Source organism: Leptosomus discolor, chromosome 11 (genome assembly GCF_034619465.1).
Source record: "Leptosomus discolor isolate bLepDis1 chromosome 11, bLepDis1.hap2, whole genome shotgun sequence".
In the NCBI taxonomy this organism is placed as follows: domain Eukaryota; kingdom Metazoa; phylum Chordata; class Aves; order Leptosomiformes; family Leptosomidae; genus Leptosomus; species Leptosomus discolor.
In genome coordinates, this window is record NC_141401.1 from 1,012,332 (window position 1) to 1,151,207 (window position 138,876).

Below are 138,876 nucleotides of genomic sequence, written 5' to 3' on the forward strand. Positions count from 1 at the left end.
AGCGCAGGGGTTGATAGGTTTTCTTTTGAGACTGAAGATACCTGCTGGTTGTGAAACACTGCGACCGTGAGATCTGCAGCTCCTCGTCTCAGGCGAGTTCCCTGGCGATTTGCTGGGGGCCCGATGCCTGTACCTGCACCACCGAGGTGGCGCCCCCGCCTCAGACAAGAGCTTTGCCCTTGGTGGACAGGGAACAGGACGCTCTGATGCCCATCGGGGGACTTTCCTTGTTTCTGCAGTGCCTTGGGATCATTGGCACTGACGGCTTTGTGCTGAGCACGGAGGCGAACCTCCCTGTGCAGAGCAGCCAGCCAGTAAAACGGACCTGACCGCAAAAGCAGGTCTCTGAAACCAGGAACAGTCCCAGTTCCTCAGGGAACGGGTCACTGCCAAGGGGGCCTGGGAGGTGGCTTCGCAGGGCTGGGCTCCAGCAGCTCAGGAGGCAGCTCCAGAGCCGCTGCACTTCTCAGCTTTGCCATTTCAGTCGGGGTTAGGCTCTTTGTCCGTCCCCGTTGCTGCTGCCCTGCAGACCGGGGTGGGCAGAGGCTTTCCTGCGCTCCCACCACAGCCGCGGGGTTTGCTGAAGCTGTACCGTGCAGTGGCAGAGAAACAGGCGGCGAGCAGGGCACGCCGTCTGCACGCGGGTGGAGGAGCAGGTCAGGGAGGGTCATATCGGGCAGGATTTTCGGTGCCTGAGGACCGTAAGGCGCCTCTCCAAACCCGGGACGTGTCGCCCGTCCCCACTTGCTATCATCGAGTCATAAAACTGTCCCTTCATATTATTATTAATATTTTTTCATTTCCAATAAGGAGAAACAACTGCAGAGGGCACCAGCAAGCCGCGGAGCGATATTACAACCAGTAGCGCTGCTGGGTGAGGAGCATCCCTGCCCTGGGCTCCCCCGGCCGGGGTCCGCACGTGGGCGCTTGCACGGCCGCTCGCCTCGGTCTGCACGCTCTCCCGAGCCCCGGCCAGGCTGCCCTGCTCCCGGGCAGCTCCCTGGCACTGGGCTAGCATCTCCCGGGGGTGCAGAGCCGTCCGGGCGTCTGGTGGAGAAGCTGCGGACGCGCTGGGAACCGGAGGAGCCAACGGTGGCAGCAGCTGATCTGAGCGGCGACGGTTTCTGTACGGTTTCGGCTCCCTCCGCTCGTGCCCATCGCCGGGAGCCACGTTTCGCAGCGGGAGCGTGGGCGCCCGGGGTTACACCTCTGCCGAGGGCGCGGGGAACCCGGGGATCGAGTCTGCAGGGATGCGAAAGGAAGCGGAGAGCGCAGCGGCACCCACCACCACGCCTGGAGCCGTGGGGCCCTCAGCCAGGGCGGACGCTGCTGTGGCACCTTCATCCCAGCCAGGGCACCCGCCCGGCAGGAGGGGAGCGTCCCGAGCCCGGGTTCAGCTCCTGCCCCGCGGCTCTGCCTTGCCTGGCGCAGCCCCAAACCGCAGCGCGAGCACGGCGGCAGGCCATCCCCCACCTCCGGCTCCTCCAGAAGGAGCCGGCATCGCCCTTTCGCCCCTTTGCTGGGCTCCCGTGGCGCGCAAAGGGATTTATAGCACCTCCCGTTTTCCCTGGCAGGACACAACAGATTCGCAATCGTGTTTCCAGTGCCAGATCACAGGCTGCAAGCCCTTGCGAGCGAGGTGTGAGCCGTGAGTGAGGTAAAGGGGCTGTTTGATGGCAGCAGGGCTCTGTAAACGGATCATGGGGCTTCTCTGCGAAACCCGTACATGGGGCTGTGACTATTGGTCACTACAGATGGCAACGGAGCCGTTGCATATAGAGACAGAGCTATTTTTAGCATATAGATAGTTCTAAACGGTTACCTCTGTTCATGCCGAGCTTTCCTTAAAGCACAAACACAGGTCGGCAACGGAGGGTCCCGGGGGGGTTGTGTGGTGGCTGTATCAGCTCTGCCTGGGCTGTGTGGGTCCTCCCTCTCTTTCTCTCCTCCTTCAATACGTGGGCAACAGCTTTATTTAATTGACAAAAGTGGTCGCTCCGGGCGAGCAAAGCACGCCGTGCCTTGGTGCCAGCTATGCGGCCAAGGGACGAGGCAGCTTTTTTCTCTCCCCTTGCTTTCCTCCCGGTTTCTGCTGCTGTATTGCCCACTGGGCACGTCCCTCTGCCCGCCGGCTGCCTGCAACGGGCAGCCCCGGGACGGCCACGACCTGCTGGGGCACTCGCTGGGGTTCGGTACCCTGAGGCGGTCGGAGGACGGCTGTTCCCCCGCCGAGCCCCCCGCCCTGAGCAGCTGCAGCCATCGGCTGCCGTGGAAAAGCCAATCAAAGACAAAACAGCCCCATTCTTCAGGTCCTTCCCTTGCTGTCCTGCCTTTGCTGTTCTGACCCTCGAGGCTGTGCTTTTGAAACCTCTCTGCGTAGCACAAGGTCTAGAGGTTTCAAGAACAAGAGACAATAAAGCCATCTCTCATGCTTAGCTGAAGAGGCAGGGATGGATGCTGTGAGCTATTCCTGGCCCGCCTGGACTTTGCTGTCTCGTCACAGGCTCAGGTCACCAGCAGGACCGCGTCCCTCACCGGCCGTTGCAGCTGCTGAAGGACTGATGACCCCGCTGGCTCTTTGGGGATTAAAATACTCCAGCTGAGATCATCTGGTCCGGACAGGAGCACTTGGGTAAGATTTGAGAGCCGGCAAAACACAGGTGCTGTGACAGGGTGACCCAACTGCTCCTTGAGATGCGGCAGCGTTTCAAGTGTTATTGTTAATGAGAGACACAAACAACCTCCTCCATAAAACGCCTGCTGCTTCCCCGTTAACGGGCTCTCAGTTCCTTCCTGTCTCCAGCTCTGGAAACGTCTGGAGGTGACCAGGGGAGGCACAAGGTCTGGTGTCTCATCTGAAGCCAAAAGCCTCCGGCTCCTCTCGGAGAGGCTTTCAGGAGACCCCGATGGGGAAACAGAAGCAAGAGCAAAACACGAGCTACAGGTTACTGCCCTAACGCCTTCCTGGCGCAGGTTCTCCCGCGACACTGCCATCAGGAGGAGTCTCAAAGTGTTGGCGGGCACCGCCCCGGTGCGCAGCGCCAGGACGCTGCTGCCGGTCCCCGTCGCCTGGTCGCCCATCTCCCTGTCACCCAGCCGAGGGGGCTGTTTAAAATACATAATAAATTCTTCCTTTCCCCTGGAAAAAGAAACCCTGCGGGACAATCCCAGGCCCACCGCCTCTGCCCATCACCAGCCATGCCGCTGCCGAGCGCCTCCGTGCCCCCACAGCCTCTCCCTGCCACCCGGGCTGAAGCCACCAGGCTTCGGTTTCTGCAAGTCCCCGTCTCATTTGGTTTCCCAGGTCTTCCCACTCTTCCCCGGTGGAGCTGGCTGAGCTTGGCACAAGTTTCCACCGACGAACCTCTGCGAGCTGCTTCCTCTGACAAAGCTGCATGACGGACCAGACCTTGGGCTCAGCTCCTTTTGGAAGGCCTCATTATTTCGGTCACATCCAACAGTTCTGCTGGGCACTTACCGCTCCAGATCTCCCCTGTCCCACCACCGCCACATGGGGACAAGCCTTGCCCACGCAGCCCAAAGCACTGGGGCGAGTAACGACGCAGACTCTGCAGCTGCAGGGCAGGGTGTTCGCTCTGAGCCTCTGGCCCCTTCCCCAGCCCGTGCGGGGTTTAACAGCTCCGTCCTCCGTCTCCTTTTACAGTCACGAGGCTTCTCCACAAATTTCCCGCTGGAGCCCAGCCCAGTCCTTTCCCACGTCGCTCGTTGCCCACTAAAAGGCAGCTCTCACACCTTGCAAAATTTTTTCTTAAAATTTCCTTTTTTCTGTCTCCAGAAACTGGGCTGGATCCAGCTCCCCCTGTGGATGCAGTGTGGAGACAGTTGACTTAATCCTACCTCTGATAAGGATGGGGGTGAGAAGAGTCTACCAAAAAGACACTGGACGGAGGTGGGAGAAGAGGTGGGAGAAGAGGTGGCGACCCCGAGCACGGCCAGCCTCGCCAGTGTCTTGATGTCAATGGTTTGCATGGCTGACCTGTAGCAAAATCGGATGTTTATAAATAAATGCACAAACTGAAAGCCTACAGAGAAACAGAAAATATTTCAGGGAGATCTTATATTTACAATTGGTCCTGGAAAAAAACAGTCAAAGTCTTTTGGAAGTTCAGTTTCATGGATGTCAGGTTGGCTGGAACGGGAGCTGCAGCTGCAGGCTGGATGGGAAAAGAGCAAAATCTGGGAGGAAAGGTTTTTAAGTCAATATTTCAGTAATTAAAATAGTCAACCAACCAGGTTTAAATATTGCTGGCCAAAGGGATTCGTTCACCCTGCGTTTGCGCTGAACTTCAGTGGTCTTCAGGTTTGGTCCGAGCTGCTCAAACAGCCTCCAGCGACCAAACCACCTCTGAGCAGATTTAAAACCTGCACTGTAGGGTTGCTTGGCTCCAGGATCAAACTATTTTTAAAATAAACTTCATCAGCAATTTCTTGAGAACGCAGCCTGCACGAATGTGAGGGTTTTCCCTTGTTCCAAATCCACCTTCTATGGGTTTATCATGTGTTGGTCCAAAAACAGCAAGTGAAACCTGTGAGCAATTCTTTCCCTGTTCGGTAATTAGCAGCTGGAGATTACAATAGATTTCAGGAAACTTAGCTGAAATCCTCTTTTAAAGATGTATTGTTTGTTCTATTTCCTCTGAGGAAAATGTAGGAAAAAACTACTCAGGAGTGTCTGTCAGAGCTTGGTGCCGGGCGTGCGGGGGGCCTGGGGGCACAGGGAGAGGAGCAGGCGAAGGCGGCCGGGAGGGACCGCGCCTGCATTTATTTATCAAAGGAACTCAGCCCTTCCAAGGCGGCCGGGGCATCGGATTGGGGTGGAGTGGGTAAATCCGAAACCTGGAAGCTGAGCGCAACCTCTTAGGAAAGGCAGCTCCTTGGCGTTGTGAAGCTTTAGTTGCAAAAATACAAATTTTCTGGTTTGAACTTTCTGTATTCGGGCTGTGTTGGGTTTTAGTTTTTTTCCATTACTCCAAATTTTGTCTTCCACTTCCCCTCAGCTCTCCCCTCCTTCACGAGCTGCTGAAACACTTGGCTTTTGGTTTCTAACGCAGCACAGAGAGCGGCTGCTCCGGGATCAGCAGCCAGCCCGGCGGTCCCTGCCAAGGGATGCTCTCGGATCTTCCTCGAGCAGCGACCGGGCCCTTGAGCTCAGGACCCCCCGCAGTATCTGCACCCGAGGTGTGCCAAAGCCACGGGAACCATTTTAAGATAGAGCTTCACAGCTTTTTTGCCAAAACCCCCACGTCTGCTGGGGGCAGCAGGGTCCACCCGGCTCCCTCCAACCTCCCCTCCGAAGTCCCTGGGGATGAAGACATTGGAACGGGAAGGGATGGTCCTTTTCAAACTCCAGCGCCGGCGGATATTTACCAAAGATCCGGCTCACAGGGAGCTGGTTCAGCCACTTATTTCTTGAACATGGTCTTAAACATAAAAATATGTCTGTCTTTTATCAAACAAATGGAAATCTTCTCACTGACAAATCATCTCTCCCACGCAGCCCGGGGGTAGCAAACCCCTGAGCGCGGGGCGAACGGCAGCTCTGTGCGCGATCGTGCGCAAAGCAGTTCGTCCCTTCCTCCACCCTCAACATCCCGGCGATTTCTGCTCTTTTTCAGCTGCAGCCCCTGGTCTCCCCCTCCGGCACTGCGGCAAGTGGAGCCCATGGACCCTCCAGCTGCTCCAGCGGAGCCACGAGCTCACCTTGTAGGACATCACGCGTGAGCTTTCCCAGTTCCCTGTCCTAGCAGCGGTGACAGCGAGGGGTCTTGCTGCATATAGACCCGTGTATGTGTATATACGTGTATCCATCTACGGGGACGTGCAGGGACAGGGGCCAGCAGGGCTCTGTCAGCCTGAGCTGCCTGCCGAGGAAGGCACAGTCTGTCCCACGCACCCCAAAAAAGTCTTCAGTGGCACGAAGTTCTAAGAACAACTCATTGGAAAGAGGAGACCTAGCTCCCTTACCGGTTGCTGTCGTAATTAAGCTTGCCTAGATTTGTCTCAATGTACGTTCCTGCCTTAAAAAACAGCCCTCAGCTCCAGTTAACCCAGTACAGACGTCCAGTCGGTGCTGGGAGGCAACGAGGCTGCAAGAACAAGCTTCCCGGTAGCCCTCGACAGCTCAGCAGAGAAACCCGAGTGTTTTTCAAATGGGCCAAGTAAAACCGAGCGGCCAAAGGTCGGAGAGACTTCGCCCCCCCCGTGGCTACGGCTCACAATGGGTGGGAATCCCCCCCTTTACTGTGTGCCAAATGAAGCATGGGAGTTCTGCAGCGCTGGTCTTCAATGGGGGCTTTCTGAAGTAATGAACCAAAAGTACCTTAGAATGACAAAGCGAATGCATCCTGGTCGCCACGCATCCTGTGCCTCTGATGAAAAGCGTGATTTGGGGCTTTTCTTCTGCCTGCGCCGGTCACAGCCAGGGCTCTTCGGGAGCCTCGGAGGGGACGGCTCTGCCGGGGTCTCCGGTCAGACGCATGTGTGTTCTCGGCACGTCACCGGCCGTGCCGGGCTTCCTTCTGCTCTGCCGGGGCCTGAAGGACACCGGCCATGGCGCTCGGGGACCTCTGTGGTGGGGGGCTGACACATTCTTGCTTTTCTCTTTCACGCTCTGCACTAATTAACCTGGCAAAAAGGATAAACTCGCTGTCCTGGCAATCCATCCTTAGACAGCCCAGGGAAAAGCACCTTTCTATTTCAGACATCTTTTCCTTCGTAATTAATTACTTTCCTGCTCTCCTTCGCACACTAACGCAGCGGTTGTTTCTGAATAACGTCCTTCTTGTGTCAACACTTAATAAAAGCGTCTCTGAAAGAAGAAGAAAGGCATTTCTAGTGAGTTCCTTGGTTACAAGGAGCGAGCGAACACACGGACACTAATAAAGCCGAGCGAGTAACTGCCCAGATCTGCCCCTGGGAAACGTCTGGCATTGCTGCGTGAGGAGGCGAGGAGCTCCGTGCTCCTGCGTCCCCGGGGCTTAGAGCAGGTTCAGGCATTTCAGAGCTAGTGACAGCAGGACTGGGGAGTCAGAACTGCACCGGTGCTGGAGAGTTTTTCATTTCCAGTTGCAGCCCATTTTCCGAGCTGTAGGTGTCTCATGGAAAGAAAACATTGCGGGTATTTAAGTGAAACGTGTGTAATTATTACTGATAATGCAAATTATGTGCTTGTAGGAGGTCGGGCTTATTATGTGGCTAAAAACCAGACGGAATGCCCTTCCAGCAGAGATTCCCACACTGCGGCGCAAACTTCTCCAGCCTCAGCACCCACCAAGAACCCGCCGCGGTCTGGGAGCCGCTGGGCTCGGGGGCTGGCCGCGCTTTTGGTTTACATTAATCCCTGCTGCACTTGGGAACCGGCTCTGCTCAGCCCTTCCCAGAAGGACACCCCGGCCCCGCCGCTGTGCTGCGACACCTACAAGTCACCGCAGAGCCGGGGCGCCCGCCTCTGCTCTGCACACCCCGAGGCTTCTGGAAACAGAAAGGTTTTCCCCGGCTGCTGCGGCTCTCTGTGCCGCGGAGACCCGACCTGGTTGGGGACACCAAGGTGCTGGTGGGTGTCGTGCTGTGGCCGTGAGCTGGCAGCTGTGGCTGTGCCGGCTGGGGATGCCCTGGGACCGGCTCCACCGGCTGGGGATGCCCAGGGACCGGCTCCACTCGAGGGTACGCTGGACACCGACGGGCTGACAAGGAAACCTGCTCGCCGCACAGCACGCGGTGCACGGCGCTCTCGCAGAAGCTCAGTGCTTTTGATGTAGGGCCTGTTTCACCAGCGTATTCCCCGGTGGTGACGTCTGGCCAGGCTGAAGCCCTTACGAAACAGCAGCTGCCGTTACGGTCTTCCCCTCGGCTGCCATCGCTCCTCCCGACGCCGTTGCCCAGCCGGTGCAATGGGTTTGGCTGGGTCTCCCACAGGAGGGACTACCCCGTGCCCTCCTCCCGGCCGTCGTGGTGACCCTGCACACGGACAGGTACCGCACCAGAGGCTCGCCGGGCCGCGTCACCACCGGAGGCAGCCGCACAACGCAGAGGCTGGAGCCTTTCGCGCGGCCAGTCAGCAGCGGGCTGCCGGCGTTTGGCCCACCCACCCAGCCCACCTCTGAATCATGCAAATTCCCGTAGCAAAGGGCAGCCTTGAGTGATTTCTAGATGCAATCCGATTGCCCCCTTCTGCTGCAGCTAAGAGAGTAATCACACCCCAAACGGTCTCTACTTCACTGCATTTTCAGCAAAAAAATCCCTCAAACTCCCCAAGGGGAAGAGAACATGTGAAACCCTACCATTTCCTCCAGTGACCGTTTAATTTAACACGCTGGTGAGCTCTGGCCATCAGACCCCAACGCATTTGGTGCCGATCCCTTAGCAAAACCTGGGCACACGACGGAAGCACGGGACGGATGGTGCCGGTGAGAAGGAAAACAGGACTGAACACAGGCTTTTGAAACGTAAAAATTTACACCACATCGGAAAGGAATAAAACACAAATGGTGAAGTCATGGCTTGTGTCTTACATACAAATGACACACAGGAATTTCCCCTGTTACGGGACTGAACGTTGCTCCCGACAGCAGAGGCGAAGGAGAAACGCGCCCTGGGCTTTGCGGCCGCGCTGCGTGCACGGCGCGGCCGATGCTGGGCTCCGTTCAACGCAAGTGGGATTGCCTTCATGGTCTCCCAGTTTTTTGGGCGTCCTCCATAGCCTGAAGAGTAATGTGGAAAGGAATTCCTACCTAAATGCTCCTGACCCTGCTCTGGGGACCAACCTAACAGCAAATCCTCCCTAAGACAGGAGGGATTAACACCCGACACTCCCGGACCGGGCGGTAAGGGCTGTGCCGGCCGAGCGCCGCTCCTCGTACAATATTGGATATTCTAGTTAAAAGAATCAGCTAACCTTAACAGAGGTGAATCTATATAAGCAGGAAAAAAAGGGGTTTAGCTTGTAAGAGCAGAGAAAAACACCTTAACCAACCATTAAACTGCTACGCCGTAACTGCACACAGCAAGGCAGGTGTGTCAGCACTTCGCTGCTCAGGAGGAAGGACGCAGCGAAGGGGACACGCTGCTCACCACCGGGGCCGGAGCAGCTTTCCCTCCCCTTCATAACTACATGCAAGGACAATGGACACCAAAGCCAACGTGTCGTTTCACTCGTGCCTTGGTGTCCCTGACCATCCCCTCTGCCCCAGAGTGACACGGGCAACGGCTTCGGCAGAGAAAGCCAGCAGCGGGGAGACGGGGGCACGGAGCCTTCGTGCACACACCGCGAGCCCTGGACTCCTGGGGATAACTGAAGCTGATATTTTATTCCTCTGCCCTGTCTCTATTTCTTAAATTACGGCTATGTAGCTTCAGCGTGTAAACATTTGAATGAAAATTACAGAAATGGGTTGCCAGCTTCAAGTCCCTTAAGGAAAAAAAAAACCCACCTAACCCGAACAGTCGGCTGTGCTGGTGGAATGCTGGATGCTCACTTCATATATATATAAAAATAATAATAAAAGTCAAGAGTTTCGTGCTGGCCTGCCAACACCACCAAGAGGCTGAGAATGTCAAATGATAGCACCATAAGCATTTCTGAGAGGTCTCCCCTGAATTATCGCTGCTTTTGGTTTCCCTTCCCCAAAACGTTTCCCCGCCGGTCGCCCAGTGGCAGCGTGACCCCGACAGAGGGTCCCGGCCGCCCCGGCATCTCCCGTGGGACCAGTGGGACCTGCACACCCAGCCCACGCCAGACCTTCTTTTTCAGAGCGATGGTTTGAGCACCGTTATAGTGTAGCACAAACAAAAGAAATCAAGCCTTCCCCGTGGTTCGGAGCAGCACCGCGTGGCTCGCGGGCGGCACCGGCTGGCGCTGCCGCGGGACGAGGCAGAGCCACAAGTCCTGGCCGTGACCCAGCTCCCTCCTCCGCCGCGCTGCTCCGGCAGCCACCGCGGGTCCTGGCACTTCTGGCCCTTGGGGACGGTCCTGTCACCTCCTGGAGGCCCGCTCGTCCCCGCGGTCCCGGTCGGGCGCCGCGCGGTGCCCGTGCTGGCGGCAGCTTCGGCAGCACTGTTGGTGGACCGTCGGGAGGTGGCACCTTCCCAGGACCCGCAGGGTCTGGCAGAAGCCGAACGTCAAGCGGTCGCGCTCGCAGACGAAGCCTGGAGGGGAGGCGAGAGGGCAAGGACAGCGTTAGTACCGGTGCCGCCGGCGCGGGTATCGGGCGTTTGATGCAAAAGTCGGCGTGGGGTTGGCAGAGCCAAAGACAGACCTCAGGAAACGCAGAGCCCGCCCGCCCCTAGGTACCGAGCATCCTCGTTATTTCTAATTGCCAGCAGAAATAATAACACCCCTGCTGCCATCGGCAGCTCTGCAGCATCTTCCCAGGGTAGAGAAACCCCAGCGGGGAGCGGGGCTTGCTCCCCAGGGAGGAGGGTTTGTGCTGGAGGCCTGGGAGAGGTGACAAACCTCCCCACGATGACATCCCCTCCCAGTCCCCAGACCTTGCCCGCAACGCCGGCAGAAAGGCGATAATTCCGTTATTTTTGTGTTGAGGTTATTTCGAGAACCCGCATCATCTGCTTCGCTTCCTGCAGGTGTCTCGCAAACCTCAGCGCAACATCGGTGCCGCTTCCAGGACGGGCTTTGTTTTGGGAACCGCCGCTCCAGTGCCAGCACCCGGCCCCGCTGCGGGGGCAGTGCCCGGGCCAGCTGCAGCAGTGGCCGCGGTGGCCGCGGGTCGCAGCCCGGCCGCCCCAGCTGAGTCACTCAGGGCTGAGCAAACTGTTTGCAGAAACCGTTTCCTCTCTGCAAACAGTCTGGGAATCACAAATCCCTCTCCGGGGCCGGGAGCGCCGCGCTGGGGCATTTGGGCCAGCGCTCGGGTTCACGCTCGGGGGGAGACGTGAGCGCTGCCCCAAAGAGATCGTGCCTTTGGGGTGCGATAGGGCGGGACACCCCACCACCCCAAAACACCCCCACACCTGGCACCGCGTGCAGACCACGGTGCCGTGCATCCCGCGGGATGGCGCGGGACGTGGCGAGGAGGGGACAGCCCCCCCCGGCGCCGGCAGCTCCCAGCTCCGTCTCCAGCCGGACCGGGCTCAAACAGGCTGCAGCTCAGCTTGGTTACAGCAGCAGAGACCCACCACCAGATACGCGTTATTTATAAGAAGATATAGTTGGTTGGCTTTAATTTTTCATCTCCTCCTTTTCTACTTTACATCAAAAGACGCGCGTGCCTCACTGAGCCTCCAGAATCTCACCCAGTGTGAGACTCATTTAAATCACATCAGCTCTAACTAATTTTACCTTCTGTGCAAATGATTAAAATAAACGACAGTTCTTCTCTGAGAAAGGGCAGAGTCGATGCCCCCTGGGGTGGACACGAGGGGCCGACCCTCTCCCTGGGTACCCTCTGCCCGGGACCACACTGTGTGGATGCAGGAATGGGGCAAGAAAATGAGCTTTTTCTCCTTCTCAGGACACTTTTCTGCTGGGGAAACACCAGGACCAACCCAGGGGAGCTCTCGCTGACCACTGCCCCTTGCCACGTCCCCTCTGCGAACAAAAGACTTTGCTCCGGGAAAGGCTGCTGCCCCGATTCCCACGGGGCCGAGCCGACCCATGGCGGTTACTGCAAAGGACGTGGCAGATGCAGAGCAGAGACTTCTCCCCCCGGTTTGGGATTTCAGCCCTCACCCGGCAGTAAGGAGGTCACTATACTGGTCTAAAATTAATTTGCTATTTCAGCAGAGGTATGTCCTCTTTCCTCTCACGCAACAGCTCTTTCTGCCCAGCAATAGCGTCTCTGTGCCCTGCAGAAACCAGCGAACGCAGAAGCTGCTCCCTGCCAGCGCTGTCAGACCCAACAGCTCCCCAGAGACCGGGACCGAGCGCCGGATCCCAGCCCCGCACCACGCTCCCAGGCCGGGGGTTTGGTCTGACCCCCCGGGTGCTGGGGGGATAACGTGGATTTTTCCTGCTGGTTGAGCAGAGCAGTCGAGGAATCGCTGCGAAGCCCAGAGAGGGCCAGGCCGGCGGTGGCACACGTCCCCAGAGCTGCCGGGAGAGCCGCCACGCTGTGTGAGAGCGCCCGAGCCGGTCGGGGAAAGGGAAGCGTTTGCTGGCGCGATGCTCCGTCGAGGTCGCAGGGATGGTAATCCCCGGGAGCATCCCTGCAGCTCGTCCCCTGACCCCCCCAGAGCCCTTTCGCATCGGGACATTCGAGCACCTGCACGCATGTGCTGCAGGACAGGGATGCCTCAAGCAGGGATCCTAAAACACCTCCAAGGTCTCTGGCGAGAGAGAAAAGCTGAAAAAAATGGCACTTCAGCCTGGAGAAGCCCCGCTCCTGCCCTCTTTGGCTGGTGACAGCAATACCGGGGCGCACCAACAACCAGCCGAACCGTGCCTTACACCGCTCCGGGGCTCAGCACACCCATCTCGGCCATCCCTCCCCGCGTGCAGGATTCGGTAATCATCTACTCTTCATCGGGGTACGACCGCTGGGTAACCGCCTCCCTGCCCAACCTGTGCTTCCCGCGGGATTTATAAACTCGTGGTGCTTCGAGTTGCTGGGTCTGGAAGCGATACCGAGCAGGAGAGATGGAGAACACAGCGGTGGCTCCCGGCAGGCACGGACAGGGGCTGGCGGGCTCCGGGGGGTTCGTCATCCACAGTGCAAGCGTAACAGCAGTAAAAACTCCACGGTGTTTAGGACTCAGTTTAAAAACCAGCACGGGTGGATGGGAACGTCACCGGCGTTTGGGAGGGCGGGCGCTGCAGCCCCGGGGCGATGCTCCCAGGGGGGACGCCGCGCTGAGGCAGACCCCCGCCGAGCCCCTCGGTATTTTTAGCCCGCTGCCGCTGCGCCTTGCTGGGCTCGGGGCTGTTCACAAGCCCTCTGCTATCGCAACGGTCTTCCTAGAAAGCTATTTATGGAGAGCAACCAAGCTGCCTCCTGCCTTCCCCTGACAGAGCGGCGCAGGCTGAGCCTCTGGAGCCTCTCACCGGAAAGTCACTTTCCAGGACCAGAGGGGATGGTTTAGCTCTTTCCCGAGCCCTTTCCAACGGGTCAACACCCTGGGAGGAAATTCCCATACCTGCACTACACAGAGCCCTACACGGGCATGAGTAAGCCCATTGCTCTCCTGCTGGGAGTTATTTCTCTCTGCACACCATGTTCTCTGCAAAGGTATGAGCCTGCTGCGGAATTACAGCTGGGATGGGCTTAGCGGAGGGTGGGGAAGAGCCACCACCCTTGGCTGGAGGCGTTGCTGCAGCTCCTCTGCTGACCTTACACGAGACCCCGCAGCAGGACTCGGGGTTTCCAAAGCGTTTCAAGAAAGCGAAGCCAACGGGAGTCGCCGAGCGCTCGTCCTTTGCCCAGGTCGGGCCGTGCTTCGGTCTGATGTAGCGTCTCAGCGCGGACGTGAGCCGGGTCAAGCCCAAGTCTGAAAATCTTGGCTGAGCTCGTGATTCCTCCCTGGAATTTGGTCTTAGGCAAGGGAAGCTGTAATAGGCACTTCATTTGTCAGCTCTTCAGAGAGGGTCCCTGCAGAATTGACCCAAATTTTCATTTAATCCTTTTACTGTTATTTTTTTCTATTAACAATTTTTTTTTTATATAATCCTAGCACTTCATTTGAACATATGCTCCAGCCTACGCCAAATTTTAGTCTAAAGAAACAGCTTAAAGCAGGGCTTTTAAAATCCAGGCTAAGTCAGCACATCAGAAACTGAAAACCCCCACTTTTTTTCGGTTGTTTTTTTAAGTTGGCGTGGAAGTCACTTTAAATTTCATTTAAGCTTCTGCCATACAGACCTAAGCCTTTACTTTTATGCTCGGGAAAAATAAACTTCCTGGAACAGGTTTTGTAAAAACAAGGAAAGGTTGAGCTTGGAGCTGAGCTAGCAAAACCAGAGCATTAAGCTGCTGACCTCTGGCCTTCGGGCTGCTCTCGGAGCCAGTGCCGAATTGAACAAGTATTATCCCAGGCTCCTGCTCGGGGCCCGCCGTGCCCTGCCGGGGAACGCGCGGGGCGAAGGCAGCACGGTTCACCGCAGGCAGCGCGAGCGCGGCGGTCGCCGGTCGGCACGCCCACGATGCACGCTCAGCTGCCGCGTTTGCCGGCAAGGGCAGGCACCGACACGGCCGCAGCTTGGAAAACTGGGAGAAAAAGCACAAAACCCCACCGGTTTTCAGGTGTGGTCCCTGCTGCTCCCGGCACGGCTCGCTCCGTGCCATCACGGAGCTCCCATCGACACCCCCGAGCGCCCGGCCTGGGGATTACCAGGGGAGGAAGGTGCTGGTGCTCTCCAAGAGGTTCAGAGGGATTCCCCATTTTTTAGAGTCCCTGAATCCCACAGAGAGAAATTCTCATTTTTGAAGAGCTGCGGCAGAGCCAGGACTCTCCCTACGCCCTGTGCTGTTTTCCCCTTCCTTCTCAGGAGCTCAGGGAGGGGCAGAAGAAGCCAACTCTGCCAAAACGAGCCGCTGAACGTGACCCTGCCGCCTTCTCCAGAATCCCAAACCCCCTTAAACACGTTGTGTCCAGAGCCCCCCACGGCCAGCCCTGCCAGGAGCAGAGAGCCGCACCACACCGACGCAGCCTTTGCTGCTTTTGCCTTTTTTTTTTCTTAACACGAAGACCAGGCAGGGTAAGGGTGCTGGGCAGCAGCACTCAGCCCTCCTCTGTTTCAAGACTGAGGGAAACCACTCCAGACAGGACCCCCCATGCGGGAGCGCCGTGGCTGAGCGCAGTTGTTCCTCCAGCCATGGGTAAAGCACCGTGTCTTCATTTTTTTGCCCTTGTTTTCTCTGTTTTTAGCACTCCAAGGTCAAGGCCAACATCCTCTCTGCTGAAGGTCTTTCTTCTGAACAGAAAAAGATGCCTTTGATGTATTCTGGAGAGTCTTCCAAAAAGCTACGTAAGGGTTAATTGGTCGTTGTTGCGATTAGGCTTTGCCTCCTCCGGGCCAGGCTGTTATCAGGGGCTTGGCAAGAGGCTCCTGGCAGAGGAGCCCGGGCTGCGGCCGCTGGGTCCCTCGGTGTCCGCACAGGGTGCCCTGTGCCGCTGAGGCCCATCGTGATTTATGCTTTCTAAAACTTAAATGCACTCGGCAGCTGCAAAGAAGGAGGAAGGAGAAGCATCTCCCGCCGCCAGAGGAGAAGCATCTCCCACCGCCGGAGGAGAAGCATCTCCCGCCGCCGGAGGAGAAGCATCTCCCGCCGCCACCGGTCAAACCAAGGTCATTTCTGTAAAAAGCGCGCAGCGCTGCCCTAAGGAAACCCTATCGCTCTCATCCCGGGGAGGAGATGTGCCTTTCCCGCTCCCTCTGCCTGATGGTTATTGTGGTTTTTTCTCCCACTGCCCAGGTTTTCACGGGAGCCGCGCTGTGCCGACCCGCTGTGCGGACACGGCGCGGGTGGGCCGGGGCGGATCAGGGCCTGGGGGCGTTACAGGGACCCGCACGGCACCGCTACTGCTCGGACCTGGCGTCTGCATCACCCCCTCGGTAGGAAGGGCTGACATGGGGACGCCTGACCAGACTCTGCCAGCCCGTGTCACGGAAAGCCTGTTTCTCCGTAAGGCTAAAATGTGCGACTTTCTCCTACAGTTAATAAAAACAGGGAAGCCTTTCCCAAGCACCCCGTTTTCCATTGACACCTGTTGTTAATTATCAGTAAATAAAGGGCACTTAATGACTCGCTCAGCAGCACCTCCCTGCCTCGCCACTTGGGCACAGACTCAACAGGCTCAAATGACAGAGAAAATTGGAATTTTCTGTGATTATTTCTAGCACGTATCCCTTGCGGCCAAACTTGGCTACGTGCAGAACCATCAATAATTTCATTTCCCTACTCAAAGTAAGCAGGAATACAACGTTTAATTGCCAATTAATCTTGAGGCAACTAGAAAACCAACCAGACCCTGGATAACGGGCCAGGAGCCCCGCACACGGCAGCGGCTGAAGAGGGCGCCGGGCGTCTGGGATTCGCCCCAGCACATCCCTGCTGTGAGCAGGGGGCTTCGCCCCTCGGTCCCCCCTGAGGCATCGTCCCTCTCGCATTCCCACCAGGCACAGTCCCTGTGGTGGCTGCTCCCGGGACGCAAGGCTGAACTCCATCCTGCTCCATCCCTTCCTGCTGGCTGGAAACCTTCATCCCATTCCCAGAGAAATGGCCAGTTTACATTGATTTGTTCTGGGGCCAGCTGAACGCTTCACCTTGATTCCTTTGGTACTTAGAGCCTGAGACACTTGGGGGGACCAGCCGTGTTGGCTAAGGTGCCCGGGCTGGAGCAAAGAACTGGACCATCCCCTGCTTGACACCCGCCTGGAGAGAATTTGGGGAACTCGCAGACCCACCCCGTATCAGATCCAGAGGAACAGGCCCGAGGAAAACTCTCAATGTTATGACATTTACCACGATGAGCACCCCATGCGTTCGGTCCCAGACAGGGTTGCTTCACCCATCACCGACGGGGTCTGGCCAAAAGCCACGGTGCAGGCACAGCCTCCCCCTGCGCCTGGCTTCACCCAGCAGCATCCTGCTCCGCCAGGAGGCAATTTCTGCTTTTGCCTTTTAAAGCTGTTTGACCTGCTGGATGGACGGTTTCTCCGAGCTCTCACGTGGGACTTGCTGCTCAGCTCCTTTCCAAGGTGGCCACGAAACCAAGTGTAGCACTTAAACACAGAAACCAACACGCTGTGAGGGTTCTTTTCCAGCTTTCTGAGTTACAGGAAAGGATCCGGTAACAGGAGTGGCTGGTGTGGGTGTGAGAGCACTGCTTGGGCTCGGAGCTGGGCAAGGGTGGAAACCAGACAGCAACAGGCTTTCCTGAGCCAGAGGCTGCTCTTATCTCCCTGGCAGCCCTGCCCCAGGTCCAGCAAATCTGTTCCCGCTCCTGTTGGGACAGCAATAGCCTCCTCGGCCCCCCGGGTCGCCAGCGAGGAGCCGCAGGGCTTCCCCGGCTGCCGCTACCATGGGCGAGAGCAATGGCTCTCAGCCCCCGAGCAGATTCTCCTGCGCTAGAGTCATGTTTGCTGGAGTTCCTCGTCTTGGCAGGGAGTAAGATCTACGTCCCCAGCCTCGCTGGGGCATCGCACGGAGGCATCTGGGTGCCCGACGGGCTCCGATGCTCCCCGGGAGCCATCTAAGGACACGGCCATCCTTATCTTCCCCACTCACAGCTGGATGCAGCTGTAAAATGACAGGCACATTTAAAAATAACCTCTGTGCACTCATCAATTAATTTATAACCTGGCGACAGAACTGGATTCTGGTTCTAATTAATTCCGACCTCCTTTAACTGGAGAGAGCCGATCGCTAGTGAGATGTTTGTTTATGTTTGATCTGTTCCATCCCTGTTAAAAGTTCAACTGATAATGGCTTTAACAGTCAAACTCTACCGGGGTTATTCGCATTTTTGTGTCCAGCGAGAACACGGTTGCTCACAAAGACAAGTACAGGATCTTGCTGGAAACGTGCACTTCACGTTAGAGGAGATAGAGGCTCCTTGTGCGTCTAACACAAACACATGAATCACTCCAGCCTGCATTAATCTCGTACAGTAAAGATTCTTTAAAACACAGGAAAGGGCTGGAGTTTACGTTCATGCCTTTTCTGGGAGCCTCTGCCTGTGGATTTACACATCTGTGATTTCCTGCCATGTGAAAGTTTCGTTCCTCTTCGTGGTTTGGCAGGAAATGTTTGTATTTCCAAGAGGCGTTTCCTGCCCTGGGCTACAGCCAGAGCATTTCTGTCATTTTGAATCCAGGGGTTTAACATTTATTTGTGTGCTTCCTACACATCTAAGCGGTTATTCTGGTACAACCTTGGCTGCGCCGCACGGCCCCACGGCTCTCACCACCGAGCCCGGTAGGGAAATTTTCCCTTGACAAAAATAGCTGAAACCACGTATCATTTCTTGAACAAGCCTGACTAATTATTTCCTCAATGTGGAGCTGCCCAACAGACTCGCAAGCGCAGGAGGGTCACGCAGCTGCTGAAAAGGAGCGGTTTAACGGCTAAAAGCATCCCGACGGCCAGCGGCCACAGCCTCCAAATCCCAGTTAACCAAAGCCAACGCTTCTGCCCTCTCCAGAATAGGTGTTAGGGGGAACACGGCTGGATACAGGACAAACACAAGGAGTTGACAGGATGAGAACGGGTGTCCCAGCCTGCAAAGCGGGACCCACGTGGAGGGTCCTGCACCCTGGGCACCGGCCACCCGCTGCCCTCCTGCCCACCCTGCTCCATCTCCCAGCCATCTCCTTGTTCAATAAAGCTCCTGAGGGTCTAATGCTTCTTTCTGGGCAGTCAAAACCCCTTTTTCTTTTTCACAGACACATTAAAAAAATAAGGTCGATTAATGATTAACATGCTGATATCAATGGCATCTAATCCCCCGCTGTATTGCTTTTCCTTTAAGCGCTGTTAACCCTTGCAGCCCACAGATTTCTGGCTTACAGGGAACTGCCTGGTGCCGTGGGACATATCTCTCCGAGTGAAGGTGAGAGGAGAGACCAGGTGAGTGCCCACGGCACGGCCGAGCACCCCGGCTGCAGCTGGAGCAGGTATACGAAGCTGGCAGCCAGTCTGGATGGCTCGGGTTGAAACAGGACCAACTCACTGAAGCATCTGCTCAGAGATACCCAAAGGTGTTGGAGAGCTGGTCTTTTCTCTGGCTTTCTAGTGATGAGCCCAGGCTTGTTTCAAAAGTTTTGCGTTCTGGGACTTTATCACTAAACAGCTTTCTGGTGGTCAGAGAGCTTAATCGCTTGATGTCTCCTTCTGGCTTCCTTTTCCTGAATCACACGTTGCTCCTGAACCAGGTCCCTTTGCCCTGTGCCACCCCCAGCGTGATCACCCAGGTGGGCGCCAGCGCTCCCTTCGCTGGGTGACGCTGCTGCCTCCGACAAGCACATCCCAGCTTGCGTGCGTGCCAGTAAAAAACCACACTCGGCCCCTTGAGAGCCAAGTGCTCCGGACATTTATAGATGGTTACAACATTCCCACTTAATTATTGATTAGCCAAGCTAGCCTTACACAATCCATGTATGACACCCACTCCATCTTCCCACAGACACATTGCTTTTTAGTGGGGTGACTGGTTTTTCCTTCCTCCCCCATCACTCTCCTTGCTACAGCCAGGACCAGTTCCCTGTTCGGCAGCACGGCCAGCACCGTGCGCCCATCGCCCTTCCCTGCACCCAGACCCCCAGCTCGCCCCTGGCACCCAGCCCATCCCACCCTAGGTGCTGCTGCGCTGGCGCTGGCTGCACGGCCCTTCCCGGGGTCCCTTCCCGGGGTCCCTTCCCGGGAGCAGGACGGCGTCGTGCCGCCGGCCAGCTGGGAGAGAGCAGGGCACGACCTGCCCTGGAAAAGTTAACGGAGTGTAGCCTGTCTCTCAGCACAGCCAGTTATTGCTGGCGTCCTCCTCCAGACTGTCTGGGGGGGACCGAGAAGCGAAAGGCGGGGGGAAGAAAAATAAAGAACGAGTCTCAACTTGACTAGAAAAAACATCTCTGGTTACCGGACCCAGAAACGGGTCGTGCTCTTACACGGCCTTTGCTGCGTTTCACGGTGCAGCTTCGAAGAGACCGAGCAGACCACCCAGCCGGTGCACAGCGCGCCCGCCCAGCGCCCCCCAACACGCGCCATTTGAACCTCCCCAGCAGGCAGCACGCCCGGTAACGCTGTGCTGTGCCTCGTCACATCGCTGTGCGACCCACGGCGAGCGGCGAAACGGTGCACACCCGAGCTCCTAACCGGGTGTCGCTCCATCAGGGTGCTGCGTGGCGGAGAAGTGTCTCCAACCACGGCAGAGGATGGCGACGGAGGACGCTGCACCGCTCCCCCATAGAGCTGATGCTCTGCAGGTAATATTCCTTAGCTGAGAGCCTGGGTGGTTTTCACACCAATCTCCACAACCATCACCACGTCATCAAAAACGCAGCTTTTATCCCAAACAGCGCACACAGGTTCTTGGGGAGCACAACCACACGGAAGAGAAAACACTCAGCTCTCAGGACGGGCAGGACGGTCGCTTACCCGACTCGGAGCTCTCGCAGTCCTGCGGGTTGCACTTCTGGGTGCTCTCGGGCCAGGGCTCGTGGTCGCAGAGGCTGCTGTCCTCCTCGGCCAGCCCCGTCTTGGTGTTGATGCACTTGACCTGGCGCCGCTGGATGCCCCCGCCGCAGGGGGCCGTGCACTGCGGGAGCGGGGCAGCCCCGTCAGCCCCGGGGCTGGGACCCGTCCCCACGCCCTGCAGAGCCACCCCCCAGCGCCGCGCTACGCCGGCAGCACCACATCGCGGGCGGTTTTTTGATTGCGGGAGCCCCCCCGGTTTGGTTTTGAGGGTTGGGTTTTCCCCTCCACGCTCGGCATTTCGTGCAAAAAACCCCGTGGAGAGGAGCGGCGCGCTCCCGCCCGCGGCCGCTCACCTCTCCCCAGGAGCCCACCACCCAGGTGGTGCAGGGGTGCGTGTTGCAGGGCCGGGTGGTGTTGGGCCGTGACGCCTCCTCGCAGCGGCCCAGCTCCGGGCACGTCACCAGCCGCTCCTGCTCCCCGCCGCCACACGACTCCGAGCACTGCCGAGACACAAGGCGCCGAAAGGGGAAGAAGCCGGCGGCCCAGCGGAAAGGCAGCCACGCTCCGGGCGTTGGCGTCTTAAGGAAACACCCTACAAACACAGAAGCACCCGCAAAACCCGCTTCCCAGGCGGGGTGCCCGCTTTGCAGCTCCCCCTGCTATTAGCGGGGGGGTTTCCTTCTCGGTGCTGGGAGAGCCCCAGGAGGATCCAGCAGACCCACTGCAAGTACCTGCTTAAGTTTTGGAGGTGGGCGAAGAGGCAGGCTGAGCCCGCTGCCTCCCTGCCGGCAGCGAGCAGGGGGGCTCCAGCGACGCACGGCGCTGCAGGCAGCCCAGCGCCCCCCCGGCCAGTGCTTGCCCACTGCTGAGCACTTGCTCTGGGCCAGCGAACACCGAGCACTGGCCCAACGTGCTTCCAGGGAGAGGCAGGGAAGAGAACTGCGGGTGTGCAACACCCCGCCGCAGGCACGTACACCGCGGGTGCCCCCAGGGAAGAAGTCCCGTTGCGATGCTCGGGGGCCAAGCGCTGACCCCCCCCCGGCTCAGCCCCCTCCCCAGCAGCCCCTACCTCTCTCCAGGAGGACGTGTACCAGTCCAGGCACGGCGTGCTCTGGCAGGGGAGCTGCGCCGGTGGTTTGTAGAGGGCAGCCTGGCAGTGGAAGGGTCGTAAGAGCCTCTGGTCTCTGGTGTCGATGCAATGGACGTCCCGAACCTTCATCCCCCCGCCACAGCTCCTGGAGCACTGGGAAACAACATGAGCATCACGGCAGGGAAGGGCGGCAAGGGCCGGTGCCGGGGGAACCCCTCCGGCGAGGGGAGGTGCCTCCAGAGACACGCTCTGCCTTGGCATGGATCGAGTGGATATTCAACCTCTGTTCACCCCTTTCTCTAGTCCAAGCTAGAGGAAAGCCTGTGCCGCTCTGAATCTGTCGCTAGTGTCCCTCTGAAAGCAGCCGGTTTCCAGTTTTAATGGCAGAAAAGTCTTTACGCATTAGACAATGGATGACCCCGAGAAACAGTGGCCACCCAGAGCAACGGTGGGGTTGTTCCCCACCATTGAACCTACTGGATTCACCCGACCCAACAGCAAACACCCCCAGTAGCGCAGAGTGGCCAGAATGTTTTCCGGAGACTTTCAAACCACACTTCGTTTCGGTTTTGCCAATTCCTGGCTTTTTAACCAGTCCAAAACCAAGAAAAATGAAAAGATTATTGTGGGATGAAGCAGTGGAAACTCTGAGGCAAGGGCAAATCTTTACCCTCTGCCTTGGTGAGCCGTGGGGCAAGAGCCCACCCTGAGAGCAGGTACGGCTCCAGCCACAGGGCAGGCACCGCCTGCCTTCGTTTTTCTGTGGATTTTTCGGGACCCTCCCCACCGCCCCCACGCCCGTTTACCTTACTCCAGTTCCCCACGCGCCACGACGAACAGGGTCTCAGGGAACACCTCCGGGCAGGGACGGGTTTGTTGGCCGCGGCGCAGCCGTCGTCGCTGCCGGAGCTGCAGCGCACGGTCCTCCAGATCGCGCCCACGCCGCAGGTGGCCGAGCACTGCAACACACGAGGCGGACGCCTGCTGCCCTCCGATCCCGGCAGCCCCAGCGGGGCTGTCCCCTGATGTCCCCAATCTCCCCGATGCCCCGTGGCTGGCTCTGGCCAAGGATGGAGCCTGGTGGCCCAGCAGAAAGGTCCCCAGCGACTCAGCTCATCGCCTCCTCCGTGGGTGGAGGTGCCAGTAAAGCTGGGGCGTGCGGAGGCAGGGCTGTGGGACGACGGGGAGAGAGGAGCTTTCCCAGAGGCTGTGCCCAGCACTGCCTGGCAGGGGACCCAGCCCCCTGGAGAATCCCCATAGCGAGAGGCTCCTCTTGAACCAGTCCCACATCAGGCAGCCCTTGGTTTGGGGGAAGAAGGAGGATAACCCTTCCCCAGAACCCATTTCAGTGATTTCTGGTCTGGCTGGGATTGTCCTTTCTCTCCCTGTTCAGCTTTTGGCTCCCAGGAGGGCTCTCACACCGCGACCTGCAGCGACAGCCATCGCCCCGTGCCAGCGTCCCGGCCACGGCTGCCCGCAGCTCGGTGGGAAACGGGGCAGCACCAGGGATCTCTGCGGCTGGGGGTGCCTGGAGCTTTTTTGTTGCTAGGTCTCTCTTAATTAGCACCAATAACAGCTTCAGCCGTTTGACTGCTGTCTCATACAGCTGTTTCATGCCCTTCTTTCCCAAGTGCTGCCTGTCCCCTGCTCTTTCGGAGTTAAAAGCTCCACTAAGGATTTCTCTCCACCTGAGAGGCAGTGCCTTTACCTCCTCTTCTGGATCCACCCCTCTCTGCCTATACCGATCTGATTTATTTTGTAGGAGCCTTTCCATCCTAAAAGCCTTTGCAGGGCTTTCACAACACACCCGTGTGCCTCCAGGTCACAGCTCTGCCACCAGTCCCACCTCCGTGGCACAGCTCCCCCCAGCGCCCCGGCTCAAGCCACGGTCAATGCCCTTTTGTAAAACCCACATGGTGGGACTGTATTTTTGCTGATGTGAAGTATTGTCCTGACCATCACTGGGTCCTTTGTGTAGCCTCCTTAAAAGGCTCGCCCACCCCTCAGTCTCCCGTGCTCTGCGACACCAAAGCCTTGTTATTTTTGTGCTTTCTGATAAAAGCCCGTTACCCTGAACGGCAGCAGCCATTCGTCTGTCACTGCAAACGTGACAGACAGAGAGTGGCCCGGGGACAGCGAGGCAGCAAGGCGATAGCTGGTAACTGCTGATAATCCCCCACTCGCTGCATTCAGCACAGCCCCGTCCCTCCGGTCACCTGCAGCCTTGACGTGCCTTATGTCTGACATTTAAATTTCTGTCTTTTCGTGGTGTATTTTGAGATTCTCTCTCCTATACAACGGCAGGAGCTTGCTCCCGTGCCAGGGGGTCTTCGTGCCCCAGTGACCTCCCTGCAGAGCAGGGGGAACAACAGGGGAACCAGCCCTCCTGGAGCAGGGAGCTGTGCCAGGGCAGCGAGCGGGCTGATGGCAAATGTGCCGGGCTGGGCTGTGCCGGGCACTGCAGAGCCCAAGGACCCACCGCGGTGGCTGGGAGGGACTGGGACAGGATGGAGCGGGTGTGAGCAACACACGTTTCTTTGCACGCAAAGAGCAACGCCCCAGGGACCCGGCAGGAGAGGGACAGGTCTCTCACCTCCGTACCACCCACGTCACGCTTTTAACGAGACTCAACACGTACCTCGCTCCAGTTCCCGACCTCCCAGCTGGGCATCGCAGTGGCTGCCACGGTGGTTGATGGTGGAAGCAAAGCCGCCTCCTTCTCCGTCTCTTCCTTCTCCCAGAGTGGCAGGGGAGCGGGGGTGGGCTGGGATAATGCGTTCTCCCCATCGCCGAGAGCAAACGTCCCTGGGGTCGCCCACGGGGAGTGCTCCCCTGGCGCAGTGCTGCCGAGCGGGGCCCCGTGGGAGGTGTGGTGGGCACGGGGCGACGCCGGCTCTGGGTGGTGGGACACCCCCACGGTCCACCACGCTGGTGGAGACTCGGAAGGCGATGCCCCTGCTGGGTGCACAGGGGGGCTGTGAGCCGGGGCTGTGGGCACGGCTGGTGCCAGGGCGTCTTGCCGGGTGAGGCCGCTGGAGGTGAGCTGGGTGGCTGGCCCGGGCACGGCGGGGGACAAGGACACTGCTGCTGGAAAGGCTGTAGTGGCCACCGAGGGGGCTGAGGTCAGGGATTTGGGGGTGCGGAGCTCCGGCTGGTGCCCTGCCTGCCTCGTGGGGCGCCTGTCAGCACCCAGGGGATAGGGACTCGCAGCGGGATGGGTGCTGCCAGCATTCCGCCCCATCTCCCAGCCTGGTCCCTGTGGGGTGGGGAAGGAAAGGCCTGCCCTCTCTGTCCCACGGGATTGCTCGTCGGCATGCGTGCCTGCTGTCCCCTCCGGCGTTTCTGCCCACCCTTCCCGCTCCTTGGTCTTGGGGGCAGCACCGTTACCGTCACTGGTGACGACAAGACCCGTTTCCCTTGAGCTTTCACGGCCTCTCTCCACAGAGCCGGCCACGTCGTGCTCCTCAGCGCCGGCGTCACCCGGCCCCTCTGTGCTCGCACGCCCCTCACCGCGGCTCCCCGGCTCTCCCGGACTGCCGGACCTGTCTGTGCCCGCGCTGCCCCCGCCAGCGGGCAGCGGTGGGGAGCGATCGGCTGCGTAAGGAGCCCGGGGCGCGAGGCCATGGGCTGGAGCATCCTGCCCGGGACCGGTCCTCGTCGGCATGGCTCCACGGGGCTCATCCAGGGGCGGGTGGTCGTGGCTGTTTGCAGAGTCGTGGCTCGTGGTGCCCTGGGTGGGCAGGTGGTCCTCGGAGCGGGGCACACCCGTTGCATCCTCCTCCTTACCCATGAGGTCACGGATGGCATATTTGGGAGCAGCTGTCCCCGCATCCTCGGGGACCACGCTCAGGAGGTCATTCATGGCTAAACCCCCAGGCTCCGTCTCTCCTTCGCTCTGCACCGGAGCAAGAGCGTTTGCTTCACTGGTCACTAGATTGGCCTCAATTCCCCCTCCTCCTGGCTTGACCGTGTGCAGGACATCGGTGGGCATCCCGCGGGACCCCTCCACGTCGTTGGTGCTCAGCTCTGGCTTATGCCCCTCGCCTTTGGTCTCTTTCTCCATGAAGGGATAGTAAGACAGATCCTCATGGAAGTTGATAAAATTATAATCGTAGTAAAAATCATCAACAAAGACATTTCCCTTCTTGGTTGAGAAGTCCTCCTCAGTGATGACATTGACATCATTGGACTCTGGAATATTTGGAATTAAGGGGTTAAATTTAGCAATGTGGTTGCTGGGGATGTAATGGATTTCATTAAATATCTCTCTGCTGGAGGACCCACTGCCAGACCAGTCCGTGTTGGCATTGTCTAATCCCTCCTGGCACTGCGGCGAGGAGCAAATAGTTTCCGAGCTGGGTCTTTCTGCAGGGTCACAAGCTGCTCCAGTGCTGTTGCTGCAGTAAACTGGGCGCCTTTGTGTCCCGTTTCCACAGGTCGTGGAGCACTGGGAAAAGGAGAAAGACACAACCGTCGGGGACAGGAGATGACGGCGCAGGGTGCAGCAGGGGGAGCGGGGAAGGGGCTGGCAGCGGTGCTGCAGCAGTGCCCATGCCCCGTGCTGCTGCTCCCCCCCGAGATACCGAAGTGGGTGCTCGTCGATGCTTTGGGCACAGGGTGAAGGGGCTCCACGTCGCTCTGCCACACTCCCACCACCCACCTGGGTCCTGAGATGTCTCCTGTGCCAGCCCCACCAGTGGCACGGCATCCCCTGTACCAGCGGTCAGGAGCAGGGGGTACCGGTCACACCGGTAAGCAGTGTTATTACCAGCCAAATCTATCTCTGGGGCCGTCTCCCCGTTAGAGACCACCCCAGTGCAGGGCTGGTACTGCCGGGTACTTTGCTCGTGGTGATCCTTGACCTGCTCTCCAGCCAGAAGCAATTTTCCCAGGAGATGGACATTGTGAAGGGCACTGGGTGAGATGATCTAATAGGTCTTTTCTACGACCTATCGCCATGAATTACATCTCTTCTTCTAGAAGAGAATTTTTTGAAGCAGAGGATAATAACATGGGTGTTGCCCTAGTAGGGAAAAAGCAAGGGTCAATAAGCAGCTTTGTTGAGGACACTCCCTCCTCCACCACAATGGTCTCTTTGAAATCATTCAGTATAAAAGAAACCCACAAGCTGGAAAGGAGGACGGCAAAATTTTCTGCTGGATAAGTAAATCATAGCGCTGCTAACATCCCGTGTGGGCTGCACAAGCCACGGGCCGCGCACTGTGGTGACAGATGCACTGAGCATCAGTCACGTACAAAGTGCCTTACACGACCCAGCCGAGGAGAACAAACGGTCAACGAGGCAAACGAACCCCACTGACGGGATTTCTGCTGAGGTTTTGCTGCTCTTTGGATGCAAAGGGATGGGCTGAGGTGAGGGTTTGATGCGCAGCCACCAGCATGTGGCGGACAGGCAGAGCTGCCGGGCTGGGCTGGCCGGGAGACGTGCTCCCCAGACACGATCTGTTCCCGTATTTTGGGCCTTTCTCGTCTTTGCTCAGCCCTGCAAGGGCCAGGTGCCTGGTTGGGACCTGCCCCGCTCCCCGTGCCGGTGCTGGTGGGACAGCAGGGGCTGGCTGGAGGAGATGCTGGCCCAGCATCCAGGACCCTGTGCCGTGCTATGCCGTGCCGTCCACGGCCTCCCCAGCTCCGCGTCCCCTGGGCAATGCCGGGTAGGACCAGAAGCGACCCTGAGGACTGTGCCTGGCAGGAGGGATGGTCCACAACACCGCATGGCCACTGCCAGCGTTGCTGAAATAAAGCGTTACCAGACATTAACATCTGCAGGAGGGGGCAGGCAAGCTGCTTCGCCCCCCTGGGACAGCAAACCAGGGAAAACAGAGGTCAACTCCCGCAGCATGTGCCTGAAGCTAAAATTTCTCAGCAAATGCTTCCAGCTCCATCCAAGAGATAAATTCCAGGTATGGCAGCTCCTGCAGGAGGAAGGAGGGGGCTTATTTGCCAAGGCTGGGTTATCAGGAAAGCCCCCGGGGCACAGATAAGGAAGGACGGCTGTTAGGAGCCTCACGCAGGGACACCCAGAGCTCGCAGGAGGGCTCAGCACCAAGCACACGGCTGCGGGAGGCGTCACGGCAGGCTCCACGGTGGGACGGGCTCCTGCCAGGAGCCAGACACTCCCGTTGGTGTATTAATGGAGAGCAGGTGATACCTCTGACCACCGGTAACTTCTCTGGAAAGTTCATAAAGCTGGATATACATTGCTTTAGGGCCCTTCTGAAGAACTAAGTCTCAGGTTTAAGTACTTGGTGGGGCTACCCAAATTGCAAATACCCCCTTTGGCTTCGTGGGCCACCTGGGTGCTGCCAGTGCCTGGCAGGGGTACGTGCTGCCTTGCCCGGGGGTCTGCAAGGACAAAAAAAAGCAACAAGCCCCTATTATTCTCGCTGGACAGAAGGACCACCTTTCTGGGAAGCTTCCAAGCCCCTCAAATTTCTCTACTTACTGGCAGTGGTGGAAATGGGGAAGAAAGAAAGCTCTTGCTTTAAATGAAAGGAGGACAGAAAAATTACAGACATCTCAAAATCTCGAGCACATTTTTCCTGGGCTCACAGATCTGCCGATGTCAACACCACAAAGGACAACTGTGACGGCGTGGGCTGGCTCCGTGCACAGACCCGCGGGCAATTCATGATTTTCCCTTTAAACTGTCGTGGCCGTTGTTTCTCAGCCCTGCAATTGTGGCTTTTGTGGGCCCCTAGAAAAATATTTCTAAATAGCTCTCATTTAGCCTTCAATTTTTCTGTTCACATTTTTTTTCCATTTGTTTCTTAGCAACAAGCTCAGTTCCCAGGCTCTCTCATTTCTCTCCCGATATTTGTCTTCACGCTGAACACTTTTTGAAACCACTGCTTAAATTAGGAGTTATAACTTTCTGGTTAAACCCCTCAACCTGCGGTTAAGCCGATCCACAGAAATACAAAAATAAATAAAGGCTTCACAGGGCGTCCACAAACCGTGGTGTTTTATACATGGGGGTTTTTTTGGTCTTTCCCTCTCTTTTTAAAGAAATTGTTGAAAAATTCACGATGCCCCCCCCATTCCCTGGGGGCATCGCTGCGGGGGTCTCGCTCTCTGCCCACCCCTGCAGCAGAGACGGGGCAGCTTCGCCCCAGCACCAGGTCACGCTGCGGGGGAGCAGATGCCCACTGGCCGGCGCACACACGCCTGGTGCACCCAGACCCCGGCTCACCCCCAACACCTTGCTCCAGCAGGCAAGAATTCTCTCTGAGGCTTCTGCTGAAACACAGGGGAAGGCTTGTGGTGCTGGAAAACACACCGGAGGGTTGAAAGCCTCTTGTTTCTGCCCTCCTTGCATCAAGCATGGAGCACGGCCAGCCCCCTGACTGAGGGAGCAGCAAGGCTCAGAGAAGATGCGGCAGAGTCACACAGCCCGGTGCTCCTTCCTCACTCCGAGACCTCCCCGTGGAATGAAATCCCTGTCCGTGTGAGCTGGTGTTACAGCGGGAGCCCGTGGAAACACCCCCCTGGGTTTCCCCTGTAGGCAGGAGCACACCCATCGCCCTCGGGCAGGCTGAGGATGTCCAGGGGGCACTTTGTCCCCAGCTTTGCAAGACACCGGGACGCTCACCCGACGCTCCTTCTCACCTCGGACCAGTTGCCCACGGCCCACTGGGAGGGACAGGGGACCTCTCGGTGACAAGGAGCGGTGGCGTCCGGCTTGGAGAGGTGCTGGCAGTCTGCTTGCTGCAAGGCCCTCTGCTCGTCCAGCCCCACGCTCTGGATGCAGAGCACCGTCCTCTTCATCAGCCCCGAGGGGCCGCAGGTGGCCGAGCATTTCTGCCACTCGCCGACCCACCACCTGGGGAATCGGGAAAGGGGAAACGTCTCAGCCGGAGCGAGCGGCCACGAGCCGGGCTCCACCCCGTGCCCCGCCACGCCGAGCACCGCAGGGCGGTGGGCTTTAGCCACCGCCAACCCAGAGGCGCTTGGGGCCGGGAGATGTACCCCAGACACACGTGGGCTTCAGCAGCCTACAACCACCAGCGGGGCCCAGGGTCGTGGGGGAATTAGGATCCCAACCACGGCTTCTGTTTCAGCCTGGACCAAGGCTCAGGGATGGATTAGTCCCTGCGCTGTGTGGGGGATGGCTATTTGCAGAGAGGGGCTCCCAGCCCTGCCAGGATGGCGCCTCCCCATGCAGCTCGTGGTCGGCAATCGGGCACCCAAAGGGATTTGCTCCCATGGACCAACCCGGGATGTGGGATCCGTTCTCAAGCGCGAGGGAGAGGAGAGGTGCAAACCCAGGGGTGCAAATAGCTGCACGTGTCCTGGTGCAACCCGGGCACGGCAGCAGCTGAGGTCACCCCAGCCCTGGTCACCCCCTCAGGGCAGTTCGGAGACTAAAGGTTTGCTGAGAAGGGGCGAGGGGCAAGCCAGCGGACCTGGCCGGGCAGGGCTCCTCGCTGCACGTCCTCTGCTGGTCGTCGGGGCGGGTGAGCGCGTCGCAGTACCGCTCCTCCACGATGCCGGCCAGCTTCTCCACGCAGTGCACGATCTGCCGCTGCACCCCTGCGGACACAGGCAAGGGCTTGCCTCGAGACGAAAACCGAACCGAACCACCGAGCAGTGAGAGGGGGCCCTAAGGTCACCCTGAGCCACCAAAAACACGGGAAAGAAAATGAAACCACCACTGAAACTGAAAGTCAAGAGACCTCTTCTGCTGTACCTGGGTGGCAAAGGCAGAGCTGGACACCTGGCCTCAATCCCCCGTGTGTGCGATGGGACCTATGGAGCTCAACGGGGCCGGAAAACAACGTGGCTGCAAAGCAGGGACGCCTGGGATGGGGTGGATGGATGGACAGATATGAGCAACACCAGTCCAGCCAGGACACGGGCTCCCAGGCACTACAAGCAGCAAACCGCAACCAAAGTCCCTCACTGGGGCTGGTGGGACACGACGTCTGTCTGTCCAGCACAAGGCAAACCTCGGCTCCTGCCCCGACACTGAGCCCAGGGCTGCTCAGGCAGAAAGCTAAAAACACATCGCAGAAAGCGTTGGCAAACCTTGTACCCCCTTAGAGGAAAACTGCTGGATTACACCCGCTCTTCCAGGGCTTAGGGATGTCAGGAGATGCCTACGGAATGGCAAGAGTTTCCACAGAAGGGAAGGGGAGGACAGCCACGTCCAAAACCATTGGCAAGCTGGTTTTAAACAAAAGCACGAGCCCTCAGCTCCCATCCTCCTCATCCCCCCACGCTGCAGCACAGAGCCTTACAGGTGCCCGTGCAAACCCCCAGCAAAGAGCTTGCAGCGTAAATGGACGTAAAAAGCACCCCCCCACCCCGCCTCCAACCCTCCTGCTCCAAGCAGGGATCCACACCTGTCTCCCAGGGACAGGCAGGAAACATCTCCTGGCACGCTGCACTACCTAAAAACGATGAACGTCCTTGAATTCCCTTTTTCTCAGCGGCAGCCACTCTCGAGGGAGGGCTCGCTGGTCCCAGCCTCCCCCCTCGCAGCCTGCCCAGACCATCCCCCTCCATCAGCCACCCCAAAACCTGCCCAGGGCCACCCAGCTGGTGACATAGTGGGGCGGGAGGGGGAAGCAAGCGTCCAACACCACGGGGCAACATGGGATCCCGGAGCTCTGCCTGCACCGGGCACCCTCCCATGTGCTCTCCATAAAACCCTGGAAACGATTCCCCCGGAGAGGCCCAGCCAGGCGGGAGAGCAGCGCTTCAACACCCCCTGGGTTTCTCTAAAGCTCCTTTGTCTCCATCACCCTGACGCCGAGGAACACCGGGCGCAGTAACAGGACACCGAGCAAGGAGCAAAGCGCTGATAAAGGGTGGGGGCCGGCGGGCGAGCGCGGCAGGGGCACCGGAGAGCGGTGACCTCAGCAGGTGTCACTTCTTTTTCCCCCCCAAGAGCTCCTGAAACCAAAGACCCAGGAATTTCTACGGCATCTCCGCGGTACTGGGGATGCTCTGCCTGCTCCGCTCCTCCACCGTGGGCGGCGGAGCCCCGGGGTCCCGCGGGAGCTGGACTCACCGGTCCCACACGTGGCGGTGCACGTGGTCCAGGAGCCGAAGCGCCAGAGGAACTCCGCCTGCTCGATCTCGTTCTCGCTGTCGGCCGGGCGCTGGATGGTGTACTGGTACCGCACGCCAGGGTTGGTCTCCTGGAACAGCAGCTGTGGGGAGACAACGGGCGGTGAGGGAGGCGGCTAGTGCGGAGCAGTCAGGGCTGCCCACTGCACCCAGGGGCTTTTCAGGAGATAACCACCTGCCTAGCACGGCCGTAAAGACATCATTCCACCTCCAGCTCCGTACCCAGGCTGCAGCTGTCCCCTTGCACGGTTGGCAGGGGACAGCGATAGCTCCAGCAGCTGTACCCCAGCAGCAGCACACGACTGTTTTGGAAGAGGGGTCAGCAAATGGCCAAAGGGGTGCAGGAGCCGAGGAGCTGCCCCAGCTGCCCCTGCTCCGAGTGCTGGGCTTGTGGAAATTTCAGGTAGTAACAAAAAATAACAGTGGAAAGCATTGAGAACCACCAGGGCTTCAGTTTTATGTTTCCCCTGATGAAGAGCCTGAAAGGATCCCCCTGTTACTCCCATCCTGTCCCACTGCCAGACGCAGCCCTGTCCAAGAACCTTCCCAAGTTTCAGCACGGTGAAGGGCTCAGGACGGCCAGACAGCCCCGTCCCCCTCCCCGCAATCAGAGCTGGGGCAGGAGGTTTCGCACGTGCCAGCCCAGCCCCAGGTTCTGCAGCACACGGGGCAGGCAGGAACGACCCTCCTGCCGGTCGGGAGCAAGGTCTGCCTCCCTCCCTCCCTCGTCCCGAACGCTCAGCGAGGGATGTTACGGCTGGAGGGAGGCTCTGACTGCTCCCAGCCCCATCTGCCAGACCGACGGTGGTGGCTGGCCCGGACAGACGGATGCTCAGGTGAACATCAGTCGCAGTGACCTGTCCTTTGGGATGGTGGCAGAAGGAAGGGAAGGGGACAGCACCAGGAGTCCAGCCCCGCAAAGGAGGAATCAAATCCCCTCGCCTCTGCATGGCCCAGAGAGCTGCAACCGCTCCAGCGACTGCCTGGGGAAGCACCGCAGCACACCTCGGCTCAAGATGCCGGCTACCCGTGCCGGTTCCTGTTGGCACCTCCAACCCGCCACCAACGTGCCCCGGGTGGCACCGGGAGAGTGGCTCCACTGCGCTGGGGCCGCAGCCTGCCGTGCCCTGAGCCCCGCGGCTGAGGGTGCACCCACCCCGGTGTGACACCCCACTCGTGCGGTGGACGGAGGGGCTGCGGCAAACGGGAGGGAGCTGCCGGCAGCAAACGCCAGCGATGGCTGGTGGTGACGCGCGCCTGGAGGAATTTCCTTAATTTCTCCCCGCTTGAAACGGGCTCCTGCTGCTCTCAACGCGCACGAAGCGGCTCCCGCGGTTGACACAAATCCTGCCCAAAGCACCTCCCGCACCAGCGCTCGGCAAAGGCTGGGAGTTCAGCCTTGTTTTTCTTAGCCTAAGTGCTCCCATTATTGCCAAAGCTTTGTTGTTCTTGGAGCTTTGGTGGGAGCGAGGGCGTCTTTCCAAAACCCCTTCATGACTATTGAAACATTTTTGTCAAAAGGTTTTAAATTAGGTTACAAATCCCAGAAAATGATTTGTGGGTGCCGAGCACGCCAGCGTTCCCATGAATAGCAGCACTTGGCGGCAGACGAGCCCAGGATCCCGCTGGCGTTTCATCCTGAGCCTCTGCTGAAAGAAACGCAGAAGGCGACGGCTTTGGCCGCTCGGCGTGGCCGGGCTCCAGGGTGAGCCTCTGCAAAGAGGCTGATGCTCGGGAAGAGTGTTGAGCCACAACTGCCGGGGCCAGGGGGCAATTCCATCCCGTTGGCCTCAGCTTTGCATTAACCAGCAGATCCCCCGCTCCTGACCATCTCGGCGGCCGTTCCCAGCGGCAGGAATTGCAGAGCCGGGCACGGCAGCGGCAGCTCCCAGCTCCCGAGAGAGCCGTCCGGCAGGGACAGCCCTGAGCGCCCCACACCACGCTGCCGTTCCACCGCCCTCCCCGCCGACAGCTACAACCCCCCGCGCAGCTCAGTGAAACAGAAAGCCATGCTGAAAAGTAATCCCCCAAGCAACTCTTTTCCATGGAAACAAGGCGAAAATTAATAGAGTGGGGTTGGTTTGCGAAATAAGGCCATTTCCAGACAAGCCCCAGAGCTGCAGCTGCCGCAGCGGAGGAGGGGATTAGCGAAGGTCAAGTTGGGCTCCTATGAAAAGTGATTGCAGGATGGGAGAGCTCGAGAAGGGGCTTGCTGGGGAGCAGGGGCAGCGGCCGGGGGCTCGGAGCAGGACCAGTCCCTGGGCATTGGGGAAGCAACTTGTGCTCCCATTGCTGGGGCAAAGACCAAGACTCTCCTGCCGACCCAGAGGTGAAAGGACCATTAGGGTGAGCAGGTCGTGTAGAAATAACTAACCCCCAAGTTCATGATCTGCTAAGTCTGCTCCCCCACGCTCTGCTCGGCACAAAGGCTGGAGGCAACGCCTGGCGGGAGCAGGGTTTGGGCAGATGCTCCTGTCTGCACCTCTGCCATCCTGGAAACACACTGCTGCAAGGCAATTTTTTTTTAAAAGGGTTTTGTTTTGGGTGTTTTTGGGGGTTTTGTTTTTGGTTTTTGGACTATGTGGTTAATTGTAACCTCTCCTGCCCAGACCCGGGCAGGCAGAGTGGTCCTGGGTGCCCTCCCCTGCCCTGGGAGCTGTGACTGACACCAGGCAGCATCGCTCCCTGATGGGGCTCACCTCCTCAAAGCCTCAGGGGTCTGATGAATGATAATGACATATTCTGGGGAGGGAAGTAGCTTTATGGAAATTCCCACATGCAAAACCAGTAAAACTTGAAATTCCTAGTTGTTTCAGAGGATTTCAAATATTCCTTTTGGACCTTTACCATCTGCTTCAAATGCTTTTGCGAGGACGCGGAGTCTGATCTGCAGCACCCTGGGTGGCATCACCTGGGTCTGGACCACAGAGCAGGACCCCACGGGCTGAGCTCCTCGCCACGGTGCTAGCGGGAACGTGGCCCTGCCGAGGGGTGCCGGTGGGCCACCCTCTGCCACCACCACGGCTCCCAGATCCCACTGCCTCCGCCAGCTGCTCCAGCCCTGCCAGGAGCACCGTGGGCTCTTCCTTGGCTCTTGATAAGATATGGGAAAGGCCTCAGGAAAGGGGCTCTTTCTCCTCACGCTCTCCCTGCTGTGTAAATATTTTGAGGAATGCTGCAAAGGGGACAAGGCTCAGCTGGAAGCGGCGTGGGCTGGAGACGTGCTCCTCGGGCCAGCCGTGCGCGCTCGGCTGCTCCCAACGGTGGTTTCCCAGCAACCCGTGGCCCCATCCCTCGGACAGCAGGGAAGTGCCGTGAGAGACCACGGCAGCTCAGCCCCACACGGGAAGGCAGGAGAGCCGGCGGCTCTGTCCCCCTCCGTCCTCCCCACCACACACCCCGGCCACCAGCAGCGCCTGGACTGTACCTGAATCCACACGGGCTCCACGGTGGGCCCCGGGGAGGTGAGGTTCTCCCAGTTCCCCATCCTCCTGTAGGTGAAGGTGGTCCCCGCCACCCTGTAGTCTCCGTTCCACTGGATGGTCCAGCCACCGTTGAGGAAATACTTCTCCGGGTCCTCGCTCCGCAGCGCCAGAAAATTCCCGGCTTCTGCGACTTCTTCAATCCGGATCTCCCGGGCTCCCACGGGGATAATCCCAATATCGACGTAACCTGGGAACAGAACAGAGCATTGGCCCTGGGGGAAGTCAAAGATGTGGCAGAGATGATCTGTGCCCTGGGGTGGGTGTTAGTGTCCCTCGGGTGCCAGCGTCATGCCAATCCCTACACCTCTGTAAGGCACCAGCAGGCACCAAACCTGCCTGGCACTGAGCCCAGCTGCGTTCCCTGCTGGGAGAGCCCATCGCAGAGCCAGGCGTTTCCTGCACGGGCGCTGGCACGGCATTTCCTACACTCCCAACATGTCCTTGTCAACGCACAAAATCCCTTTAAACCTCTCCAAACTGGCTCCAGAGTGCACAGATCTGTTCTCAGGCCTTTAGATGCAAAGGGAAGTAAGGGGATATTTTCCTTCTAGGGAGCAAGAAGCGGAACACCAACGCCACATCTCCCCGTGCTGCCGCTTGGGTCTCACCCCATCCGAATCGATAAGTTGGGATTAAAACCCACACTGCGAATGAGCAGCAGCAGCAGCGAGCCTGGCTCCGGGTGCAACGGGGACCTGGTGTTTTGGGGACGGAGCCGAGCGCCCTTACCGAGCCCTTCACTGTCCTCGAAGGTCTTCTTGACGGTGTGGCAGGTGGAGCCGTCCCCGTGGCAGACGCCGCACCGGTCCTCCACCGCGTTGGAGTCGATCTCGTAGTCGCAGCCCACGTTCTGCAAGGCAGCCCCGTCAGCCGCCCGCGCCCCCGCACGCCCCCAGCCTCGCACCGCGCCATCGCCCGCCGACGCGGGGGGGACGAGGCAGAGGAGGACCAGCCTCGGTCCTAAACGGTGGGAAATAAGGAACACGGGTGGGAGAGAGGGGTGAGCTGGAGTCTTTCTGCAGGGTGGGCGGCGATGCAGCCACGCCGGCTGCAGCACGGGGTTCTCTAACGTATCGTCGGGGTCCTGCTGTCCTGTTGACACGCAGTGAGGATCGCCACCCACATCCCATTTTCACCTTTTCCTACCCAAGTTCCCGGGCAGCAGAGCCTGTCGGCACACGTTATGGGCCAAGCCGAGCTGGGAAAGACCCTCGATCCTCGGCCCTGCTAGTCCTGATTCAAAACACTTCCCCAAACCCTTTTTTTTTATATTCTGCTGAAACTCTCGGCGCCTCATGCCAAATCACTCAACCTGCCCAGAGCAGGAGCCTCCCTGTGATTTCGCACCAGCAAATCTCGCTGGGTCCCGTGCCAGCGAGCAGCCCCCAGCCTTTGCTCCCCGACGAGGCGCCCGGGGGCTGCTGGCACGCAGCGTGTGGAGCCTGTCGTGAGCCAGGGCGAGCTCTGGGGTCGCAGCCAGCAGCAGGCTCAGCGGGGACGAGGATTTTGTGTGCGGGGAGCTCCGGCTAAACCCGCCGTCACCTGCCGCGAGCTGCTGCGTCGCACCCCGTTGTAGGCACCACGGAGGAATCACGACCCCTGCGCTCTCCCTCCAGCCCGTGTCGGCGTGTGAAGGAACTTACAGCCCAGCACAGCAGGAAACGGGCCCTTCCCAAAGCCTCCCGTTGCCACCGGGCCCCTGCCCGCTGCTGCCGGCAGCACGGTCAGCGAGAGGGGGAAGCTTCCACAAATGGTTTTTCTATAAACGGCTGCAAGAAAACTGGTTGACTGACTAACACACTCTTTCCTGCTGCTCTTTGTGCCGTCCAAAAAGCCTTTTTCCAAAAAGCCTTTCGGAGAGCACCTTTATCTAACCCCACGGCAGACCCGACCGTGTCCCCTCCCGCGTGTGCGAGGCCCTGGTGACACACGGCCGTCGGCTTTGGTACGTCCCGTGGTGGGAATCTGCCTTGAGGACCACAGTACCACGGCAGCTCAGCTTGCCACCCGTTCCCCCATTTAACAGAAATCCAATGTCCTGCACGTGCGCTTATTCTATCCTGCACCTCAGGAAAGGGAAGCTGTGGGTGAAGGGACCATCTCGCTGCCACTGAAGGCAGTTGGAGGACCCAGGGCACAGCTTGGCAAAGCCTCCCCAGCCACGCCAGCATCTCCCAGTGGGTTCCCAGCACTGACCACACCTTCTCCACCGGATTCCCGTGCCTCCCGCGCTGCGAGATGCCCTCCCTGGCCAGCAGCCACAGCAACACTGCTGCAGCATGTTTGTAGGGAGCTTCCAAGAAAGAAAAATAACATCCCCGAAGGAAGGACAAATCCCAGTACCGGGAGAGGCTGCCAAACCGGAGGAGGCATCTCCCAGAGGTGGGATAGAGGTCAGACCCGGGGCCACCAGCACCACAGGTGAGGTGCAGGGCTGGGCTGGGCATCCTCTCATACCCCCGACCTTCTTTTCAAGTGAAACTTTTCTTTATTTCCTTGGGTTTGCGCTCTGTTTCCTTGAGGCCAGCACAGAGGCTGGAACACGTCTGTACTGCACACCTCGTGGAAACCAGGAAAGCTTTCTGCGCGGTGAACGACGGAACGAGTGAGCTCAGCCCAACGGCGCACGCGAAGAGGGGACGGTGTTCACATGGGGGACGGGTCCCGGCGCCCGCCCGCATTTCCCAGATCATGGAGGGGGGTCCCGGGGCTCCCTCCCCAGAGGGTCCCGGCGCGGGGCTCACCTTGCAGATGCCGTTGATGCACATGTCGCGGCTGGCGTTCATCTCGTAGCACGGCGTCCCGTCGATGACGGCGTCCCGCAGCTTTTCTGCAAAGTACTCGTCCTCCGGCCGGCAGTGCAGCTCGCAGGGGTTAACTGGGGAACCCAAGCAGAAACTAAACCCGTGGGCCACGTCACCATCTCCAAAAACATAAATTAACCCTGCAAGCCCAGCTGTAATTTAAAATATGGCACAAACAAACCGCGAGGCAAATCCTGCAGACACGAGCAGCCAAATGAAGCCGCCAGCCAGACCCCTCCAGGTTCTTCCCTGGGGCTGCAGGCAGAAACCCGGCAGCGGGCTCTGCCCTCGACTCACCGTTGTTGGGCACCGGCGTCCACCTGTAGAGTTTCCCTTTGTAGAGCATGGGGTTGAACTGGCTGCACTGGACCTGGCGGAAGGAGGGCTTGTCGCGGGGACACGGCCTGACGTTGCAAATCCGGAACCGCTTCCGCTCCCCCAGGCAGTACCTGCCCCCGTACTTTGGCCTGGCCGCGGGAGGGAAAGGGGAAAATCAGGGAATCACAGAAGGGTTTGGGTCGAAAGAGACCTTAAAGATCCTCTAGTCCAACCCCCCTGCCCTGGGCAGGGACACCTCCCACCAGAGCAGGTCGCTCCCAGCCCCATCCAGCCTGGCCTTGAGCCCTGCCAGGGAGGGGGCAGCCCCGGCTGCTCTGGGCAGCCTGTGCTGGGGCCTCACCGCCCTCACAGGGAAGGATTTCTTCCTAATATCTAGTCTAAATTTACCCTCTTTCTGTTTAAAACCATTACTCCTGTCCTACCAAATAAAGACCTACCACACACAAGGAGAAACTCCCTTTTCACTCGCAGCTCAGGGAGGGGGGTTTTGTACCTGCTGCTAAGGTTCGGTCTCGTGCTGTTGGGCCAAGCCTGAATCCACCCGGAGTCAAGGGGGAGCCCTCCCAGTTACACCCCCCACATCGCTCTGCTGCAATGCTCCTGTAAGGAAGCTGCCTACGGACCCAACATCCACCCCAGGAGGATCCCCACTCCACAGAGCGATGTGAAACACGTGGAAACCACGGCCCATGCCCTCCTTCTCCGAGTCCCTCCTGGACCAGCTCCCTGCTGCTGCTGAGGCTGCCGGGCTGGGCTACGGGACCACACAGGGCGAGACCATGGACCAACGTCAGCTTTTGCTGAGTGACAGCTCTCAAGCTGGATTAGCTCCATCTTGGGTCTTGTCCCTCTTGACAGTCTCCTTAATGTTGGAATTATGGCCAATTTTATAGGTCTGGTGTATGATGCTACAAAAGCAGTTACTAAAGTCAGGTGTCACTGGCAGTGTTCATCTCTGAAGTCCCTCCTCTCCTTCAGCTGCAGCCAGGCACCCTTCCCTGGGGGTAAAACATCTCCTGCACCATCTCGGGTACCACAGCTGACAAGGTGCCAGCGCTCCTGCGAGCCCGTTCTGTGGCTGCTCCGGAGAAGCTGCTCTCAAATCCACCAGGGATGCGCTTCCGACTGCTCCTCTACTGCCCAAGGGAACGACAAAGCTGCCGCTGGGCTTTTTAAAGCAAGAGGGACTTTAAAATCCACAACAGGCTTTTCTCAGACACCAACAGACTCTCAAGATACTGCCACCGGCATTCGCCTTTTGCTTTGGTCACAGCACTCTCCGTGTCCTGCGTCCCCATGACCTCACGAAAATCACTTTTCCCCTGATCAGGCAAGCCCGGGCACACTTTGCTGAAGAGACTGAAGTTAGTTATTATTTTAGGATTGTGTTTACATACCCTGCCCCAAGGAAATGCCTGCGGGAGGAGGACTGCCCAGTGCACACATTTGTTCACTCCAACCAAAAGGCAAAGCTGAAGATTTACCTACAGTGGCCAAAGCAAACAACTGCCCGGGGAAATTCTGCTGCTTTTCCAGTGTTTGCTCTCCTGCCTGCCCGCAGCTGTGTTTAAAACACTCCATAAACTACAACTGCACCTCTGCCCCAAAACTCATGTCAAACACGAGCCCAACTCTTGACCCGGGACCGAGATTACGCAGCGCTTCGCTAAACAGCTCCACAGCATGTGCTAAAAACAAGGCGCCCAAGGAAGGAGCTGGGCAGAAAGCACCTCGGGCTGCACGCGAGAGCTCCCGTAGCTTTCCGAGCCCCTCAAGCCATGGCAAAGCGGCGGCCCCTGGGACATGGCTCACAAAGCCCTTTGCTCTCCCTGCCCCGGGGCGCTCTGACACCTGGGCAAGCCGGGGGCTTTGGCTGAATCCCACGCAACAGCACTTTGGTGACCAAGGGGACATCTGGGGAATAGATGGGTCAGCGCAGAAACCACGGGATGGACAAGGCTGCTCCTCCACCAGTGCCCAAACGCTTCCAGGCGAGAGCCAGCGCCGGGAGACTGCAGGGAGGCAGATCAGAAATCGCTCATGGAAAGCACTGGGATTTTTCAAGAGGACTCCGAATCAGGCTCAAGGAACACCTATTTTTCCTTTCTGCCATTCAAGGGCACAGGATATGTTTTACACCTACGAGTGCGGAGTCTTTGCCCTTTGTCTGAGTCACACTGCAACCGCTCTGTGCCTGGGAGCGACTCGTATGTGGAAGGAGATGGGACAAACTCAGCTTTCGCTGCCCAGCCGGCTGGGTAACGCCGTGAAATGAATCCCCCCGGGTGTTTCAAAAGCACCTTGTTCAGACCAAAACCCGCATAACGGCACAGTTCTGCCGTGCCATGCAGACAGGGGCAGGACCGCACTAGCCAGGTGATGCTCCCCGGCTTTTCGGGGTGATGATAAGGAAGCGTTGGGTTCCTCTCCTAAACAGGGTCTGGACGAGCTGCAGGGGGGAGCAAGCGCTCGCTTACGTGGGGCTGCTGCACTGCCTCTCCGCGCTCTGCACGCCCGCGCCGCAGCTGCGCGAGCAGGCTGCCCACGAGCTCCAGGAGCCCCAGCCGCCGTCGATCGCCTCGGGACGGTAACCCACGGGCACGCACTCGCCGTTGAAGCACCACTGCAAAGGGACAGGCCAGAAGAAGAGAAAAGCAAGGTTTAGACAAGGTTTAGGGATGTAAATAATTGATGTTGAGGCAGGGAGCCCAGCTGCGGGGAGCGCTGAAGCCCAGCACCCGTATTGTCCTGTGAAAATCCATGCTTTGCTCGCCTGGGGGTCAGATGGGCTCTGCCAGAGCCCGGCGCAGCTCTAAGTGATGGGAAACTCAGGAGATGTTGGGCTGTTTGAGGATTTCTCTAAGGCAACATACCCAAACCTCCACCAAGACCCCTCAGCACAGAGATTTGTAGCCCGACCTCAGCCTGGAGGCAAGAGCCAGCGAGGCACAGCCATGGACAAAGGTACAGCGGGAGGTTTTGCAGGGAGCGGGGGGCTAAGCCCAGGGCCAGGACTTTGGGAGGGGACACTGAACCTAACAAGGAGAGACGTCTACAGATATTTTTATAACTCTACAGTTTTATGCTACCTTGGGCAGGAGAACCCTGTTCTGGAGGAGCAACGTGTGATGGCTCCGTCCCAGGGCTGCGGTGGTACAGGAGCCAGCGTCACCCATGCAAGGGTGACCAGAGCTGGCTGCAGAGAGCTGGTTCCCCTCTGCACCCCGTGCCCGGTGTGGCACCCACTGAGCTGCTGCAGGCACTGCCAGACCCCCGTGCCCCAGAGCGGCGAGAGATGCCGCCGCTGCGGGGGGACGGGTCCTGGAGACGAGCATCCTCACCGCAGCAGACGGAGAGCAGAACAAGCCTTGGGCTCTCCTGCCCGGGTAACGAACTGCGGGTTTCACCTTCCGAAGGCATTTTCAGACTCACGAAGGCAGCCCCTCCCCAGCAGTGGTGGGGGTTTGGGCAGAGCAAGGTCAGCGAGGTGAGCCTGTCCCCGTGTGTTGGAGCCTGCAAAACCCCTCTGTGTGCGGGACAAGGAGTCTCTGGAGCCGCGGAGGGGACTGCTCCCCATTACCTTGTTCTCCCCGCACGCCGTGCCGTCAACGGCAGCGTCCAGCTTGGAGTGGCACGTGTTCCCCACCGTGCACCACAGCGTGTTGCAGACGCTCTGCAGGAAACACAGTTGCGCAGCACACGGTGACGGCACCGGCCGACTCGCAGGGAGAGGATCACCCCGTGCAAAGCCCCCCCGCCCCCAACCCCCAGCGAGCCCCCTGGAGCTGCACAAGCCCCTGTTAGGTCGGGGGGGGGCGGGAGGGAAATCCCAGCTTACGTCCATGTCGTCGCAGAAGGTGGAGTAGGAGCCGTACTGCAGCCGGCACTGGTGGCCCACGTCGTAGAGGACGCCCGGCGGCACCAAGGGGTAGTCCAGCACCTCCCGGGCAGGGGGGTCGTCCAGGCACAGCCCCCAGCCCCGGCTGAAAGAAACAGGTCAGAGCGGCATCACCACCGGCCCGGCACAACCAGGCAGCTGCTGACGGAGGAACCGCACAGCTCATTCACGTCCCACCATGAGGGGAAGCGATCGGCATTTCTAGCTGATACGACCCTGGCTCTCCAAGCCACCTTGGCGCCCCTCCAGCACACGGATGGGCATGTGCGGGTACCTGCTTTTTGGGGCGGGTGCCCGCTCCCACAGCGATTGCCCCCCGGGCACGGCGAGTTATGGGGAAGGCGAAGGGGCAAAGGCAGAAGCAGCTCCTCCACGCTGCTGCCGGGTCAGCGTCTTGCACGCTCCCCCCTTTCCCCCCTGAGATGCTTCTGTCCCCCAGACAGAAACCCAGAGATGTCATTTTCCCCGGGAATAATCCCCCGGGTTTTTGCTTTCTGAACAGGGCATCAGCTCAGTCCTCAGTCGGGACCCCGCTTTTGCCATTCAAGGTGAAGGGTTTCGTCGAACAAACATTTCATTGCCGAGAAACAGATGCTGTCCCGGCGTTCGCCCATCACGCTGACCCCAGAAACGTCCCTGCGGACAGCCCAACCCGTGTGTCGATGCCCTGCTAATAGAAATAAAGTAGACTGTCAGCAGCAAATCGCACTCACTCTCATATTTGCCGCTACAAACAGGACATTTTTAGAAAAGAGATACCAAACCCGAGCCATCAAGGCGGGCGGTGGCAGGCGGCCAGGCTGTGGGAGCCGGGAGGGACATTCCTGGCCGCCTCTCTCTGCTGCGAGAGCTTTTGCTACGATACTTCACAAACACACAAGAAGTTGTCGCCACTTTAGCTTTCCGTGTTGATTTAAACAAACCTGTCTCCAGCACGGCAAAGCCTCCGGCGGGGCTTTCTCAGCAGATTAGATTACTTCGGCTTGTTGTGGTTGGGAACAGGTCTAAGTTAACTTGAAACAAGATTCCTTTTCAACCCAAACCAGCAACACAGAAACAAGGGCCAGCAGCACAGGAGAGCTCCTGCCTTGGGGTGCCAGCAATGCCCAGCAGAACCAGCACCCCTTCCTCCCTTTCCCACCCCAGCCCAGTGAGGTCCACACTGGGCATCTGCAGACAGCTCACTTGGCTGAAGACAGCCCTTAAAATACCACCCCTATATATATATATCTTTATAAGTAGCTTCCCCATTGGAATAATCAGTGACCAGGTTGCTTTCAGCAGCCCAGGGGCTCCAAAGTCTTTGTTCCCTAGTCCTCCACAGCGGGAGCATCCCGCCTTTCCCAGCTTGGCGGGGAGGGAAGGATCGCTGCGAGCCACGCAGGGCTGAGCTGGGATGAATTAAGCGTGGATTAGGCAGCTGGACACCGTTTCATGGTGCAGCCTGTTTCGAGCATACAGCGAGGTCACTGCATTGCACCTCCAGAGGTACTGTCATTACCTGCTGGTGGAAAACACTTAAAAAGACTATTTAAAAATGAAAAGAAGGATATCTTTACTGGGGGAAGTCCAGGCTTAAGCACCGGGCTCCTGCATGAGCTATGAGCACGAGACTGGTGCTCCTCTGGACCTGTTCACCAACCGCCTGCTCAGGCATCAGCACATGGGGCCCCACATGTCACCCCAAAACTGTCCCCAACCCTCCTTGCCCTCTGATCGGCTCGAGGCACTTTCTGTCTTGCCCCAGTTCACAGGAGAGGCCTCTGTTCCAGTATGGGGAGTGACTTCGCTGTCAGCTTTCCAGTCCTATGCTCAAAATCTGTTTCTTCATTAAATATTTTACAATTGTCCTACTGGTCTCCTCGATCGGCCAAAACACATCGCCGAGCCAGCAAAAATTGGCACGCGTTTCCCTCCGGCTTTGCAGGGATACGCGATAAACCACGCTCTGCAGTAAACACGCACAGGGTCTGCGCTGCGTCTGCCTGTCTCAGTCCGTTCGTTAACGAGCTGGATGATGGAGTAGATGCTACGATGATTAAATCCCCATATGTGAGCCAGCTGGGAGGATCTGCAGATACGTTTGAGAGCAGGATTAAAATTCCAAAAGCTCTCGGAGAACTGGAGGAAGGGACCAAAAGGCCAGGATGGAATTCAATAAAAACAAAGGCAAGGATCGGAGCTCGGGAAGGAGAATCAGCTGCACAAACAGGGGATCTGGCAGAACCGGCAGAGGAGCGAGGCGGCAGGAGGGCTGCAAAGGCAGGGGAAGACCAGCCGTCCGCAGGCTCCGGGAAGGTGGGGATCAGCTGGAAGGAGCCCACGGGAGGCTGAGGGAAGACAACCTCCAGCACTGCGCGAAGAGGCTGGAAAACTGGTTGTGTGATCTAGAGAAGGGACAATCTGCAGCCGTGCCAAGGCTGCTGCTGAGGCGAAGGGAGGCCGCTCCCTGTCACCGTGTGCCCGTGGTGCAGTCAGGGCATCCGCGAGACACCGGACCCCGTTTTACAAGGGTGTTCCACCAGCCGGGCTGGGAAAGGGCTCGCGTCATGGTGAGGGGTGGAGAGCAAAGAGCCTTACAGCATCTTCTGATTTCTCTGAGGGTTAGAGAGGAAAAAAAAAATCACAGAACACCAAAAAGGGCTTGTCTAGAAAGCGTTGGCACGACCCAGGGCTGACGAGATGCCCGGGTCTGGAGCGGTCCCTGCACCGCAGGAGTATCCCCACCCGCCCTGCGCCGGCCTCCCTCATTAGCCTGAACGAGGGGTGCTCGTTCCTTGGGGGACGCCACCGCCGCGGCAGGGAGGTGACCTCTTCCCTTGCCCCGGGGTGTCCGAGCGGACCCCGACTCAGCCTCCAACCCACCCCAACCCCAAGAGGGCTGCCCAGCCCCGGCTGCACCCAGGCAGGCCCTGACCCGCACTGTCGATGACGGGAATCGTCTTCAGACACCTGAACGTTCGGCAGCGCTTGTAAAATAATAATCTTTCGTAAAACGATCATCATCATCATCTGAGAGTGCTTTTTTTTTTTCCCCTCCAAACGTGAGGTCTGTTCTAAGCACATCCAGCAACCCCAGGTCAGCAGGGTCTCATTTTCTGGCTCGCTCCTTCCCGTTCTCCTGCCAGCATCGTATCATAACGCACTCATGTCTGTGCTGGCAACAGGCCTCTCCCTCGCCTGGGGGATGTCGCAGCCGGTAAAAGACGCCTGCCGGGCTCTGCTCCGCTCTTAAGGAAGAGCTGCCCCTTCTGGGGGGAGCAAAGAGACCAAAACCCAACTGGAGAAGCATCCAGCTGCTCTGTTCCTTCCCCATCGCAGCTCGTGGCAGCCCAAGGTCATTGCAAGCAGGAAATTCTTAATCCGAATGTGAAGGTTAAAAGCCGAGGGCCAAGAACGCTGCGGATACGAGACAGCTCCGTTCCACCAAAAGCCATCAATCAGCAGTAATTCACCCCGCGTGGGGACCAAGCCCACACGTTCCAGGCTGGGATTGAGAGCTGGGAGCTCAGCCCCAGGCAGCCTCACCGCCACCGCCCGACTGCCGGTCCCCCGCCCAGCTCTGCCCGTCGCCGTTCCTTGCCGACGCGCTCGCTGCTCTCTAACCTTCCCGTAGCAAGGAAGGAAAATGTTTCTCCGGCGCGAGCCACTGGCTGACAAACGCAAATCTCTGGGCTGCGTTCCTAGGAACTTAATAACAACAGGCTGAAAAATCATCCCCAGGGTGCTAAAAATAAACAAAAGCACGGAAGAATTTGGCTCGGTCTCGTTTCCTCACGTGATGCCTCCTGCCTACAGGCAAACATCATCTGCCCGTGCAGAGCGCTGAAGAAAACTGCACAGAGCACTGCAGAAAACCACGCTGGCTTTATCTGTCCAAGCCACAACCCCTGCGCCACCGCCCACGCGCTCGTGCCGCTTTTGGGTTCAGACCCCCATCCTTCACAGCAAGGACTGAGGCAACCGAGCGAGGCAAAGGCATCCCCACATGCCCCGGGGCTGACTTCTGAGCCCAATGGGCTGGGCCAGTCCCTGGCCGCGGACCCGAGCCCCGAGCCACCCCCAGGACCCCGCGAGCGAGGAAGAAGAGGAAGGGAGGACTTACTCGAGGAATCGTGTGATGTACTCCCGGCTGCAGCGGGACCAGGTGAGTGGGGACGTGTCATACAGGAGCTGTGGAGACATGATGAAAGGTCTTTTCCCAACTGGCTCACAGTCATTGCTGCTTCCATCATGCTGAATCCCAAAACTGTGTAAGAGCACAGCCCCACAAAGGAGAGGTGAGCCGCACGCCGCTACAACCGCGCAGCCTCTCTGCTTTCCGGCACAACGACACGCGATGCCGGCCACCGCCAACCGTCCCAGCTCCGCAGGGACTCGGTCAGTAACGGGACAGGGGGATCTGGCCCTGTGGGACTGTTTAGTGATACCAGGGACACTGCCCCAAACTTTGTCCCACACTTTTATCTCAGCTTTCTTACTGAAAACTCAGCCAAGAAAAAAGTAACGAGACTATTGAACAAGATCAAGTTCATTCAACTTGCTGGTATGTGTTTTTACCACCCAAAGATAACTATCATGAACTATAAAGTTCAAGTGATCTTGTCAAAAATTAATTGAACTCAGGGCAAGCAAAATTCTGTCGCTCTACACGCAAACCCTATTTTAAAGCTTCTTAACGGGCAACCCTCTTCTCCAAAACCTTCAGCATCAGCAACACAGGATAATACACAAATGCACTTTGTCCAGGTTGCCTTGGATTATGCGATTTTCATTGAACCTGGGGCAACCAAAAGCTTAACTCTGACATGAAATTCCCAGGGTAAGTTCTCGCGGGTGCAGGGGAAGGTTTGCCCCGGCGAGGAACCGCTCAGCAATCGCCTCCCAACTTCCACCCACGCCTTCTCGAGCCCTGACTGAGCAGCGCAGAGGAGAGAGGTCAGAGGAGAGGAGGAGGAAACCAGAGGTACCTGTGTCCGAGCTCGTGGGCCACGGTGAAGGCGAGGGGCAGTCCTGTGTCCTCGTTGATGTTGCAGCTCCTGTGGGGCTGGCACATCCCCGCCACGTGGGACAGTCCCAGGGTCTCGCAGGGTCTGTTCATCGCCGCGCAGATGTCCTTCCTTGGGCGACGGAGACAACGACCACACAGACAGAGAGCAAAGAGGGGCTTTGAAAGCGGCAGGACCCAACGCGAGGTGCGGGAAGGAGCCCCGGACGCGTCCCAGCCCGCGGAGGAAGACCCACGGAGACTGGCCAAACAGAAGTGAGAAGGGAGACATCGAACATCTTTCCACAACGGAAAGATTTACAACCTTTCCCCTTGACTCTCTCAGTATACCCAGCTTATTTTTAAGCCTGATTAATGGGAACAGCTAGCCAGGCTGGCTATGCTTATTCCATTGTTGAAATGAAGCTGATGCTGGGAATAATTAAGCAATTACTACGTTGCTTGGGGAAGCACATCCCAGGGGTGCTGTGGTCCAGGGCAGAGGAGCTCCAGCCACCCATGAAGAACAACTCCATTGAAGTGCATGGCCTTAAGTGCCTTATTTCTGCTACAAAGCAAACTTCATAAAGAGGATAAAAGTGTTGTGGGTTGTGAATCATCACACAAACCAGCATGGTTCTGCCAACAGCCAAGTCACGGCAGCCTGAAACCATCAAACTACGTTTTGACTGCAAGGTATATAAACTTGGCCAGAAACACAAATTCCTGCGAGCTTCATGGGAGGTCAGGGGCCTTCTCAGAGGCTCCTCTGCCAATCCCAGCATTAGCTTCCAGGGGAAAATTAATCCCTGTGTACATCTCCTGGGAGGATCCAGCCATTCTGGGCCTTGGCAATAGGGCCGTGGTGAAAACCTGGTTTGGATGCCTCAACTGCTAGTCAACTGGGAGCTGTGTCCAGGTTTAAACCTGAGATTTAAGATGAGTTTCAGCCATTAGGACCAGGTTATCTTCAGATTTCATGTTACACGTCCTATGTGCAGGTGTCCAGGCAGGGCTCAGGCACGGAGAGTGAGATTTTGACAGATCCCACTGAGACGTTCCTCGATTGCCCATCTGCCCCCCTGCCTGCTGCCCAGCAGACGTGTTTCTAGCTGCCAGCGTAGCATCTACAGCACAAAACCAGCACACGAGCACAATACCTTGTGAGCAGGACTGCGACGTCGTGATGCAGGGGATGGGAATCTCCTTTAACGTTGATGCTCTTCTGCCATTTGCAAAAGCTTTTCAAGGTGTTGTCTGCGTGGTGGGAGATTTTCAGATCCTCCTGCCAACATAATTAAAAGTCTGCTGTCACACCGCTGTTGGATCTGTTCGGTTTTTAGGATGCGGTGGGGAGGGGTCCCATCTCAGACACATCAGAGTGGAACTGGGAGCAACTGCCACCCAGATGGAATCACTCCATATTTATAAGTGAGAGGCTGGGTGGGAATGCAGCGCTTTTCTGCTTATTTTTCATCTGTGATTAAACCAAAACATTAAATCATCTGGTAACGGGGGTTAAGAAATACTGCGGGAAAACATCCCGTCCTGGCTGGCGGTGAAGGACGCAGCCGGGGAGCCCATCTGAGTGGCGTCAGGCTCCCCGAGAGCCACCGCTGCTGCCGGGAGCACAAACAGCCAGTGATTCACAGCCCTCTGCTACTGGTGGCGATGCTGAGTTATCACAAATTATTACAAGAATCAGACTCCGCAGCTCCTCGGACCGTGCCGTCCCCCTGGCTTTACCGGGGCTGCAGCCCGCGCAGAAGGAGGAGGAAGCAAGGCACGGGGCGCCTGCGTTTATCTGGCGCAGAATCAACCCCCTGCAGACAAGCACAGGCGAGAGCGGAGGCTTCCAGGGCCGCCTCCCCCTGCAGCCCAGCCTGGCTGCCAGGACTGGAGGGTGAGTCACTGTGTTTTCTTTTTACCTCTTCGTCCTCCAGCAGGATGAGCCGCACTATCGCAATGTTGATGGGGTTCCCGATGCTGGCGTGGTGGAACAGACCCGCCACCTGCAACACGCAAAAGCCAAGGAAATAAAGGCCAAAGGAAAGACCTTGCCCTGCGATGATGATGCTGCTGCTGCTGGTAAGTACATCTTCAGGGGAACGTGAGCTCGAGGGGAAACTACCGAAGGTTGTTGACAACATCTCGAGGAATTCCCCAAAATGAAAGACAAGACCAGATGCAGACCTGGACTGAAGCACTGGGAGTGTGATGATATCTGTTTAAAATGGATATCATCTGTGTAGCACATGGAAACTCAACCAGAAATGCCCAAGGGCACACCTCTGCTTTCACTCCCAACAGATGCGTTTAACACCTCAAAGGAAGCCTGGGCTCTCTGTGTGCCTTCACCAACCCCTGGAAACCCAGGGATGTGAGGTCCTCTGCCCAGTCCCACCCTCTTTTCTGGCCATCAACCAAAGCTCTCTGCTGAACCGCAAGCAGGCGCTACCACAGCAGCAGCAGAGTGAACAGACTAAACCAACCCACGCTGACCTATTCGCTTGTTTTATGGCACCAGCCAAACCCCCGCTGGATTCCCAGCGGAGACCCCCACAACCTGACGCTCCTTCCCTCAACTGTCCTCAGTGGCACCTTCCCAGGAAAGCCGTTCACGTCTCTCCTGCTAACCAGGCTAGTGCCGGCGTTGGCTCCGACGGCAGCTGCCCTGGAGCGCTCCCTCTGCGGGCACGGCCCGCCCCGAGTTCGAGGGACCCTGAGCCAAAGCTCCCAGGTCCCTGCAGGTCTCTCCTCCTGCGAGGAGGTCTCCTTATCACGCAGAGGGCGGTGGGTGGCCCTCCTGAAGGCTTCGGGGTGGTTTCAGCTTCAGCCGCATCCTCGTGCCCAAGCTGCCTGCACTTCTGCCTGGGGAGAGCCGCGGTGGCACCACCGTGGGCAGCAGCACCCACCACCTCCCTTCCCCGGAGCACCTCTGCCCCTGGGAGGCCATGTTATCCATCCCCGTGGTGGGAAGGAGAAGGGAACAGCCCTCGAGCCCCATGGGGAAGGCGAAACCGCGGCAGGCTGAGCCGCTCACGCCTGCACGGAGCACTGAGCGAGGCAGAAAAGCCAACGTGGGGGCGGGAACAGCCTGTCTGGTGAGAGTTTTGCCGAGGTCCCACCAGGGATGAGTCCTGGCAAGGCCACTGGTCTTTATGGCTCATAGCTGGGTCCCCAGGGACCCGGCGGCTCTGCCGTTGAGAGGACCAGGACTCACCATGTTCATCACGGTCAGCACGTACTTCTCTATGTTCTCGCTCCCGTGGTATTCTATCATCTTGGTATCTGCCACCACCAGCGTTTCCACCCACTTCTCCTTGCTGATGGAGCGCTGCTTTATTCTTCTCTTCCTGTGCTGCTTCTGTTCCCATCTTTCCCTCCGCTTCTCAGACCTCTCCAGGCTTTCCTGAGATTCTGAGGGATGAAAGGGGGGAAAAAAAGACTTTTTATTTTTTTTTTATTGTAAAATGTCTGCAACTTCGGTAAAATATCATCAAGGACTTTTTTTTTTAATTCAAAGAATAACCTTTTGGTGTTGAGAAGAAGGCTCCACGCTTAGACCCACAACCTACATGTATTTTGCTGTGCTGTACGTTCCAAAAAATCACTGGGGGGTGAAGACTGACCTCAGTCTGTTACAGAGCAGCATCAGTGCGATAGAAAAACAATAAATAAAGCGTTTGAAGTAATTTCTTTGACTGCAACAGGGTTTGCAATATTCCAGGAGGAGCACGGAGCCTCCCAGAGCAGAGCGCTTAGGGTCTGTATTGGCCTATGAATTTACGAGCAACCCTGCAGAGATGCTCGAGCGTGTACCACTGAGAAACAACCCTGGTGGCTCAACATTCCTGACGATCACCACGAATCTGTGTTTCGCAGGGAGAGACAGTTCTCCAACATGATCAGCTCTACACTCCAAAGCTGGACTGATGGCTTGAGCCAAATCCCGAAGACCACCAGTGTCCTGGGCAAGACCGAGACGTTGCAGGACCGCAGAGAGATTTCCTCGGCCACATGGAGACTGAACTCTGCTCCTTCCCGGGGAGAAACAACGGGAACATTCATCGGGCTGAAAAGAGACAGGAGGCGAAGGAGAGCTCGGCTGCTCCTCACGCACACCAGCGACTGGGAATTCTCATGCGGAGACTCTTCCTGTGACGCTGCTCCAAGATCAAGGTCGGGGTCAGCCCCAAGCTGGGTAAAGGCTTTACAAACCACATCCCACACAGTGGGAACTGCTTTTATGACCAGTTTCTAAGGGCTCAGCCTTACTTTGTTAACACTGGACTTTCACATTTTACGGACTACACTGTACGTTAGCTGTGAAAGAGTGTTTTATCCCCCAGCCTGAAAAATCCCAAGTATCTGGGCAATTTGATGAATTGCTCACGCCACTGGGACAGTTTAATCGAAACAGCTTCCTTGGAGCTTGTTTCCATTGTGCCCTTCGCTGCGAAGGCACTGCAGAGAGGCTGGGTGCGGAGGGCTCCCAGGAGCCAGGGAGGCTCGCACGGCATCTTCCCCTTGAGACCCCCCTTAAACGCTCGCCCAGCTGTACACACAGGCTGCACCGTGGATCGACAGACACCCAACAGCCCAACGCCGTCTGCCTGCGCGGTGTTTTGCAAAGAAAACCGGCCGTACTTCACTGCAACACGAAAGGCTTGCAGTAACTAAAACCCTACAGAGTGTCGGCTTCCTTTCCAGGGCGCACACCTCACATCCACCTCGTTAGCGCAGCAGAGAGCCGCACGCATTGCACGCGGGCCACGTTACGCCCAGCGAAATTCATTTCCAATGAACAGACTTCAAAGCCTAGAAGGAGCCATTATGACTATTACCATAGATTAAATAATTAATTTAGATTAACAGAAGAATGCCTGAAGATAAACTGATTATAGGAAAAAAAAAACAGTTTCTGAAAGCAGAGAGCTCTAGGAAACAGCAAAACAAGATGCACTGCCTGGAAAGATGCAGCTTCACCCATGCAGACGAGGAGTAAAGCACCCGTGAGCTGCTGGGGATGCACTGAATTCCTCATTACTTGAAATCTTGGGTTTGGAAGTTTATCCAGCCCATCTGCTCGAGGCAGAGGGGAAGGAACCGGCACGCACTCTCCACCCAGCAGCAGAGACTCCCAGGGCAGTGACCGGGTTCCACTCTGAAAGTCCAATGCCCCAGCAGGTCAGAAACTGATGTTTGCAAGGAAACAAAAACAAATACTCAGTCTCTACATCACGGGACGCTTGCAGCAGGGCCAGAAGGAAAAGATGAGGGCGAGAGGCCTGAGGTTCGGCCTGCATTGAGTTGTGTATGTGAGAAACATAAGCAAATACAGAAAAATAGGCAGGAGCAAAAAAAAAAGCCCCAACCCTGTGCTCTGCAGTGATTCCCGTGACTTGGGGGCTCCAGCCATTCAAGCCACAAACCCACAGCCCGGCGCTCAGCGAGCTCGCTCTCCCGACTAGCAATTTGAACGAGTCTTCCCGTCATAAAAACGCTTGTGGGCACGGCTGGGCCTCCAGCCCAGCTTGCAAAACTCAAACTAAGAGCCATCGGAGTCACTGGGGGATGCTGGGGGCTTAAGACAGGAGCCAAATGCCGAGGTTTAAGACTACCGAGCCCGCGGAGGCAACGCAGGGGGCTAAGGCTCGGACTTGCCCCCTTTGCCTTTCTACAACGTGCTTCACACGAACCACGGGACCCAGCTGCTGCCAGCTCGCTGCAAAAACGCAAGAGGAAGGGGACCATACCTTGCACGCCACAGGTTTCCCGTGGAGCTGGTGGCCTCCTGCCTTGCTCTGCCCCGTGGTCGGGTGCCTGGCGTTTGTATATCCTGTGGGGCTGCGCTGCTCCATCCTCCCGAAAGCTGGTGGACACCGGCTCGATGAAATAGTCCTCGTTCAGGAGCCGAAACACGCCTTTCTGGCAGGGAGAGACAAAGCTGTCACGTGAAGCCATCTGCACCTAGCACAGCCTCACACTGAACAACCTGGCACGGGGAGAAGGGTTGCAAAATTTTCCAGGAAGAACGAGGTCTTCTCTAAAGAAACTGTTTTTACGGGTATTTTGAGCTCTAAACTGCCAGACAAAAGAGAACATGCCAGCATGGAGTGATCACTAAGAAAGCAAAAAGCTAAAGAGATCCCATCGCTGGGTGGAGAACCCAGTGGGTGGCTGATAGCGAGGAGCTCAGGGACCGCGGGGATGCCGAGACAGAGAAATGCCTTCTCTGGAGCAGCAGAGCAGACCAGGAACAGGCACACACATGGTCTCCGATCGTGGTCCCTCCTCTGTGCTCACGCCACCCCTCTCTGACCTTCCTGGAGACGCCCTGGGGAGCCCAGGCAGACAGCCCAAGGGCCAGCTCTGACCACAGCGCAGCACCAGTGTTTCGAGTCAGTGTTGCACACGCAGAGGTGTTTTCCTGATGACATCCTCGAAAGACACAGCCAGCTGCTTCTGGCCCTTCGCACTGCCCAAGCACCGCCGCTGTGAACCATTGGGCCGCAGACTTCCCGTGGTCAAAGACCAGAAAACCTCCAGCGAAGACGACGAGGATCCTGCAGCGGCACTGGATCGCGGCAGGAACTTCAATCAAGGGAAGCCAGTCCCAGGACAAGGAGCATGGCCCCTCCACGCAACAACGGGATGCCAACGTGCTATTGGCATCTCTCCTTTAGCAACAAACGACACCCTAAAACTTTCTGTGGTTAATTACGACCCCCCCGACCCAGCCCAGCTGCAACACGTCCTCACGGACTTGCCCAGGACTCCCCAGCCTCCAGCAGCACCTCGGTCGCTCTTTGGACGGGCAGCTTCATCCCGAGGAACGGGAGCTCCGGCGGGAGCCCGCAGCGTCACTCGGCCGGTCAGGCTGCTGCTACGAGGAGCACAAATACTTTTTCTGAATTTATTTTGTGCCATAAGGCAACGCCACGTGCTCTTGGCTGCTTCAGAGCAGCCTTAGGGTGTCCGCAGCAGGCTGAGGTGTCCCACGCTTACTCGGGAGCCCGTTCATGCTCAGCTTTGCTCACCACGCTTTTGCTCTGACGTGTTTATTACTTTCACACCCCAGGAAAGAGCAGGGACAAAGAGAGAAGATCAAAACTTGCCTCTACAGCTGTTTCCAAGGTACGACAGGACCGAGCCTACTAGTGATGCTTTCTCACCGCTCACGCGGTGCTGAGGAAGAGAAAACAGCTTCCTCCCTAATTAACTCCTCGTAAATGTAAAATAACGAGGAGGAAACACCACGGGGAAGAAAGAAGGGAAGGAGGCCACGGATACGATTCCTTCTCTGTTTCCTGATGCAGGTGATCCTGAGCCAGGAAGGGAACACAGATTGCTGCCCCAGCCAAAATCTGCCTGGCGCAGGGGCCGCATTTCGTCCCCGGTGGGTTCTGCAGTAGCAGAGGGGCATTTGCTGCCCACGAGAAGGTCTGGTTCTCTCTGTTTAAAACGCACCTGGTTAACCTGCCTGCACTGTCCCAGTCCACCCCAGTAAGCAGCGCCAGCATCCCTAACCCCTGCCTGCCTTTCGCTCGCTCATCGTGGTCTGTAACAGGAGTAAGAACTCGCCTTGCAGAAGGCGAAATTGCACTGGCAAAGCTCTTGTGACTCTATTTTATTTTAAAATCATTGACAGGAGGAGTTTGAAGCCTTACAGTGGCGTTGTAAGAAAGGTGAAGCCTGGTGGCGGGAACCAGGACCGCAGAGGCTGGCCAAGGGCGTCCAAAAAGGCACAACCACCGTGTGCTGCCCCAGTAACAAGTGCTGGAGCCGGGGCTGTGCCAACGGCGGGGAACTCGGCCCTTCTGGGCGCCAATGCCATTCGGTTCAACACGGGAGGCTGCCCCAAGCAGGAATTTTGGGACAGCCCATCTGTTCCCAACGGGGAACGTCACAGTGCTTTCAAGCTGGGCTTGAAAGCCGAGGGGTCGCCACTATATTGCACGTCTAAATGTAATATCCTGCCCCAGCCTCTAGCTCTGCGCTTTCCCACACCAGTAACATGTTTTACCACCTGTAGTATCATACACTACACACATATAAAACACCATATCATATGCACGTGGTATGTGAGTAACCCCCCGTAACGAAGCAATATCTCAGAACACTCTTTACTTCCCATAATAATTATGAGACAGGCAGCAACTTCCTAAGTGCAATTTTCTGTGGTTTAGTACCCGTCTGACAAAAAGCCATGCCTATCTTAAGACTGAGTAGAGAAGGTCTAAAGCGACTTCAGGCTGAGGTTTGCTCACCACTCGCAGTTTATGGGCTGCAGACCCTCTTGCAACGTTGTGCTGATGCCTTCTGTGAGCCAACCATTCTTTCTGCTTCTTAAAAAATAATACTAATCCGTAGCATTTGCACGGTACCGTTCATTTTCAACACACTTTACAGCCCCCAGTGATGGGGTTCACCGAACACCACCATGAAATGGCTCTTTTCAGGTGACACATTATGTGGATGGCAAATTATTTAACGAGTAACTTCTTTTTTTTTTTGCTCTCCCATCTGTGGTTAATTCACACAGAGAACTTTAATCCTCTTAACCAGAATACATTTCAAACGACCTGGGTGAACATCCCTCAGCCCGTGCACTACTGGCAGCTTAGTTTTGCCTGACCCACGCTGCAAGGCTGGATTTCTAAGTCCGATGGCAGATTTCAGCTCGCTGGCAGGACGAGGCCACGCAAACATTCCCCGCACCACCACACGTTAGCAGGGGTGTCCCCGTGCAAACACACGCTCACGGGAGCGTTCGTGACGCTTTCTACTCCTGCCTACGCTGCAGCCACCGGTGCTTCCCTCATACACTCACAGAAAAAGAAAGAAGAGGTTGTAGGTTCCTCCTAGGTGCATCAGTCTATTTTTCATCCAAAAGATGAGCCTGGCTGTGTTCCACAGCCTTCATCCCGCTGGAGACAGGGGTGCTGCGTGAAGCGCAGGGTGCCGAACACCCTCAGCTGCCGTTCAGTTTGGTAGGAAAAGAGCATCCAACACCTTCCAGGACATGCCCACCTCCTGCCCCGCCATCAGCCAGGGCGGGGAAGCTCTGAGCTCTCTTCTTGCAGCCCCAGGGGACGGGGAGGCAGCAGCGATGCTCCCCACCACTGCGCTCCCCGAAATCCAGCGGCACAGCCCCGCACCTCCAGACAAAGCGCGGTGATTCCAGTGGCCCCTGCAGACCTCCCGTTTAAAAGCCACCCCGCTCCGCTGGGCTGACTCAGCGCACGGACACACGCTGCCCTTTATTTCAGCACGGGAAGCTTAAAATGCAAACGCAGCCCCCGGCCGAACGAAGCCACCTGCGGCAGCCGGCAGAGCCACGAGCCGAGGGAGTTATCGTCCCTCCGAACCCCGAGACGCCGGGCGCGAGCCTCCCTCTGCCCCCCAAAAGGAGACACCCCCCCAGTACACCCACCGCCACCAGGGAACCCCAGCACCTCCGTCATCCCGCAGCCCCTGCCCGGGAACAGGGCGGGCTGTGCATCGTGGGAGCCAAACAAGTAACCGCAGCCCCAGAGACCTCCCAAACCACCGGAATCCACGGGAAATTTACAGTCAGCTCATCCACGGCCGCACCAAACCTCCGCGACGAGGTCCTGCCTGGGGAGTTTTGCTATCGCTTTCGGCAGAAAAAAAGAAAGGATTTCCCACAGCTTCTGCGATTTCCTTAGGGATTAAAGATCTCCGTACTCACCAGGCCATCGCACGTGCTGAGCGCGGCCAGACCTCCTGTCAGCGCCCGGCTCCGAACCTCCCCGATCATATGGCAGGAGTTGTACGCGTGAGACTGGATCTTGGCGTGAGCGATGCCCCCGTATCGCCTCTCGCTGACGAACCCGGGCGCCAGGAGGTGGTTGTTAAGGCTCAGGTTGAATTTCAGGGGTTGTCCTTTGTAACGAAGTTCATAGAAGGCGAGAAACTTGCTCCTGGAGGAAGGAGACCTTCGGTGAAGCGCTCGGTGGGACAGATCGTAGGACAGGAACGATCCGCTCTCGTCAATCTTGATGGGATGAACGATGTCGCTGCTGGAGAACGGCAGGGCAGGCTCTGGGAAGAAAGGGGTTCAGTGGTTAGTTTAGGGTTCATCACCTTGCCTCTCCTACCCCTTCAGCTGGATGCTGAACTCCCAAGGCAGCCCAGCGAGGTCAGAAACCCAAATACCAGTTGGATCTGGTAACTGGTGCCCGCTGCCAGGGATGGGCAGGAAACCCACGGCCGTGGGGTGCAGGGGAGCCCGCTCTACCCCTCCTGCCCTGGGGCGGGGGTCAGGGCTGGGATGTTCCCCGGGAGTGGGTCAGGGTTGGGGGTAGGGTGGGGAGGGATGGAGGTGGGTAAGGGGGGACCGTGCAGCTCCGGCAACTCCGGTCCCAGTTTCCACACACACGTTCCTGCTGTTATTAATTGCAGCTGCCAGGGGGAAAAAAAAAGAAAAAAGAAAAAAACCCCAACAACAAAAAAACCCAGAACCCAACCCAAAACCTGTAAAAAAACCCAAATCCCCGTTTTGAAACGCCGCTTGGAAGCCGTCTCTGGGGGCGAAGCACCCCCCGGACACTGAGCGCCCCGGAGCTGCCCCAGCGCTGCGGCCGGGGGGAGCCGCGGGAAACAGGGGGGAGCCGGGGGGAGCCGGGGGTCCAGCCCTCCAGCGCCGCGGGGCTCGCCCAGCGCGGGGGCTGCTGCGGCGGGGGGCACCGGGCTACCCGGCCCCGGCTCCCGCGGAGCGCCCCGCCGACACCCCCGCACCCCGCGGGCACCCCCGCTCCTCCCGCAGCACCCCTCCCTCAATCCCTTCCGCGCTCCCCACCTCACCCCCCACACCCCCCCCCCCCCCCCCACTCCGCGGACCTGTCCGCGCCGTCCCTCCGCCCGCCTGCGCGCCCGCGGCCAGCGCCAGCGCGGCGGCGAGGCGCAGGAGCGCGGCCGGGGCCGGCATGGGTGCGGGCAGGGTGCGGGCAGCGCGCGGCTCAGCGCGGCCGGCGGCGGCGGGGCATTGCCGGCGGGGCGGCCGCGGCGGGCGGGGCTCCGCGCCTGCGGAGGGGGGTGCGGGCAGGGCCGGGCCGGGCAGGCAGCGCGCGTTGCTACCGGCGCGGCCCCAGCGCGCCCCCTGGCGGCCGCGGTCGTGCCGCTGCGCCGGTGCCCTCGCGAATTTCCGCGGAAAAATTCGCTGCGCGGGATTTCGAAACGGCGAAAAGCGGTTTATTGAGGGAGGAAAGCGCAGCGCGACCAACCGAGGGGGGCTCCTAGGCGGGGGTGGGGGTTGAGGAACCCCCTCCGGATGCCCCCCCGAGCCCTCGTGTCCCGCCTGGGCAGAGGGAGCAGAATAAATGTAGAAAAGCATTAAAAAAAAAAAGTATTTTCCAAATTTACGGGTTTTCTCACCTCAGCGCGGCGGGCCGGGAGCTGGGCCGGAGCACACCGATAACCCCACCGCTTTCCCGGGCGGTCAAGGCTGCTGTCGGCCTGGGGGGATATTTTTTTTTAATTTAAGTGGAAATGTTGAATATGCGCGTACCTGCCCGCGCGAGCGACCCCCAGAGTCGCGCCGAGGAGCACGCGAAGCGCGGGCGGGAGATATCGCCGAGTAGGGCGGAGGGATACTACCCGTTGCAGTGCCCGGCTAGCTCAGTCGGTAGAGCATGGGACTCTTAATCCCAGGGTCGTGGGTTCGAGCCCCACGTTGGGCGGCAGCATTTTTAACCCTTCCTCCCCTTTTTTCGTTTTGTCTTCTTTTTTCAGTTTTTTTTTTTTTCCCCCACTCACGCTCCTTGCAGCCAACAATGGACACCCAAACAGGTACTTTCCCCCTCCGGAGTGGAGGGGTCCTGGGTGCGGCGTGCTCCTCCTCAGACTACAAGTCCCAGCATGCCGCGGGAGGCGCGGAGGAAGGCAGCGCGCCTGAGCGTCGCGGAGGGGTCTGGGGCCGGCCGCGCATAATGCGGCGGAGGTGGTGAGGCCCCCGCGGGGAGGGGGTGGGAGGAGGGAGAGTCACTTATAAATGGCGCCCAAGCAGGACCCCAAGCCCAAATTCCAGGAGGGTGAGTGCGGGGGGGTGTGGGGAAAGTGGGGGGGGGCTGAGCTGAGGTGGGGGGTGAGGGGGCTGTGGGGCGGGGGGTCCGCTGGGGGGGGGGAGGCCTGGCACTGGGGGGGTCGGTCTCCGAGGTGGGGGGGCTCCCGCTGTCGCATCTCGCTGTGCTCGCCTGGCTGTTAACCCGCCGCCGCTGCCGTTCGTTTCCGTGACTTGGCGGTGGTGGGTGGGCCGAGAAGAAACAAAGGAAGCGGTTTAAAGGGAGGTAGAAGAAAAAAAATAAGGAAAAAAACCCACCCTAAACCCCCTGAAATCCCGCTGGTGTTCCTGCAGAGTCGCAGCCCGAGGTGTGGCGAGGCTGTGCGACGGGCCTGCGGCGGGGAGGGGACGCTGCAGCGCAGACGGGCCCCGGGCGGCCGTGGAGGAGGCTCCTGCCGGGTCACCCAGGGTCCCTCCTGCTCCGGGGCTCGGGGGGGCTCAGCCCTTGCTGGGGGCAGCCCCTGCCTTCGGCCGGGTCTCTCCTCTGGGGTGGAGCGGGGGGTGGTTGCAGTGCTCCCCCGTGGAGCGCTGGGGGCTCTGAGGGGAGCTTTGAGGAAGGCCTTCAGCTAGGCCAGGTTCGGGCTCCGGGGTTGGGGATTGCTCAGAGGGTGATTTGGCGTTTGGCTTTCGCTGCTCAGCCCTGGCAATGTGGGAACAGGTGGAAGAAATGAATCCCTCTAGTCTTTGTCTCTCTTCCAGTTCCTCATCTTTCCTACCAGTAAGTCGTGGGGCCTTCCTGTCCCCTGTTGTTCTAAACGTGCTTCCATTTTCTTGCGGGCATAGATATTCATTGGCATTAAAGCTGTTGAAATCTGGTAGGATTTGTGTTTTCTTCCGTTTGAGGCATGGTTGTTATTTACTCTTCCTTGAAAGGGAGCTCAGGGATCCTCGTGCAGGAGGGTTCATGGGGCCAGTATTTGGAGTACAGCTGGTAGTTGTGGTGGAATCCATATTTGCAACAAAGCAATGGATTTTTGTGGGCAAGTGATTGTGCTTTTTGAGACTTGTTTTGCATACATTTTGATTTTTAGGTAATGGTTGTGGTTGATCCTAATAGAGGTGGATGAAAACCCTAGACAATGGTAAATGAAAACTGACTTCACCCTTTCCTCTCTACCTGTCCCTCACTCTGGCATCGAAGCAGGACTTCATGCACAACTGTGACTTATTTTTAAAAGCATTTTGCAGAAGAATGACTGGAAGCCATCCATCCTGGGTGGCTTAAACAGCACTGTGATTGTGTGTGCTGCGTGGCTGCTTGTGTCGGAACGTGTTCGATCACGCATCAGCATTCAAGGCCATGCGTTAATACCAATGGTGTTCCTGACCTGCAGAAGTAATCAAGATTTTAGTGTATGATTCACATTATAATAATGAATGCGAAATCAAGTGAACTGCAGAAACTAAAACTTAAGTAGAATGCCAGGCTGAAATCATGGTCACAGCTGTAGGAACATGAGCAACCTAAATTTAGTACAGAAGTTAAAATTTTTAGGCTTTTTTCCACAAATGTAAATGTGTTTGTGGTCTCAGCTGTAACGTTAAAAGGGAGAAGAGTGCTGTGAATAAAGCCTCCTGCAGGCCTAAAACTTAAAGGCGCCGTTGTGGCCCTTCACAGCACGAAAATCTACAATTAACATAATTTTCATTTGTCAAGCTAAATGTACATTGAAGAATAGTAGGGAGACGTAGACGTTACCCATATTGGCGTTTTTAAAAAGCAAAGGCTGAGGAGGAGACTGAATTAATTGTGAGAGCCTATAAGAGCTAGGGAAACCTTCAAAGTCGAGGTGCAGGTACCCCTTAAAACGAAGGGATGGATGTGTTTGTGCAGGCATGAGAAACGAGATCAGCGCTGGGGCAGTGATGAATTGAGGATTGTAGGTACTTTAGCTGTTCTGCATCTTGATGCTGGGGGTGGTTGGTGGGTTTTTTTGTAGAAGCAAATAAAAAGGAATATCAGATGCCAGATTCAACTTCTGAGTTGCTTAAGGCAATTTTTTTCTGCTGCTGCTGAGATGTGTGTTTTCTGGTCTGTTCTGAAGCAGGCAGTTCGCCTGCTGCTCTGGCATGGCTGGGGAGACTTCGTTGGTAGTTGTGTCCTTGATCCGTAGATCGAGAACCTCCTGTTTCTATAAACACTCTGCGTGTAAAACCCTGGAAGGAGCGGGCGGTTGCATTTGGAATTCCCTGAGCTTTTGCCCACGTGAAGCTTTTTGATGAGGCCGGAAGACGTGCCCGTTCGGAGCGGAGCTGGTGTCTGAGCTGTGTGCCAGCCCGTCGTACGCGACAAACGCTCCGTCTCGCTTGGTGTTCGGGGTGTTACCGGGGCATGTTCCCAGGCTTTCTGCCAGCTGTTGCAGCTGAAGAGCTGTTCCACAAACGCTGCCCTTGGTGTGAGGAAGGGGTGCGGGTGTTTCGCTGCAGCGGGGGCAGCGTGTGGGAGGGGCTGGTCTTGTGCGTGTCTGCGGTCAGCTGGGAGGGAGCAAGAGCTTGTGAAAACAGAGCCCTTTCTGCAAAGGGGGATTCACGTTGTGTATTTTGGAAATAAATAAAATGCTTCTTGGTAACTGTGGACATCTTGCCTAGAAAGACCGTGCACAGTAATTGAGAGAGAGACTTGTTTTCCAGTTGCACTAGTGAGCACGGTGACACATGAGGGTAGTCGTGTAACTTCTGATTGTTAGCCCTGATTACCGGGATATTTTCTTTTTTTGAATAAAAGTACTGAATGCATCAAAATGGGCACTTCCATGAGAACCTTTCTAAACCTTTTCCTTTCTTGATATGTCTAAGCATTTTACAACTTGAAATACATTTATGACCTAGTTTTGTGTTCGTAGACTTTACTGTGAATGTTTGTTTCAGGTCTTTGGGGAGCAAAGGTTGGATAATAACAAAATCTTAAAATATGAGAGTTCTTTCTAGTCAATGTAGGAATGAAGTAGTGAACTTATAGTTGCGTCTTGTTCAGTCGGAGCCTGGATGTGTTCGATGAAATGTGGTAGTAGCTGTGCTGGCTGGAGAGGCCATTGCTGTATCTACTTGTCTCCCAGTCGTGCTGGTGAAATTGTGTGCCTGAACCCTCCTCATCTTCAGGCAAAACCGGGTGGTTTGTCATTGGGCACCTGACAAATTGTGTATCTGCCCTCACCCTGCTGGTGGTGCGTTTTGGGAAAGTGCAAGAACTGCTTTGCCACCCCACCAAAAAAACCCCCCTGAGACGTGGGGACATCCAGTGTCTGTTGGCAGAGCAAGTGTCGCTGTTTAGACCCCGTTGGGTTAAAAGCTTCACCAACACTGCGTTAAGTGCTTGTTACTGGTGAGACGGCCCGCTTCTGCTGGTCTGGGGGCTGAGGACCTGGCGACAGTGACAGAGCCCTTCTGTCCTGTGTGGCCTGGAAGTGGTGGCAAGAACTGGATGTGTGCTGCAGCCTGCGGTGTGTTATGCAGCTTGTCGCTGGAAATGCGAGGTGCTGCAGCTTTCAAGAAGGAAACATCTGCACTCAGATATCCTGCGTTAAGGATGTTGGAATTCCCACAAGGTAACTGCACAATAAGACCTCGCCATTGAGGAGGGAAGAAAAAGCAGACTGAAGAACAACCTCTTCCTACTTAAAAACCACAAAGTGAACAATTTCTTGCTGTTGCACAAACCTGGCACTCTTCTGTCCCACAAGTCGGATGGGGAAACAATGTCAGGGGTCTCTCTTCCCGACTTGGTTGAAGTAGGAATACCAGGGGGTGCACTCCTGCAGGAAAAGGAGCTCGATCAACGCTTGCTTTCATCTGTGTCGGAAGCTTAAGATGCAGAGGTGACATCTTGTGAGAGCTGATTTCCTGCTCTGAGTTGAAACGCAGTGTCAGGGAGAGGAAAGAATCCCTTACAGCCAGGCAGCGCTGCCGGCTTACTGCTTGGGTGTGCAGGCTGAAGTAGTCCAGTAGCCAGCGTATTTTGGTGTCTGCACCTCAAATTTGAGGCTTTGAAGGAGTTCTCTGCGCCAGCCGTGCAGCAGGATGCAAGGGTGTCTGTAACTTGAATCGGCAGTGGCTGGAAGTACGGGCGGGAATATGAGGTTTTGGTGGTAATTGTTCGCTGAAGTCACCAGCCATTCTGCAGAACCCTGGGCAGGCTTGGCCGTGGTTTCATGCAGGTGACCTTGCGTGGGTGCTCTTCAGGGAGGTCCTTGGGAATCTTTGCTTCATGGGCTAAACAAGCAGAGCTGTGATCCTCTTTTGTACGAGAGTGAACTTGCTTCTCAAACCGGTACCTGCCTTTGAATTTCTTTCTGGGGTGACACGGGATTCATTCTGTGCTGTACTTGACGGCATGTTTCACAGAAATGGCACGCTGGTGATGTTCTAAGATGTTTATCTGCAACTTTCTTTCAGGTGAAAGAGTGCTTTGTTTTCATGGACCTCTCCTTTATGAAGCAAAGGTATGTGCGGTTGCTTGTTGCTGCAGGCACTTCTCACTGTTCCCCAAGAAAAGAAGGAATTGCATTAGTTTACCTGCTGCGCCTCGCTAGCTGGGATTAAGGACTGAAAGTAAAATGAACGAAAACCTGATGATGTATGAAATAGGTTTTAAATCCTGGAGCTCTGTGTTATAGAAAAATTTCAGAAACCCCAGTGGTACTCTGCAGCTATTCTGGTAAACTGCTAAAGGCCGGGTGGTCTTGTGTGTTGGACACTGGAAAGCATTTGTGCTTGTAGGAGTTGGTGCTGGTGCTAATGCATGAGCTGGGGAGTTAGCTGCGGTTTCGGCTTCCTCAGGTGTAGGGGGCTGAGTACAATCGGTGGCCTTCAAAGGGGACACCAGTGCAGAAGGTGGTGCTGGATTAAAGTGACGAAGGAAGTGGCGTTCTCAGTTCTGGCAGAAGCCGTGCATGGCAGAGGTGTGACTTGGAGGAGCATGGCTGCTGCTGCAGCGCTTCCCCCGAGGTGCTTTTCTCATGGGCCTTACGCAGATGCCGCTGCCATGCCCTCCGTTTTGCTGAAGGTGTAGCTCCGAATTTGACCGCCTGTTTCCGCTTCCTCTGAAACTGGGAGGGGGAAAGGGCTTTTGTAGCTGTGTGGATTTAAAGACCTGCAGAAATTCCTGGGGCACCTTAAGCAGAGATGTAAATCCTTAGGTTTTAGCATCAGTAAATGTTAACTGATGGGGCAGCTTCAGAGAGGTGGTGGTAGGGAGGCAGCTAGAAATACTTCAGGTCTCTTTTCATGCCAGCAGGAAACAGTCATTCTAATGTCAAAAAATCTAGAGTGTTGGCAGGGAACGTGCTTGTCTAAAACATTGTCACTTTAGTGATTCTACTCTGTTCTCTCTTGCTCTGGAACTGGAGGACAAGTTCGTTGTGAGCGTGCCCCAGGGTGTTGCCTCCTGCCAGAGCCTGCCCAAGCGCTGGGACAGAGGGGAGAGTAATCGCAGCTCTGGTTTTGGGGAAACAGACTCCTGTTAGCAGCACTCTGAAAATCCTTGGAAAGGGACTAACAGCTAGAGCCAAAGAGGGTGTTTTTTCTTGTTTTACAACGTCCTCATTATTTCACCTGGACAGTGGTACCTATATCTTGGCATTGCCAGAACAAGATTGGGGAACTTTCTAGATGAAGTGCCGGAGTTGGTGGATCTGACTTGGTATAGCTGAGAAGTTCAGGGACATGTGGTGGACACGTGACTAAACTAGCTAGGGTTGTGTAGTTTGTGGTTTTTTGGGAAGAGGCGTGTCTCTGGCTGTGTTTCTCCTCTGTAGATGTGGTAGCTGGAGTCCTGGGGTGCCAGGCTGCAGGGGGAGGAGGAAGCTGTGCACAGTTGTTCCCGCTCACCTGAACATATTCCTCTGAGCTGGGGCAGGGTCTTGCAGGCTGCTAGGGCTGTGCACAGGCCTGTGCTAAACTAGAACAGAAAAGTTTGTGAGGGATGCTTCAAATCTCTGGTATTGTGGAGTGGCTGGAGCACCTTGTGTGCTCCCTCTTTTAATGGTCTCACCTCGATATCGGTGCATGAGGAAGGTGCTGTATTCGTAGGCCAGGCTTTTGATGGGAGTAACTGTATTTATCTCACGTACACACTCCTAACCTAGAAAAAGCCCTTGCTACAACTCTTTCTGCTGAATATAATGCTCTTGCTGTGGCTGTAGAGATCCATGTTATTTATTTTACTTTTGAAGACTCCACTACTTCAGCCAGCTTGCCTGTCTGTGAGGTAGGGGCCTGCATGTGAACAAGCTCTCCAGTGAATGGCTTCTGGCTAACTCGGGGGCAGGGAAGGGACTGCTTGTTTTCTCTTCTGGTCATCCTCAGGGGGTTCTGAGCCTTCTGGTGACTGAAGGTGTCCCTTTGGGTAGCTGAGCAGAGTCGCTTGTTTGCCTGGCCCTTCCAGATCTGTAAATAGGCAGTAGCTGGTGTTGGAGAACGTCCTTTCTGCTGTGAAATAGCTGCCGGTGTTTCAGTCGCTTGCATGGAAACCTCTGCATGCTTCAGCTCTGAAAGCTGAAAAAGCGAAACTCGTCCAGATCCCTTTGTTTTCCTGGGTACTGACTGAGCTTTCTTCTGTGTTCCAGTGTGTAAAGGTTGCCATAAAGGACAAGCAAGTGAAATACTTTATCCATTACAGTGGTTGGAATAAAAAGTAAGTATTGCATAGAACAAAAAAGCCTTTACGGGAAAATGCGAGCTTTGCCAGTTTGAACACAGCTTGATGGACCAGCCCTACCATGCCCGTGGTGTTAGGGGATCGTTTCTGAAGTTGGCCCAGATGATGGACACGTAAGCCAACGATCGATAGTAACGTGAGGAGAACATCACCCCACTAACCAGAGCTTTGGCTGCGTAGGAAACTAGCTTAGGGTGTCAGCAGGCTAATGGGCGTGCTTTGGAGCACGGTGGTGGTTCAAGTCTGAAAATAGTTACTGCAGTTCCTCCCTGGCAGAAGTACCTCGTACAAAAACCTCCTTGTTATGTGTTGTTGGTAGGAGAGGCAACCCCTGCTGAGCTGGAGCAGCGCGCTCTGCCCAAATACACAGTGTACTTTACTTTTATACTGCCTTTGGTAGCAGAGGTTGGGAGAAGCATGCCTTACTGAAGGCTGTGTTCAGGATGGGAAGGGCTGTCTGGTTTAGCCCTTCCCAGCAGTGGGTTTAGCCTGTATTTCACTTCTTGCCTCTCATGCTAAGGTAAAGTTAGAGATACTTTTCCCTTCTGCGAAAACAGTAGGATTCTAGGTGAGAGATTGCTGAAGGATAAAGGCGTCTCCATGGAACAAACGCTGACCCCGTTAAAGGTGAATGCTTTCCTGACATTATTGTATTTATGCACTTGTTGTTTTTTTTTTCCTTCAGTTGAATTCTGTTCTGCCACTAGGTTTCAAGTTTAGGGAAAAGCAGAGTTTTTTCTTGGCAATTAAAAGCTTCAGCGCTTTTGGCTCGGAAGGCTTTGAGAGCACTTTCCTGTTTTGGGTTTTGTTTCACTTCAACGCTGCGGACTCTAGAGTGAAGACTTAGTCACGAGTGTCTTGACCCCACTGGCCTGACTAACAGCTGAACTTCATGTTTTAATGTGTAACTCTCAAATGCATCTGCACGCCCTCCCTGCCAAACGGACAGCTAGAAGTTTTATTGCAAACACTGGCGGTTACAGGGACCGTAATTGGGACTTAGGGTGGCTGCTGCATATCCATGAGGCAGCGTAAATTGGGTACTTCCTCTCCTTGTTTATCTCTGATGAGGGATGCCCCAAGTGACGTCGTGACTCCTGCTTTTCTTGCTTGCACAGTTTGATTGTTTTTCTTTTTCCTTCAAGCTTCCAATTAACTACACTAAAAGTGGCGTTGCTGCAAGATCAAGACAGCTGGGGCAGTACAACTCCTTAATTTTGGTTTCTATAATTATGCTCCTCTAACTTGTTAATCCTTAACTTTTTTTTTGCAAATAGCAACAGTTATTGCTGTTATAATAAACCAGAAAAGTTTTTTTTGTAATAAACCAAAAAAGTTTCTTCATGGTACAGTATAGCATGCAGCACAGTTACATAGCACTTCTCGTGAAGGTCTCCTGCAGGCAGAGTAAGATAAGTGGCTTAAATATCTGACCAAAGCAGTGTCCTAAAAAGCCGTCTTGGAATGTGTGCCCCTGGACGTGAGTTTCTCTGTTATATCCAGATGCTAAGCTTGCCTTGTCTTAGTGCTCTTGAAGACCTTGTACTCCTGTAGTAGTACTGGTTTTGACATCTTGATGTCCTAAGACTGGCAGCTATTGCTGTGAAATGGAAATGACACAGAACTCTTCACGTAGAGAGCTTTGACTTGCATACGTTAGAGTAACTTTTAATGTGTTTTATTTGAAATAAAGTGTCAGATTGCTCAGATGATCCACTCTTTGTCAAAGTGGAATTCTTGCTCGCAATGGCAATTTCCCCAACACCTGTTCTCTTAAATCGTTCGCTTCAGATTCTTCAAATATTCATGTCATCTTGGTTTCCTTCACAGACAGAAATCAGAGCTCTTCTTCTTACAGTAAGATCTTATTGCTGAATTTGTTAACCTATAAAATGTCGGAATAGATAAAGGAAACTTACTTCATAATATAGTTATGGCTACAGGTGTCCCATAATTTAGTAAGGGTAGAGAATTTTTATTTCCTGGGATGCTACTTTTAAATTAAAGACAGCCCCCTCCCTCCTAAATTGCCCATCCTTCAAGTCTGGGAGACTCTTTGGAAATGACCGAGGATTACACTTCCCTAGACAAATCCTTACAGCGTCGGTCAGTGGGGAACGCGTTTGGTGATTCACGCCTCAGTTGTGCCAGGCCGTGACCTGATACAAAAGCAGAGTTCAGGTTCAAATTCTGTGAAGCTTTTCATTGACTGTTGCCTCTAGAATGCAATTGTATTCTGTTTGTGAATGATCGCTTGATTTTTTTTTTAATTTCTTTTCAGCTGGGATGAATGGGTTCCAGAAAGCAGAGTGCTCAAATACGTGGATACCAATTTGCAGAAACAAAAAGAACTCCAAAAGGCAAATCAGTAAGTATTCTTGTCAGAGGTCCTTGTCAGTAAATAATTTTTTTATAGAGATTCAATCCAACAACTATATATCAAGGGAGGTTAATGAGTTTAAAGAAAGCAAGCCTTCAAGCAGTGTTCATATGTTCGTTTGTTCTCAAGATGCTGTTGCTCACAGAGGTGCTCTGATCTCTGGCCTCTAGCAGTTTAGAAAAAGCAAACTTAGATTTAAAACGGTGGGTTGAGGTTTTAGGGGAGGGTAGGCTGATAACATGGAGACGCAGCCTGAGTAACTGCAAGCGCATCCTTGTGCAGTATCGTGGAAATGAGGTGGTTGAAAGTTACCCTTGTGCAGTATCCTTAAAATATATTGTGAAGAGGTCAGGATCTTCTCAGACAGCTTCGGGATGCCTACAAACACTGACTTTTATGAATGCTAATCCTATATTTCTTTACTAGAAATGCTGTTGTTGGGAAGTGGTTTTATACTTTTCAGCAGCAGTGTGCTGCTTCCACGTGATTTGGAATAAGAAGGATGGTGGGAGGGAGGGAAATGGCTGTTCATGCTGCGAAGTGTTGTATGAAGAAGCCTAAATCTTGTTGATAACGAGTTGAATTTCTTCCTGCTCATGACACACACTGATCTGCAAAGCCATTTACTAGATACTTAGCTCTAAGTGTTTTGCATAACCTTGTCTCCTTTGAGGGGAAACAAACTTCTTTTTCCATTAAAGTCTTACTTATGAATTTACTTTTTTTAAAGGGAACAATATGCAGAGGGGAAGATGAGAGGTGCTGCGCCAGGCAAGAAGACTTCTGGTCTGCAGCAGAAAAATGTTGAAGTGTAAGAAGCTTTTTATTTAAAAACCAAACAAAACCCCCTAAACAGCAACCCACCCCCAGAACCCCACCCAAAAATCCTTCCAAGCTTCTGCTGTCAGTTTTACTATTGATCTCTAAGTAGTATTTTTCCTAGAATGGTTCTGCGGGCAAAACGACAATACATCTGACACAACCCTTGCAAAAGCTGTGTTTCACTCTGGTATCAAAAAGGCCTTTGTTGAAATATTATTAAAACTGCCTTCTTAGATTTTGCAGTGTTTAATACCAAATGAAGGTACTGAGTAGACACTAACACTACTCTTTTTGCACTCTATTCCTCCTAAGTTAGTGAATTGACACTCAAAAATAAGCAAGTCCTCGTAAGACTCGTGTATCTCCATGAAATTGGTTTCTATATGTGGAATTGCACAGTTCTTCCAAGCTGTGCAAGCACTTCTGAATAAAATCTTTAAAATGCCTTGCCTTTTTAGTGTACGATTGTTAAAACTGCACTTAAAGAGTCTTTGTTCTGCTGTTTTTGACAAAACTAAACCCATATGCTATAAACAAAAATGGTTTTGCATCTTAAGAGACCAGAAGCAAGCTCAGACATTTCTTAAAAAAAAAAATAGTTTCAGGATATAACTGTCAGATTTCTTTCATTCCATCCTTTTTGTTTTTTCAGAGTAGGCTTGTGTGGTGTTTAGATTCTCATGCAGTCAGTACAGCTCTACTGCTTTGCTCATGTGCCATGAAATCTTCTGTTTGGGTTAGTACTTCACTTAATTATGGAGATGGTCATGGTTGATGAGATGTTTTCAACTCCTGACTTCATTTACGATTCTGGTCTTCATGAGGCAGCTGCTGAAATGACATCAGTTCCTAAGAAGAGCGTTTGGCAGCAGCCTCAGATTTCACGTCTCATTTATGGGCAACTTTATGGCATGATACCGGTCTCATTGTTTGAGAAGTGCAGCAGCAGTAGGGACAGGGGGGTTGGGGTTTTTTGGCTCTAGATCCTAAATGTGGGTTTTGCTTTGGGATTAGTCGAAGCCTGGCTGAGGCTGGAAGCTGGCTTTGGGTCTCTGGAATGGGAGTCCAATGGCCCTGCCCATGGCGCTGGGCGCACACTCGCTTGGGGGCTGTTGCTGCAGGTTTGGGGGTGCTTTAACACCGCTGGTGTGGTGTGCTCTGTCAGCTCAGGGCGGGCCTCGGGCAGGGACCTCGTCACCTGTGTGTCTTCATTTGGGGGTGAAAAAACCCCAAACCAAATGTCTGTTTAGACAGTTCCTAATGAAGGTCATTAACGTCTGATTAAAACAGATCTAAATTATGACCATTACTAATTTGGCTGCTCAAGGGGTTGTTGCACCTGAGTTGTCTTGTGTTTTCAGTCAGTGGGAGTAGAGCTGATTTCACGTGTAACTGCCACAGGTAGCGGTGACTCAATTTTAAATGTCTACAGTTGGCGTTGTGGGGAACGTCCCGATAGCGACTCCCGGGTGAGGCTCCCCACGCTGTCGGCTTCAGTCATGGTGGTAGCTCAGGTTGCAGTGGGATGAGTTGTTCTCTCTGGCTCAGTAAAGGCTAAAGGTTCACCTGCACGTGAAATCGGAGTTGGCTCAATCCTCTGACCCACAGCCAGCAGCGGTGCCCCCCAGGGAGACCCGCGCAGCAGCCATGACCTCTTCTGAAGCCTCTGTGTAACTCGGAAGCACGTTATCGGGTCTGTCTTTACTCTGTTGAAACCAGCTGGGCAGAGGGAGTGGCTTTGCTTTTTGCTGTCATCACTGGCTGAAGCATGGGTCAGCATGGGCGTTGTTTCCAGCTGAGCCAGACAGACGATAAGCTCATTCTCAAACTTCCCTGTTTCATGTTGATTGGAAAAATCAGTTCCTTGATGGTGGGTTTCCAGAGCTGTAAAGGGGAAGAAAGAGAACTATTGTCATAAGAGCAGTCTTGCATTATGAAAGTGACAAATAACAGGGTCTCATATGCTCATTGCACTGATCTTGCTCCTAGTCTCTAGCCATTACCAGCACCCAGTGTGTCCTTCTAAATTAGACCTGGGCTTCTTTCAACAAAATCTCCCTGTTTTTCTTCCCTGTTTGGAGGCTGAGGGAGAAGAAATACTTTGACTTACCCTAGCAGTGATGCAACGTTGTGATACTGATGTATTATTGACCAAACCGCTGCTGCTTAGATCCTGCTTACAGCCAAAGGCAAGATGGCTTCTGAAAAATCTCAAAATACAGTTCCAAAAATAAAACTTCTGGATGGTTCTCTTGTTATAAATCTAAAGTCATTGCAGTTACACAAAGTGCTGATGGTGGGGAGGGGGAGAAACTGGTTGCACAACTGTTCTAAAAGGGTAACACTGCCAGCCTGTTTGGGCCTCAAAATTGCCTTTCGTAGCATTCTTGGAGGATCGAACAAAAGAAGATGTAACTTGTATTTTGAAACTTATTCTTCAGATAGCCAAACAATAATGGAAAGGGAATAACAATCTGAGCACAACTTATCCTCCAGGAATGTTCAGTAAGACTATAATATGCTGCTAAAAAGGTAAACTTTTGAATCTTAAATAGATTCTCTTTAAGGCTGAACACTAGGTCTGACATTCTCTCCTTAACTCAACCCCCATTGTGCCTAGATTTTTCAGACGAGATGGAGCGCATACTGTTTGCTGTTTGGAGACCCCTACAATATCGACGCGGTGAGTTAAGGATGGATTGTCAAACCAGGATTTTCATCCTGAAATCCAGATTTCCTTGCTTTTGTAGGTTGCTTTTAGAGACTCTTAAAGTCCTCAGCTGTAATAATGTAAGCTTTGGTAGCAGTTCAGTAAGTACTGCAGTGTGTCGTTTTGGTTTTGTTGTCTTTTTAAAGCCAATCTGGACCTCCAGCTTTTAGCTTCTCTGAAATGTGTCCCTTTTCAGTTGGGACAGGGTACAACATGAGTGGTCAAATGCATTCAGTGTGTCCACGGTTTAAAAAGAAGCGGAGGACAACTGACTGACTCCAGGTTTTTGAAACTGGGTAGTTCTGGAAGGTTACGGCTGGTGTGCGTGCTCCCTGGAGCTCTGCTCCCGTGGACACCGGCGACAGGCAGCGCTGCCTTCTGCAGCTCCTGGGGGCGAGGCTGCCGTGCTGGATGGTGGTAGAAACATGGGCTTTGAACCTGCTCCTTGATGTGCTGTGTTTTCATTGTTGGCTTGGGTCTGTTCAGCGTAACTGTGTCTGTAAACTGCAGCAACGAGTTCAAAAAGCTCTTCAGACTCTTTGTAAGCAGTGTTTGACCAAATAAATATGCATGAAATGCAGGTTTTATAAATAATTGTTCATCTGATGGTAACTAGAAGCTGTCATATAGAAAAACCCCAACATTGTATGGTTGTAGCAGGTTGCCAAAAATGAAATACAACACTGCAGATAAGGGCTCCACCAGAGTGTGTTATGTGTAGCTCTGCTGAATTCCACCTTCTGAGAGTTCATGCTGCCTTTCATGGGCCTAATGTGATTAACTTGCAAAGAATCAGTGAATGATCAGAGTTAACGGATGCTTGGAGAATAAGAAGGGCAACTGAGGGTGTTCTGGAGGGAAGGTATGGCACTGAACAGCAGATCTGAGAATAGCATCTGTTTTTAAATTGTACATGTGCAAGCAGTCTCCTCAGAGGTGCTCTCAAAACAGTATCTTTACTTGGGAGGTACTGGTTTTTCCTCTAATAGAGGTCTTGTTCTTGGTCTGAACTTACCACTGGAAGCATATGCTCCTGCTGCGTGTCTCTTGGGGCATCCTCTGCTGTCTCTGGCGCAGCCAGTAGCGCTCTCAAGCTACTTCAAGTCCTCTGAATGTCAAGCAGCACATGAACGCGGCCTGCCCGCTGGTTGTCTGGGGCTGTGACAACGTGGGAGGGCTACACCGGCTCGAGCTGGAGATGCGCTGGGTTTTTTTAACCTCTTCTGCTCCCTGATGGTGACCTGGAACACGTGCTTGGGGGTCGTCAAGGGAGTCAAGCCTAGAATGGTGTTCTCCCCCAAGTACCCTTTTTGCTTCTAGCAGCCTGTAATTAAGGGGCTTTAGAGCTGTATCTGTGTGATGGGTTTAACAACCCTTTGTAGGACTGTCTTACACCGATAATTTCTGAACCACTTGGACTTCTGACATCCCCATCGCCTTGTGGCGGTGTGTTCTCATTTTAATTTAGTACTGTGTCGAAGAGGGGAGGAAAGAGGGCGGCTCCTCCGGTCATTGTAATGTTTGCTGCCTTGGTTTTTGGGTCTTTTTTACATCTGTCTTGAGGAAAGATGGGTTAGTTCTTTAGGCTTCACCTTTTATCGCTCGTGATACCTCTACCGCGCTTCCCCTCTTCCTCCCGCCCAGTTGGCAGTTTGAGAAAGCCCTTGTCTGCCTGCTGGACACTACCAACTGTATTCTGTGTTCTCTGCCTCTCCTAGTCTTACTGTGTGCCTTCTAAGGTTAGGTTGCCTGACCAGGCACAGGAGACATATGTGTGTATAAGCCTGACTTTGGTTTTTATCGTCTTGCTAGAAACGTTTGAGGGTTTAATTGAATCTTCATAGGCCTGCTGCTCCTCACAGCTGAGGTGGTGACCCAGTAGCTTGAGCAGTAGTGGCAGATCTCACACTTTTTTCCAATAGACTTACTTTTCGCACTTGAATCTTTCAATTTACTTTTTTTATTACTGTACACACCTTGTATCAGGAGAGACTTTATGATTTCATAGGGCTTAGTTACCACTGTTGTTTTATCAGTAAACTGGTGCCCAACCTCCTCTTTATCTACCTAGCCATGGACTTCTAGCTGTTGTGGAGTAAGTAAACCTTCCAGTCTCCATTTTTTGCTGGCATCATTTGCCTGTGTGAATTCAGTTTTCTAAGCTATTTTAATTTTCTACGGACAGGTCTGTAGACGTGTCCCAGAAGACACGCCAGTTTAGAGCTCTGAGCATTAACACCAACGCTTTCGTGCGGTGATTGCAGGCCTCTTGAGGGGGTGTCCAGAGTTCTGTGACGGCTCCTTGACTCTCTCTTCTGGTGAGTGTCTGTGGAAAGGTCAAGTGCAGTCTCCCAGTATGCTGTCTTCTGCGGCATCCTCTTCAGGCTCTCCGTTTGATTGTGAGCACAGTCCTGTGTTGGATACTGAGCGTGGGATTTCAGTGTTGTGCTCTTGGCGCACGGACTGTGTATTTTCCTTCCGAGTCTGTCACTTTTGATACACAGCATTTCTGTGCTGTATGTGTGAGCTGCCATACTGTTTGTTTCCTGCTGATGAGCTCGTTTCTATGCAATTTCAGATGGTTATGTCAATAGATCATTTATTTTTGGCTTTATAATTCAGTCTCACATTTTGATCCCTAATACTTGAGTATTCTTCTTATAGCTGTCTGCTCTTGTTCTGTGAAAATAAAGCCCTGCAGTGAGGGCTGGGTCAGCTTCTTACCAGAGCGGAGTGCTAGCCCTGCTGCTTTGAGGAGGTAACGTCTGACTACGGTGGGATGCACCCTTTAAGTTTGAGCGGCGAGATCTTTGGCCCCTGGCGCCTCCGTTCAGTCTTTTAGTTAGAACTCTCCTCGCAGAAGCTTCCTTGCAGCTTCCACGCTGCTGTTGAGTTTTGTTGTCAGTTTTCAGTGGCAAATGCCCATCAGTGGAGAAACACGAGCGAAGAATAGCAGCTGGGCTGCGCCTGCTGCCTAAAGAGAAGCCCCTCAAAGTCTTAATGCTGCTTCTTCGCAGCAGTGCAGGGCTTGCTGCTCGCAGCGCAGCTGTGAAGTGGCGCGCGAGGATGTGTTTTAGCCTGTCCTGGGTATGTTTCATCTCTTTGGGTCGCTTCAGGACTTGAGTTCCACTTGTCCTTGCAGGAAGGCATCAGCTGCCCCCGTGAGGAGCACACGTGGTGTTCTTCAGCCGTGGGTCCCCAAATGGGTCTGCTTGGTCTGGTAGTGGAATCCCGTTACGGACGATGCGCTGCTCACCTCGGCTGCAGCTTCTCTCAGCGGGGCCGTCGCTCACCTCGGCGGTACAGGCCTGCGCCCCTCTCCTGGGTGCCGGCTGCGCCGCACGCCCCGGTTACCGGCCGCAGCAGCAGCACCTCTCCTTGCGCGGCCGCCTCCGCCGGCCGAGGGGGGCTGTTCCCGGCTGCGGCACGGGCTACCAAAAGCCTGGTACAGGCACCAAAAGCTGCCCCGTGCTCGCGGTTTAGCGCTGACCTCGGCTCTTCCTCCTTGCTCCCCGCCTCGGGTCTGTCTCTTAGCCATGGCCAAGCAGGGGCTGCGTTGGCTTGGAGCAGGGGCGTGGGACGTGACATGCAGGGAATGAGGTGGGAGAGCACGAGCAGCTGCCTGGAATGGTTTGTGCTGGACTGTGCTGCAGTAACGGAGAAGTGGTTGGCTGCTCCAGTTGTGGTGGCTCTTGAAGGACTTTATAGTGCCTCTCCCAGCTTTTTAAGACTCTGCTTCTAGACTGCTGCTTAACTTTTTTCTTTTATCTTGTGATTTTTAATTCTGGAAAGAACTCCCTGTTCCTCCTTGTTTACTTTAGGTTTGGAAGAAAAGACTTTCTCTTCAATCCACAAGTCCATTATCAGTGATTTAACTTGGCAATTGTTCCTTCTTCTGGAGAGAAATGATCTTTATTCTGCCCACAGTTTAAGCCTAATACTTGTTTGCCTTGAAGCTTGAAAAAAGCCGTACTCTTCCTGTCTCCAGACCCTCCTAGAAACTCTGCCAACTTCCTGATCCAGATAAACCCAGTTGAGAGCCTGAATACAAGCGTCACTTGATATAGTGGTGAATTTCCAAGGAAATGATGTTGTACTGGTAAAGAGTTTTATCCACACAATCTGCAATTTCTTGAGAGGTTTAACTGGACTGCTATTAATAGTGAGCAAACGGAACCATGACTAGTAGTACTCTTAATTAAAATTTTCTGCAAATGGTTAGTAAATACACAAAGTCCAGATAATAACAAAAATACCTATTGGGACAACTTTGTCATTGATACTCCTGACCTATCCGAATATTTACATGTCGTGTACATTGTGTTTCAGGTGCCTTAAAAATTTTTGAAAGTAGAGCTTTTCATTTGGAATAAAAAGGGCTAAGGATAGAGACATTAGTGAAGTGTGTAAATCAGAAACAGTAAGTGTTGAGAGAAGTGTTTGGAAGAGGATAAATGTTGGGGACAGTGCTATTCAGTACTGAGCCAAAAGTTTCTGATAAGCGGCAAGTGTAATCCTGATTTCCCCTAAAAGCTGGTGATGGAATTGTAGGCAATCCTCGCAGCTTCATGCATATGATTCTGCTCTTTAAAGTGCCCTCTAATGCTGTAGAGGTAAAACGGAGTGATTTTTTTTTCCAGTACTTTACTGGAGGTTAATTGGGTTGACTGAGATTTATCTGATAATTCCCAGCACTTCTGTTTCCTTGTCCCATATTCTGTCTTGAAGTGATCCCTGAAAGACAGAAATAAAACACCTACAGTTGGAGTGTGGCTTTCCAAGAGCACTTGGAAAGTCTGAAACCTCTGTAGATGCTACTTGCCAAAGTGTCAGTCAGGGGTTTTAAGCACTCGGGTGTTCTTGGCATGCCTTCCGGGGTTTGGTAGCTTTGAGTTAGTGATTCCCCTCCCAAAATGGTGAATTAGAACCTGTTAAATGAAAAAATCTTGTAGTATCGTAATTGTAATGCTAAATCACACCTGACACTTTTCATGTGCTTTTATCCAAATACTCAATAGGCCACAGAGCGTTCGCTCGTTGTTCTGAACTCGGTGGGCAATTTTTTCTCGCTTTCTACTTTCGATTTTTTAAGCGCCGCTGTCTTTATATCTGCAATAATTTGTGTTCTTCTTGCAGGAAAACAAAAAAGAACAAACAGAAAAGTGAGTATGTCTTTATTTTGTATATAAGTGGATATCCTTAGTGAAGGAGTCTTGGCTGGAATAAGACCTTAAATCTGTCTCCACTAAGTTTTCCTCCTCTCACCTTGTGGTGGTGGTGTTGCTCTTTGGACTTCAGATGTCTCTCCCTGTCGGTCGGTCTTCTGCTCTGTACACAAACTGCTGCTTTCAGGCTGTTGAGGTTTTGACCTCTTGCAAATTAAAAGCAAAGCGATCTCTCCGTGGGTCTGTCGAAATAATTTGGAAGTCAAACTCGCGTTCTCTTGTTGAGATGGAGCCGTGCCATGTCTGCAAAGCTGAGCCGCTGGCTCCAGAAACTCTTCGGAAGAATGTTAGATACTGACGTGTTGGTTTGTTTTCGGTGTGGAAACTTCCATCTTCAGAGAAGTGTAACTAGAGCAGTTTAAACTGTCACACACGTGTGGGACTTCCAGAACATGAGTAATACTTAAAACAAAACCAAGAAAGAGGGAAAAGGTGACCTGAGAGAAACCGGGGTCTTAAGTCCTTCCAAATCTTCCTTTACTGGTATTTCTTGCTGACTTTCCAGATTTCTTAGGCGGTGTAATGTCTGTCTCCTGTACAGCTCCAGGAATTGGAGAAGGGAGCAGTACCAGTGAGACCCCTCAGCCTCCTAGGAAGAAGAGGGCTCGAGTAGATCCGACGGTGGAAAGCGTATGTATTTCTGATTCTCTCGCAGGATTTTTGGTGGAAGACAGGAAGGTTGCTTTGCTCAGGAGTACAGGCAGCAATACTTTGCCCTGCAGTGTGGCAGTGTGAAATGTTACAGCTTGCCAAAGTGAGGTTCCCAGGCGGCCTTGAAAAGCCTGAGCTATTTCCTTGTTCCCTGTGGAGCCTACAGGAATTACTGGAGTAATTCTTCAGTCCAGGGGTGCATTTCAGTTGTGGAAACAAGGAATACGGGTGACACTCAGCTTGGACAGTTATCAGGAAGTAATTAGTCTGGCTTCACTTTTTTCAGGAAGAAACATTTATGAACAGAGTTGAAGTAAAGGTGAAAATCCCAGAAGAGCTGAAACCGTGGCTGGTAGATGACTGGGACTTGATCACCAGGCAAAAGCAGGTAACTTGTCAAAAGAGCGGTCTGGCCCTGTGCAGGTGAGGACATAAAGCTAGAGTTTTGCCTCCTCTTCAGGTGCGGTGTAGTGAAATCTCTTGCAGAGCTTGACAGCAGCCTGATGGCTCACGTGACAGTTCTCATTCCGGCTGGATTTTAACCAAAGGTCACCCACGAGTAGGACTGTGGCTCAGCAGAGTGGCCTGTAGGTTTGTAGAATGGTCTAATCAAGCAGAAGCTAGAAAGGCAAATAATTTAAAAAACCCTATTGAAGTGTGGTGTTAACTCTGTGTGGACTTGGCCTGCTGGTACGCTTGGCAGAGTTGAGTTGCTTGGCGGAGGACTGGGCTGTAGGAACATCCCGTGTGGTGCCTGTTCCACCTCGGCCCCGTCCGGCCTCGTTCACGGGCCGCTCGCTGCCAAGTCCCGCAAGCAGCTGAAGCGCCAGCTTTGTCGGAGCTGGAGAGGAGCTGAGGGTGGCGGCTCTTGGCTTGGGCCAGGCTGCATCGATGTGCAGCTTCCCGATACAGTAAATTAAACTTCACTTTCCGTTTTAAAAGTGTAAAACACTTTGATGAACTGAGCGTGTTAATGACTCGTGTATGAAGCCGCTACTGAAACTGGCAAAGCAGCGCAGAAAACCACCCCGTTGGAAACGGTCGCTGTCTGTCAGGCTGCGGTGCCTGGTCTGGCACCGCTGCTCCCAGGGGCTGCTTCCGTCCCTCCAGCCCCAGACCCGAAAAGTCTTGTTCCAGTCCTACGTGGATAAGCTGACTTTTCGTGGCGAATTCACACCTTAAACTTGCATCAGCACTAGAGGTGCTTCAGCCCTGCTGTGTGTCACCCTGACTCCGCTCCTGGAGAATTCGGGATTTTCTTGTTCCCCCCGAATCTCTTCAGACTAGTACTCGTGTGAAGGGAACGGGGTCCCACGCCTCAACCCCCCACGTACGTGGATTCGCGGCACTACCGAGCCTTGCTGCGTCCAGCTGAGCTAGTGCCTGTGGGTACAGATGAGCTGTGTGCGGTGTTGAAGGTGGAAGTTAATCCTTGGTGGATCATGGCCGGGAACGTTTGTCTTCAGGTCCGTAAGCTCCGATGTAGCTGCAAGATTCTTCACGCTGTGCAGGCAGCGAAACCTCCCGGCGGGTGCTGGCAGGGTCTCTGCTTCGCAGCAGCAGTAGCGCCGGTGCTGAGCTACGGCTGGGAGAGGAGCGGGCAGAGCAAGAGGCAAAATGGTCCCTGTTGCCTTGGTAACTGGTGCCTGGCCCGGTGTGGGCAGGTCCGCGGGGGCACGCGGGCGCTTTGCCGCCCACCTTTGACTCGTGGGGTGGCCTCAGCAGCTCGTCAGCGGGTTGCTGCGGAGCAGCACAAGTGTCACAGGGAGATGGGGGTGTAGTCGCTGTTAGGGTTCTCTTCTGCAGAGCTAAACCAGTGGGGTGCTCCTTTCATGACGCTGCACATCTTGACCTGTTAGTTTGGGTTAGAAACGTCCTTACAGGCACTGGTTTAACTGTAGCATGCAGATACACATGCCCGCGTGAATTAGACCACTTGTATTTGTTCGGTTTTGCTTCTTGTGTAGCTCTTCTATCTTCCTGCCAAGAAGAACGTTGACTCCATTTTAGAGGATTATGCAAACTACAAAAAGTCACGAGGAAATACTGATAACAAGTAAGTGGTGGTCACTTCAAACCTTGGATGCTTCTGCTGTTGTTGGACTCTTATTTCATGGAAAATGCAGTAAGGTGGTTAAACTGCCCCAGCCCTGTGCCCAGCTTCATGTTCCAACAGCAAGGTGGTTGGGGAGTTTAGAAATCTTTGAGGAGGGAATTCAGGAACGCGGTGCTGCTTTCTGCATGTGGTTTCTGCTTCCCCCGCTTTCCCTGAGCCTCTTCCTAACGGATACAAGCCCTGTGAATAGTTCTCCACCCCATCGTCTTGCTCAGGCTTCCTCTCTTGGGTGAATAAAGCCCTTGGCACTTGCTCGGTACGAGCTGAAGCAGCTGAGCGAAGTGTTACTGCCTGGGTGGACTCTCTCACGGAGGTAGAGGGGTGGGGGACAGGGAGGTGGATGATGCCCTTTAATAGTCAGATGGGCCAAGCTGATTACTTCGAGGTGATTGCTTTGAAGATTCTTAGTTGTCATTACCCCAGCAGTCCAGCCCTGACAGCAGCCAAGGTGTGTTTATTCTTGAGCGAAGCTTTCCTGGTTTAAAGGGAGAGAAACTGGAAATGTGAAGTTACCATCATCCGCTCAAGAGGAAGCAGATTAGTGACTTGTCAGGGTGATTTAACGTTCTCTTCTGTCATTGTCCTATGGCCTGTTCTAAATCTGTTTGCAGGGTGGGGTGAGGGTTGTGCTTCGCAGCCCTGCAGGTTCTCCAGTTAGCTGTGAAGCTGGAGGCCCGCAGGAGTGTGGCGTTGCGAGACCCAGTTAGAAAGGGTCGGTTCCCTCAAGTGCTGGGTGGCTGCCCCGTTCCGTCAAGCAGGGGTCCAGGCTGGTGACTTAAAGCAGTGCTGGACTTTTAAACTGGTGTGAGCTGGGGTGAACTTTGGCTCAGAAGAGAAGAGCTGGGGAGTGTCCCGGTCAGTGCTTGCTGTTGCTTCGAAAGGACTGCTCTGAGAGCTGACCTCTGGGGTGGAGGACTAGCAGCAAGGCTTTTCTGTTTGCCTCGATCCCTGCGGAGTTCAGAAGGGTCCCTTTGGGAAGGAGGCCTTGCAGTGCCTTGCTCCCTGGGGCTGCGTATTTTAGGGTCTCCAGACAAACTTCCTTGAAAAACCCGAAGGTTTGTAAAGGATCTTTATGACTTTGGTGGACTCGCCGAGCCGAGTCTCGCCTCGCGTCCACCCGGTCGCCAGGCCCGGGCTCGCAGGGTTTTCTCCGTTTGCCAGGGAGTACGCGGTCAATGAAGTCGTGGCTGGGATCAAAGAGTACTTCAACGTCATGCTGGGAACTCAACTGCTGTACAAGTTTGAGAGGCCCCAATACGCTGAAATTTTAGCAGATCACCCAGATGCTCCCATGTCTCAAGTCTACGGTGCCCCCCACCTGCTGAGGCTGTTTGGTGAGTATGACCTCCGAGGCCGAAGGAGGGCAGTTAACGTGTTCCGGTGCTTCCTTTGGCTGTCTTGAGTCGCTGGGTGTGAACTGCAGAGGTTGGACAAGCAGCTATGAAACTCGTGGTTCCATTCCTTCCTTGCTCCGTATTCCTAAAATGTTCAGAGCCTTTCGGGCATTTGGAAGTGGGCTTTCAGCAGTCCCGTTCTTTTAGGTGAGCTCGTATATATCGAGTAGATGCCTGGGCTGCTTTGATGTGCTACTGCAGGGTTCCACGCTGTGCCGAAATACTCGTTGTTGTTCGTAACTTACAAGTGCTCGCTCCTTCTTTTGAAACAGTGCGAATTGGAGCCATGCTTGCTTACACGCCTCTTGACGAGAAGAGTCTGGCTTTGCTGTTAAACTATTTGCATGACTTCTTGAAGTAAGTACTTCAGCCTCCCGGAAGGAAAAAGTCCAGTAAGCACGGGCGCCTGCAGCGTGGCCCGCTTGCAGGGGACAGTAGTTACACAGCACGCGTGTTAGCTCGGGCCCGTGCGCGGTGCCTTCCCTGAAGGTTGCCGTGAAGCTTTCTCAGGCTCTGCTCACAGGAGCAAGGCTGGCTCTGACGCCTCTCTAGTGATGCGGAGGTTATTGCTCATCAGATGTGGGTTTGTGCGCCTGCTAGTCTGCACTTCTAAACTGTCCGAGTCTGCTACTTGTTTTGAAATCAGTGCTTCAACACTTAGGTGTAGTTGCTATGAAAAGCAGATGACAATTACAGCAGACTCTGAAATTACACAACAGTTGCTCGACGGCAATTGAGCAAACGTTAAAAACCGATGAACCTCACTAATGCTATTTCTGGGTGACACTGTCGTTGCAGCTTTAGTGCACTGCAGCCCCCTGTGGTGCTGTAGCTGTGTTATATTTAGGAGAAAAACCGCATCCTAAATAATAATACAAGATTTTAATGTGAAATGTTTCTAAAAAAAAAAAAAGATAAAATCAGGCACTTGATTTCAGACGGGTGATGACATACCTCCTCGCCGCTGTAAGGAGCGGTGAGTCCCGTGCTGCTTGGTTCACCTGTGAACACTGGTTTCTAAATAATGAGAGCCACAGAGCATTGAGCTGTTTTGCCAGTAAATGCCAACTTCAGCCTCTTCCATTCGGAAGCTGAAGGAAAACCCTCAGCCCCTCGCCGGCGGCTCTGCAGCAGAGCCAGGAGGGGATCAGCCTGACTGCCAGGGCACCCCCGGCCCCGGAGCCTGGCGCGGGCGCTGGTCTCTGGGGGCGTGTGACGCAGAGGCCGGTGCTCGGAGCTTTCGGCTGCCGCGAGGGGTGTGGGGGCGGCGTGTGGGCCGGCGCATGGTGCGGAGCCGCTGCTCCTGCGCTCGGTGGCCGTGGCTCGTGGTGCCGCAGCCAGCGCCGTTGTGTGCGACAGGGCTGCCCGGTGTCCTGCGCTTGGCCGGGGGCCTTTGAGTACGAGCAGGAATCAGTTCCTTCTCGGTGCAGCAGCTGCCTGAACCTCCGATGTCAAGTGTTCTGTCCTGTTAATCTTCCCCTCCCTGCGCACTTCAAGCAGAGCTGCGTGACAGCTTGTTGGGAATGTTTTTGGGGTTTTTTTTCCTGGCATGAGCTGTCAAATCTTTAATTGCTTTCCACAGCTGACTTTTCAGCAGATACATGTTGGTTTTCTGCTTTTGAAATCGTGTATTACGATCTCAGCAAACACCTAACAATTCACTCGTGTGATGCTAAACAAGGGAGACCTTGGGCAGGGTCATTTAATCTTTTCATCATTTTTCACAGGTATTTAGCAAAGAATTCCTCTGCCTTGTTTAGCGCCAGCGACTACGAAGTAGCCCCCCCTGAGTACCACCGGAAAGCAGTATAATGCCGTGCTGCTTGCCAGGGAAGTGGGAATTGACTCCTCGCAACGCCGTCCCCTGCTGCGTCTTGTTCCTCACCTTCCTATTGCACATGTGTCTCTTGCACAAATCCTGTAAACGTGGAGCAAATAAAGTTGTGTGGTTGGAACGGAACTGCTGCTCGTGGTTCTGAAGGTTTCTTGTCCCGAAATGGAAGCTTGGAGTTCAGTGGGAGCTCTTTGGTGTTTCTGGCTTGCTGTTGGCATCAGTGGAATGTAAAAAGAATGTGGTTTTGGTATTTCATTGTGTGAACTTGTCAGTGCTCGTGGGTCTGTTGTGACGTTCAGATTCGCTTCACTCACCCGCTTCATTGCGTAGCGACGACAGGCGCAGGCTCGGACCCGTGAGGGTGGGATCACCTTGTGCTGGTGCTGTTGGCTAGTCTGGCTCGGACCCATTTGCGTTCTTGGTGCTGGAAGTACAATGTTTGGTCCCTACGTGTATGCTTCTGTTTAGGTAGTGGAAGGACTGTGACTTTTTTTTTTTATATTCTAACAATAGGGAAACGCATTATCATGTCGTAGTGTCTTGGAAACGCTGGTCTCTCACAGAGCTGTTTTACAAGTCTTCAAATAAACTTTTTTAATTTCACATGTTGTTTCTAATGTTTGTATGTGCCTCGGTCGCCACTTACAACAGCGTCAAGCGTGATGGAAGTGTAGCATCAAGTTCTGCAGAGCCCACTCGGAGAAGCTGTCTGCCAGGGGCTGCGGTGGAAGGCCACGCATCCCGCTTCGGGGGGTGAAGGGGATTCTCTTCCTCCGGCCTCATTCTGCAGCCCGTAAGCAGGGACAAGGCGCTGTCACCCCGTTCTTGAAAGGCTTGTGCCCTGAGCGCGCTCTGCCGGCTCCTGTCAGGCCCCCCTCCTGTGCCCCTTCGGTTCGACACCGACAGCAGCCTCTCACAGGGCGGAGGGGAGGGCAGGTGAGCTCCGCTGTGAGCTGCACCGGCCGCTTTGGGTGGTGGTTTGGAAGCTGTCGCTGCTCCTCGCGCTCCTGAGTCTTGCCTCGATAGCGGGGCGGGAAGAGCTGGGGCGGAAGCTGAGGTAAGTGGTAAAGGAAGGGGCGTGAGAGAAACGGGAACGAGCGCTGACAGCAAAGAGGGTCTGACGGCGCCGGGTGCCCCGCGCTGTGCTTGGCTCTGCCCTCGGCACCCGGCCTGCGAAGCTCATCTCCCTCTGGATGTCACGAGTTCCCTGCGAGCTCGTGTGCACTTTCTGGGAAGGCCACTGCCGGAACTGGCTCCGAGCCGCGCGGGGCTGCCGCTCCTGCGTGAGCCCGGCCTGCCCGGCTTCAGTTTCGGGTCGTGCCTCCCCGTGTGCTGCCCGAGGCTGCGCTGGGGCATCAAGGAGTTACGGACTCGCTGTTCCAGCCCTTGGCCAAGTTCTGCCTGGGAGCCACCTCCTGTTCAGGTCTCCTGCCCGTGTCTCTTCTGCCCTCGGGCCTAGTCCGAAACCTCTGTAACGGCTCATTGAGGTAATTTTGTAGTAACTCCTGTCTGCTGTAAACTGTGCTACTCCCATCCTTACTTGGGAGCTAATTCCCCATAAGAGGGGCAGGCAGGTAGCCCGAATCCCACGGGGCAGGTTTGCTTCCTGTGGCAAATGCTTTCTGACCTTGATTCTGCGTCTGTGGGGCAGAGAGGGCTTCGCCTCCTGTGGGCAGCAACGCATGAAACCCCGTCTCGCCTGCATGCTGCGCCAGGAGAGCAGCGCCTCTGGGGCGAGCGTGGAATGAGGGTTTCGGTCACGTCTACTAAAAGCGTCGCATGACTTGGCTCGGCTCTGAGTAGCTGCTGTTTCTAGGCGAAATACCAGGTTTTAATCATAGATGTTATTGCAGGAAACCACAAGATCTGGGGCTCGGAGAACTGCTGTGCCAGAGGGCTGGCCCGGTGCCGGTGGGCGTGAGCGTGCCCTTCCTGCGGGAGCCTGGGGACCCGTCGGTGCTGCTGCTGTGCCGGCTCGCCTGGAGGGTCCCTGAACACGGGGTGCACCCTTCCCAGAGCAGCTCCTCGCGTGGGAAGGCGGGAACAGGTCAGCCTGGGCCCAGGGAAGGCGCGAGCAGACTCAAATCCTTGGTCGTTGGCTCTTGGGGTCCGTGCCGGGACAAGAATCCAGCTGGGTTATGTCCCACCCTCTTCCGCCTGCCCTTCTGTACTGGAGACAAGAGCTTCCTAAACCGATTCTGGTTTGTACAGGGTGGTGCTGGCTGAGGGATGATCTGCTGGAGCAGGAGCCACCGTGGACTGTTTAAGGGAGCTCTGGCTCAATGGGAAAGAAGGATATTGCCATGGAAACTGAGACGGCGCTGGGGAGCAGCCGCAGTGTTTTGGCGGTGGGTGCGTTCCTACCTGGGCATCTGCCCAGAGGAGCGGAGGGGAGCGAGGGGGGCTGGGGGGGAGGAGAAGCCCTGGAGCTGTGTGGGAAATGCAAGCGGGTGCGACAAGATGGGAGCTGTGCTTGCTGCCTCACCATCCCCGTGTGCTGCTCTTGGTGTTTAGTGACAGCTTCAGGAGGCCGGTAGCCACTGCTCTTCCTTTGTCGTGGCCGTTACGCAGACGAAGAGCCACGAAGTTGTGTTCTGAGTCTGAACAGTGGGTTTGTCCTTTGCCAAACTGCCCCGAGAGTGAAAACAACCTTTTGCTGTTCACAGAACAGCGTTTGCACCCGAGACCTGGAGGGATCTGCTGGTAATCCCGGGGTGGTCACTGGTGTAGCTCCCTGGTAGCCTGCTGGAAAGCCAAGGGCAGGACAGGCAGCGTGAGGGGGGGGAGAGGGAGCTGGAGGTGGTGCCAGCCCGCAGCCCCCGTGGGCAAGGCCTGTACCTCAGCGAGGGTCACAGAAGTTTCCCTCTCGCACGAGGAACCTGCCGCGCTTTCCTCCTTCGCTGCCTCTGCGCTGAGCTCGTGAGAAATCCCCCGCTCTCCTTGCCTGGCTGCGGCCGCCCGTGCGCTGGGTCGCTCTGCGGGGAAGCGAGGCGAGCGGGCGGCTGGAGGCTCGGCCAGCGCTGAGGCTTCTCCAGCATCGCAGCCCTGTCCCTGCGTCCCCAGCCCAGGGCGTTTTGGCGGCTGGAGCGGAAGGTTCCCAGGGCTTTGCTGCTGCAGCGCTCGGCCTCTCCGGGGAGAGGCTGTGCCCGGTGCGGTGGTGCCTCTCCGAGCTGGGAAGCCTCTGCTCCTTGCAGCTCCTCCTGGGAAGGTGAACTCTTCCTGGCCTGAGGCGTTAATCACCCACTTCCAGGCAGCAATTTCATGCTACACTTGGAGTTAAAGCCCTGCAGAAGAATTGGCTGTGTGTCTCTCGGTGAAGGGTTACATGTGCCTTGTACCCGCTCAAATAAAAGCACCCTCTGCTCCAAATGCTGTGGGGCATGCGTGGCCTGTCGTCCCAAGGCACAGTGACCTCCAGGCTCCGAGGCCAGAGTGCCGGTGGGGACTCCTCTCCCTCGCTACCTGAGTCTCTTTTGAGCTCGATACGGGAGAGAGGGTGTGGTGGGAGCTGTGGCAGCATCCCCATGGCTGGCCGCTGCGGGTATCCCGGGAGAGGTGGGTGGTGAACTCGGAGCCCGTGGCTCGTGCAGCCCAGGGGGAGGCTGTGTGTCCTCGCAGGGCCAGAACTTCATGTGCCTTGGTGCCTCGGACAGGGTTACACCCGCTCCGGCAGCCTCTGTAGAGAAGGAAACGAAGCGTTTGCGAGTGCGGGGTGCTGGAGCAGGGAGGCTTTTGGAAGCGGGGCACCACAAGCCCCACGCTGAGCAGACTGGGAAGAGCCCCTGCCTCCCTCCTGCCTTAACTGGCCAAGTTCCCTCCTGCCAAAAGGGCTTTTACACACAGAAAATTATTCTATTTAGGAGAATGTCGATGAGCAGGGATTATTGACTGCACCTCTCGGGGTGACCCCGGCTCCGCGGCTGGAAGGTGGTGGCTGCGCGGCGGCCGGCACTTCAGCTGTGTGCCCTGCCCCGCGCATTGTTTCGCCTTTTTCCTTCCTTTGCTCCCGTCTGAGGGTGATTTCCTGCGCCATGGGGTGCGGAGGGCTGGGTGCATCCTCGCCTCGTTTCCCTGCTGCCGTTTAGAGTCTGCCCAGCACAGCAGCGCTCGTGCCAAATGGGAGCCTAACGCTCCTCCATCCTCAGAGCGAGTCCCCCTCCACGAGCTCGGCTGCCCCGGCCGTCGCTTCGACACCACGGGACGGACAGGAGAGGGGAGGACAGAGCAGAGCAGAGCAGAGCGCTCCCTGCGACTTCGCCCAAGCTCAGCCATGGCATCCGTACAGGTGAGCGCTTGCACACCGGGGACCGGACCCAGCTCGTGGCACAACACCCCACAAACGCTTCCCGCCGTCCTCTCCGGCCGTGGCCTGTGGGTGCCGTGGCCCTGGTGCTCTGGGCTGCGCCAGGGGCAGCGTGTGACCCCCTCGGGCGCTGGCGCCGCTTCCCCCCTCGCGGTGCAGGCGTGTCACACGGTGGCACCGCACGGGGCTGTGCTGGCCCGACAGATCCGCTCACCCCGCTCCGGCTGCCCGTGGGCGCGGGGCTGTGCCGGCGTGCGGGGCCTCGGCCCTGCCGGGGGTGAGGGATGGAGCTGGAGCTGCCGGGATTGCCTCCGTGCGAGAGCGAAGGAGCTTACAGCAGGGAGAAAAGGGCTCATCGGTTCCCCCGCGGGGCTCGAGCCAAAGTCCATTACGGCCCCGTGTGGCTCCTATTAACCGCAATGGGCTTTTGCGTGCAGGTCCTCGCCGGGCTTTACACCCGCTCTAAAGCCGCCCGGGGATTACGCCAAAGCCCGGCTCTACTCGCTCCTGTTAATTAGTAACACAGGGTGGAATTAGCGAGTTGAGCGGCGGGGAAATGCGGAGAGCGCCTGCGGAGCGCGGTTCCCCCATCGCCCCGAAGGACCCACCGGTGCCTCCCCGGAGCCTCCCGGCCCCATGGCGGGGTCTGCTGCCTGCGCTGCCTTCCTGGGTGGCAGGAGCCTGGCGTCGGCTTCTCTCCAAGTGCATCCGATTTCTGCAGCTGCTCTGGGGCTGGGAAGGAGCAGCGGGTGCCTGGTCTGCCAGAAACCGTGTCTGCCCTTGAGGATCCTCCGGCGGCTGCTGCTGGGTGGCACCGTTTGGTTTCGATTTCCATGGCATTCCCTTTCTTCCCCCCCCCTTGGCATCTCGCACCAGCTCTGAGAACCTGGAGACGCAGCGTATCTGGGGAACAGCTACTCTGAGGAACATCGCATCCCTCTGGAAAGCCGGGGCTTCCTCCCTGCCCAGTCAAGCCGGAGCCCGCTGTGCTGAAAGCTGCGGCAGAAGGCTGCAGCTCCTCTCTGCGCCGGTTTGCAAAGCATCACCCAGACCTCTCCGTTGCTGCTAAACACCTGTGCGAAGGGGGCACCCTCAGCAGCCACCGAGGAAACCCCAGTCCATTAGCCAAGGTCGGGATCTTTCTTTCGAGATTTCCAGTGAGCGGAGGAGGAAGCTAAAGCACAGCAGATAACCGGCCTGGGTGGTTTCCTCTGCCACCTCCTCCAGCTGATGCTGAACGAAAGCCCCTGGCAGGGTCAGGAGCTGAGGAAGGGCGAGGGGCTCTTCCTCCTCCTGCCCATGAGCAGTCGCTGCCTGCGGGGCTGTGGGAAAGAGGAGGGAGAAAACCAGGACCAACGCGGAGTATTTTCAAGGGTGTCCTTCCCTCTGAGAGCTCACAGCCCATGCTGGCACTTTCCAGGAGACATGGGACACGGCCGGAGCTGCTCGGTGCTGCCCCGCCACGGGTGTGGCTGCAGGCGGCTCCTCCGAGGCTCTGCCCGGTCTCCTCGGTGCAGAACGCAGCGTTTCTTCTTGGTTTTCCTACTGGGGGACTGGGAAGGCTGGGGCGGTGATGCACTGACGTGTTTGTGCTGTTTAATGCTCTTAACAGCTCCCCCCTGCCTGTGTCAGCCGTTGGTTGTGCCTCGAGCAGGAGCGATGCCCGACACACGCACAGAACCGCTGCCCGTGGCTCCTTTCCCAAATGGCTTCACGTCACCCTCGAGTCCCACCAGGCTCGGTGGCTCTGGGAGAACCTTGGCCGGGCAGCACCCGCTGGCAACGCGAGCGAGCGGAGGGCGGGCGTCCCGCCGGAGCTGCACAGCCCTGCGCAAACACCCGTCCTTCGCAGGAGGACGAGGAGCACCCAGCGTGGTGAGGCTTGTGTGCAGCTCTCGGCTCAGACGCTGCTCGTTACCTTTAATTTACACTGAAGCGTTGCTAAATCCAGCCACGAAGGCTGCTTGCTAATTAGTTTATTCTTTAAAGCAGCCTTTCAGGAGCAACTCAGTCCTCTGAGGAACACTTCCTTCTCCCGGGGCTGCAGAGGGATGTCATTACTTCGTTGGGTCAGCGAATGGAGCTGGAAAAAATAAACCTGCCTGCACGCTCCCTCCAGAGACTGGGGAGATCAAAGGCTGAGTGACAACGCGCGGTGCCACGGGCTGGAAGCAGCGGCCGAGACCAACAGTGCTCCCATCTAGAAAGCAGCAGCTCTCGTCCATCCCCACGTGGGGATCCCGGCGGTGCCGGACCAGCAGAGAAGCCGAGACGTTTTCCCTCTGTGCAGCCTCCAGGTGCTGCCTGGGAAGCAACAGCTCGCCCTCGTTTTAACTGCAGCGCAGGGGAGCTCGGTACCGACTCCCAAAGGCGTTCAGCGGCCGAGCGCGGCTTGCGAAAGCGCCCGGGCGCCCGGACGTGCCCGCGCGCGCCTCTTCGTCAACCTCTGCTTGCCTCGTGACGCTGCCTAAAGCTGGCGTGGGCGCAAGGAGCCGGGTTGCGCCAGGCACGCTGCCGCTCGGGCCTCGCAGCTGCGCCCCTCACGCGGACCGTTTTCCACCCGGACTTTGGGTGCTGGGTTCAGCCGCCGGCCCTGGGAAGGAGGGAGCCGGTGGGCATGGCAGAGGTGGGAGAGCAGAGTTGGTCTCTGGGGAGCAGGGCAGGGTCCCCCCAAACCCACAGGGACTCGGGGCTGTTTCCCTGTAGGAGGCCAGAGCGTGGGGAAGGGGCTCCCTTCCCTCTGCCCCAGAGCTTTAGAGCCGTAGGTGACCACGGACCCGGCTGAGGAAGTCTCGAGTCCCTCGGCAGCAAAATGAGATGATGCTTAAAGGACAGCGGAACCCCCAAGCTGCTGTTGCGCCCTCAAAGCAGCGTCGGTTTCTCACTTTGGTCCCTGTGCTGTCTCGGGATAGAGCTGGTTTGTCAGCCCCGTGGTTCTCCCCTCACCCCGGCAGGCTCAGCAGGGGCCGATGGCGCAGTGCACCCAGCCTGCCCGCTCCGAGCCCTCTGCGGCGGCGCCAGAGGGAGAAGCTGCTCAGCCGGTGCCTGGATGTGTCCCCGTGGGGCCCCGTCTGTGCCCTGGGAGGGCTGGGAAAGGTGCTGGCTGGGGGGGCTGGGGGGTCATGGAGGCTCCGTGCCCAGACGCCGTGCGGGACAGCCCTCCCAGCCAGCGTGGGGTTCGCCGGGAGCGACACCTTGGGCAACCGCAGCTTCGGGTCCCTGCCCGCTCCGGCTTGTTCTGCTCCTGGCTGGGAACGTGTCTGGGAGGACTGGGGGCAGCAGGCAGGGACGAGGAGGTACCTTACAGCCCTCCCCGGGGCTGGCAGAGAGGCGGACATAAAACCAGGGGCTGGCGTTACCCTGAGAGCCCACAGGGTCCCCCCCGGCAGAGCCCTCGGCGGCTCGGGGACGTTGAGGTGAGGCTGGAGGAGCCCGGTGGGAAGGCTGCTCCCGGCGGAAGAGCTCTCCAGAGCATCCCAGGTGGTTTGTGCCGCCGGCTGACTAATGCCCAGAAGGGCATCGGACGGGAGCTCCCGCGGGACGGGGCAGAGGCCGGTGGCAGCGTGGCCCAGGGGAGGGCAGCTGGTGGCCGGGGTGCAGGGGGGCGAGGATCACACAGGGCAGAGGGGCACGGGGGGACCAGAAGTGCTGCCGGTGTGTGCTCTGGGAGCAACGATACCAGCTGGTCCCCGACTGGGGACGGTTCCTGGCAAAGCTGCTCTTCTGACAGTATTTCTCCCAAATTTGTTGCATTTGCTGGGCGTTGTTACCGTCACTGTCGAGCCCACGGCCTCCCGGGCTGCAGCGCGCTGATGATCTGGCTCCTGCTCCCCCGGAGCACTGAGCTGGTGTCTGGGATGAAACGCAGCCCCGTTCCTGCCCGCGCTCCTCTCGCTGCAGCTTCCTCAAGTCTTGGCCCTGCGGTGGCTTTAGCAGGTCCCCGGCACAGCAGACGGGGGGTCCGGGGGGTCTCCGGTGAGGTACAGGCACACCTGAACCCGGGATGCCCTGCCTGGGAGGCAGCGTGGCGCATCCGTCGTGGCTCCTGGCACCGCCACAGCCCTCGTGGGCACCCCGAGGGGAAAGGAGGAAAGTGGCTTTGGCTCGGTGGAGACCAGCCCGGTGGCATCCCGCTGTGGGCCGGCTCTGCGGCCAGGGCAACCGCCCCGCCGAGCCGCGGGCGCGTTATCAGCCGGACGCTCCTGCTGCTGCAATCGCTGCTTTTGTTTTCAAACCGGGTGGAGAGTGGAAACCCGGCGTCCCCTTTCTGCACAAACAAGCGGGGTTTGTTATCCAGGGGCCCAGCGCTCTGAACCGGACCGACGAAGCTCCCACCCCTCTCTCCTCTCGTCTTCTCTTCGTTGCTGAGCTCCCCACAGAAGCGGGCTGAGCCCCGGCCACGCTGGCTTTTTCAGGGCCAGGGCAGACGTGCCCGAGGCTGGTCACCAAAACGGCTCAGGGTTCTGCTGGTGGTGCTGCCGGGCTGTGCCAACCCCACCGCGGGTCCCACCGGCGGCTCTGCCTGCAGGGGAAGAGGGACACGTGCCATGGGGCAGCTGCTGCACAGGCTGGAAGGGCTCAGTCCTAATCGGCGGAAGGTAATTAGTGATTTCCATCCCATTCCCTTCCCCGCAGACAGCTTGAGGAAAATCTGCCGCCAGTCAGTCTCGGTGTACCTATTAAAAACATTATTTCAAAGCACCTCTGGAGGGCTCGGAAGGGGGCTCTTGAGTTCCTGCCTGCGGGGTTACACCTTGCAAAACCCACCCCACTCTCTCATTTCTTGAGGCTCCAACCCCAAACAATCCGAGGAGGGAAGCGCTGCTTCCCTGTGGAGCGTACCGACGGCAGCCCAGCCCCAGCCCCGCAGGGGTGACCGACTGCACCCGAGGGTTTCTCCTCTCTCTCTGGCTCAGCCGCCGCCGTTCCTCAAGCTGTGCCCCTGCCACCACGGCGAGCGCCGGGGACTTGTGCCGAGGATGAAGCCGGAGGCAGAGCCCGGCCCCGGAGCAAGCCCTGCTGAAGGCCCAGCTTCGGCCTCGCACAGCTGATGGAAGGATTCATGGAAAACAGAAAGGAAGGGGAATTTTTTCCCGAAGATCTAGCAGCAGCAAGGGGGTTTCTTTTTGTCCTCTCGCAAAGGCTCTCTGGAGGACAAAGGGACTCCACGTTCCCTGCTGCTCGGGGTAGAAGGCACGTGCATCGCCAGGCTCTGTTTCCTTCCTTCCTCTCTCTCTCGTCCCCATTTCTTTAAGCCACGGTGAAGGGCAGGTTCCCACACGTGGGGCAGGGGCCCTGCGGGCTCTTCCAGCTCTGCCTCTGGTCACCTCCCTGCGCACCAGCTACCGAGCCCTGTCCCCTGCCCAGGCTGCGAAGATGCTCGGTGCTTAGGGACAGGTCGGCCCTTCGCTCACGGGTCCCGTAAAACTGCAGGGCAGGTTCTGGGCGCTCTCGGCGGCCCAGCGTGGCTGCTCCGATGCCTGTCGACATCTGAGGGACGCCAGGACAGAAGAGGAGAGCTGCAGGGCAGGGACGGGGCTGTGCTGAGTTCCAAGGGATTTCCACCTTTCCCTGTTCGCTCCCTGGATTGCCTTAAGTACACCAGCGACGGCGTGGGACCCCCGGGGACCCCGGCAGTGAGGAACGCCAAGGCTGCCTGAGCTCCTGCCTGCTGCCGGCAGCTCTTGCCGGTCCTGATGTCCCGGTCCTGCCGCCAGCCCAGCCCAGGGCTGGCATCTCCACCGCACCCAAACCAGCGCGACGGGGCTGCCGTTCGGGAGCCCTGACCCACGCGAACCTCCGAGCCTCTGCTTGAACCCGGCTGCCGGTGGAGGTGACGATCCTCCTCCCGCGGCGGGATGATTGCTCGCTCGGGCTTTCCTTGCGTGCTTCTTGGTCCGTCGCTCTCAGCAATTAGCCCTTGGGAGCGGCTGGGGAGTAGTTCCTCCTGTTCGTTCTTTCTCACGGGAGTTTCGCCTCAGAAGCTCTTCCCCGTCATTGCCTCTGATGTGTCTCTTTGCCCCAGCTGAACCTGTGCGGCAGCCGTAACCTCACCTGCCCACGCGCCCGGGTGAATAAAACGCTGGTCCTGCCAAAAAGCCAACGTCCGCAGTGGGTGTAAGAGCTCAAGGGGCTCCGCAGAGCAAAGCTCTTCCCTGCTGCTTGCGAGGGACCCTCTGCTTTCCAGAAATTGCTCTTCTCGCCGCCATACGGCAGCGGTACCTCTGCTGCCCAAGCAATACCCTGCAATCGGACACAGGTACACATGCTAGCGTTAATTTTTTTCCCATCCTGGGAGAACTGACAATACAAAAGAAATTAATTTTTATTAAGAACTGGTATGTCACAAAGCATTTTGGATTTTCTTTTTTAAATGATGGAAAGCTCAGCTATCCCAGAATGAGCATCTGAGGAGACGAAATCGGTACTCCTGCCACAGGAGCAGGGGAAACTGAGGCAGGCGGAGGTAAGAGGAGGTCGAGGAGGCCGGAGCTGGAAGGAGAACGTGTAGTAGGACAGAGACATGTCCAGCAGCTGCGGTTCTGCAGTCATGAGGAGCTGCCGGCGGCGGCTCGGGGACCCTCTGCCTCTGCTCAGCCACGCTCAGCTCCCTGCGTCTCCCAGCGCTGCCGCGATGCGACGGGCAGCGGCGAAGGCTGCGGGGGTGATGGGGCCGGGCGCAGCTGAGGCGGGGAGGGCGGCAGTTTTGCCTGGCAGAGCCGGTGTTTGAGAGGTGACCGAAAGTTTTGGTGGTTGACCCTCAGAGTCCCTCCTCTGGACGCCTTCCCGTGACCCCCCAACGCCTCCTTCCCTCGTGGGGGCTGCTCCGGCCGGAGCCCCCAGGCAGCGCGGTGTGCAGCACTGTGCTGGGGCACGCGGTGCCGCCGGGTGCCGCGTTCGCGCCGCGCCGCCCGAGCCGTGTAACCAAACCCTGTAGGTGCCCCGAGCGGTGTCTGGTATGTTCCTGCCGACCCCGAGTGGAAACAGGCTGGAGTGATGGGGCGAGGACATTGCATCCACTGGCGTGTTTCTACTTTTAACACGTGAGAGATCCTGTCTGTAACCTGCTCTAATTTTAGGCCGCAGTACATCTGCACTGAATTCCCAGCACGGAGGAATGAGTGCAGGTGTAAAATTAGATGTATTATTTATGGGCTGGCGGTTACCAGTGCTCCCTCACCAAAAAGCGCAGCGCTCATTCGTGCCCGCACCTCTGCCTCCCATGCTTCACAGCCACCGCCTACCCCCGTTTGCCCACCCCAGGACTAGCCTGCAACCAAAGTCTTGTTTTCCAGGCGGAGGTTTATAGGGACAGGACACCATTCCTGCGTTCGGGAATTGATCCATATCGGGATCAGTTCAAGACAGTAGCCCTTCATTCTCAGTGGCTTTGGCTGGCAAGGGCTGGGAGAGCACGCTTAATCAGCAACCGAGCAAGTATAAACCACTTCTAGTCTCTGCTGCAGCTGGAGAAAAGATTATGTGAAATAACTAACGTGGAAATGTTAATCAGCATTAGCTGTCGTCCAAATTCCATTAACAGGAATGCTAAACACAGAGGAGGAAAGTGCTCGGATTAGGGTGGCTTGGCAACAGGCTCTCTTCCCCCACGTTTGGGTCTTGTGCTCCAGGATTTAAGCTTTTATTTAAAATGCAAGTAATTTTCTTTCCCTCATCAGTACAAACAACAAACACGTCCAAATATGCAGCAGTTGTAAATCAGCGCGGTGATGTGTGCAGGCAGCTGGAACGCTCTTCTGAGGACACATGAAAGCGGCAGCTTATTAGTGTCAGCACAAACACCCCTGCGAAGGTCTGACCGGCGGCAGTCGGCGTGCCAGAGCCCGGTGTCACGGGGAGGCAGGCGACCGGACGGGTCTGCCTGAGACGCGGTCAGCCCGGATGGCTAATGGGACTCGGGAAGCACACTCAGGTTTTTCTCCAGGCCTGAATGTGCAAACCAGGCGACAGGGCTTAGGGAGGCTCGTGCCAGCAGAGCACAGCTGTACGGACCTGCCGGTTCCACTGGGAAACGCGGAGGGGCTGGAGGGGTTGCCTGGCTGGGCCAAGGCTTGCAGAAGGAAAGGCTTTGCGCCTCGGTGTGATCTCCTGAGCTTTTGGGTTTTTAGCACTTAACGATGATTTTGTCTTCGACTGTTCAGGCCCCAGTTTCAGTGCGTTTCCCTGCTTGCCTTATCCTGACCCTTTGTACCAAGTCTTTGTGGTTGGTGTTTCTGAAGTAACTCGGGCTCCTCCTGTTTTCATTCGAGCTGGAAATGCAGGGGAGGACGTGGCCAGGGAGCTTTCTGCGGTGGAGTGGGCCACGACACGGGGGAAATCCTTACGGCAGAGCTCATCCCACTCCAGCAGCACTGGAATTGAAAGGGATTTACCGGTGCTTCTCCCCACCCAGCAGACACTGTGCAAGGCTGCCTGGGCCCTCCAGAGGAGGTGGGGAGAGCGCGGTGCCGGGCGATGCCGGACTCGTGGGCGATGGCCGCTGTGTAGCTCATTGCTTGAGAGGCCCTTGCTGCAGAGGCCGCTCCCGAACGCTCCCAGGCTGTGTGCAAGGAGGAACTCGAAAGCAGAAGCTGCCCTGGGTGCAGGAGAGAGGTGGTTTTATCAATGGAGTCACCACACAGGCTGCTCGCTCAACCTGAGTAACTGAGCAAACAAGTATGTTCAAACAAGCAAAGCCAAGGCTGGCACTGCTTAGCAGGGCTGGAGTCTCACCAGCTAAAATAAGCCCTGAATTTAGGCACCCAGTCTAGGAGCAGAAGTAGCCCCCCCAGCCAGGGAAGCGAGCTCTTCGAGAGCCGGAGAGCAGCCCGTGTGGGATGCTCGGAGGTGTACGAGCTGTCCTGGGGGAGACGCACCACCCTGGCGGTGCTGGAGGGGCTCTTGACAGTCGAGACAGCGCGTGGTGTCTGCTTTGAGTGCACCCTGGCACTCAGCACATGCAAAAGCATGCGGAGGGGGCAGAGGAAAGGACACTTTTCGGAGTAGTTCTCTGGCGTAGTTGGAGTAGTAGTTTGGAGGCTTTGACCCACGGGTATTTTTTTTCCCTCTCTCTTGAAATGACAAGACTTTGAGAAAATCTACCCTTGAACAGCTCTTGGAGCGCTGAGAAGAGCGGGCTCACGTGACACAGCTGCTGAACCGAACGGGCAGGTATTTCAGGCAGCCTCTCGCTGCCCAGTGGCTTTGTCCAGCAGGCTGCGGGGAGGCACAGGAGTTAGGACACAGTGTGCCTTCTTCCGAGGGCTGAGGCCTCTGCTCTACAGCTAGGTCAGCTCCCGGATTTGTGTACAGATTGCTGCCCAGCGTGAGCCAAAGCTCCTTTCCAGCACCAAATCCCATTCGCAGGAAATTCACACCCCGTTTACCGCTGGCCAGCAGCCAAGAGGGAGCCGCAAACGCAGGCGGAAGATTTATTTGGCAGGAGTGTCATGAAATCGGTGGATGCAGGAACCGGGCAGCGCGGGTGCGAGCTGCCAGCCGTGTGCCAGCCTCGCAGGTCACCCCAGGCACGCCGGGGGGCTGTGCATCCCCCAGCCGCCCCCCCTTTCTCCTCTGCTGCAGCTCCGTTCTGGCTCCGCCGGTGAACCCCGGGCTGCCCCCGGTTTTGCTGTTGCAGGTCCCACTGCTCTCTCAGCAGAAGGCAGGATTTCAAACCCCGCTGGTTTCCCGCTGATCAGACCAAGTGTGGCAGAGATAATGAAGCTATTTTGCGAGGTTTGGAGAGCCGTGTGGTGCTTCTCTGGCTTCAGGAGACGCTGCTGTTTAGGATTACTGTGGGAGACGCTGTGGTTGCTATTATTACATTGCAAATCCATGCCTGGATGGTTGCTAACCTGGGACCCTGCTTCCTTTGCTCCACATCGACGTAAAAAGGAATCAAGGGTCTCTCCTGCGCTAACAGGAGCTCCCAAGAGGAGCTTGGTGTGAGGGAGCTACTGAAGGTCAAGGGGCTCTGGTTTCACTGTTGATCCGTTTGAGCTCAAGCAAGGCTCCAAGCTGCTGACAGTCCAACCCCAGGCATCATACACAGAAGGATAAGAAGAACTTTCCCTTTGCTACTGACTCCACTGCCAAAGCTTTGGAAACTGCGGCCAGTGTTGCCTGGGAGCTCTGGCTTCCAGTGTAGCCAGCCAGCAAAACCGGTGAGGACGGAGAAAGCCGTGCTAACGACAAACAGCTATCCGAGAGGTTTTCCTCTGAACCGGGCTGGCTCCCTGCAGACGGAGCTTCGTCTCTCTGAAGACCTGTCTGCAGCTCTGCTAGTGTTCAGCTGGATTTGCACACTATGCCTTCCCCCAGGCACACTTTTTCCTCTCTCTTTCACTGCAAACGGATCAGTCGTTAAACCGGAGCACGGTCACTCCCTGGCTAGTCTGTTCTATCAGGCCATGGAGGCATCCAGGTCTGGTTAAGTTCCTTTTGATCTTTACATTCCTTTAGGTTCCTTATCACTTCTTTTTATCCCTTCTATTTGTCTGTCCTCCCATTTGCCATATTTATGGTCAGGCTGTGTCTCTGTGACCAAACCAGCCCACGGGTGACGGGGCTTTGTCCTGCCATGGCTATTCCCTTTGGTGCAGTGAAGCACTGGTCTAGGCACGGAGGTTACTGGTGTTCCCTTTGCCTCTGCCCCGTGGCTGCTGGGCAGCCGGGCAGTTTCAGAGCCTGCCAGCATGACCCAGCCCCTGCGGTTCCCCTTCAGCTCTGCTTCCAGATGCTTGTTTCATGTTTTCTGCCTCCGCAGCCGTTCCTGAACTGCTTCGCTAATCCCCCGGGCCTTGCCGGGCTCGCCGGGCTCTCTGTTCGCACCGTTGGCTGTTTCAGTCTCTGCAGATCTGCCCAGGGTACCCTGGCAGCCCGGGAGGCCCCTGCACAGCAGCTCCTGTCTTGCATTATCTGATTGAAGCTCCTGCCCGCTACTGCTGATAAGCAGAGGCAGCAGGAAACCTCACTTTTGTTTGCGGTGTGGGGAACCAGAACCCAATGGCGACGCTACCCTGATGCGTGTGTGAATGAGAGAAGTTTTTGGTATGTCTCTTGCACCCACTTCTGTTTCTAATCCTGGCTACGCAGCATTCACGCCCTCGGGTACGACCGCGGTGCGTGTTACACAGAGGTCAGTCACAGCTTTCTGGGGTGAACACTTGTCGTGTAAAAGGGTAACGAGTTTGACACGTGGCTGAGGGAGGCCCTCTCGTCAGACTGGTCAATGGTTTATGTCTAAGAATACAAAGAATAAGGAGACCCTTCCATTGAGTCATGGGGTTCAGAGTGGACCCCCTTGCTCTCTGAACTCCTTCTCAGAGAGGAGCCTCGGTGTGGCGAGATCCACCCTTAGCCCCAGACTCGGTCAATGGTTTATGACTCAGGATACAGAGAAATGAAAAGGGTAAGGGAAGCCCTCCTCTTGCATCAGGAGGTTCAGAGGGGACCCCCTTACTCTCCACACGCCTTCAGAGAGTACGGTTAGATCCGACCCTAGTCCCAGACTTGGTCCATGGTTTATGACTAAGGATGCCACGTGCGTAGCCACTTATTAGAGTCAACACTTGCCTGTTTCACGGTCCTGCCTGGGACTTGCTGTGAGACAGATTTGCAAAGTTGCAGAGACAGGTAATTTATTAGGGCAACAGATTGGTTTGGAATTGCTGTTGATAAATAAAACTTACTGCAAAAATTGAGCTCGAGTTAGTAATACAGCGCTTTTGTTAGCAACGTTTTCCTGGGTAACATCTGACAAAGTTGGAGGCGCAAGTGTTACCAAGGAGGTGTTCCTGCTTGGGGAGGAGACAGATGCAGGCCCATCTACCTGTCTAGCAGTTGGAGTTCTCCAAAATAGAGGATTCTAAATGCCAGGTTTATACTCTCGCCGAGGTGGGACTAAGTCAACTTGTCGTGTGCCGACTGGCTCTTGACAAGGCTTGTTGCGTTGTCGATCAATAACAGGTGGGGAAGTGGCAGAGAACAAAGGCATTTGTGCAGAGGCGTGGGGGTCTTCTCTGGCTTCACTGAAGGAACATCGAGCTGCGAGGCCTCTGCCTCACCCCAGGCGCCACCCAGTCGGTTTCTTGTCCTTGAAGCCAGCTGCTCATCCCTGGCCTTTGTTCAGGGCCGGTGCTTGTCGGTGCGGGATAAGGGTGCGGGATAAGCACCTCCTTCACCCTGTGCTCTCATTCAAGCCGACCCCCTCTTTGATGCACAGGGACTCGGTACCACCAAGCCCCGCGCCCCGCAGCGCTGCAGTCCATATGCGACACGCTGCCTTTAGTTCTGGGAAATTCAGCTCCCTTACACTGGTTGGAATGTGCTGCTTAATTAATATAATTTCTCACACGGTTTCTGTGGACCACAGTGCTAAAACCGCAGGTTTACTGTCTGTCTCTCAGTGCTGTTGCCTCATCACAACAATTTCGCTTCTCTAAAAACATATTTGCCTTCTCTCAGCAGCAGAGGTGCTTGGCCAGGCCTGGAGACCCAAGCTGAGATGCCTTTACGCGTACTTCTTCCCCAGCAATATTTCAAAATCTTCCCCTCACAACTGGAACCAGAGTCCCACGCAGTCAGGAAAATTAAACGAGCCACTTCCCTGCAAACGTGTGCGTGTGGGAAAAACTGCGGAGCTGTTCTGACTCAGTCTGCACCCACAACCTGAGCTTTACCCGCTCTTGTTGCCAGAACAGATTCCCTTCCTTTGGGGCGTTATCTTCTTTTGGGGTGTGTTTTACTCAGTAGCGAATACACAGGACAGCCTGTTCTTGGCTGTCTTGGCGGCAGGCAGCAGCCCTAGTTTCTACACCCACTTCTGACCTGACATACAGCTTCAGAAAGCCGTATCCCACCTGTTCCCATTCCCGGTGCTGCCCTGGGGTGACGCACAGGCAGTTCTTCGTGACAGGCCCAGTCTCACACGCGGTCTGGGCACTGAGCTTCGTGTGCAGGGCCGAGTGTTTCCCGTGGCTGTCAGGCACTGTTCTGAAACAGCCGCTAGTGATACGTGAGAGCAGCCAAGTTGGCAGCTTTGTCAAATTCAGCTCCCAAGAGGCTGGCACACGCTTTGTTTCTTCCTAAGCTCGGCCTCATGCCAGGCTGGTTCAGGAGCACAGTGTGCAAACACTGGCTGTGTGGAGGTTTCCGTCTAAACATGTTTCCTCCCTTCTCCCTTTCTTGGAACCCGGAGCAAAATGGGGGTGAAAGGAGTAAAGCGAACGCTTGGACACTGGATGGCTTTGGCTACGCGTTGTTAAAGACGTCCCGCTGCTCGCTTGTCCGTGCCTGCATCTGCGGCTGCTCCCCAGCCCCAGCCCAGGGGCAGCGAGAGCTGCGGGCGGGTTTGGGGCTGGCGCTTTGGGGGACGGGAAGAAGCGGCCGTAGGGGAAGGTGGGAGCCAGGCAGCGGGCAGAGCAGCCGGTGGCTGCGTGCGTGCTCCGGGGCTGCGTGGCCAGCGCTGCAGCCTGCTGCCGGCAGCTGCCCGGCGTGGGCACGAGACAGCTCAGCAAGGCACCGGGCAGGGAAGCGTGGCTCTGCCAGGCGCGCGGCGTCCAGCCCTGAGCCCGGCCGTGAGACGGGCTGGGAGGCGCCTGAGGAGAGCAAGGCCTCGCTGTATCCTCGCAGTGAAGACTGTGACTCTTCGTGGGTTCGAGAGCAAAGGGAGATAAAATTATATCCTCCTCCGTGCGTGTGTCTGGCATGGAGATTAATTTATCCGGATGATTAAGGCAGCAAGTGGTGCAGGAAGTGGCTGGGTAATTTAATGACCCAGGTAGAAATAGAAAGCGAGGAGCGCGTTTCCCTTTCGGTCATGTTGGGGTTTGATTTTTATGTCCTGTTACAAACTGGCTGAGAAGCCAAATACCTGGAGAAGTGTCATGTACTCAGACTGATCTGCTTTTCTGCCTCACAAAACAGCTGAGAACAAAAGCTCGTTGAGACTCTTACAGGACACAGATGTTGTTGCCACGCCGTGGGCAGCGCAGAGGGTGCTCTCCATCCAGCTCCCTCTGTGGCTGCGGGGAAGATGCCACTGAGCGTAGCTGGAGGTCCCGGAGTCACAGTCCGTGCGGAAACCCCCTGCTTGGATGTCTCTGCTGCTCACAAGCTCAGAAAGTCGGTACCACCTCGCTTGGCGGCGTGTGTGACCACCTTGGCTTTGTGCTAGTTTGTGACTCGGGTTCAGATACTGCCTGAGCTCTGGCTGCGGGTGGGGGAATCGCACAAATGGTGCTCTTCTGATAGAGCAGAAACGCAGACTTTGGCACCGTAGCTCTGAAAAAACCCTCTGCCATGGTGAAGCTATTCCTTCCTCCTATCTCACTGTACAGCTTGGCTCCAATTAGTTCGTCTCGACTGCTACATGTGCAGGCCAACACTGCTTCTATTTCAGGGGAACTTGCCAGAGATTAATTAGATCCCAGGCCTGTTAGAGGACCGGCCAGCAAATTTTGTGTGCCATTAACTCAGTACTTATCACACAAACATCGCTGGAATAAATATACCCTTTGTTGTGCTGCTGTAAGCGACGGTTGTCACAAAAATGAAACATTTGAGCAGATACAGAGTGTGATAGCTTCTGAGCTACATAAGCTGCTTGCTTAGATCAGGCTTTAGCCGTGGTTGCTGAAATGGCCCGGAGTGGGTGTCGGTGCGTGCCGCCCTGCCGCGCTCAGCAGGGCTTGGACAGTGCCCGTGGCCGGCCACCCGCGGCAGGCGGGAGCGTGGACAGCGGCTACCGTGCGCGCAGCCCTGCGGGCGCTTGAGCACCTCATGGGCCCCCGCCAAACCCTGCGTCAGCGAACAAGGAGCGGTACCGTCAGCGTCAGTCACCGTTCCTGCCGTTTGAAGGGTAAAGTCGCAGAGAACGAAATATGTGGAGCTGGGGAGACAGTGGAAGGAACCTCCAGCAAGAGCTGCAAATTTCCACTTAGTCTCTGCTTGCCAGCAGCGAGGTGACCTTATCTAACCACCCTCAGGTTGTGCTCTACTGTTCGTGCCCACACAAAGCAAACACAAGCCGCAGCAGATTGGCTTGTGTTGGCTCGTCTCGCTCCAAGAGAGCTGGGAGAGAGCGTAGCCAGACAAGTAGGGAATGAGGTGACAGAAGCCAAGAACCAGTAAGCGAGTGGCGGTGAGAGCACACTGCAGAACAAACGAGGATATATCTGACTAACAGGCAGAGAGGGGATGGGATGCGGAGAGGGGTGATGTAGTGGGAACTACAGGCCAAGAGCCTTAGCAGCAGCAGCTTGAATTAATTTGGAGAGCAAAGTGAGAAATCCAGAGAAAATGACTGTAGTAGATGTGTCCAGAATCAGGGAAGAGTCCTGGCACCGTGGTCAGGGCAAGGGCCAGAGCATGGACGTCTGTCCAGACCGCACCGCTATGGCCCGGCTTGGCCTGGCAGCAGCTGCTAAAGCAGTAAAACTACCTGGGCTCCCTCCTGGATCTGTACGGCCTGGATGCCAGTCAAATGTACAAGTCAATCCCTAGTAATTTAACGTGAAACATCTTGTTCTTGTGCTGACACATGCAGCGCTAGGGCTGAAAGATGGTGTTCGGGTTGGGAGCTTTCTGCTTTGACAGGAGCGAAAAAAGGGGGAAGGCTTCGCTCCGGCTGATCTGGCCGATCGCTTTACCCTGCACAGAGCTGGTGAGCGAGAAACGTGGTGTGACTGGGACCAGCCTCCCCCACGATCGACTGCAGCAGGAGAGAGCGGCCTCCCAAGGCAGATGCCATCCTCTCGGTGCCGCTGAGCCTTGAGAAGAGCAGAGACCCAGCTGGTGGGCGCGCCCGCATGCGTGCGTGTGATTATCTGGGGACAGGGAACGGCTCTGGAATCGGTTGAGCACTTGGAACTGCTCTGTGCAGCTCCTCAGCACTGACATGAGAGCAAGGAGTTATTTTTAAAATTCATCTTTCCCTCGTGTACTGGAGTGACTCAGAAGGAGCTTCCTTTACACAGCATAAATTCGGTGAAAGGAGGAGAAAGCTACTGCAGTTTGCTTGGTCCTGAAAGTCAGATAACATATTGTAAAGCTGAAACTTTCGGTAATAAAAACTTATTTTTAATGAGCCAACTATTTTCTGTGACAACTCGGCAAACAATTGTTCTGATTTGAACGATTCAAACCAGTTCATCTGCCCCAGGTTAGGCTGGTGCTGGGGTTTAGCTTTGCGCTTGGATTCGTCAGTGGACACGAACGCTGCTGGCTCCTGTTCGTGCAGATCCTTATGCAAATACCCTTTTGAGGTGCTGTGGCTTGGGCGCGCTCTAGGAATTTGCTTTTTCAGTTCTGTACCTTCAGCTAAAAGGAAACCACTGCTTATATTGCCCTGGGTAGAAAATAACCAGGGAATCCTGATCTCACCAACTCCCGGCTCCTGCTGCCATTTTACTACCATGTCACTTTGGTTTGTGCCAGGCGGGGTCAGGTTATCTGTGCCAGCGGTGACAGGGTGGCAATACCAGGCTGAAGTGGTGGGAACTGGGGTTCAAAGGGGACTTACTGGCCTTTGAGAGCCAGAGTGGTGCTGGCTGGCTGGCGGCCAGAGGTGTTGAGAGGTGTCAGCTTCTGCTCTGAGGAGATGCTGGTCTTGGGAGTTTCTGTCGGTGCCTTGGAAGCGCGGAGGCATCCACGGGGGGAAAGGAGGCAGCTCCTGAAAGGAGAGAGGTTGCCTGAAAGCGCGGTTCTTTTGGGAGAACCCCAAAACCATCAAATGGCATTCACAGCATGAACATTGTTTCTCCCAAGAGTTCCAAGCTGGACTTAATCCCTTTTAGATGAGGTTAGGCTGGGGGTTAGACTCCTCCGAGGAAGCCTTTCATTTCGGAGGTACTTCCCAGCAACCCCGATGTGCACGAAATGACAATATATATTTAAAGACACCTGGTAGCTTTCCCTCTAAACAGGCCACCTATAGAGAAGGGTAAGTGTTTGAATACACAGTTTGCCTGAATTGATTAAAAAGCAGTGACATTTACCTCAAGCTCTACTTATATTAGAGAGATCTATTGATTGAGCAGCTCCAATCCAGCTGTAATAAGCAAGGCTTTAAGAGTTTAAACACAATCTATGGGTTGTAATTAAATTTGTCTCAAAACTGTGCATGACCTTAAACTCCCCAGAGCTGTGCCATTGTGTGTGACGGGGCTGTGAGTAACGTGATGAAAAGGAGACGTTCAATCGACTCGGGGCTGAACAAAGCCGCGACCGAAACAAGCCAAGTGCCACCCTCAGACACTCCCTACGCAGAAGCAGGGAGTTAATTACGCTGCTTTAAATGCTGCCTCTACTCAGCTTGTAAGCTCTCTCGAGAATAAACGCCTCCTTTATTAAGGGGGAAGATGTCTGCAAGGGCAGCAACCAACCCGTTTGCATTTCCCGCTCCTGGCAAGCGCACCCCAGGCTCCCACCCTCTCCCTCCCGCCACCAGGCCCGGGAGCTCTGTCCTCCCTCCCCAGCCCGGAGGGATGGAGGCGGTGTCCTCCCAGGGGACCGGCGCAGACGGCGGGGCAGCCCCGGCCGGGTCCCCGGTCCCGGTCCCGGTCCCGGTCCCCACAGCGGAGCAGGGCCCCGCCGCCCTCTCTATGGTACCGCTGTGGGGCTGCCCCGGCGCTAGAGCGTCGCGTCGCGGCGCAGCGCCTGCCACGTGCCTCTGCCCCGCCCGCCGCGCGCCCCCTGGCGGGCGGGCGGGCGGGCGGCGCCGCGCGGGGTAAGACTCCACCCCCGCCACGCCGCTCCCACCCACACCCCCCCTCAGGCTGTCTTTAAAATGAGGAAGTCCCTCCTTCCCTTCTGCCTTCTGATTGGCCGCGGCGCCCTCGCGGGTGGGCGTCGATTGGCTGCGTACTCCCGGGTGGGCGGGGCGGCGGGCTAGAGGTGCCGCGGCGGGCGGGGGCCCGCTCGTCCCGGCCGTGGCGGCGGTGGCGGCGGCGGGTGCGCGTTGCGGTGCCGGTGCCGCGCCCGCCCGCCCGGGGCCGCGCCATGAAGAGCCTCAAGTCCCGCCTGAAGAAGCACGAAGCGGTCATCGGGGGCAGCGCGGTGGGTGCCGGCAGGGCTGGGCCGGGGGCACAGCGGGAGAGAACCCACCCCCCCACCTCACCCCCCTCGTGCATGGGGCGGGGGTCCCGCGGTGGCGGTCTGAGGGCCCGGAGGCTGCTGGGGCTGGGGCCTGCTGGGCTCTGGCGCTTTGGGCTGGAGAGGGGGGCTGAGCTCTGGGGGTGGGCTGTGGGCATGCAGCTCCATGGGGAGGCGGGCTGGGGCAGGGAGCTCCGGGGTGAGGGTGGGCTCTGCTGGGGGGGGGGGGGACGGTGCTTGGGGGTGAGGCTGGGGAGCTGAGGGGTCTGGGGGGCTCTTGGGGGGGGTGTGGGTGGAGCAGGAGGGCTGTGGATCTGTGGGTCTGGGGTGGGAGGAGTAGAAGGGGCCGGGCGTTGCGTGGGGGCAGAGCACAGGGAGTCCCGGCTCCCCGGGAGCGGAGGCTTTGCCGGGGGAGAGGGCGTGGAAGAGCTGGGGTAACCTGGGGGGAAGAGAGGCTCTGGGCTCTGTGAGGTGTGCACTTTTTTTGGGGGGGGGCGCAGACCTGGAGCGGCAGCACCCCGGCACTCGGGCGAGCTGGGCTTCAGTGAGTTGGGGATCTGCTGGAGGAGCAGAGGTCCCTTGGGGTTTGAGTGCGAGGGCTTCCAGGGCCGGCGGTGAGCCCCCGGGGTGCTCTGTGCCTGGGGAGGAGGCACAGCAGAGAGAGGGTCTCCGAGCGTGGGGAAAAGCGGGGTGAGAATATGCGCTGTGCTTGGCACCCGGCCTCTTGTTCAGGCTGCCCTAGATGACCTGCCGCTCGGAAAACAAGCCTGCAAACCCCTGTTACCTCTGCCTTCAGCTTTGCTTTCTGGCCCTAGCAGAAATCAACACTTTTTTGTTTTTTTCCTGTAACAGTCTTGGTAGCCAGTGCTGAGTTCTGACTGGCAGCCTGCCCTGGGGCTTGCTCAGATATGCGTGCATGGCATTGCCAGTAGCTTGTTCAACATTAGTGATTTCTGTGGCAAAATCGGAGCACTTATCCCAGGGCACAGAAGGAGGATTTGCTCAGGAAGTGGACAAAAAGCTTTCAAAGTGGGTAGTGGCTTTACACAGTTGTGATTTCTGATCATCCGCTCTGGAAATACTGGGCCTAGGGAAGTTGCAGCCGCTGGAAGTGAGGTATCTTTGTGATGGTGCAATTGTCTGTGTCTTGTTCTCTATGGCTTCCAAAATTTAGCCCAGTGTTAACTGGCTTGGAATGACTTTATTGGTTTTCGTTTTTTACTCCATTCATCTCTTTTGATGAGAGGGGTCTTGGTAAGTGAAGAAAGCTGTATTTGGAAATTATTTTGGGAGGTAAATCATCTTTAATTGTGACCATTCAGTAAATGCTGCCCCGGGAGCCTGCTGTGGCAGTTGCACTCTGAAGCTTATTGCTGTTTTCCTGTGCTGATTTGCTGAACTTGCCGCTGGCTACATGGAGTAGCAGGAAAGGGCAGGTTAATATGATACGCTGACTTTTATCGGTGGCTTTTAACATATTAGCTGTCTTTGAAATACTCCTGCACATTTGTCTTGGATCTGAAGCTATTACTTGAAAATAATAGCTCATTTGAAAGATATGTAGATATTCAGGCTTGTAAACTGCTGACCGAACTCACCTGACAAAATGACAGTTCCGTGTGGAAGTGCATGGCTGTGCTGAACATTTCACTCTCCAAAGGAGTGATTCAGAAGTCCAAAGGAGTGATTCACAAGTCTGTTACGATAATTTGTAATGTGTAGGCTGGCACTGGTTTATGTTGTTCATTATTTGTCCTATACTTCAGAACTGTTTGTTGTTTCAAAATGAGCCTGCCATAATTAAATTCCAACAAACACAGCCCCCATACTTGGGTTTGAATAGACATGGAGATTTTTCACTTCCATAGGTGAAGGCTCAACAAGCCTTCCTTTCAAAGCAGGCTTGAACAGTCTTAATACTCTTATGAGCTGAAGTTATTCTAAAGTATATGAAAAGAAATTACTTCCAGCAAGATCCTTTAAAAACGGGGGCTTGTACCCCTGATGTACTCATTTCCCCTGTTTATTACACATTTTGGTTACATGATCGTTCCACTGCCCAATCAAACACCAGCTTATAGCCTTCTATACGGGGGTGGGGGAAAAAATTCATCCCCTTGGGTGGCTGCTAATTGTGAGGCCGAAGGCAGGGGTGATCGGGTAAAGCCAGGTCTCTGTTTCTAACTGCTGGGGAAGTGGGTGGGAATCCTGCCAGCATGAGCTTTATAGGTCCTGCCTGAAACCAGTGTAAAAGAGTTGCCTGTTTGAGAAACTTCATCCCTCTCTCCTGTCCCCACCCAGTGCTGTTTCCTGGGGGGCGGAGAGAAACGTAATCCCTTCAGGCTTCTGAAAATCTTCCTCCAGGTGAAGATAGTGTTACGTGTCCTCTGTCTTCTGATGGTGATCTTTTGGAAATGGCTTTGTTACCTGCCTTGTGATGGAGGGAAAGCCATGAAAAGCAGCAGAAAGTAAAAATGAATAGTTATTACCAGTATCGCAATTATCGATAATCTCGTGTCTGACAATGGAATTGTCTGGGTTTGCCAACTCCAGCTGGCTGATGGGGCTCGGAAAATAATCCGAGCAGCCTGTTCCGTAACTTCAGAGCTCTGGACAGTGGGACACACGCTTGTCATTGGCAGCAGTGTGGGCTGGAAACTTCAACAACCAGATTCTATGGAGCTCGGAACCTTGAGGCCATGGTCGTCTCTTTTAGTCAGAGGTGATGCCTCATCCACCAACAGATAGATTTTAATTAGTGTCGTCAGCCCTATTGGGGTGACCACAGCAGCAGGCACTGCTGGCATTGCTGAGATTCCAGCATGCATGCTGATACGGTAAGTTTGTGTTTGTGTTCGGGAGATGTGTTCTTCCAGTAAAGTTGGAAGTTCTGTCTGTAGCTGTCTGTACAAGAAGCAAATATGAGGTGCTCACTGGTTGTTTTTTCTTGAGAAGATGGCTGGGGGAAGATTGGTTTGTTGTTCTACAAAGTTATTTTTGTTTCAGACCTTTGCTAATGGACTGTCACTCATGAGATTCTAACTGTGGGCCTCTGGAGTGGGGGGGAAGGTTGCCTAGTTATCTCTTTAATGCTTGTGAAGTAGCTGTGGAGGTGTTCTGTTAAATTTGAGATGCGTTATCTTATTAATGTGAGGGATTTAACCTTTCTGTCCTCTGTGATGAGGCCTGGAATTTAGGGAAGGGGGCTTCTGGACCGCTTGCCAGAGGATGACCACTTACTGCGGAACATGGGATTCTTGGTAGTGCAGTGAGCAGAGCTGAGGCCGCATCGCTGAGCAGCGGCAGGGCTGCGTCTCCTTGGAGCTGTCTGCGCCCTAAGAGACGACCTCAGAGGTGGAGCTGGTGGGAGATACACCTGCACGTGCTCCCGAGATCGGCAGCACTGCCTGGAGCACTGCACGGAACGAGACTGAGCAGATGTAAAACCACGTGGAAACTTCTATCGATCTTTTCTCCTCTGGGAAAGGTGATGTTGGATTTCTCTAATTAAGGGAAACTATGTGATCTACAATTAGCGGAAACCATTGTGCGAGAAACAAAGGTAGACATCTGAGCGCTTGCCCTGGTATGATGATCTGTGATTAGTAAATTAATACCTGAATAATTCTGTAGTTGGTGACAGCTGAACTTGTTGAAGGCTGTGTTCAAACGCTTTTCCCCGTGGGGACTGCCCGGTTCTGTGAAGCGGATGGCTTTTCCTCTGTGTGGGGAGTGGAACGCTGTGGGTTGACCCAAAACACAGTTAACCAACTGCTACTGCCCAGTCAGCAGCAGAGGGGAGGCACCACCTCTTGTTCTGATCTGACCGCTTTCATCAAGGGAGGGGAAGAAGACAGTTTGTTGTCCGAATTTGCTAATTAATCAGCCACACTATAACTCTGTATGTACGGCAGAATAACTTCGTTAAAAGTGATCTGAAGCACCAGTGTGCTGTAGAGTGCACACTAATAACTGAAGGAATGAAGTGAAAAATGGGTGTTGGTAACCTAATTTTAACCGAAGATTCAAGATCACTTCTGTGTTGATCTTAAACAAAAGAAAAAAAGCTTGTGCTGCTGGTGGCACACGTTGGTTTGTAAACAAACGGGATTTTCACGGCATTTTGTCACGACTTTGCTCTGTGCAAAGACAAAAAGTTTTCGTCAGCCGCGCTGATCACAATGCTATGACCTATCAGCAGAATTTTTCCAGCGTTGCTGCTGTTGGCTGGAGCAAAGTTTTTCTTCCCTGTCCCCTACCTCCCTCATGTCTGTTGTGGGCAACCTCAGGTGACTTTACGATGCCATCGTCAGGCAACATGCCCAGAATCAACAATGCTGTAATATTCAAATAGCAAGCCCTAGACTGACTGTGGCTGTTCTTTAGAGTGTGTTTGGGTTCCAGGAAGCTTTATTAAGGCTCGTGCTAATGTGTGTGCTCCTTGAAAAAAAACATTTGTGATTCATTTTCATTTAGTTAAATAGAATTAGGTACTTGTTTGTGTGATGTTTGTGGTTGATGCTGAAGAAACCCGAGGTTAGTCAAGACGGGTAATTTGTGGTTCAGCGAAAGCTTTGTGGTGCAGCCTGTCTACAGGTGCATTGTAATTTTCAGGCTCCTTGAAAAGGAGTTTTTATCAATGCTTTATCATTTTGGAATGTAGCAATTAAAAATATTTTTAAAATTGGAGGCACAGTGAGTGCCTGTGTGCAAGTTAAACATCCTTGGCTGATTTGCAGACATAATTATGCAGATAAGGCTGTTTGGTTATCTGTTTTAAGTTCATCTGACCTTTTACTGAGATACAACCTATGTAGTACTTTGTCGGTATTTAAATATTAATAGTTATTAGCAAGCAAGCGCTTGTAACATCTAAGAGACTGATACTGTCTCTGTATTTTCATTACTTCGTGGTGACCAAACAGGATCAAGTCAGACTAACTGGTGTTCCCTTCTCCGTGCATACGTGCTTGGGGCCACTTCTGTGTGTGAGGAATTAATAGTCCTGTTGTGTTTCATCACCCCCTAATATTTTCTGGTGCTTTGCTATGGATAAACGGGAGGACGCAAATCAATCGGGCCCTGCCGGAGAACTTGCCGTTTCCAGCTAATGGCTTGCCCGGAGTCCTGAGGAAGGCAGGGTGATAGGGAGGGCAGCTGGACTCTGCCCTTGCTGCTGCCTTCTCCCTGTTTAAAGGGGAAATACTTTCTCCTGGGCGCCTGTGGGGGCGAGGCTGGGCTGCAGCAGGACCTGGGCTGCCAGGGCTCCCCATCACCTTTCTGGGGAAAGCGGTGATGCTTTGTCGACGTAGAAGGGTGTAATATAATAAATATTCTTTGGTGCGTGTGAGTCCGGCCCCAGTTACCATAAAATGCGCTTACAGACTGTTTTAAAACGCAGCTGCAAACCCGCAGGTTTGTTTGCAGAGTGCACAAGTAGTTCTGGTCACTTCTGTTAGTGTCCAAGTTGTTCTGTGTCTCGGGGCTGAGAATTTGAGGATGTTTTATCAATACAATGCACTTGAGTGGTATGTTGGCAGTGAGACTTGAGGATCTTGTCTTTAAAAACAAAATGAAAATTTTTTTTTTAGCAGACTTTGCATCCTTCAGGAGTTGTGTGCAGAGGTCTCTGACGCTTCCACTGTAGCTTCTGTGCTGTTGCAGTTGAGGCTGGTGGGTTTTCCCCCTGCCCCAGCCGTGCAGAAGAGAGAAACTTTGTGCTGTTAGATGCGTGTCACTCCTTGTAGATAGAAATGTACTATTTGACTCGGATTTACAACAGCTCTGAGGACTGTTTGACATGTCGTGTAGTAGCTAGAAGTAAATCTGGATACCTTCTTGATGCTTAACAATTTGATCTTGATAGGATATGCTAATTTGTAGTAGGAAGGAGAATACCTTAACAACAGGGCAAAATCAGAGATGCTTCTGGTGAGGTTTTAGGTGGTTACTGTTTGCTTTGCCTTCGCCTCTTTGTTAGGAGACTATTACCCGCGCTAATTACAGGGTGTCCGTACAGTTAAACAGCCACGCAGCAGCACAACTGTTGGGGTGAGCCCTTGGTGTGAGCGGCGCAAACCCGGAGCGGTCCCAGGAAGGCTGTTATTTCTGACCCCTGTTTGGACGAAGCCTCACCCACTCTGTAGCATTCAATAATTTTCCTTAGACGGAGAAATTGCAGGAAATGAGGTGATAACATGATGTGCTGCGTGTGGGAACCTGCTGGGTGAAACAAGAACCCTGTGTTCAAGCTGTGTCTGTTTTTTTTCATTACGTAGACTAAACAGTCCATCTTACTTGGGCAGTTTTAAACTCTGAAACATTTGTATGTGATTCAGACATATCCTGATAAGCAAGATATGCCTATAAAAGATAAAATGCATCCCCCCCATTTGAGCTAAGCCTTTCCCAAACCTAGCATCTGCAGTATTTTCTAGGCAACTGCAGAGAAGCCGAAGTCTGGAAGGTGACTGGTTCTGGCTGATGTGCGTCTGTACTGTAGGAAGAAACTACACCTGGTGTGTAGCTTTAAACAATAGTTTCAACAGTCTAACCTAGCCTTTCCTTTTGTCAGTCTGTGCGGTTTTTAAATAAATCAAATTACTTCAAAAGCAGATGTCATTTTGTGCTATATAAAACGGCAGGGTGTGTCTGTTCGGACTGGGTTTTGATCACAAATGTACTCTGACCTCTGTAGAAAGAGCAGGAAAATTGAATGTGTGGGCTGATAGATGTGCCGAGCCTGTCCTTGCGTTTTTCAGGTAACTCTCCTTTGTCAGTGAGTGTTTGCCTTTCTCTGCAGGAAACCCCCCTGAAACCTAAACTGTAAAAATTAGTATCTTGTGACAAAGGTGGCCCTAAAATGAATAATTCCCGGTCCCTTCTTTGACAATAATTATTCCATCTGATGGTCTTCACAGACTTCAGAAACTGTAGTTTTCGTATTTTTATAACTATTTCTGTAAAAGTACGATGCTAGTGGTTTTGTTTAGATAATATTTAGGACCATTCATACATCTGTGAGCACTTGCTGTAAGTGGTGATGGCAGTTTTTTTACCCCAGCTCTTTGCTCTGTGTGTTTTATGTGCTTATGTCACCCGCTAATGGCATTAGAGGAGGATGTGGCCCGTTGGGTTTTTTCGTTAATGGGATTAACTGCCTAGCCCGGCAGTGGCGAGGAGCTGTGTTCACTTTCACAGGTTTATGTCAGCTTTCAGGCTGGAAGGTTTAAGAACTGCTTTGAATTACAAGCGGTGTTTCTGAAGTGAGTTAGATTGCTAAAGGTTGACCGTGCTTTATTGAAATAAGCTGTTTATTTATGTAGTCAGTGTCCTGCAGCTTTGTAGGCAAAAGTGTTTAGAGACTCTGGATGAGCAATTCCCAGTTCAGGTGGAAGCTTCCTGAGCAATACTTCTATTTCAGCAACAAGTTAACTTATCACAGCTTTTTTCACTGCAATATTAAGACCAGTATTTCTTGTGTCCCTGGCCCTGTATTGCCTCTTCAAGTCAGTGCATTCTCAAACGGGAGGCATACCTCATCGGTTGTGCTCAGACTGGTGACCAGAAATCTCTTTTTGCTGGCACGGAAAGTCTTGTGAGTTCCCTTCTGGCTGCTAGGATTTCACTCTGGAGAGTATTTGGGTTGAGAAGAATCTCAGCAGAAGGGCAGGGTGTGCAGTAATACTGTGCATGGCTTCACGGACTCCACCTGCTTTTCTTTTTCTGATTGAGAGGCAGATGATGCCTGGTAGTTTCAAGCTCACATTCCCTAGGTATGGTGCTATGTCTGTTTATTGACAAATATACATCCTATACAATAATAAACTTTAAGCATTACCTTTGCTGGTTGCTTCTCTGGTTGTCAGCAGTGTACAAACGTGTACTTTTTTTAGCCTATTGGAACTACCCTTGCTGGTAGCACCCCGTGGGTTTCGTTGCCAGCGGCGGTGCGCCCTTTCCACTGCTCTCGGTAATGCTGGAACATCCTGTCTTGCTTTGCTCAGAAAAGTGAGTGTAATTAGTCTTGGTACCAAATATGCCCTGAGCGTACATGCCTCTCACGGCAGTCATTAACGCTCTCGCCGTTCTCATCTTTAAATACTTAATTGTAATGACGGATGAGAAGCAGACTTGGTTTTGAAGGCTGTAGTTTTAGATTCTGCTATAAACCTTGACTCTGAACTATGCTAGATATTCTTCTCAGTAAACAACCAATAGTGGGGAAATGCTTTATCTGCTGCCTGAGCTGGCGCTGGCTGAGAGTGTTGCAGCCTGCAGCACAGGAGGATGTAGTGGTGGTGTGTGGTGGTCCAGAGATACTGACGAGATGAGGACTGCAGATAGGTAAAGTAGCTTGGCTTCTGAACTGCTAAATATCTGATAAGATAAGGGGGTTTGGGTTCAGAGAGAACAGAACTGAATGGTACATGAACAAATATATAGTTGTTAAGTCGTACAGTCCCTTGCCAGAGGGAGTTGAGGATGCGAAGAGCTTACCTGGACTTGAGGAAAAACTGGGTAAGTTAATAGAGCAGTTCATTCAGAATTATTGAGCATGTAGGTAGAATCCTTCTGGCCCAGGAAGCTTAAGTCGTCGATTGCAAGCTAGGAAAAGCTTTTGGAAAAGCATTCTGTGTGTGTGTTCAGTTTACGTTCTTTTCCTGAGCGTGCTGGTGTGTACGTGTGGCTCTGCACCGCTCCTGAAGGCGTTAGGATGGGGGGTGGGTGTGCAGAGTGTGTGCTGACACCGAAGGTAGCTGCTCAAGATAAAGCCCTCAAACTGAGAGCACACCAGATGCAGTCCCTGTTCTGATCAGCCTGTATTTGATCCTAGCCAGATGGGGGAGATTGGATGCTCCCTTATCTACGGAGACCTGGATTTGGGAAGAACTCGTGGCAGGCTGAGCTTAGGAAGAACAGGTGCTCTGTGTTAACAGAAAATGGGTGATATTGGCCTTAGCTCGGCATCCATGGTGTGCTTGGCAATTTGGCACCTCCAGAGATCTGCACCGGCTGGCGTATCTGATGATGGTCTTTGTTCTGAAAATCCAGATCTGAGTTAGGTTCCAAACTTTGGTTACACTGAAAGAATGCAGCACAAGCACACTTCACTAGTTCTGCCCTTCTCGCAAATCTCGAGATTCAGCTGCCTCGGAGGACGATTTGGTCAGTGTGAGTTTGTAGCCGGGCTGTGTTTAACGAAGCTGCTCAGTGCCGATGGAGCCCTGAAAGCTGTGTTTCCTGAGAGCTGCTGTCTGTGCTTAGTCTGAGCTGGGTAGGACTGGGGAATGTGGTTTAGCAATCCTGAATCTTGTGGTCAAGACTGTCTTGGGAGGATCTTCAGCATAAAGAGACTGCAGGATGAGTGCAGCTCACGAGTCGTGAGGAATGTCTGCAGGCAGATAAAAATGGAGACAAGTGAGACTTTGGGATAAATAAACCAAAGGCCAATCACCTGGAAGGCATAGTCATACCGACATGGTTTCTCACCAAACTGATTTCAGTGAAGTGTTTTTTTTTTTTTTTGTGGCTGTTGTTGCTTGTGAAGTGTGTGTGTTTGTTGTTTTTTTTTTTTTCTCCCCAAAATGCCATTTTTAGCTTGAGGAGACAGGCTTGCTTTTCTGGTCAGAAGATAACTTGAGATGACATAGTCATGCTGGTAATCACTGCGCTTTTGGAGCGGCAGAGAAGATTTGAAAGGTTTTTCTGAGAAACACGTTGGTGCTGCGAGGCGAAGGGCTGGTGCTCGCAGCAAGCGATGTGGAATAGTTTAGAAGTTGCTGGGAAAGGGTGAATTTGTGCGAATATCAATGAATGAGTAATTTTAGGCATCTCTTTACTGAGTAGATCCATTTGTTGGGTTATTTGCAGTCTCTTCTGCGTGTCCTCTGGGCTCTGTGTGTGGGGGGGGTGTTTTCTGGCCTCGCACCGTGGTTCACTTCTGCAGACACCACAGCGCGTTGCTCCTCGTGCTGACCTAGTCCTCTAAATATGGCACTTGGGAGATCTCCATTTAAATTTAAAACTTGTGAAAGGAGACTCTCAGTCTTCCCTACTGTTAATCATGATGCTGTCTATTTAATGCTTTCACAGCCTCTGTGACTCCTTGTTTAACATAGTGGGAGACAGGCTGGCAGCAGCAGTAAGCTGAAACCAGGTTCTATTCAGAATGGGTTTCATCACTGTAAAAGGAGAATTTTTTTAAAGCAGAGGCATGTGTGTTTTCTAATTTAAAATCGGTTACATTTCTGTCAAAATAGGATCATGCATTCCATCTGCTCTGCAGTTGTAACTGTCTGAAGTCTGATCGTGAGTCTGGTTTTGGCTTCGGTGTGGTGGAATGGGAAAAAATTACTCCTGCGAGTATTTCGGTCCTTCTATGTTATAAGTGGCGATAAGTATGACCTTCATTAGTGTCAGTGGACAGTTAATTGACTAAGATGTTTGTTATTTTAAAGTGAGTGTTTGCATGTCTGCAGAACATAACAACACTGTAGTAAAGTTTCATGCATGCTTGTCTCATTAGTTAACATTAAATCTAAACCGCATTACTCAGGGCACGGGCACGCTGAGAATGTATTAATAGCGATTGCTTTCTACTGCTCAGCTCTCAAGTGCTGGATTATCAGAAAATAGATCTGGGCTGATGAGACTGTCTACGTATTGTTTACAAGATATTTCAGATCTGGGCAATATTTACTTGTGCGTCTGAGTCACTCTGGCAGTCTGTCGCAACGCAGAAACAAAAGCTCTGGGAGAGTTTTCTTGGGGATTGCTGGGGAGGGACAGTCTGAGCAGGCGGCCGGACCCACGAGGGGCTTCACCGGCCGGGCAGCCTCTGGCTGGGGGTAGCCCGTATTTTTTTTTTGAGAGTTATGAAGTCTGAAGATGATCCTGAAGATGGGGAAAATATACTGGGGGATCCAAGCTAAGTGAAGGATGGAGCAAAATGAATTCAGGGCAGCGGAAAGGACACGTTTCTCGAAGCAGCCTGTCTGAGCTCTGGCTGGGAGCTTTGTGAGCTGCAGTGGTTTGCAACTTGATGCGAGATAAACTGATCGCTTCTGGCAGCGAGAAGCTGCGAGTTCTATGATGACTTGTTGGTTTTCTTGTGCAGCTAAAGACACAGTAGGTATCTTGGGTTTCATACCCATGGCAGTAGTTTACAACTGCAAAAATCTTGAACTTTGCAAATGTTTTGTAACAGTTTCCTTTTAATTAATTAATGTGTTATATCTGTCTTTTCTTCACAGGAAGAGTTGTTATTTTCCTTAAATGCGATATGTTTGGGTGACAATATTTGATTTAGCACATCATAGGCAATGGATAAAATTGACTTAAGTGTTGTAATCAAAGGGGGGGAAAAAAATCAAGATGATGGGTTTTTTGTTGTTGTTTAAGTGCTCTTGTTAATCAGACTTATGAAATGGGAGCAAGGAATGGCTGGTAAAGGGTTTTCTATAGGTTTGAGTGAGTTTGTGCTAGCAGGTATAAGCTGCCAGTGTGATGCTCAGTGATCTTAACCCAGTGGCACACAGGCAAGATGTGATCGCTTTCCCCTAAGGATGCGAAATGTCGCACGCAAAAACTTAGAGGGAGCAGAGCCTGATGCTCTGTAGGTACCATTTCTAAGGTACTTAAAAATACAAAACTTGCATAATACGGTGGCTGAGCAGAGGAAGCTTTGCCAGGCTGCAGAGGGATGTGCTCTTTCCCCCGGCCACGCATGCAGCTTTTGCTGCGAACAGTAGTGTCACCAGTGCAAGGACTTTGTTATGCCAGCCAGGCTGGCTTGGCTTTTAAGCTAATGGATGTTTTAATTGATTGACAGATTGGTACTGCACTTCGGCTGGGTGACACTAGCGGCTGTAATATCATTAGTTGTCTATTTTTATTACTTCAGGTCACTTTAGCAAGTATTTGTAGTGAATAAGCTATTGCTGAGGCTTCATGATTACTGTAATCTTGTTTACCGTGAGAATCGGGAATAAAGATCATCATGATTACAGCTCCAGTGTACAAATCGTGCTGCAGGTGCAGGGTGGTGCAGTCGGGTGTTTTGGCTTTGTTCTTTTTGCATCTCCCCTTTCACCCACCAAACCCTGGCCCTGGTGGGACCTTGCTGCAGCTCTGGGCTCTGGCTGAGAACTGGCTCATGGCACTGGCGCTCTCCATTGCCGGTCTTCCAGACTTTATTACGTTAAATCTGGAAAAATTTTGGTCTTTGCTAGTAACAGTCTTAAGGAGGAGGTTGTTCTGTCTTAACAGAACTAGCTGTATTTTTAACATGAAGGTTGTGTGTAGGTTTTGGGTTTATCACTGTTCTTGCTTTCACATGAAACTGGTAAGACTCTGATGTAGTGGGTTTGGTGCTCTAAAGGGGCAGAGGAGTGTGTTGTGTTGAACACACCATGAAGGATATGAGATTGATAGGCTGCTTTCTCACTTTGAGAAACAAAAATGGTTTCTGCTATTCTTTAGCTACTCTATTTTGGAAATTGTTAGGTTTACCAGTTTTAATGCTCTTTATTCAGTGAGGCATAGAACTTCTGACCCATGGTGCTAAGTAACTTGTGCACCTACAGGCTGCGTATGTCTCGCTGTTTTCAGTAAATTCTTTTGCTGTGTACAGTTAGATTTGCATACTTCTTTATAAGCTTTTTTCTTCCATTAAAAGCTTCTTGAATATCAAGTCGTCAGTGTCCAGCTTGGCCGTGACGCTTCTGTCGCAGAACAGAGTTTCCTGAAAAGCGCAAAGCAATTCAGAAAGGGTGGTTTGGCAGCGAAGAGAACAAGCTCTGTGTTTCGGGGTGGGATGCTTGGCCTGTGGCCTGAAATACTAAATTTGAAGTAAAAAGGAAAAAGCAGGGGGTGACAAGTGTCTTGAGACTGAATGCGTGACGGTCTATTTATAACCGACTCGTACTTTCTTTGCGCTCTGCATTGCTTTGGTAATTGCAGGCAATTTAAAGCTGTAAACTTTGGATTTCTTTCTACAGCGCAATAGATGTTCATCTCTTAAATATCACAGCTGAGTTTTTACCCTTTGAACAGTCAGGAAAAGCTGCGCCCTGTTGCGTGCTTGTAATGCATCCCTGTGATGTTAAAACCTGAAAACTGCTTGGGACGCAGTGGAGCTGGCTCAGATCTCTCTTTAAGAATGGCCAAATTCGGTGAGCTGAATTAGTAAGTGCGTTTCCGTGCTGGCGTCACGGGTGCACCTGCGGTGACTTGCAGCATTCCAGCGTTCGCTTTCGTACCGCGCAGGGCTGGGGGTCGGCCCAGCGTCGTCTCCGATCTGCTGCTGCTCCCCGCGCCGAGCTCGAGCCTTTCCTTCCCCGTTGCCTGGCGCGGGCAGCGAGTCGCTTCGAGGGCAGTTCTCTCCTCTCTGGCCGGTTTCTGACCGACGGGCTGGTGGGGCAGCTGCGGGGTGAGCGCGTTCCCCTGGCCGCGGGCACACGGAGCGGAGGGCGGGCGGCTGGGAGGGAGGGATGCTGGTCTGGGCAGCAGCCTGCCGTTACGTGGGGTGGGATGCGGCGTCAGCCTCTGCTCCCCTGCGAGTAGGTGAGAGAAGGTTTTGAGGAGAAGCAAGTTGTGTGAGTTGGTAAGGTGAAAGTCGGGTCTCTGCTCTTGGCTTTTCTGGTGTTCTTTTGTCAGTTTTAGTTGGGCTTTGGATGTGAAAAACCATAGTGTTCAGTAAAGCCGGGAGGCTTAGCTGTTCTTGATAAATGAGCTTGGTTTAGAGAGGGCTAAATTTAGTACGTATTTCATGTTGCTAAACTCATGGAAACTGAAATCTGCTGTTGGCCACGTGTCATGATTGGCCTGTTTAAATGTCTCGCAGAGCTCCCCTGTTGAGTTCTCTGTGGTACCTTTGCTGTGTAAGGCCTGATGGAGGGAGAATTGTAGCAGCTGTGTCTTATCTGCCCACTTTCTTATGGAGCAGTTTTTTAATGAATACTGCAAAGCTTCTACTGCAGATGACTACTTAGATTGAAAGTTTTTAGCAATGCTATTTTGGTCTCTGTTACTTGCAATTCCTCACTTAACTGTTCCTTTGTGTTGCATCTTACTTAGTGAATTTTGAGGCCCAGACAGATATTTAACGTATAGAAATTAAAGACTTGATTGTTTCGTTTGTTACATGTCAAATGATTGACAATAAAGACAAACAAGAAACCTTACAGTTTCCATACAGCTCGTGGAGTTACTTGCCTTGGTGATGTGGGAGAACAGTTGATGTGCCTTCCCTAAAGGGCATGAAACTGAGATGGCTTTTCAGGCACGTGGGTGCCGCAGAGAAAAGGCAGGGACACAAGATTTTAATGTGTCTAGTGGAGAGATTAAAATTCGATAACTAGGCATTGGGAGAAGTGTTCTCTGATAGGAAGTGTGGGTCTCCTTGGACACCCTACCCCTTCCTTCGGTGGAGCTTTTGAGAGTTAGATGAGTACCAGGACGGCAGCGCAGAGCTACGGCTGGTCTCCTGTGGGGTTCCCTGTCTGCAGGAGTTCTGAAGTCCCTAAATTTTAGGCACACTTGATGTTTCTGAGAGATTACAGATTGCTCTGCTATAGTGTCGGTGCACAAGTACACGTACTAGTCCTTCCTTTGTTGTGTGAAGTCCTTAGTTATCACAGCCTTATGTAGCAGTTTTTCTTGTTTGTTAATCCACCACTGTGGGGAGAGCCTTATTTTTTTTGGTCAGGATTGAAGTACCCGTGGTGGCGGAAGAAGTAAAAATACAGTGAGAAGGTGGCTGTCCTGGTGGCCTCATGTGACAGATAAATAGCTGATAGCGACTATCAGATAAGAGGGGACAGAAGGAGACTTCTAAAGACTACCTAGTATGAGAAACTGGCTGAAACTTTTGCTTGAGAATGAGGATAAGGAGCTACTGTGTGCAGCTTTAGTCCTGTTAGAACAAAGCAGAATGAGGAAAACCAAAGTGCCTGCACCAGCCTGTCTCGGAGCACTGCACATTCAGTGTGCATGGCCTGATTGAAACGCCACGGTGACATTGTACATAAATAACTCTGAACATCTCAACAGGTACAACGCTACTTGCAAACCAAGGTATTTTTTGTTGTATCCCCCCAATTGCAGATGATTCAGCCTTTTCTTGAAGTTCCTGTAGTAGATCAGTGTGTCCCATAAACTCACTTGCTCTTCTGATTCTCTTCACAGCTGAACACAGACTGGAACAAATACGATGACAGGTTAATGAAAGCAGCTGAAAGGGGCGACGTGGAAAAGGTTTCATCAATCCTTGCCAAGAAAGGAGTCAGTCCTAGTAAACTGGATGTGGAAGGGAGATCTGCGTAAGTAACTTCCAGTACTCCAGTGGTGGTGTTGGGAAGCTGCTGGAAGTTGCTCAATTCCTAAATCTTGCTGCTGCTGCTCTAAAAACTTTAATACATAAACCTATGTAATACATCATGTTAGATTCTAGCCTCATCTAATCTAGCAGATAGCTAGAATGTGAATTTCTCGTAATCAAACTTCACTTCAAAGGGAAGATCAGTATTTAAATACTTGCTCTTGCCAGATTTGAATATCAAAGCGAAATGGAAAGCATGTTGGTTTTCCACCTGGGTCACTGATTAAGGTAAATAATGCTTGCTTCTCAAGAAAGTTATCTTGTTCCTTACAGTAATATCTGCAAAACTCTCAACTGGATTTGGATGCTGTCCAAGGCTGGATTTGTACTCTACAGCGCTTTCAGCATACAGCTGCTTGCTTTGACTTTCCTGCTTAATATTACCGTTTTCGTGTATAAACCAGTTGTGCGTAAGCCAGGTATTTTTTACTTTTAGATTCCATGTTGTAGCATCGAAGGGAAACCTGGACTGCTTGAACACCATCCTTATTCATGGAGTTGATATCACAGCCACTGATGCTGCAGGTAGGCTTCCTCCGATGGCCAAGTGCACCTTGCGGTTCTCAGCTTGGTCTTTAGTTTGGAGTAGAATGAAGCTGAGCTACAGGATAGATCTTCCTCCTTTCTGTAGCTTTCTGTAGTTGGCCAAAAAAATGGGTTATCTGTGTGACTTGCTGAACTTTGAGGAAACTGGTGGTGCCCTGTCATGTAAGTTCATGAATGCAGCAGAAATGAAGAACTCTGGTTTTGTGCTGCTGTAACTATATATCGCCTGCTCCAAACTCACTGGTGAGATCAGCATTTCTGGCTGAGAATAACAGCGTAAGAACAGTTTTAAGTGAATTTGTGTTCATTTAAATACTAAGTGTGTTTTGCTGAGACTTGTGAAGTATTGTACACAATGAGGATTTGAATTAAATGATACGGTGGGTGTTTGTGCACCCATATAGAGCCCTCAGACTCGGAGCGCGTCTGCGCTACCTTCTTGATTTGCCTGCGTGATACCAGAGTTTGTGTGAAGGTCTTGTGGAAGAGGTATTTAAAAATGGGCGATAATCTTACCTCAGGTTGTTTACCTTGTAATTTAACATGTTTAACAAATATTCTCGTGTTTTCAACTTCATTACAGAAATAACCTCTCCTCCTTTCCTATGACAGACTGTTTTTAAAAAAACGTGGAGTCATTTGCAGTTTTTTGAGATTTATTTTCATTAAAACTTGAGTCCTTGGTTGCCGTTTCTCTAAAATAAGACTGTAACAAACAGTGAAGTGTATGAGAGAGAGAGATGACTTGGTTATAGCTCTGACAGAATTGGTGGGGGCGGAGGGGGATGGGGACTGTTGTATCTAAAATGATGTGAATATTGATCTGAACAGTCTCCTATCCTAAAGCAGTCTGGCAGTCTCAGGGCACGTATGTATCTTGATGTTCCATACATCTAGCACATGATGAGTGGTAATGGAGCGTGTAGAATTATGGAGGAGGAAGGTGACTGATTTTTTTTCTTCAGAGGAAATGAGCTATGCTAATGCTTTAGTGACGTGCAAATTAACTTTGTGTGAATTAGTGTTCTGTGATCAGTAACAGACCTCCTCAGAAACAACGTAGGCATGGTGGGTTTGTGCGTGGTATCTCTAAATGCGTGTTCAAACCAGATCCTGAATTGATGTTGCGCTCTCTTTTTAGGTAGAAACGCATTGCACCTAGCTGCAAAATATGGACATGCTTTATGCTTGCAGAAGCTGTTGCAGGTACTGAAAAATACAACTTGTCTGTTGTTATGGTTTTTATTTCTGAGAGGGCAGAGGGAACAGTGCTCTTAAATACACCGATTCAGAATTGGGATATACCACTCTTGGGTTTTTTAACAATTCTTTTTAAAAGACAGTCGTGGGGAAAAGACCTTTTCATAATAAATAACAGGTGGTGGCTGCAAGAGTGCTAAAATAAAGAAAATGAGTATTTTTTTTGTCTCTAGGCAATCGAATCAAGTTGTAGTTCCTACCTCTTAAAGAAAATGGAGCTGAGTGTCTTCTGAAGACCAGTGCTCCTTTTCTGAACACATTTGCATTTAGGATCAGTAACACTGAAAGTTCTGCTCGAGAGTAACGTTTTCGTCAAAAGATGGGCACTTATATCCATAATCTTTCATTAATGAAACAATATTGGGGGTTGTCATAGATTTGTGTGGGGTTTTTTTCTTCATTTATTCCTGGTTATTTTATGCTCATTTGACTTTTTTAGCATCTGTTTTTGATGCACGTCTCCATGCAGACATAAATGACACGTTTTCTGTGGAGTGCCAGAACCAGTGGTGATACTGGTAGTGAAGGAGCAGTGACAAGTAGTGGAGAATCTCAGCCGTAGTGAACAATCACTTGAAAGCGTTTGTGAAAAGTCTGTGGTGAATTGTGCGTTTTCTTTGCAGTCTTGGTTTTCTTCTGCAACTTCTGAGCCGTGTGCTTGGAGCACTGAAGTCTGTGTACCCACAGCCCTTTCTTGCGTGTCATTACATTTGTGAACTACAGAGTTTTTTTTCTTAAATCACTTTTTATTGCTTTAATTCAAACCTGAAAACATGTTCTGTTTTGTAAGTGCCATCTGAATCTTAACTGATAACCGGGGTTACTTATTTTAACAGTACAACTGTCCAACGGAGAATGTGGATCTTCAAGGAAGAACTGCTCTTCATGATGCAGGTAAAAGGCTTTGCTTTTCTGGTAACTGCAGTATGAAACCGAGATCTAATTAATGGGTTAATTTTCAGATGAGCTAAATTCTTCTCTCAATCTTGCTGACTGTAGTAGGAGAAAATGTTTTGTTATCATGACGTTTTCCTCAATAATAAACTTGTTAACAGTCTTGGCAGAGGTTGTAGGTCTGAAGGTCTCTTCTGATGCCCATGAAGTGTCCAGTGAGTGTCACGAGCAGTGTTTGAGAGCCGTGATGTTAGTAGGATAAGATACCTTTACTCTGGATTGCCTGCATCCTCACTGTGCTCTACAGTGCCCTGAACAGTAGCATTTGATTTCTTCCATCTGCTTTGAGATGGTTGTGTGAGAACTAAGTCACAGAGCCTTGTCGTGCTTTAACTTAGTTGCGTGAATATTTGTGAAACAAATCCACCCAAGGAGGTGTCTGGGATTTCACGAAGGCAGTTTTCAGCAGTATGACTTGCTCTTTCTTTTTCTCTTGAAAGCTATGTCGGACTGTTCCTCTAGCATACAACTGCTGTGTGATCATGGGGCCTCGGTGAATTCAAAAGATGGAGTAAGTTGCCGCGTATAGCGTTCTCCTGCACAGACCCTCCTGGAGTTCTTGTGCTTTCTCTACTTTCTCTCCCTTTCCTTATCTCTTTCCCCCTTCCTCTTTGCAGGATGGGAGGACACCGCTAGTGCTGGCCACGCAGATGTGTCGTCCCACAGTTTGTCAGCTTCTGATAGACAGAGGAGCGGATGTTAACGCCAGGGACAAACAAAACAGGTAACGCGTGCGGAGGCTGTCAGAACGCCTGCTGACACTTAAAGGGGAGAAAGCTGTCCCTCGGCTTTCAGGCCAATAAATAAATACAATACAAATTATAAATATGCTAAATTAGATGGAAAAGAACGTGGGATTTGGTTCAGGAGTGGATGTGCCAATTCAATAACGCAGATAACCGTGGCCTTTTTTGCTTGCTTGCTCTTGCATCTAAAACACACATAGGCTTGTTACTGCCTGCAGAGAAGCTGCGGTTGGTTGGTTGAAGGGCTTGTCTGCCCAAAACTGCATCTTGCATCCTTTGGGATCAATATGCAGACTGGGTCATGACAGAAGTGGTACTCTGTTGAGAAGTACTCGAGTCCCATTGGAGCTCCGAAGGGACCAAAATGCCTTGAAGTGTTTGGTTCTGTGTTCACGGGGGGGTACCTGCTTGCAGTTAATACTCCTGCCAGTCACTTCTTGGAGCATGACTGCCTGGCGGCCCATGGACACGAGACTGCTGTGGGACAAGGCATGGGTACTTGCATTGCGTGTCCTGGAGCTGGCAAGTGTTTGGAAGGCGTTTCCAAGGCTCCCGAGCACTTCCCCCCCCCCCCCAACTTTTTGTCTAAACTTTTTGTCTTGTGTTTGTTTGTGTCTATTGAGATTTGTATCTAAATAGAGAGGAAGCCAAAGTCATACGAGTTTTCAAAACACTGGGTGGCTCTCTCAAAGGCAATAGGCTTATGCTGGGTTTCATGAAAATGCTGCTGTTACAGGGGTTTTGTTTGCTTTTTAACAGATATTTAAACATTGACTAAAGCACTTTTTAAAGCACAGTTTCCTTTCTTGATAGAGGAAAGTTTCCTTGACTCAAGTTTCCATGGTTAGACACAAGGGTACAAAGGATTGTTTCTGTAAGTGATTGCTCCATTAAAGTGTGAGATCCCCCAGCCTCTGAATGCTGTCTTTCTCCCCATCCTCAGGACTGCCTTAATGTTAGGCTGTGAATATGGCTGCAAGGATGCAGTAGAAGTTTTGCTCAGAAACGGTGCGGATGTTAGTTTGACTGATGGCCTGGGTCATGACTGTGCTTACTATGCCAGAATTGGTGACAATATTGACATTTTGGCTTTAATAAAAGCTGCCGTTGAGGATTCCAGCAAAGGTATGAAGAACATGGCTATAACAGTTTGCTCTCACTCTGTTGTTTGACTTGTGTGTCTCTTCCCACTACTGTGTCTTCAGGAACTGGTTTGTTGTTTTTTGGAGGGCAGCTGTAGTCCTTTGAACAAAGAGGTGATAAACTGCCTGCTGGGGGGGGGGGGAAAGAAGGTCTTTGGGTTTAGTTTTGAGTAAAGCCTTCAAGGTCAATGCAGGGTCTGATGCCTCGTGGTACTAACACTGCCAACCCTGGCACTGCAGTATTGGTCGTAGGAGGTATTTAGCCTTGTTTATAGAAGAGCTTTGTACTTGTGGATGTTCCCATATTTGATTAACTGGGGGGGGTGGGGGTGGTGAATCTATTTCTTGCAATGTCTTTCCCAGATCAAAAATAAAGTACCTGACTATGTTGCATGAGTCTGAATGAAATGCACTTTTAACTTCCTATTTTTGTGGTGCTTTTTTAGCGAGGGACACCATGAAGAGAGGGCAGCCTGAACAAAAGGTGAGGCTGCTTGTACTAAGTATCTCCTGAGGCGGTCTATCACTGGTACTGTTGAGAGGGGATGGAGATTGTGCTGTGATGCAAACTAGTTTGGTATTTTTTGAATTCTTAACTTCACATGTAGCTGAGAAGGTTCCGTCCGTAATCAGGTGGTGTGGCTATTTCTGTTTGAGAAATATCTGATGATGTGTGTATGCAGGACTGGAGTTGGGACAAGCATCCCTCTTGCTGTCTGCATGAGGTCATGAGTGACCTCTTACTGAGAAGCAATCTGTCGAAGTGTGACTGTCGGTAGTGTTGCCCCCCAGTGGAAGCTGAAACGGAGGCTGGGAGCAGCCTGCTGTCCCCAGAAATGGATGCCTGCAGAACACAACAGGAGCGTGAATTAATTCTTCCCTGTTGCAATAACAGATTACCAATCTATCACAGAAGTGGAACCGGCTGCATGCGCAGGAGGAGGTGAATGTCAGGCTGTATCAGAAGGAACATAATGCCCAGGTAAGCGAGAAGGATTTCTGTGGCTTGTGTGTTCCCGTACGCGTAATGAACCAGGCGTGCTCAAGACAAGGTGCGCTTGTGAAATAAGCATTAGTGATTCCATTAAGAGAGGTCGCATATTGCTCTTTGCTTGAAACTTAATTGCATGGCTGTGTAATGTGGCAGTCATGCAGATAAGCCCTGAACTTTTTCAGGAAAGAAAATACTTGTTTGAGTAATAAATAGTTGCAAGTCTCTTCATGTCTGACCCCTGCCCATCTCTTGACCTTCTGTCTACTACTTTCGCCTGCAGTGAAATCATAGGGTCACAAAGGAAGATTTATTTCAACATTCTTGAGATGTTTAAGTGTCTTAAAACCAACTTGTATCATAACTGTTCTATGGACTAGTTAATTATTTTTCTCATCTTGTTACTATGTCGTTACAGTTTTCAGAAAGGTAAACCATGGTTTAAGCTAAGGGGAACAAACCAGTGAAAAATTGAGGTCTTTGTCCTGAAACACTCTGTAATAAAAGGATAAAGATCTCCAAATGCAGCCTCTCTGGTTTGAGCTGAAGTAGTTACCACAGTTAAGGCAGTGACTGTTGGGCAAGAGTTAAACATGCTTTGTTGTTTGCATGTGAGCGCTGGACTGATGGATGGCGCGAAGACCCGTCGTTCTCGTGTGCTGGGTTTGTTGTACGTTGCTAGAGTGGTTCTTGTGCCTGCTGGAACACTTACCACGTCTAAAGGTTGCTCTGCTTCGTGCTGCTGCGGCTTTTTCATTGCACCCTTGGCTGCGGTAGCTGGGTTTCAGACACTGTTTTAACATTAGTTATTTTTACTTGTTAACAGACAGCAGCTAAGCAGCCTCTTGAGCGCTGTCAGCATTGAATGTTATCTTACTCTGCTCATACTTCCAAAACCTGTATGTACACTTAAGGAGAATGAGCTATCTAGAGCCGAAAAGCTTGAAGACTGTGGAGCTTCTGTAAACCTTTTAAAATGAAACAGGCCTGGAGTAAGGCCACAAAACTGTTAGGGGACTTGGTAGGCAAGGCTCGGTGCCTTAAATGACTTAAAACTGTTGGTTCAAATTCTTTAGTTTTCCAGAGGTGTGCGTGGTGTGGTGGTGTGGGGTGTTTTAATTTTATTTGTTACTTTTTAAGGAACTGGAGTTAGAAAATCAAGATTTGAAAGATCGAATGAGAGAAGTGCAAGAGGAGCAAAGGATGCTGCTGGATAGAATCAGTGGGCTGCAACTACAGTTGAACGAGGTGAACGTGGTATTGGAATAACCTGTAGTAGCTACCTGACACCGAGGGTGAAGGCTGGTAGAAGTAGAGAGCAAAGCCTGTGTAATTGGGATGGGTCTTCACTGCTTTCCTGTGACTTATTTCTGTACGTGTGCCTGCCCTTTCCTTCTGCTGCAAAGGCCTTTGGTCCTGTGGTAGTATTCAAACTGTGAGGGGACCATTCGCTGGCACTCCTGCGTTTGAGCGGTAACGCCCATGGCTGTGCTTCAGTGTGAACCACGAGGTGTTCTGGCGTGTTCTAACTTGGAGAGTAAACTTCATCGGCACCCTTCGGTGTGGGTGTCGTGGGGCAGTACTCCAGCGTAGCCACTGCCTGTTTTCCAGCTGTCACTGTAAGTGGAAACACGGGAAACCAATTGGCAAAAATGGGAACAAAAGTTTTCAACAGGGAATTTCTCAGCCAAATTTGAAAGTTTGTTTAAAAAAAAAAAATTCCCTTATTTTAGAGGTCTAAATATGATCTTGAAGAAAATAAACCCCCTTGTGGAGGCTCATATTTGTTCCTTCACTGCATTTTTGTAGAGGTACACTTAAAAGTGTATGCAGTTCCCCTAAATGTAGCACGGGGTAGAATACTTCTCGCTGAATCGTTGCCTTGTCTGAACTTCTCTCAAGCATTGCCTTTATAAAACAAACCCACCCCACAAACTCCTTAATACTCACTTTCCAAAACTGGCAAACTTCTACGGAAAAACTGTACTCTTTTGCCTCAGTAGCGTGTGATCTGGATAATTGCAGAGACTTTGCTCTGTCAAATGTCCTTCATTTCTCTCTTTCTCTTGTCAGAGGTTAGATGGTGAATGAAAGGGAAACAGGAGCATGTAGCATTAGAAACTGGGGTAGACTTGTTAACTAATCAACTGTGTATAAGCCCCTTAAACATTATTGAAAAAATGATTTGTGGGGGAATTTTTTTGTTATTTTTGCAGGAGCAAATGTTTGCAGATGATCTTGAGAATGAGGTACGATATATCACCTTAAAGGGGAATAGAACTATGAAACAGGGGAAGTGACTATCGCATTTGAGTAATGGTGTTTAAAACTATAGAGGAAAAAAGCTTCTCTGTAAATGCTAAATGAACTATCTACTGGTAGGTTCTGTTTATACAGCTGCACGGCAGTTCTGTCGCTGCAAGTATGTGTAGTCCCTGTGACACCTTCAAAGCGGACTCAGTACGATCAGTATCTCCTCGGTGACTTTCAGGAGTGCAAGGCGAATAAATGTGACTACATTAAACAAGAGCAGCTTGCGTTGGTGCGTTGAGGAGTGGTGTTGTCGAAGAACTTCAGAATCAAAAATGTAGGGATTCTTTCAGTGCTGATCTTTTTAAAAAGTTCAGGGTGAACTTCAGCCAAGTTGTCTGATATCTTAGAAGTCTGGCTATGCTTGTGGTTTTGGCTATCTGGCACTCTTTCTCTTTCAGAAAGACGAGCTGAAGAAAATCCTAACTACCAAGGAAAAACAGCAGGAAGAAAGCTTGAGAACTATCGAAACTCTCAAAGCTAAACTCAAATATTATGAAGTATGTTAATTGATTTGAACTGTAATACAGCAATTGATAGTTACAGTGGTAAATACTTAAGCAGTTTTAAATTGTTGAAGGTTTTAAGTGGTTATCTGATTGTAAGGGCTTTCCCCGCCCTTTAGTTGCTAGCTTAACATATAATAATTTGAAATGAATTTTCAGCTTTATTTTTGTGTTTCTTGCTTTTGGCTTTTAGGTTGACTTTGTGGGATCTGGAAGTAACTTTGGTAATAGTAAGTATATTTAATCCTTAAAACTTGCCATGTGTGATGAGCGTTAGGATACATAGGCAAAGGGTGGGTTTTCGTCATCTCTTCCTTTTTTGGTCTTAACTATGGCCAAGCATGATGCGTGTGTCCACACTTCAGACCTCAGAATGCCGGCAGCTGGGCGCAGCCGTGTCGGCAGTGAGTGCCAGGGCACTATTGATCAGGCTCGCCTACGGGTGACTGGTCTCATGAAATGTGCATTGTCACTCTGCTGCGTCTTCTAACAACGTGAAAAACAAGCTGAGCAAGGTCTGTGCTCCAGATGGAGTCTCCCCCTTTCCATTCTTCGTCTTTTAAACAACACTAGTGTCTGGCTCGTGACAAGAGAACTGTGGTCGTCCTGAAAGCTTGAGTGTAGACCTGAAAGTGGCTTTAGACCCAGGACCTCAGCTTCCCCTTCTGCTAGGAATTACTCCATTTCCAGAAACTGAAGCCCTTTGCATCCAGCTTGGTCGCAGGCCTGTCTTGCACTTGTGTAACTTAAAATGTTACTTAATCTGTCTCGAGCCGTCGTGAGAGCAGTTTGCTGCCTGTCGGGAAGGATCGCTTTCTTGGAGTGCAAGGGGATGCTTTTCCCCGGTGCGTTTGTGTGCAGACCTGCAGCTAGCTCACGGAGCCTCTCGTGACTGTTTTGCCAAACAGTTCATCTAGTGGGGATATTTTTTACTTAAGAGGAGTTTGTCCAGACTTCCAATGTGACTTAATAAAGGGGGAGTTGCTTTAATGCTGAGTACGTAAAGACCAGCCTGCTGCCTAGTGCAGTCCCACTGGACACGATAAAATTAGGAAGGAAAATCGTGGTTCTTGTGATTATGTGTTACTGTTTTTAAACAGAGACTAAATGCTCTTTGCTTTGCAAATCTAGGAAAAGAAGAGTTATTACTTAAACAAGGCCAAGTGTTTGCCGTGGAATCACAGGTAATAAATATTTTGCCACTCGAGAGAATTCGAAGATAGTTATGCTTGGGAAGGCTAAATATGCTTATGTATGTGTTAAACATTGCTTCCGAATGCAAGTTTTCAATAATACTTGCTTGGCTATGTTTAACTGCTGGTGCCCTCTACAGTTACATCTATGACATAGCTTTAACTGCTGTGAAATCGCTGCGTGCTGGAGTCTGTGGTGAGGGTTCTTAAAACTGGATCAACAGTCACAGTGTAAACTGCAATTCGTTCTTCATGCCCATAACTTTTTTCTACTTTAAATTCAGCTAAAAGTCGGAAGACTTTCTTTTCCTACTGGCTACACGATAACTTGCTGCCACTTTGGTTGCTGGTAGCTAGCTGCCTTTTAAAGCAACAGTTCACTTGCACACAAGGTCCCTCAGACCCTTACAGAGTCACATACCATAGGGGTTGGTCCTAACTGGCAAGCTGTTCTTACACTTGAGTATTTTGGCTGTATTGCTTCCAGAAGCAAGAGTGGTGGCTAGAAATAAATCTGGACATCCTCTGCTTCCTTGCCAGATTTCACTGATATATGTATTTTTTTTTGTTCTGTTAGTAACACAGAAAAATCCTTCTGCCGTGTTTTGCATAGGTTAGCCTGATGGTCTTGGGATTTTTGTTATTCTTAGTTGGAGTTTAAAATGAGTTGATGTGAGATTCTCTTTTAAAAAAAAAAAAAAAGGGAGGGGAGGGGACTATGGGCAGACACAAAAAGCCCAAAACCCCAAACTACATCCCAAGAGGAATTTAAGTGGTTTTAAGGTGGTCACGTCTGGGAGCTGCATACTGCTTTCTGGTCCTTGGAACCTGGCTGAGATGATAGGAGCAAGCCTGTCCTATGGCTGGTAGTAAAGCAAAGGTTGGTAGTGAAGACCACGTGGCAGGAGTGCAAAGTGGGGTGTGGTTTTTTTTTTAATTTAAATATCCTTTACTGGACAGTAAATTAAATGACTGTTGCTCAGTCTTTCCAGAGAGAAGGTTCTGTTAACCATGACATAGTCTGTTCTGATTCCTTTTAGAATTATTTTCACATGCTTGAGGGACGTGGGAAGTCTCTTGAATTTCTTCCAGCAGATGAGTGATCATTAAATATGAATAACAAAGGAAATAGAATGAATATAATATACCTGTGCTTTACTGTCGGTAGGGTCTGATGCTTGGGAAGCAGTGATGTAGAGCTATATTAAAGATTTTTGCTGTTAAATGCCGAAATGCACGTGTTCTGTAATATGGGTAAGAATAGATTGATGTGTTTCTGAGGAAAAAAACCAACAAACCTGACAAACCTATGTTGATAAGAGCATAACATTTAAGACAGTTATGTAGGTGACAATTCATCTATACATATGACTTGTCAAACGGGGAAGCATGTATCCATTTCTGTGCCAATTTATCTTTAGTCTAGGTCCATGCTGAGACCCCTGGAGCTCTCCCTGCCTAACCAATCATCCAGTTCAGAGAAGGAAACTTTAAAGAAAGAACTTGACAACGTGAGGACCTGCTATGGTGCAGCAAAAGAAGAAATTAGCAAATTGCAGAGAGAACTGTCTCACAAGGTATCTGAATGTAAAGCTTTGGCATCAGAGTGTGAGAGAACCAAGGCGGAATCTGATGGACAGATAAAACAACTGGAAGATGCTTTAAAAGATGTGCAGAAAAGAATGTTTGACTCTGAAGGCAAAGTTAAGCAAATGCAGACCCACTTTCTTGCTCTGAAAGATCACCTGACTAATGAAGCTGCTTCGGGAAACAGTAAGCTAACAGAGGAGCTGAAGGATCAGTTGAAAGAAATGAAAACGAAGTATGAAGGAGCCTCTGCTGAAGTGGGAAAACTAAGGAACCAGATTAAGCAGAATGAATTGCTGGTGGCAGAATTTAAGCGAGATGAAGGAAGGCTAGTGGAAGAAAACAAAAGGTTGCAGAAGGAACTTGTCAAGTTGGAGATGGAGCGAGATAAAAGGGGAAGAAATGTTGTGGAGTTAGAAGGGCAGCTCAAAGAAACAGCAGCAAAGTTAGCCCACTCGGTAACTTCAGAGAAATTTGAAAACATGAGGAGTTCATTATCAAACGAAGTGAATGAGAAGGCAAGGAGGTTGGCAGAGATGGAAGGAGAGCATGAAAAGCTGCAGGCAGAGATTTTGCTTTTAAAGAGGGAATCTGAGAGTCAGAAAGCTAAACTTGCTCGGCATGTAAAGCCAGAAGACCATGAACAAATGAGGAGTGGGTTTGAGCAAAAAAATGAGGAACTTGGGAAGACAATTTCTGAATTATCACAGAAGAATCAGACTCTGCAGAAGGACCTTGAAAGATTGCAGATCGATAACAAGGTGCTTAAGCAGCAAATCCAGATGCTAAAGACAGAAATTAAAAGCCAGAATGTGCCTTTAAAAATTCATGAAGAATTGAAGAAAACGAATGATCTGACTGTTGGTGACCTGACCAAAAAGCTTTTTGAAATCACCAAGAAGTACAATGAAAGCAAAGCAGAAGCTGAAAAGTTGCTGGCAGAGAGGAACAACTTAAGTGAGAATATTGGCCACTTCCAAGCTGTGTACCTGTCTCCAGAGCAGCACAAAAAAGAAGTGGAAGCTTTAAAATCTAATGGCATTGAACTTGAAAAGCAGCTTGCTGAGCTTCAGAAAAAATATGGTGATGAACAAGAGAAAGTGCGCAAAATAGTCTCTGAAAACACAGTCATAAAACAGACTCTCAGGGATCAGTATGTGTTGGCTACAACACATGAAGAGATTAAAACAGTCTTGAATAACACACTAGAGAAGACTAACAGGGAACTGTCAGATCTGAAGGAAAAAACTGAAGAGATAAAGCAAGAATTCATGAGGGTAAGTGAAGAAAATGGAACTCTGAAAAATAAGGTGAAACTCTTACAGAATCAATTACAAACTGAGTATATAAGTCTAAAAGATCATGAAACAACAGTGACTACTTTAAATAAAAGCGTCCAAGAACTTCAGGAGAACAATGTGGCAATTACGGCTGAATATAAGAGGGGTCAAGAAGAAATTTTACAGTTGCATGCAGAAATTGAAGCCCAAAAGAAGGAACTCGACACAATTCAAGAATGCATTAAGTCAAAATATGCCCCGGTTGCCTCCTTTGAAGACAGAGAACAAAGCTTTGAAGCCACAGTGAAAGAATTAAAAGCACAGTTGCAGGAACAGGCGCAGAAGTGTAGAGAAAGCGAGGAGGAAAACAAGAGGTGCAAACAGGAGAATGAAAAGCTCAAAAATGGCATTTTGTCCCTCCAGAATGACTTGCAGCAGAACTATATCCCTGCTGAGAAATCCCGTGAAATGGAAAAAATGTTTGCAAGCAAAATGGAGGAGATGAATAAGCAACTGAGAGAATTGCTGCAGAAATACACAGGTGAAAAAGAGGAGAAAGACGAGCTGCAAGCGAGCACCAAGCAGCCGGTTACTATGCAGGCTCAGCTTCTTTCAGCAGAACAAATCGAAGCCTTGAAGAAGGCTCTTGGCCGCACTGTAGAGGATCTGAAGGAAGCCCTCAGAAGTAAGGAGGAACGTTATGAGAAAGAAACACTAAAAATAGGAGAACTGCAGCGGGAATTGTCAGGTCTAAAGAAGTCTTCGATACCTTTGGTAGAGCATACGCAAACGAAGGAAGTGCTAGAACAAGAAATTGTAGCGATCAAAAACAGCTTGAAAGAAAAGGAAGAGGAAAACAGAGTTAAAAATGAGGAAATCTTGAAGCTGCAGACTGAGATTCAGGTTACTCGGCAAGCTTTAACAGACCTGGAGAGCAAAGAAGTGATTGACATGTCAGAATACAAATCCATGAAGAGTACTCTGGAGGCCCAGATTAGTAGCATGGCTGAGAACTTGTCCGATATGAATAAAAAGTATGAGGAAGCATGTGAGGAGGCGATGCAAGCTAAAAAGAGCGAGCTTTCCTTAAAGGATGAAAAGGAGTTGCTGCAGTTACGGAGCTGCAGCATTGAGCAAGAAATTAAAGACCAGAAAGAAAGGTGTGACAAGTCATTGACAACAATTATTGACCTGCAGAAGAGAATACAGGAATCTGCGAAGCAGGTGGAAGCCAAGGATAACAAGGTAGGGTGTCAGGTACTTCCTTACTGCTAAATGTAAAGTATCAGGAGCTTTAACTAGACTTCAAATACAACTGTTCGAGCTTGAGTTTGTGTGCTGAGCGTTAGGTACCCAGGAGTGGCCCAAATCTGCTGAGCTGGAGTCCTGGTTTTGTTAGTGTTATACTGAGCGTTTTCTAATTCCTTGTATGTTCCTCACATGTTGTAGTTAAACTCTGTTGAAACTTCCAGGCTGGGTTTTAGACTTTTGGGCTATGTGCTCATTCTTCTATTGGAGCTGTAGTCGTTTAGCGTCTCTGGCTTCTGATGGTTCACGGTTCTTTTAGAAATTGGACCTGGAATATCTTGGCCCTGACCTCCAGGGTCCATGCCTTACAGATTTCAGTGCTAGGAAGCAGAATGTGAACCAGTGATAGCCTGTCGTGTCCTCTGTGAAGTCTCATAGCCGGTGTCATGGCGAGCTGGGACAAAGACCTTTCAATGCTTGCTGATTTTCATCAGTCTTTAAAGAATGTTAAAGAATATTAGTTTTGGTGAGTGAGACATCCTTAAATGAGGCTTTTGTGTGCTTTTTTTTTTTAAAGATAACAGAGCTTCTTAATGATGTAGAGCGGTTAAAACAAGCTCTTAATGGCTTGTCTCAGCTTACATACACCACTGGGATCCCCTCAAAGAGGCAGAACCAGCAGGTTGAAATGCTCCAGAACCAAGTGAAAACACTGCAACAGCAGCTGGCTGTAAGTAATCGTGCAAGGTATTGTCTGAAAGGCAGTAGCACTGCTGCCAGTTTCTTGGGTAAACAAGGAAATACGTATGTGGTCACTGGGGCTGACTGTAGGCTTAGACTTCTAAAGCAGAGTGTTACTCAAAGTAGAGTATTCATGATTTTTGTTTTTTTTTTTCCCTGACTGCTTGCTTCTCTGTAAATTTTTCTGCTTCCTTTTGCACACTGGAGTTGAAACATTTGGGAACTTTTCCAGATAAAAAGGGCACGATTTAGACAGAGCGTGTGCTTATGAGAGAACCCTGCTGTAGTTCGTGCCAAGGTTGTTTCTGTGCGCGAGTTCCACGTTAGTATTGTCTTGCAAAACCCACCGGCTGTGTGTTTTGTCGCTTTGAAAGAAAATGAGGTGATCCTTCCCTAATGGATCGGGCTCTGTGTTCCCTTGTCTGCGCACGGTGTGAAGTGTGTTATTTACCGTTGCTGACGGTGAAGGGGAGCACTTCATGGTGAGTGCTGTGGTTTTGGGCACAAAGAGGTTTGTGGCCCCTGTGACTTCAGTAAAGCTCATAACTACTTTTGCTTGCCTACATAGCTTTAATGACTTGTAAATCTGTACAGAAGCAGGATGCATCTCTAATAGTATTTGCAAGGTTGATCCTTATAGGGCAGAGTGTTCTTAAATTGGATGGTCCTGTAAGAGCTAAATGCTCTTGACGAAACAAGTTTTTAATCTTGGCACCTGCGCTGACACACTCAGATCAGCCTGTCTCTGACCGCTTTTCAGCAAAATTGCTTTGCTACAAGCAAGCAATAAAAAAAGTGAAGTGACTTTTTTCTTGATGAATAGAGGGGATGTAGCTAACTCCAGCCCTGAAATTTTGCTGGCCTAGAAGCGCACAGAAACAAGCCCACAACGTTGGAAACAGGCAAGGGTAGATGTTAAGAATTCAATGACTTCACCTTCTCTTCCTGTCTTCTTTCTGTAGGATGCTAAAAGGCAGCACCAAGAGGTAGTCTCAGTTTATCGGACACATCTTCTTAGTGCTGTACAGGTATGATAGTCCCAAGTTCCGACTGTTTTACTCTGTCATCTTTATGTAGAGATTCTTGAGACACGTTGCTAACTACCGTACTGGAAGACCTCGATTAAACATAAAACTTGGCATCCAGTGCCTGTTTTCATGTTCAGAGTTTTTAATTTAGGGCGGGCTAATCCAGCGAAACAGCAAACACACCGCAGCCGTAGTCTTAGTGTGCTGCCGTGCTGTTATCGTTTGTCTATATCTAACCTGCTTTGAAGAGCGATGGTGTCTGGTGAGGTGAGATGTTAATTCTGCATCATCCCAGGCAATGCTGGAGAGAAGTCGAGTAGAAGTTGGAAACTTAATGCAGACTTACCCAGTGGCTCTCGCTGAACAAAGAGCTGATCAACTAATTTGAGTCTTATGACTTCAGATACTTAAGCATCGCTACAGCAGCAGGTTGTGATGTCCAGAGGATAGAAACAGTCATTTTTTCCCACATCATATTTCCATAAAGGAAGCTGCTGTGTCAGAGGCAGACCCTTCTTTCTCACATGAGGGGAGAAAAAAATAACAAGATTCTGAAAGTATTTCAGCTTTTCCCAGAGAGTCAGGAAAATACAGCAGCGAGTTAAGACTTTTGGGTAACTTTGCAGAATCTCCTAATGTTAGCAATGGATAGTTGACCCTTTCTGGGATTTTACATTTTTCTTTTAACTGAGTGTTTGCTTGCTTTAGGGTCACATGGATGAAGACGTCCAAGCTGCTTTACTACAGATCATTCGAATGAGACAGGGACTCGTGTGCTGACATGCTTAGTGCCATTGCTCTAGAAGGCTGCTGCATCTTGGAGTGCTGTGATTACGGTAGTGATAACCTTCATGACACTATAGAAGTTGTGATCTGACTGCAATTAGAACCTCCAAATACGGAACAACTTACAAAGCTGAAATATTTTCTTCTTGTGAAACAGGGCTACTAATTTTCAGATACGATACTTCTTTCATTAGATTGATAAAAGATGTAGAATGTCTTTTAAAATTGGTAACCAAGCTGACTGTCAAAATGATGACATAGTAGTTTAATTATTTTAATGTCTGATTGACCACTTACTAAAGCAAGGCCTATACTCAGAAACTCCAGTTTATCCTGTGACTCAACTCTCATGGTATGGTTAGAAATAAACTATGTTCAAATGATCTTGGCTAAGTATTGTAGCTGTATATCTCGTTTAGTGATTAAGAGAAAGTGGCCATTTTGTCACGCAAGACCTGCTGCAGCGTGCTTAGTGTGTCTTAGTAAGTCAGCTGCGAAGGTAGATGAAAGGTTTTTAGGTGTATATTGTAACTTGGCTGGCCAAGTTACAGACTTTATTTAAATATAAGCTTAAGATGTAGTGCCTTTGCCTTTTGCAAGACTGAAACATCAGGTTTTCCATCAAAACACTAACTTTTATGTTTGCCTCCCCTTCCCCCTCCCCCAGGATTTTTCATGAATGCTTTGTAATATTGATTGCTGTAGGCTAAAATAGTGGGACTGGAGTGTCACAGTTCTTTGTGGAGCAGCATTTTGAACCTCATTCTTCATTAAGCCTAATATGGGTGTAGACTGAGCAGCTCATTAAGCTGTACACTAGATGATGCAGGTATTGGAGTTTCAAACACTATCTTACAGAAGTTTAAGGTATTTTCCTCTTAGCTGTAAATTATGTACTATAACCTTATTTATGGGGAAAGATGCAGATAGTAAGGATTAATGAAATGAGAATTTTTATTTGCTTGGAATCTACCTATTAAACAAGCCAGGGCTTCATTTCTGACTGAAGGATGATGTTCCCATAAATAAGTTTTATGAAAAGAAACATGAAATTTGGGACTATTCAAAGGAAGTAACTGAAAAATGAGCCTGATAACGTATGTGGCTGTTGCCATCGGGCAAACAGTGTAAGTGCTGTCAGTAGCTGTGGTAACTTCAGTCCACTTGGCTGAAAGCATGTGCTTGTAACTAGCAAGTAGGAATCTGATGCGGGAAAGACAAAATTCCTCTTCCATGTTCCTGAACAATAAGGACTTAAGTCAGAGTGCAGAGTTCTCTGCCTCGTGTTATCGGGGCTTCCCAACAAGCTGCACCTCATGGGCTTAGGCCTTTTGGGTTTTTTCAGTAGTGTTATGTTTCCTTTTTTTGTCCCTTTTTGGGCAGAGTCATCTTGTAGGATTGAAGAGGCAAACTGCCACGTAGAGGAGCAGACATAGTGATGAATGTGCAGGGCAGGTTTTATTACATAAATACACTTAATATATTTGCTAAATACATGTCTGTAGTTAAACAGATCTGCTGCTTTCCTTTAATTTCTTAGAGGACTATTACAGAAAACATCTCAGTATATATATGTTACTTTTTAGCCAAATTCTTTTACAATTGCATTACTTGAAACTCTTATTAGAGAGAATTTGTTTTGATATACTAACTCTGGCATATTTTGATATTGTATGTTTCCTTATTGAGGGAGTTCTATGTATGTTTTTCTAAATTTCTCCCATACTACATTATCAATAAAATGTTTTCTTCTTTTTTTATTGTAGTGGTCAATTCTGTAAAAGGTAAAGAATTTAAATAGTTTGGCAGACTAGTCTGGCTAGTGAAGGCTGTTGAACTCGCTTGAACGCTGTCGAATACCAGGTAACATGTTTGGGTTCTAGCTGTCTGCTGGGGTCATTGGGTTTTTCCAGAGTTTATGGCTGATAAAATTTTGGTGACACTGATGGAGACTCAAAGCTTCTAGCAGTTAGTTCTTCAGAGTAAATTGTTTCTGGCTGCTTCTACACCGAACAGGGGAAGCTGTCTGTGATGTTGGCCATGAGGTTTGGGGGTGAGGTTTGACTGCTGCCTTAATGAAGGGGTAGTCTCTTAATAGCTTACGCTGC

At 53.1% G+C, this 138,876-nt stretch overlaps 3 protein-coding genes and 1 non-coding gene across 7 annotated transcripts; 3 read left to right on the forward strand and 1 right to left on the reverse strand.

The window, feature by feature from the left end:
- Window positions 1-9,991: 9,991 nt before the first annotated feature.
- Window positions 9,992-57,754, reverse strand: ADAMTS7 (ADAM metallopeptidase with thrombospondin type 1 motif 7). Its single transcript, XM_086471587.1, has 24 exons — window positions 57,667-57,754; window positions 56,516-56,868; window positions 52,557-52,728; window positions 50,021-50,217; window positions 48,726-48,809; window positions 47,958-48,082; window positions 46,781-46,930; window positions 45,916-46,059; window positions 41,751-41,895; window positions 41,493-41,585; window positions 40,390-40,535; window positions 37,871-38,040; window positions 37,514-37,647; window positions 35,499-35,619; window positions 34,712-34,956; window positions 31,226-31,367; window positions 29,616-29,742; window positions 28,819-29,032; window positions 23,831-25,639; window positions 21,999-22,151; window positions 21,172-21,345; window positions 20,456-20,602; window positions 20,064-20,223; window positions 9,992-10,164 (listed from the first exon to the last, which is right to left on the reverse strand). Exons 1-24 carry the CDS (start codon window positions 57,752-57,754, stop codon window positions 9,992-9,994), a joined length of 5,466 nt encoding a protein of 1,821 aa, XP_086327713.1.
- Window positions 57,755-58,432: 678 nt separating this feature from the next.
- Window positions 58,433-58,505, forward strand: TRNAK-CUU (transfer RNA lysine (anticodon CUU)). Its single transcript has one exon. It is a non-coding gene; the product is annotated as a tRNA-Lys (tRNA).
- Window positions 58,506-58,764: 259 nt separating this feature from the next.
- MORF4L1 (mortality factor 4 like 1) lies at window positions 58,765-83,275 on the forward strand. 4 transcript variants are annotated; one of them, XM_086471366.1, is made up of 14 exons: window positions 58,765-58,856; window positions 63,278-63,324; window positions 65,449-65,516; window positions 67,332-67,397; window positions 67,822-67,908; window positions 68,651-68,731; window positions 71,363-71,425; window positions 76,589-76,614; window positions 77,219-77,307; window positions 77,615-77,716; window positions 79,296-79,384; window positions 80,606-80,778; window positions 81,111-81,195; window positions 82,566-83,275. In XM_086471366.1, exons 1-14 carry the CDS (start codon window positions 58,817-58,819, stop codon window positions 82,648-82,650), a joined length of 1,101 nt encoding a protein of 366 aa, XP_086327492.1. In that variant the 5' UTR covers window positions 58,765-58,816; the 3' UTR covers window positions 82,651-83,275. The 4 variants fall into 4 exon arrangements, with proteins under 4 accessions (XP_086327492.1, XP_086327493.1, XP_086327494.1 ...); XM_086471367.1 differs by lacking the exon at window positions 67,332-67,397; XM_086471368.1 differs by lacking the exons at window positions 67,332-67,397; window positions 71,363-71,425.
- A 32,884-nt stretch (window positions 83,276-116,159) lies between these two features.
- On the forward strand, window positions 116,160-136,794 carry UACA (uveal autoantigen with coiled-coil domains and ankyrin repeats). Its single transcript, XM_086471516.1, has 19 exons — window positions 116,160-116,198; window positions 120,258-120,391; window positions 120,887-120,975; window positions 122,138-122,202; window positions 123,093-123,150; window positions 123,651-123,721; window positions 123,828-123,934; window positions 124,900-125,081; window positions 125,545-125,582; window positions 125,994-126,080; window positions 127,230-127,337; window positions 128,306-128,338; window positions 128,801-128,899; window positions 129,099-129,135; window positions 130,037-130,089; window positions 131,520-134,210; window positions 134,791-134,943; window positions 135,917-135,982; window positions 136,691-136,794. The coding sequence occupies exons 1-19, from the start codon at window positions 116,160-116,162 to the stop codon at window positions 136,760-136,762; spliced, it is 4,182 nt and encodes a 1,393-aa protein (XP_086327642.1). The 3' UTR covers window positions 136,763-136,794.
- Window positions 136,795-138,876: the final 2,082 nt, after the last annotated feature.

Excerpts from the sequence above, each read along its gene's own strand:
- MORF4L1 (XM_086471366.1), top strand. The coding sequence starts at position 58,817 with ATGGCGCCCAAGCAGGACCCCAAGCCCAAATTCCAGGAGG. Across the intron at positions 67,909-68,650 it reads GAACTCCAAAAGGCAAATCA|GGAACAATATGCAGAGGGGA; the intron begins GTAAGTATTCTT and ends CTTTTTTTAAAG. Across the intron at positions 76,615-77,218 it reads AAAAAAGAACAAACAGAAAA|CTCCAGGAATTGGAGAAGGG; the intron begins GTGAGTATGTCT and ends TCTCCTGTACAG.
- ADAMTS7 (XM_086471587.1), bottom strand. The coding sequence starts at position 57,754 with ATGCCGGCCCCGGCCGCGCTCCTGCGCCTCGCCGCCGCGCTGGCGCTG. Across the intron at positions 50,218-52,556 it reads GGAAACCTGTGGCGTGCAAG|AATCTCAGGAAAGCCTGGAG; the intron begins GTATGGTCCCCT and ends TTCATCCCTCAG. Across the intron at positions 34,957-35,498 it reads CGAGGACAGTGAAGGGCTCG|GTTACGTCGATATTGGGATT; the intron begins GTAAGGGCGCTC and ends TTCTGTTCCCAG.
- UACA (XM_086471516.1), top strand. The coding sequence starts at position 116,160 with ATGATGACTTGTTGGTTTTCTTGTGCAGCTAAAGACACA. Across the intron at positions 116,199-120,257 it reads CTTGTGCAGCTAAAGACACA|CTGAACACAGACTGGAACAA; the intron begins GTAGGTATCTTG and ends TTCTCTTCACAG. Across the intron at positions 125,082-125,544 it reads CGTTGAGGATTCCAGCAAAG|CGAGGGACACCATGAAGAGA; the intron begins GTATGAAGAACA and ends GTGCTTTTTTAG.